This window comes from Chionomys nivalis, chromosome 3 (genome assembly GCF_950005125.1).
Source record: "Chionomys nivalis chromosome 3, mChiNiv1.1, whole genome shotgun sequence".
In the NCBI taxonomy this organism is placed as follows: Eukaryota; Metazoa; Chordata; class Mammalia; order Rodentia; family Cricetidae; genus Chionomys; species Chionomys nivalis.
Window position 1 is genome coordinate 41,039,941 of NC_080088.1, and position 121,896 is coordinate 41,161,836.

General features: G+C 44.0%; 4 protein-coding genes across 6 annotated transcripts; 1 reads left to right on the plus strand and 3 right to left on the minus strand.

Moving 5' to 3' along the window:
- Nucleotides 1-392: 392 nt before the first annotated feature.
- Nucleotides 393-15,811, minus strand: Adprh (ADP-ribosylarginine hydrolase). Its single transcript, XM_057766086.1, has 5 exons — nt 15,574-15,811; nt 14,788-14,882; nt 11,817-12,171; nt 1,846-2,206; nt 393-1,082 (listed from the first exon to the last, which is right to left on the minus strand). The coding sequence occupies exons 3-5, from the start codon at nt 12,127-12,129 to the stop codon at nt 668-670; spliced, it is 1,089 nt and encodes a 362-aa protein (XP_057622069.1). The 5' UTR covers nt 12,130-12,171; nt 14,788-14,882; nt 15,574-15,811; the 3' UTR covers nt 393-667.
- Nucleotides 15,812-26,486: 10,675 nt separating this feature from the next.
- On the plus strand, nt 26,487-63,594 carry Cd80 (CD80 molecule). The gene is made up of 7 exons (XM_057765368.1): nt 26,487-26,529; nt 27,145-27,458; nt 43,652-43,969; nt 55,127-55,408; nt 58,144-58,242; nt 59,999-60,092; nt 61,597-63,594. Exons 2-6 carry the CDS (start codon nt 27,356-27,358, stop codon nt 60,079-60,081), a joined length of 885 nt encoding a protein of 294 aa, XP_057621351.1. The 5' UTR covers nt 26,487-26,529; nt 27,145-27,355; the 3' UTR covers nt 60,082-60,092; nt 61,597-63,594.
- A 179-nt stretch (nt 63,595-63,773) lies between these two features.
- Timmdc1 (translocase of inner mitochondrial membrane domain containing 1) lies at nt 63,774-91,826 on the minus strand. Its single transcript, XM_057765369.1, has 7 exons — nt 91,512-91,826; nt 89,242-89,407; nt 83,898-83,986; nt 82,654-82,721; nt 75,901-75,979; nt 68,393-68,503; nt 63,774-65,968 (listed from the first exon to the last, which is right to left on the minus strand). Exons 1-7 carry the CDS (start codon nt 91,703-91,705, stop codon nt 65,818-65,820), a joined length of 858 nt encoding a protein of 285 aa, XP_057621352.1. The 5' UTR covers nt 91,706-91,826; the 3' UTR covers nt 63,774-65,817.
- Nucleotides 91,827-94,490: 2,664 nt separating this feature from the next.
- Nucleotides 94,491-119,852, minus strand: Poglut1 (protein O-glucosyltransferase 1). Of its 3 annotated transcripts, none has more exons than XM_057765446.1 (11): nt 119,723-119,847; nt 119,008-119,098; nt 117,549-117,692; nt 114,653-114,788; nt 111,047-111,168; nt 106,500-106,559; nt 103,610-103,709; nt 100,919-100,977; nt 98,824-98,991; nt 97,120-97,176; nt 94,491-96,304 (listed from the first exon to the last, which is right to left on the minus strand). In XM_057765446.1, the coding sequence occupies exons 1-11, from the start codon at nt 119,805-119,807 to the stop codon at nt 96,148-96,150; spliced, it is 1,179 nt and encodes a 392-aa protein (XP_057621429.1). In that variant the 5' UTR covers nt 119,808-119,847; the 3' UTR covers nt 94,491-96,147. The 3 variants fall into 3 exon arrangements, with proteins under 3 accessions (XP_057621429.1, XP_057621431.1, XP_057621430.1); XM_057765448.1 differs by having other exon boundaries at nt 119,008-119,301; nt 119,723-119,835; XM_057765447.1 differs by lacking the exon at nt 119,008-119,098 and having other exon boundaries at nt 119,723-119,852.
- Nucleotides 119,853-121,896: the final 2,044 nt, after the last annotated feature.

The window sequence follows — 121,896 nt, forward strand, 5'->3', positions numbered from 1 at the left end:
GCCGTATAACTTGCCACTGCGTTCAGGACATTCACGTTTGGCTTGCACACGGACAAGCTGGGACGTCCCAGGGAGTTGACAGCTTCCCTGGGGATGGTCCTTAACCCATCCAAAGTCAGTGGACGCACACTCAAAACTGGCATGGCATTTCATGAGGACAACGCTGAGGACTGCCTCAGGCAGAGGACCCCCATAGAATGCACCTCAAATGGCCACGGGGATTCCTGCTCATTCACACAGCCTGTGTGGCCCCTTTCCTCCTGGTCTCACTTCCCTGTTCTGCTTCCTGGAATTGCCTCCCAAATAAACTCTTTGCACTCAAATCTTTGCCCGAGTCTACTTGGGGTAGGTGGGGGACCCGATTGAGGAAAACTCAGACAAAGCATTTGGAACAATTCTATGATCAAAAACAAAGATTCAAATACAAGGTGCTTCTGGAAGGGGAAAAGCTGACACCGTCAATTGAAATAAAAAGATTCTCAAAAACAGAGATGAACCCGGGGAGAGGAGGGAAGCGTGGGAACACAGGAAGAGCGTGTGAGAAGGGCACCCAAGGAACTTGTCCTCACTAAAGTCTGAGCATGAGATTAGAATACTTGAATAGACTGAGCAGAACCATGGCTATGGAGAAAGAAGTCACCAGGAAAAAAGAAAACACCACCCTCTCCTAGGGGCCAAATGCAGTGTCTTCTTTTGAACCAAGAGAATATAAAGCCCGCGCGGCCTCTTCCAGCCGCTGTCGGTACTCCAGCTTCTCGTAGTTAGAAGGGTTGACTCCTTTAAAACCGTGCATCACTCCCCACCAGCAGCCCGCGATGGCTGCTGTGGAATCGCTGTCTCCGCCATGGAAAAAGGCTCTGTGTGCAAGTTCCTTCCAGGAATCCCCCGCAGCCAGGAGGGCATCATAGGCGATCATGGGGGCATCGTGTCCACTGCTGCCGCCCCAGCCAGAGTAACTCAGGGAGATGTAGAATTGATCCCTCTCCTTCACCCCGAAGGGCTTCTGGAAGACGGGAGCTGACTTGCCATCTGAAATTCCTCGAAGTTCCAGGTACTTTTCCCATTCTTTCTGGAAGTAAGACCTGCGGAGGGGAAATCAATTTTTAAAAACTAATGTCAAAAGCTATATGGAAAAGTACCAGGTAGATATGTAAATAGAAAAAAGTCCAGAATGACTTCAGCCCTCATACTAATGTCGTAAACTCATAGGGGAAAAAACTGCATTAACTCTAACAGTCATTCATCCTTTTTTTTTTACTAACCACCCACTGAGACCAGGTATGGGCTCATTTGCTCAGTAAGGAAGATATGTCAGGGCGGCGGGACAGGAAACAAACATTGGTTCTTCTGGGTCCAGAGCAACATCTTACTGTCCAGGAGAACTCTGGGACATCATGACGTGGGCACCCTTAGTAAGAGCGCTGAGCCCTTTGCTTCTAAGAAAGCTGATGTGAAGTAAGCCATGAGGAGGGGGAGAGGTGGCCTTGTCACTCCTGGGGAAACTTTTCTCTCGGGCATTCTAACCAAAGGCTCTGAAATATTGCTTCAAAGCAATACTGGAAAAACAAATCTCAGAGAAACAGGAGGTAACCAAGAAAAGTGCGTCTCTGCACAGGCTGGTCATAGACATTTGTAGGAAGCTGGAATCAAGAATAGGACTTAGGTGACTACAGGTGCCCACACACCAAGGCACCCACTGGGCTGCTTCAGGCAACCATGACTGGAAAGGAACGTGGACTCCTTAGCAGGTGCCCTGGGAGGAACAGGAATGTGAGAACTGTGATGCACCTGTGACCTCTGAACCCTAGGTACACGGATGGTGCATGTGCGTACACAGACACTCACCAGTGTTGGAGGTTTTCCTCCACAAAGTAGTCTGACTGGACAATGTAGTTTTTGGCTTCTGGTAACACCTCCATCAACCCTCTTCCCCACTCCCTCGGTGGCTTGTCATTCACGGCATACGCTGTAAAAAGAGCCGACACGAGGCTTCCCAGGTAGCCTGTGGGGTGGTGGTGGGTCATCCGGCCACTCTCGATGCTCACTTGGATTAGCATGTCCAGCTGGCTGGGATGAGGGAACCTCAGCCCGATGCACATGGCACGCATAGCAGCTCCACAGCCACCCTCGTGGGTGTTGAAGGGAATTCTCCAGCCATCGGGCCTGTTGGGCTCCAGCTGCATGGCATTCTGCATGCAAGCACCACCTAGGGTGAGTCAGGTAGAGAGAAGGGTCAGAGACCAAAACAAAGGACCCGTGAGAATAAAGAATGAAACAGACTCCCAAGTCTCTCTGAAACAAAAGGAAAGCCATGAACATATGATATGGATGGAACATATGACATGGATAGAACATGTGATATGGATGGAACGTATGATATGGATGGAACGTATGATATGGATGGAACATATGACATGGATGGAACATATGACATGGATGGAACATGTGACATGGATGGAACATGTGATGTGAATGGAACATGTGATATGGTCGGAACTTATGACATGGATGGAACATATGACATGGATGGAACATATGACATGGATGGAACATGTGATATGGTCGGAACTTATGATATGGATGGAACATATGACATGACATGGATGGAACGTATGATATGGATAGAACATATGATATGGATGGAACATATGACATGGATGGAATATACGATATGGATGGAACATATGACATGGACGAGACATATGATATGGACAGAACATATGATATGGATGGCCCCACAACTTCAAACCCCAGCCCAACAGTTGTCCTTCTTTATATATAATCCTAAGTGTGATATTATGAATTAACAAAGTAGCACATACATGGCATAAGCCTTGGGATTGCTGTACCATATTTGCTTTTATTTATTTTTGAAAGAAAGGCTTTCTACATAAACCAGGCTGGCCTGGGACTCTCTATTGTATCCAAGGCTGGCCACAGACTCATAGTCATTCTCCTGCTTCTGCCTCCCAAGTGCTAGGACCACAGGTGTGCACTATAATGTATTTGTTTTTAATAAGATCAGACTCAAAACTTAGGGAACTTAAGATCACAGAAGCAGCTAGTCAGTGACCATTAAAATACAATCAGACTTCATAGCTGAAGTCCTCAGTGAGTCTAATAAGAGCCTGTTGGGGTTCCCATTGGGGTTACTAACTATCAGAAAGAGAAAGTTCCAGAAGAAACATTAGGTTTAGATCAGGAACAACAGACTGTGACCATCCCCTACATGACAGGGGTAAAAGGAGGCTTGTCCTTTTGTCCATTGTCCATTTTATGTAAATGGAGACAGGGCTTTTATTTACTCCGCTAAGCCCTTGGTAGAAACAGCTTTATTCATGACCCAATAAAAGCAACACATATACAGAAGGACATCCCATATCATTTCCCCTTTTCTGTCTAAATAGAAAGGAAGGTTTTAACTTTAACATAGTAAAATTACACATAACAAAACGGGTACAAAGCAAGAATTACAGTTACAATAGTCTGTTTGTATCTGGCAAAATTAAAGAAAATATTCTATCATCTATTTTATCTTTGTGAGTCTAAAGTTTCATATTTAATTTATCTTTTATTATAACTAAGGAAAACTATAACCATAACTACCTATCTTCAAATCCATCAAAGATCCCAGAAGGATATATTACCTAAGAAAACAGGAAGTACATTGTAAGCAACCTCCAAAACTCTAGAATTGACAAAGACATCTCACTGCCTGGAGTTCTTCTGTAACATTGGGCATCCATCTTCAGCCTACAGGCCCATAGTATCCAGTAGACTTTTCCATGAGGCAGGAAATTTGCAAGACTGTGTTGTCTATATTGGCAGTTTGTCAGTCACTTTCTTCTGTGTCCTGTAGAATGTCTGGCAGACTCTTTCATGAATCAGGAACCCTGAAGAACTGTCTCACCTTCTTTTTGCAAGTTCAGCAGTCATTTTTCTGTGGGTCCTGTATGTCCAGTTTATACAGAATACCATAAAGCAGTCCAGGCATTTCTTGCCCAAATGGCTAGTTTTGTCACATTGAAGGCAAATTCTATAATGAGTTTCTTTAATGCCCATCAACCTCTCTATAAAGTAATTGGTGCTGTCAGAAGCAGGCATGTCTCACTATTGAGAAAACTCTAAGTTCTTAAAACCTTCTAAATGCAATATTCTGTAGGTCTTTGAAGTGTTGAAGATTATCTATCTAATTGAAATATATATCGGTGTATCTAGAAAACCTAACTAATATGACTATAAGTTTGACTATTGTAAATGACTATCTATTAATCTGTAATTTTAAGTATACATTGCATTTTAAATGAGCGGTATAAACATAACACCTTAAACAAAAGTAGTGTAACAAAATCAACCTTAAATTTCTATCAACAGACCAAAATCTATACTAATGTAAAGCATTTATCTCTATATCATATCCCCTCCATTTTTTAGAAAAAGATTGACTGTGACCATTAACCACTTACAACGAACCCCCTTTAAATGAAAACAAACATTTATAAATAATCATTTTAGGAATTTGGGCATTGTTTTCTACAAGGTGCTTCCTGCTGTTTTGGGGTGAAATATTTTTAGGGTTCATAGAGACCTTTCTTTTGGGAGTCATGTTCCATCAAACCACATTAGCCTGGAAGGAATCCACAAGTTCTTATCTTCTGTAGAAACAAAAGCAGAGCTTGTTTTTCAAAGTAACATATCCTTAGACTCAAATTTTGAAGTCAAGATAGCTTTAAAGTATGTATATTGGTTTAGCTTAGCAACCCCCAGAATCAAATGTTTTTCAGCAGTTAGCTCATTAACCATCAAAAAATCCAAAGAAAACACAATAATACACATAATTCAGACTCTCTGTATATTTTATCTTATTATGTTTATCTTAATAAACATGAATTATTTTTTATTCTATTACTTTTAAATATTTGAGCACATGTCCTTGTGGCACAGTTGTATAACACTTTGTAATGATAATTCCCCAACAGACTCTTATAGGAAGAAAGGTTGGTCAGGGAAAGGGTGACCTAAACCTGGAGGCCCCTAGGGGACCACAATAAGTTCCCAAAGTAGGTAAGAGCCACTGTGTGCAGAACTGGAACAAAAGAGAGTCTTCATTTTTTTTCTTAATTAGAAAAACAAAAACAGTTTTCTTTGTAATTGTTCATAACAAAATATAGAAAATAGAAGGAAAATAACAAATGACATCTACTTCTATAACTTAGGTAGAATTATGAACATATTTATGAATATGCTTCCAGATTTCTCTCAACAGAGAGAAGCAACTGTTCTGTGTGTGTGTGTGTGTGTGTGTAGTGTTTGAGCACATGTCCATGTGCATACAGAGGACAGAGGTGGCTGCCAGGTGTCCTGTCTCTTTCTCAGATTCTTGGTACAGGGTCTAGGGATAGCCCAGCAAACTACAGGGATCCTCCTGTCTCTGTCTCCTTTTGCAAAAAGGCTACACATGTGATTGTTTATGTGGGTGCTGGGGATTGGAACTCAGGTCCTCACACTTGCACAGCTAGTGTTCTTACCTGCTGAGCTGTATCTCCACCATCTCCCACATCACCCCACTCCTGACCTTCCTGCTTCCGCCTCCCAAGTGTTGGGATTACAGGTATGCACCACCACACCTGGCACACAACATTATTTCATAAAATATTTTTCTGTTTTTCTACTTTTTTTTATTTCATGGATAAAACCTTTCCATATTCATCTGCAGAGTTTACAAAACTGTGATGCCACCATAAATAAGTTACAAGAATTCAAATCTACACTACCATTTCATTGATATTTAAATGTCCCACAACTTTTATCTCTTTTTGGTTCTCTGAAACAGAATCTCACTACAGAGCCTAGGCTGGTTTTGAAGTCAAAGTCCTCCTGAGTGTTGATGGCTGTCAGGAGCCGTGTCCCCCCAAAATTTACAGGAAGCACCGCCGTGAGGAGTTTTTGCAGAGGGCTTCACTTCTCAATTGTATTGAGAATAGTCTTATTGACCAAGCCTATCCCGCACCCAAATTAACTGTTAATAGAGAGTTATCTCTTAGCAGAACCTGCCTCACATTCCAAACTATCTAGACAACTAGGTGGGGTCACCTTGTGACTTCCCGACCAAGGAATCGTGACCCGACCCATCGTAACCTCTCAGACTCCGTGATGGGCGTGGACCACGTGGCAAGACCCCGTGCTCCAGCCCCCCAAGCTCCCCATTCAGGGGCTATATAAGCTGTAACCATGACCCTAATAAACGGAGGCTTTGACAAATAAGCTTAGCCTCCTTCCCCTTATCAGCCTATGCCTTTCAGGTGGTGCCTCTCCGTGACCCTGGAATAACTGGCCAGCCAGGCGGGTTACAAACCCTAGACAGAGTGACCCGTCGAGGCGGCGACAGTGGCGCCCGAACCAGTGACTCGGAGCACGGTTAACTTCCCGGACGACGACGCGCAGTCCCGGGACAACAAGAAGAAAAAGAAGATTCTGCAGCTGTAGAACTCGGACAGATCTGCAGGATGAGGTAGGCGCAGGTTCGCTGTCGTCCCATAAGACATAGGCCAGTCGCTCTCAAGGAAAGAGAAATTCATAAAGGAATTTCAGCAATCACTCAGGGTAAGAGGAGTAAGAGTAAAAAAAGGAGATTTAGTTGCATTTTTTTGTTTTATAGATAAAATATGCCTCTAGTTAGTTTTAACAGGCCCAGAAATACACCCTATTCTCCGCGTCTTCCTTAGTTTCCAAAAAGGACTCCGCAGCCACAGCCCTATGCTCTGACTGCTCCCGATAGCATGCCTTTGATTCAGAAATTGTTCAATACAAAGCCGCCCTTAAGGCCCAAATAGAAGGTCTCAAACAAGTTCTTGCATTACAGCATAAACTCTCAGAGCTCTCCTCTCAGATTCGGGACTTACAATTCACTATGGAAAAAGGCAGGATTTTAGACAAACGGGCAAACGGAGCTAGACAAGCGAAAGCTGCTGAACTCCACCCTGATTCCACAGAAGACCCCCTAGGGCTAGAGAGCCTGTGTCTTAGCCTCCTGCCATGTGGAGCTGAGGCAGCCAGACAGGTTGGTTGTAAGGAGGTCTGGACTCAGAAAGTTACAGCTTCAGGACAATAAAAGGAGATAAATGTGCTTCTTTTCCATTCTAAAATTTTGCTTCTTGGTCAAAAATCTTTAGTTTGTAGGCATATAAATTTATATCTAAGGTAGATTAATTTCAGTACTGTTGTTCTGTAGAAAAGTTTTAAAATCAAAGACTGTGATACATTCAGAGGATTTTTAAAAATTGTTTAGGATATCTTGAGTTTTTATTTCTTTCTTATAAAGTTGAGGATTGTTCTTTTGAGTTCTGTGAAAAATGTTGCTATAATTTTAATGTGCATTTATAGTAAATCTATATGTAAGTTTTGTGAGGAATGTTGCTATAATTTTTAATGGACATTTACACTGAATCTGTAGACTGCTTTCAGTGAAATTGTCATTTTTGCTATGTTTTCTTCTACTTTGCCAAGAAAATAAGAGATCTTTATTTTCTAATGTCTTAATTTTTTTCTTAAAAGAGTTAAAGTTCTTATCATACAAGTTTTTTCATTTGTACGCCCACTCTTGGGTGGGAGTCGTATTGTCTCAGCTTGTGTTCCTTTCCTGCTGCCTGGTGTTGCTTGAGGGTAGACTGCTGAGACTCAGGCCTCTCACTAAATTTATCGAGGGCCAGAGTTATACTCTAACAGGTGATAATGGTTAAAAATAAAAAAACATTTTCGCCTTCACAAGCAAAGGTAACAGGACCCAAAACTTCTGTCCTGCTTGCTTGGAGTTACTCCAAGATATTTTATGGTATTCATGGATATTTAAAAGGATGATGTCTCATTTATCCTAGGTGTAAAAGAGATACACTTGGGTTATTTTCAGATTTTGGCTATGATAAAGTAATTCTACTATAAACATAGCTGAGCACATGTTTTTATGGTCAAAAAACTTTTATATTTAGGCCCAACAGGGGTATTGATAAGTTTTAAGGTAAATATTTGCCTAATTTTAAAAAAATGGCCGTAATGAGGGACTCCCAATGCTGGGGAGACTCTCACTCAGGTCTCGGGAGGGCACAGCCCCCCCAGTGACTTGCAGGAGACCGTCCTTGCTGCAATCGCACGAGGCTTTGGTTAAGGAGATGGTATGGGGGCCCGATACACTGGGGATGAAGCTCATGACCCACGTGGGGGAAAAGTTTGGCCTCTAGTGACCTGGAGAGGAAATTTTTGGGAAAGAGACCACAGCCCTGTGGTCCAGGAGGGTCATAAAAATTCCAAAAATCCAGTGATGGTCACAGGGAGACAACTCCCTGCCTCTCGGGACCACTCCCAGGTTCCTAGAGCAGTGTGATGATAATCACAGGAGGAAAATTCCTTGTTTTTCGGGATTGTTATCAGGATTGCAATCTGGTTTTGTCTTCAGCTGGTTCCTAGGGCAGGGTTGCTGAACAGGCTAGCCCTAGATTTTTGATTCTTTTCTTCCTGCTGGAGAAGTCTGGATTTATCCAGGTTTTTCAATACTGTGTATGATCCAAAAGTGACTGTCAGTTTGCACTTCCAACGCAAGTATGCACTTCCAGCAATGAAGTTTTTTTCTTTACCCACATTTTTTTAAGCATAAATTGTTAGCAATAATTTTTAATCTTGGTCATTTTTACAAGGATAAAATAAAATTTCAGAGTTTTAATTTACATTTCTCTGATGGCTAAAGGATGTTATGTTTGAGCATTTTTTTAAACTGTCTCTCAGTTTGTCTGTTGAGAGTTTTCAATTTAGGTCTGTAACAAATATTTTTATTGGATTAAATTTTTTAATAACTAATTTTCTGAGTTCTTCATATATTTTTAAATTGGGTCTATGATAAGTAAGAATCTTTTCCCACTCTATAGTCTTGTTATACAAAAGTTTCTCAGTTCAGGAGATATAATTTATGGTTTTTCCAAATGTTTGTGCCACTGAGGCTATGTTTGAGATGTGGCAAAGTGTACTTCAAAAATTTTTTCTCTGTGAGGTTCAACAAAATTTTTATATGCTGAGGCCTTTGGCTCATTTAAACTTAAGTTTTGTACATGGAGATGGATATGGATTTATTTTTATTCTTCTACATGGTGGTGTCTAATGACACCAACATCATTAGTTAAAATGCTTCTTTTTCCATTTTCTTATCTGCGGGGCAGACTTGCAACTTAAGAGAATAGCTTATAAGCTTTTTATTAGATATTCAATGGTTAAAGCTCTAGTTATAATATTCTTATAGGAGACCTTGAGCTGCTAGGTAAAATTCTTACAAAAAATAGTTTCCAATAGAGAGCTTAGAAAGCTGCCAAGCAGGTACTCAAGCAGGTAAAATATAAATCAACAGGTACAGTATATTAATTATAATACAGCTATGGCAAGTGTGTATATTAAATGTAAAACTTGTTCTACAACAGTTTTATAAAAAATGCTGTTTATGGCTAAACCTTCTCAATTTTGCCAGTTAAGATATTAAATTCTTAATTTAGAACAGTAGCCTGTCTGATACAAAAGGGCAGGATAAAATCTGGGAGATGGTTTAACAGAATATTGACTATGATCAATGTTTCTTATACTAAACAATAGATTCATTGATAATTTTAAGATTGATTCCTGGACAATTGCCTTTGCTCAATTCAAAGGCCAAAACAAAAATCTTTTCCCAGATGATCATTGCTACGATTCACACACCTGTATTTTGCTAATGTTATAGCTAAAAATCCCTTAAAGGATTTTATGCTAAATTTTACAAATGGCTCTTCCAATGGAAGAACTACATATATGGTTAATAACTAATAAAAAGAAATTATGGAGCATACCAAGGCTCCTTGAAAGCAACTTATAACAGTTGCACACAGCAACTTATAACAGTTGCACACAGATCCTGATGCAAACGGATCTAGCATGATGACACCAAGCTAACCTTTACTAAGGCAAGGTAAAAAGGCCCTTGCAATGCATTATAAAAAAACCCGACCTATATATATTTGGGGTCGAGGAGATGTTTATGCTTTTTTCACAGAAAGAAAAAAAGCTGGACCTGATGTCCGTGGCTGCAGACACCCCACAGAGGAGTTCCAGAGACATTGGAGAGGAATCCTTGATCCAGTCTTCCCTGCCCCCAAGGAGAGGAGTGCCAGATAACAGAACCTGCTACGCCACTCTGCCTCCAAGAGAGTCCAGGGAGACGGCTGAGATAATTGCCAGGATGCGCTTCAGATAGCTGACTACAGCTCACCTCACCCAGGAAGCCCACCTGCCCTGAAGCACAAATGTTGAACTGCTTCTGCAGTCTGCATTCTGTTTGCTTTGCAGCTGAGGTGTAGACTAAACATTTGACTGTTTTAAACTTTGGGACACAAAAACTCATTTTAATTAAAATATTAACCCCTCTTTACTTAAGAAGGGGGAAGATTGGGGTTTTGACTGTTGCTCAGAGACTGGAGCTGGTGGTATTTGATAACAACAATGTCTGTCAATGTATGTATTCTTACTGGAATTGACCTAATGATATTTGTAACTGCTTATAGATGTTGGGAAAAGTTTGACACGTGCTGTAAAATGTTTGGGTTTAATGCATATGTTAAAAATTTTAGATTTTGATCCCTTTACACTGCCCTAATTGTTGGCAGGCAGCACTCATAATCTTATTGTGGAGTAGGCATTTAGGAAGGAGGATATACCTTAGGCCAGACTAAAAGGTGAATACTGGGTTTGGAAAACGCCCTTTCTTCTTGTCTGGAAGATGGAGCTATTGGTGCCAAAATTATATCATTATATCTTTTATTTGAGGAGCTCCTCGTAGACTTTTCATTAATGATAGATACAGGGGCCCAATGACGGGAGTTAGTGTGGACCCTCGCCTGAACAGCACACCATACAGAGGTTGTAGAAACCGGCTCAACATGGCATGGTGCCAGGCACGAGGATCGCCCTCCACATGGCCTAAGACAGGGTTGCCCTGTGGTCAAAGACCTGCTTACTTTAGGTCTTGCTAGATACCTTTTATTTGAGGACCTCCAAGGAACTAATGCTACTTATAAGGCACCCCTCTGTTCTTAGGAGAGAAAAATTGTTCCACCATTCGAGAGGAGGGTCCCTCCTTGTCCCAGTCCCTTCTCATTTAGATCTGACACCAGGGTTAGACTCTGACCTGGTGCCCTCCACTTGATAGATGCCTGCTTTTATAAAAGGAAGGGGGATATGTCAGGAGCCGTGTCCCCCCAAAATTTACAGGAAGCACCGCCGTGAGGAGTTTTTGCAGAGGGCTTCACTTCTCAATTGTATTGAGAATAGTCTTATTGACCAAGCCTATCCCGCACCCAAATTAACTGTTAATAGAGAGTTATCTCTTAGCAGAACCTGCCTCACATTCCAAACTATCTAGACAACTAGGTGGGGTCACCTTGTGACTTCCCGACCAAGGAATCGTGACCCGACCCATCGTAACCTCTCAGACTCCGTGATGGGCGTGGACCACGTGGCAAGACCCCGTGCTCCAGCCCCCCAAGCTCCCCATTCAGGGGCTATATAAGCTGTAACCATGACCCTAATAAACGGAGGCTTTGACAAATAAGCTTAGCCTCCTTCCCCTTATCAGCCTATGCCTTTCAGGTGGTGCCTCTCCGTGACCCTGGAATAACTGGCCAGCCAGGCGGGTTACAAACCCTAGACAGAGTGACCCGTCGAGGCGGCTACAGATGACAGTCACCAATCCCTAGTCCCACCAACATTCTCTCTGTCCCCAGGAGCCACTTCCTCCCAGCAGCACTCACCTGGCGCCCGGCCATCCATGTCTCCCATGCAGTCCTGATAATGTTTAGCTAGAAGGGAATACAGTTGAGCCAAGTTCGGGGACGTGCCGGCTTCCAGGAGTGCCTCTGCCGTAGCCAGGTGCATCACCGTGTCGTCACTGACTCTCCACTGTGCCACGTCTATGGCTTCCAAGTCACCCATCTGGGCCAACTGCCGGTGTATCTTCTCCCCATCCCGAAGGAACTCCCACTTCCCATTGAAGTACCCCAAGGCATCTCCAGCTGCGCTCAGCACCATGGCGGCCACATACCTCTCAATCAGCCCCCCACCCATGCTGCACTTGGCACAGGTGGTCTCGGGGGACAGCTAAGACACCTGCAGGAAGGAAGAGAAAGATCAGTCAGAAAAAAAAGCAAGTAAACAGACAAAACTCTGTATTTTACAGGGCACTTTCCCTGCAGGCACTTTATTAAATACATCCCATTTGATCCTCATAACTGCACTATGAGAGATTGCTACTAGATGCATCTTAAGTCGAATAAGGCAAACATCATAAAGATAATGCGGTTTTATAAGTGTTAAGAGAACTGAATCAGAGCTAACAGTGGCTGGGATACTAGCACAAAACTCCCAAGCGGGGTCTCTAACTCTATCTTGAACTCTCAGGTAGTGGCATACCCATTAGGTCCTACAAGTCAACCCAGGCATGTAGTTTTCTCCTTTAGGTCACATGCGGCTTGGAAATGCATCTATTTTATTTTTTTTAAAGATTTATTTATTAATTATGTATACAGCATTTTCCCTAGATATATGCTGTAGACCAGAAGAGGGCACCAGATCTCATTACAGATGTTTGTGAGCCACCATGTGGTTGCTAGGAATTGAACTCAGGACCTCTGGAAGAGGCTCTTAACCACTGAGCCATCTCTCCAGCCCAAGTGCATCTCTCCTTGAAGTAGTTAATGACACTTGTTACGGGTAAGTGTTCACAGATGAGGAAACAGAAGCTCACAACCAAAACGTGCAGACACCAGACTTCTAGTTCCGTGCTAGACTGTGTCAGATTACGTCACGTGTCCTCAGCCATGACCTTGACCTTGGGCAACTTCTTGGACTGCACTTATAAAGATAATGATTTAAAAACAAACAAAGCAACAACCTCCCAGACGCATTACAATGAATGAATGAGTTCCCATAAAGTGTATAGAGAGCACAATTTTATGATTATTATCCACCAACAACCAGTTCCATAATTAAGCTTTGCCCACACTCTTCCTTTTTACCAGCAATATTTTTGTTTTTCCATTTTAGAATGATTTATTTTTATTTTACATGCTCTGGCTTTTTGTCTACATGTATGTCTGTGTGAGGATGTCTGATCCCCTACAACTGGGCTTATAGGCATTTGTGATCTGCCACGTGGGTGCTGAGACTTGAACCTGAGTCCTCTGGAAGGGCACCCAGTGTTCTTAACTGCTAAGCAATCTCTCTAGTCCCTGTTTGCTTTATATATGCTAAAAGTTCTATGCCGGGTGGTGGTAGTGCACGCCTTTAATCCCAGCACTCGGGAGGCAGAGGCAGGCGGATCTCTGTGAATTTGAGGCCAGCCTGGTCTACAAGAGCTAGTTCCAGGACAGGCACCAAAAACTACAGAGAAATCCTGTCTCAAAAATCCAAAAATAAAAATAAATAAATAAATAAATAAATAAATGAAAGTTCTATAGTACTGGATCACAGATGATATTGTGTAGGGAAAGGGGGAAAGGGCCAGCCCAAGAAACCCATCCTGGCTCTGATACCTGCGCCAGTGAAAGAAATACACTTTGGCCTGGTAATCACAGCTAAAGAAACACACTAGAACCAAAGAAACACACTTCGGCCCTAGAATCACAGTCAGAAAAAGAAATATGCCCTGGCCCTGAAATTAGAGTCAAAAGAAACACAATTTGGCCCTCAAACCAGAGGCAAATCTGTGCCTGACCAACTCCAACTAAGCAGAAAACCAACCAATCCCTGTGCAGAGAAAAGAAAAACCAACCAATCCCTGAGCACGAGCTTTAGCAAATCTGAGCTTAAGGGACTGAAATCTGATCGATTCCCACCCTGAAGATCTTCTCCCTGGAAAAACTTGGCTCCTAAGAAACCCTATATAATTTGCTGCTGCCTTCTTCCACCCTGGCACAGGCAGCCACTATTCTGGATTCTTCCCTCCCAATAAATCTCTTGAATGAGGTTTGAGTGAGACCTTCCTTCACAGGAATGCACTTTTCGTAGGAGCCAGAGCAGAGCAGAGCAGGGCTGTAACACTTTTGCTGGGGAAACCTCCCCCCAGCAGAGCGGGAGTAACTACACTCCTACACTCCAGGAAACTGGAGCTGGAGCCGAACCGGAACAGAGCTGTTACACTGGGGAAACCTTCCTCCTAGCAGAGCGAGGTTACAACACTCCTGCACAGCGGGGGAACAGGAGCTGGAGCAGAACCGGAACAGAGCTGTTACACTGGAGAAACCTTTCCCTAGACCAGAGCTGTAAGCTGCTATGTTTGCTATGACCTGTGGTATTCCTTAGCTCCTGATCGCCAGAATACTCTTCCATCCGAACTGTAACACTCATTATTCCCTGGCCCCGATTCCCAGACTACTTTTCCACCCAGGCTGTAACACTTAGCACTCCTTGGTTCCCAGCTGCCAGGACCCCTTTCCATTCAAGCTGCGATGCTTTGAATATTCCCACCACAAATGAAATCCTTGCCAAAGCACTGGCTTCCTTGTGTGTGCATTTCTCAAGACCCTACTCTGTGGTAGGCCAGTTCCCCACTGCGCCCATTCCCTGTGACCCTCAGGTTCAAAGTGCTCCAACATCTGCCCACTCCGTCTATCCATCTACCCTATGTACAGGGGTAAACACTCTTAGAGACACAGAGACTAGCTCAGCCCTGCCCTCAGCTCATGCTCTTCCCACACCCAACTGCCCTTCTTCCTCTCTACTTACCTAAATGCTATCTTAGGTTTAGTTCAAGCCCAGGCACTTCCACGGTCCTCCATCTAGCCACACTGCTCAGGACTAGGGCACAGGCTGGCAAAGACCTGGAGAAGCAGGAAGGGGAAAAGACAGACTGAGCATTTGTAATAGCCAACTCCTAATCACGTTATCTAAACATTTTCTTATGTATAAACAAAGCCTAGGAAGTAGAGATCTGTACTCTCTGAGTTAGCTGTGTGATCATAATAAACAAGCCATTCACTGTGGAATGGTTTCCCATCTGTGGGGCAGGAGGAAGATGTAGATTGTAAATGTTCTCTGAGGTACTGTCTTGGCCCAGGTTTTCCAAGCCAAAGCTTTGTTGACCTCTGAGAATTGAGGACTAACACCCACTCCTTTCCCTCCCAATGCTCAGTTTCCTTTCTGCAATTGTCCCCAGTGTGTGGGGAGCCCGTGGAGGAAGCATCTTTTCTCTTTGAAATTCCTTTTCATCCTGGGACATGCCCCAGTCCCAGCCATAAGAAGTCATTATTTCTTAACCCACTCTAAACTTCTACGGGTCTCATCGCAATCGAACTATACAATCAAAACTGAAGTCCACTTCCAGACTAGCCTGTTTTCCCGGCCTGGGTCGGAGGAGGAACAGGGAAAGAAGAGGTTAAGGGAGAGGGCGACACACTCTGGAAAGTCCTGGAGGCCACTTTGAGGGCCTGGTACGACTCTGGAGGTGAGAGCCCCCGGCTGAGCGGGTACCAGGTCAACCGGAGGAGAGTGGTACAGGGAGTCTGGCTGTACCTGCTGGGGAGAGGCTGGGAGCGCGGGGCGGGGGCGAGGGGGCCTTGAGAGCCCAGGCAGCCTGCGCAGGAGTAGGGGTAGCAGGTGCTGGAGCCTCGGTGTCCCGCGTGTGAGCCCGGGGCGAACAAGGGCGGAGCCGCGAGCGGGGCTCCTGGGCTGAGGAGCAGCAGACGCAGAGCGGCTTCCGGCGGGGCCGCGCCCTCCCCACCATCAGCACCGGGCGGAAGAGGTGGCTGTCTCTGCGCCCAATCCCCGGGGAAGCGCGGGTGGAGAGAGCGGCCTGGGAACCGCTCTGCGCTGTGTGTCTGCGGTTATCGGGGCCGGGCGTGCGCCCCTGTCTGGTTCTGCCTCTCGCTGTAAGACCGCCTGACTGCGGCACCCATCTCCTAGAGTGGCGACCGCTCGTCCATTGTAGCGCTAGATTGTTTGGGTCTGCATGCTCTTCACGGAAATGCTTCTAACGGGAACTTAGAAGGGAACTATTAGCTTCTCACCCCTAAATTATGGCTCTGGAATTATTAATACTCTAAGGTAGCGAAGGACGCATTGAACCAAGATGTCGTGTTCCAAGTGTAAGCCTGCGCCCCTGGCCACTCTTCCCAGTACCCTCGACCCAGCCCAGTACAACTAACTGTCCCCGGAGACCCGAAAGATTCAGGTCGAGCGCTTGAGCATCAGGACCATCCTAAACGGGAATATCTGCTTTCGTACAACCACCCCAAATGCTCATCGTAGATCCTGCCTTGGCTCGTTGGACCTAAGTAAGATCGACAGCTGTTTATTCTAATTTCAGACCCAACTCCAAGAATTCACTTTTAGGAGCTGTCCTGGGAATTGGACCTCTCTTCTGACGCGGTTTCAAAACAGATGGGAGAGAAAGGCAGACTTCTTTAGGAAGGAAAATTGAATCTCCTATTAACTTTGGCAATGACTCTTGCCATAAATAAATCTCCTATTAATCTCAAAAATAATGAAGTAGGCTTTCTTGTGGAGTTTGGGGACATTTTTATTAAGCAGAAAATAAATCATGTTTTAGGATGATGGATATATGTTAAAGCACTGGGGGGAGAGCTGCTTGGAAGGGCAAACATCAAACTGTAAATGATTACAATTGTCTGTCAGAGGGAACAAGAGAGACGAAAGAAATTTTAAATGTTGGTGGGTTTTGTTTTGTTTTTTTGGGACGGTTTCCACTATAGTCCAGACTGGCCTCAAACTCATTCCTCCTGTCTCCACCTTGAGAATGCTGGAATTTCCGTTTTGCAACACCACGTCTGGCTTACATCTGTTAGAATATTTTTCTGTATTATATACGAAGAGATTTTTAGAGAAAAATAGAAACCACAGGCTACCACTCTGGTTACATAGACCTAGAGTCTTCATGGTACTCTCAGATTTTAGAACAATAACAGGGCCTTTTGTAAAGAAAATTTTATATCCTCTCTTTAAAAACTGACTTCATCACCTACGAACAGGGCTCCGAATGTTCATGCACATCCGTGCTTCTGGGATCAGCTTCCTTCTAGTTGGATACAATGAGAGAATGAGACCTTGGTGCCTAGCTGCTCTCCCATCTCTTTATCGTTAACTGTTTTAAGAGAACAGATAATCGGAAAACAGGATGCTAAAACAAAGCTTTGACACTCCCTAGGCCTGACTATGAGTGTCCGTTTACACAGTGACAGCTACAGGTTTAGGAAACGTTTACTAACAGGAAGTCGTTAATATGCAAGGGCCATGTGGGCTCTCTAGCAGAAATTCACAGCAAAGCAGCTGCAAGGGGCAAAGGGCAACAAAGCACAGGCTAGGATCCTGTGCAAATTCATCAAAATAAATTAAGATGGGGAAGTATGAAAGCAGGAAAGCTAGGGACAAAGACATAAAAATTCAAAAGTAGCTGTAATGGTTTTCATTCAAAAAGACTGGGCAGCTCACTGTATGACATCTTGGCTGCAGAACAACACCCAGTTAGCTGTTCAAATCTTACTCCAGACAGGAAAGGGTTTTAAAGCTGAGAATAGCTTTTTTATCGACAAACGCTGGGGAGAGTAGACTATTGTCCATAATGTGGGGGACCCTTATTGAATCAGTTAAAGATCTTAAGAGAAAGAGCTCCCCTCCCATAGGAAAAAGAATTCTGCTAACTGACTGCTTTAGGACCATAGGCTCCTTCTCGGTCCTCCAGGCTGCAGACTTTGAGCTCGCCAAACCTTATAATGTAGAAACCTAGTGTAGCCCTGGCTGGCCTAGAACTCATTCGGTAGACCAGGTTGACCTCAAACTCATAGGGATCTACCTGCTTCCACCTCCTAAATGCTGTAGTTAATAAATCCAATTCTTAAAGTGGGTATCTCTCTTTCCTCTCCCCCACCCACTCTGTGTGTGTGTGTGTGTGTGTGTGTTCTGGTTCCTTTACTAATATAGTTACTAAATGTGCCAAACTTTGCTATGTAGAGAGGTCAGATGATAACCAACTAATAGAAGATGTATCTAGTGGACTAGAATAGCATTAGGCTGCAAAGAACACAATAGAGACTACTCAAGGTTGGTGATGTAAGACAAAAGCATTTTTGGGTCAGTCATTATCCTAAGAGAAGGTATAGAGAGAGAATTAGACCCGAGTTAACATTTGAAGACTATTAAGTAAGCAAATAAAACTATAAGTACAGAAAGAAACATACACATAGAGAGAGAAAAAGAGAGAGTGCTTCAATATAGGAAAATCCATTTAAAAAGAAAAGGATCAAACAAAGGTTGATCTTTGCGGGGCACGGTAACAATCCTATGATCCTGGGAATTTCAGAAGCTGAGCCAGGAGGATCTTGAGTTTGAGGCTAGCCTGGGCTACATAAGGAGACTGTGCCTCAGAATAGAAAGAAAAATAAAATATAAAAGCAAAGTCATAGGTTTAGTTTAGAATTTTCTCCCTGAGGGATGCACAGTTGTTGGGCCCAGAGTTAAGCTGAACCAGGCCTTGAGAATTAGCCTTCTTTCTCATTTCCTCGCTTACCAAGACATTCTAAACACCATATGTAAGGCTGCAAATCCTCAAGAAGACTTGGGAAAAGACTAGAAGATTGACTCCCCAAGGAAAGCAGGCTCTCTGGACACCATCTCTGGGGAACCTTAACAATTTTTATTTGTTTGTTTGTTTGTTTGTTTTTGGCTGTTCTTTTAAATTTTGTTTTGCTTTGGGAGGGAGGTTGCAAGGGCAGAGGGCAGATGAGTGGGGTCGGGATGCATGATGTGAAATCCACAAAAAGTCAATAAAAAAGATTTTTAAAAAAGGAATACACCAGATATGGTGGTACATATCTTTAATCCCAACACTCTGGAGACAGAGACAGACAGACCTCTGTGAGGCCAGCCTGGTCTAAATAATAGTGAGTTCTGGGCCAGCCTGGCCGTGTGGTCTCAAATAAAACTTGAAAAACAATAGAGCAGAATACAGTCAGATGTGGTGGTTTGTGCCTGTTATTTCAGCATCTGGAAACCTAAAGCAGGCAGAACAGGAATACAATACTAGCTGTGCTACAGAGAAAGTCTGGGGGCAGCCTGGGGTACAGAAGGAGACTCTGCCTCGAGGTCATGGCAAAAATAGAATGCACGTGTCCGTAAGAGTGGTTTAAGTCATCAAATGTTAGCTCCATGGGAGTATCTGTTCAACATATTCCAAAGAGGCAGCTGAGACAGAGGAGAGCTCTTCAGAGTTTGAGTGACCTAGTTACAAAGGAAGAATCAGGCCTGGAACCTGGGTTAACCCTTCCATTCCCCATACTGCCACTTAGAAAAGCTATATAAAGTGGCTTGCAGCTAAACTTTGATTACTTTAAAGGCACAAAGCCTGATTTTTTTTTAAATACTTTTTGTCCCATCGGTAGGCATAAGCATCCCCTTTGTGACCACATAAAAGGAGTATTTAAAGAAAAATATTATATAAAAAAGCAAAACTTAGATATGCACCATAATTTTAAGAAGTGGGCAGTAATTCCAGAGAGTAATCAGGCAGGGAGGCTTGGTAGTGACCACACTTGATGAACTGGCATCTGACTGTTAGGGAAAGCTTATCCTCCCAAGCAGAACAGAAAGACTGCTTGCCGCTGGGGAAGTCCTTGCTGCTGCCCCCGGCTGCCTCCCTGGGTGCAGTGGCTGGTTCCCCCGAGCCAGGGCTTCCCAGCCTTTGGGAGAGACCTGCCAGGACATTTTGAAATCTTTGCTGGAGAGTTCCAGCAAATGGCCTCTACTGCTGCCTTCTTGCTTTTGCTGGCTTTCCAGCGTGCCTGGTGCCCCAAGCCCAGCTTCATTTCCTGAACTTGCAAGGCCTTCTATGTTCAGCCAGTCACACACTAAGGGACTTCACTGGCCTCTGGGCTCTCCGTAGATAAAAATGCAGCCTTCGGGGTAAAACAGAAATGAACAGGAACAATGAGTGCTTTGTTGGAGTGATTTTTCTTCCACATCCACTGTGCCCAATTGCCTTCACTGACTTCCTGGACTAGCCACAGTTAGTTCGCTCTCATTGCTGGTTCTAGATGACTCCTGGACACGTACAGTAAAGAAATTCTAGCAGGAGACATTTAGTTGTCTTTCCAGTCTGCTTCTCCACCCTCGGTCCCTCATTCCTGGGTCATACTCCATCCTGAAACTGCTCTTATAGGGAACTCCTGAAGCTTAGGGCGCGGCACCTTTAAAGAAGTCGTGGACCATCTGAGGAGGCACCAACTAAGCCCCAACAGAAATATGCCGGAGGCTGAGGGCAGATGCCCTCTGAAGTTCTGCAGCCCTATGAACCCCACCCTCCGGCAGAACCTTCCAGTGAGCAAAGTCCTTCCCATACTGAAACTGGCTCCACCGGGCCTCACTAGCTGTGCTGAAAACCTTGTGCTAGGACAGACAGACAGAACATTCTGTGCAATTACATTGATATACAGCTCTAAATGTGCAAACAACTCAACACAACTCAACAGAGGAAGAAGACAGAGAGGCAGGCGTTGGGGGCGCAGTTTTAGAAGCCATGGAAATGCTGCGTGGGGGGGGGGGATACACAGGTGTTCACTATTTCCGTCGGTGATGGTTTATCTGTGTATCCAACTGAATATTTTAAATATTTGTAGCCTTTTGCTCTGTTGTGTTGTTCTTGTTCTTGTTTGGGTTTTTTGTTGTTGTTGTTTCGTTTTGTTTTTCAAGACAGGGTTTCTCTGTTTAGCTCTGGCTGTCCCAGAATTTGCTCTGCAGACCATGCTGGTCTCAAACTCATATCTGCCTGCCTTTGCCTCCCAAGATCTGGGATTAAAGAGCATGTGCCACCATGTCTGGCTACCTTTTGCTATGTTTTAATTTTTTACTATGTTTTACTATATCTCAACAAAGTTATTAAAAGTAAATAATTATGTACATAAATCTTAAATCTTGCCCTCCCTAGAAAGATATAGTGGAGGGGAAATTCCACTTTTCATTTAAGTCATGAAATTTCTCTTTAGTTTTTATGAACAGAATTAAGTTTCCCTTTTCAGCAAAATTTGGAAACCATGACCTTTTGTTCAAGATCATATTTAAAACATTATGTTGACATTATGCTGTGAATACAAAAGAAAAGGCAATTGTCTGGTTCACTTGTCAGGAAACGTCCACAAGAAGGGAGAAGGAAAGGAGAGGGTAGTGGGAGGGAGGGGGAGAGTGGACGCTTGAGCTACAATGCCCTACTAGGCCTTTAACACACTCTGCACTCTCCAGCCATTTCTAATCACAGTCCCCATGATCACACTGCCCTGTCCCCAAAGCACCAAGACCCTTGACTTTTCCTATATGATCTCCTTACTCCCCTTCTCAGAGAAAATTAAATCAGAAAGTCCAAAGAGTGGCATTCCCATCTGTGTTCTGTCTGGCAGAGGATGGGGTGTCACAGCCCAATGTAACTCTTAGTATCTGGAATCCTGCAGCCCGGGGCACTCAGTTTCCAGGACCAGCATGAGGTTCCTGCAAGAAGCCTCCAGAATATCTCCACCCCAATAAGATTCAGATCAGGTGAGATGTTTTTCTTTTTAAATAGGGGCAAGGCCCAAATCCTCTCACCATAGGTAAATTTTTAGAAAGAATATACACATAGAAGTAAAAATCTGGAAGTCGATTTTCTTAAAATTATCAGGGTCACACTCTTTGAAAAGGATGCCCGCAGGGCTACCACTCCTCGGTTGGAAGACCCTGCCTTTGTCCTTCTGATGAATCTTCTGGCCAACAGGACATAACAGGACACCAGCAGGAATGATGCTTAGGAGGACCTCTCAGGTCCTATCAGCCAGTGCTTGCCGTAGCCTGGGCCTGACTGCGTAAGGGCAGTGTTGGCAGGACAAACCTCCGTTCCCACCTCTTCCTTTTGTATGCTCTCCTTTGCTTCCTAGCCTAGGGAGGCCCTCAGATCTCAGGCCCCTGTCATACTCCCCCATCAGTCTACTTCAGCAGACCACAGTGTCTTTGCCTGCGGTCCAGAAGAGGGCACCAGACCTCATTACCGATGATTTTGAGCCACCATGTGGTTGCTGGGAATTGAACTGGGGACCTTTGGAAGAGCAAGCAATGCTCTTAACTGCGTTAGGAATAATCTTAAGACAAGCTTCTTGGCCGATGCCAATAATTCCAATCATACCAAATTAGACCAAATCAAAGATGCCCACATTTAATAAATGCTTCACCTGGGAACATGGTGAGGGAGAGAAAGAGAGAGGCGGGAGAGGCATGTAAAACCCAAAGACCACGTGTTCTGTGGCAGCCTAAATAGCCTGTGGGAGTGGTCCTGACCTTTCCTGGGGAGAGGTCAGCATTTGGCAGGCTTACCCAGAGGACTTGAAATGGAGTTTTTTGTTCCATTGGTTCTTCAAGGATCAATGCCAGGGGCTGGGGTGATGCTCTCAATCAATCATCCCAGACTCCTTGGATATAGGGGTGTTAGAGGGCTGGGGTCTCACTTTTAATCAAACATCCCAGAGTCCTTGGATATAGGGGTGGTGGCTCAAGTCTGGCTACTTCCTGTAGACATGGGGCGATGTGGGAAGGAGTAGCTGGGAGTGGTGCACTCATGCTCAGGGAGAGGTGTGGCTGGAGCAGCATCTGGTTTATTGTCATCCTGAAGTCTTCAGGCAGCTGCTTTTTAAGGGAGATGAGCAGACAGGTGGCTAGGAGAAAAAAATATTGTTTTTTGGTCCTATGAATGGGTCCTAGCCATGGGAAATCATTAATTGCCACAAAGAATGGGACAGAGAAGTGTCCTGGCTGTACAGGTGGGGCTCGGGTGTATAATTGGAACACAATAGCATATAAAACCAGATTTTAGCTGGTAGGTGTCCTTGATCCAGGAGAGTTGATCCAATGGTAAAGTCCCAGGAGCTGGTGCAGGTGTTTGGCATTGTCTGGAGAGCGCTTTGTCTTAGCCCAGATGGCAGGAATGACCTGTAAAATATGCTTGAAACTGGGTGGGGTTAAAACAGGCTCTGTTAGCCTTTACTAGACTTTTGGAAACAGTAGAACCTTTTCCTGGAAACTGTATGTATCTGCCAAATACCATTAGACAGACAACTAAAGCAAGTTGGGAACTCTGGATTGTTAAGATGCACCTGAAACCTGTTAGTCCTGGACTATGAAGGCTGTGAAAGAGGCACACCTGTCTGTATTTTTGTGAGAGATTTAACAAATGAAGTAATGAACTACTAGTTCCTTAAGTCATCAAACGCCATTAGACAGATCTGGGAGGGATAAATGAGCAGAAATGAGACAGCTTTTTAGCTACACAGGCAATCCCAAATCCTCTCCTAGTCCTTAGAGAACACCAGCCTAGAAGCAGTGCTTGCCATTAGCTGATGAGTACAAGAGACCCAAAGATTTTTCCTGTTGTGGGAGATTTAGTCTACCTGTCTTGGCAGGAGGAGAATATCGATTCCCCAGAAGGTATCCAGGAAGCTAAAGAGGTGGAAGGCCACTTTTTGCTATGTAGGTGGCTTTGCCAAACCTAAAGGCAAGGCCTGGAAGCAGAAGGTCTTCTGTCTTCTTGGAGGAGCTAAAGGGTGCTGCAGAAGCTGCATGTCTGTGTTAGAAGCTCTTTTGTTAAATGCCATACCCTCAGATCTGTAAAGGTACTTGAGAATTGGGTACCATTATCTGTTATTTTAAACTGGGCATATAACTAAACTTATCCAATTAGTTACAGTTGACCAATGCCAGTGAATGTAAGAAGATTAAAAAGGAAAATATTAATAAGTCAGAGAATACTAGAACATGTGGGTACTCTTACCCAAGATGGCGGAAAGGTCAAAATGGAGGCTACCCATGTGTTTGTATTTTTTTAAAGCTGCTGTAATCTGGAGTTATAAGTTTTACTGATATTAACATTTCTATACCATTTTCTTCATGTAGCTACACTCATGCACCATAGTTGCTATCATTTTCCTTCCCCCTCCCATAAACTTCCTTAGCTTTAGAAGGAACACCATGCACCTCTAACATACTCTGGCTCCTGTTGTCTTATTCTGGGTTCTCTGCACAGCAATGTTAAAGACAAAGACCCAAGTGAAAACTAAGAAACTTGAATGGATAGAGAGTAAACAAGAGAGGTGAGATCCAATACAAAAAGCCTTACCAAATTGATGGCTGTTAAAGACAGTGGTTACTAATGGATTGAAAGCATCAACCCAGCCCCTGGCATTCATCCTTGGGGCACCAACGGAGCAGAAAGCTCCATTTCAAGTCCCCTCCCCTGGGAGTCACCTTGGTCTGAACTGCACCTCCAGGAAAGCCCGCCAAATGATGACCCCTTCCCAGAGAAGGTCAGGACCACTCCCACAGGCTATTTAGGCTGCTGCAGAAAAAAGGAACATGTGTGTTTGGTCAAAAGTGAGATCCCAATCCCCTAATACCCCTATATTCAAAGAGGCTGGACTGCAGTATTGAGTTGAAAGTGTCACCCCAGTCTGCCAAGTGCTCGGACTCCAGTTCCCAGCCTGCTAAGCACTGACCCCTCCCTGGGGAGGGTCAGGACCACTCCCACAGGGTATTTAGGGCAACAGGTGGTTTTGGGTTTGCATGTGCTCTCCCTCTGTCTTCCCCCTGTTATACTCCTGGCCATCTGGGAGTGCACTGTTTATTAAACATGGGCATTTAATTTGGTCTAATCTGGTTTAATTGGAGTTCTTTGAGCCAGCAGAGAGGCCCATTTTAAGATTTTTTTTTCCTAACAACGTGCTCTTGGGGTTTTGCATGGTGCCCCCCCCACACACACACCATGTTCCCGGCCACCCAGAACCACTGCATTTATTAAACATGGGCATCTTTTATTCAGTCTAATCTGGTCTAATTGGAATTGTTTTCGGCGGCAGCGAGGCTCCTCTTAAGATTATTCCTAACAGTTACTCCCTCCCGCAGGACTTTCTGGGAGCCCTGTGAAGGTCTTTAAGAACTTCCACCTGGGAGACAAAGGGGGAAGCAGCCACCTAGCTGTTCTCAGCTTCTTGGGCCAAGGGTAGTCCCACAGACACCTACTTCCCCACAATTAAGGTTCTGCACGCTTGAGTACAGAACTTCCAAGGGTATTCCATGTCAAGGCCATAGGGGAGGCCTAGGTCAGTCAGAAGTCAACTGTGAAAACTGTAGTCTCAGTCAAGGATCTGCCTGGATCTGCCTGTGCAAAGAGATTCCCTGTCCAGCATGGCTGGCTGCCTGTCCATGGGTCCTCCCAAATTCCACATATAGGGTCCCAGGCAGTTCAAACTGGCTGCAGATAACAGTTGTGGGTGAGGGGGTGGGGCTGGAGCCTTCTTTGTCCCATCCCGTGATGTTTTCATTGTGCTCCTTGAGCTACACCAGCTGTCCTGAGGTGAGTGTTGCCTGCCATCCAGTGTGACTGTAGGGAGCACCTTCTGTGAGGATGGGCAAGATGCAAATGCACCTAGATTGGTCTAGTAAACAGAAAACATGCTCCCCCCCCCCAATGCCTACTATGTCTGAGCCAGACAGCTGTAGTTACAGCAAAGAGTAACTCAGTATGAAAACAGAACGCCAGATCAGTGTGGAAACAGTCAGGATGGCTCCCACACCACGGTACAGGCAGAGCCAGTGCCTGCCCCTTGCTCTTCCTCTTCTTAGACAGCCAAAACTCTCACCATGGTTAGTTCATCCCCGTGGTGAGGGCAGTCTGCTGGGCATCTTGCCCAAGTCACACTCTCTCAAAGAGCAAGGGAGCTTCCTCAAGGTTTTGGTAAAGGGAAGTTGGAAAGGGGAAATTCCGCCCCCCCTGCTGTGTTAGTCATAAAGACGACAGCAAGTGGAGAAGGCTGTCAGTGGGCCCCACCTTTTGATTTTTAAGACACAAGAAAAAGACATCTTCTTCAGCGAGTAAGTATTTACATTTACAATTTATCAACTGTGGGAAACCTTAGTAGAACAATTTACCACCAACCTGACCTTTTTTCTTTTCTTTTTAAGACAACAGCTCCTATATCCCAGGCTGGCCTCCAACTTGCTATATAACCCAGGATGATCTGGGACTTCTGATCCTCCTGTCTCCACCTCTCCAGTGTCACCACACTGTTCATACAACTCTGGGGCTCGAACTCGGGGCTTCCTGCATGGTAGGCAGACATTCTACTGACAAAACCGCCTCCTCAGCCCCAACTTCACTGCTTTTAAAACAAGCATACAGTTGTGACATGCCCTCGGAGGAGTCTCCTGAGAACTCTTGTTCTCACGGCTGTGGCATTTCAACACTCTTAGAAAACACCATCAGAATTTTTTTGCGTTTCCTGGATGCTAGCCAATATTTCTATAGGCTGACCTTGAGTTTTTCTAATCAATAAAATGCTAATGGAAAAGTCTCTTCAAACTTACAGGTTAGAGCGTGGCTAGCAAGAGACAATCTGGTGTGACTCAGGGATAGCTCCAAAAGAGGAGATCCACACATCTGGCCAGTTGTAGGTATGGCGTCATTCATTTTCATTTCTCAATTTTAATACGTTTACTGGGAAAAAAACATAAACAAGCCTCTTCACATTATACGGCATAGTCTAAATACATAGTGTTTGTCGTGTATCTTTTCTTTGCTCTCTTTTTACTGGGACACCCCTCCGTTGGATGAAATCCTGTAGGAGTTATTGTGTTTAAGATCTGAGGTTCTTGATATCCTGTTAATAGATAAAACACTACCCTGGACAAATACATGTTTGCCAGTCCCTCTGTGTTTTTGCGTGTGACTGTGGGGATGGAGAGTGGAGAAAGTGGGAGGTGGGATTTAAGCTTTCTTGGACTGGCTGATACTGAAGGGTCTCTGTGCTTTTCATTGTTGTTATTTGTGAAATGGGCTCTCACTGTGTTCTGATGTTAGCCACACCCCCAAGCAGAGAACCCTTTCACCCAACTGCCGCTAATTCTCGGAAATGTCCAGAACAAGTCACCTCCCCTAGAGTCCCCTCCACCTTTAAATTCCCCTCATGGCCACACCCTAATTTAGAGGCCACTCAGATTAAGAACTCTCACTCCTTGCAGATGGGAGAGTTTTCAGCTTAGCTCACTGCGAGCAACGACTCTTGTTAGTTTCTGTTTCAGGTTGTGAAACACAGCCTTCGGGGACTCAAGAACTGTCCCATTTCCGTGGAGCCATAGAATTGTCTTCAGCATCTGCCTGGTGTCTACCATTTAGGCCTCTCTACTGCTGTTTCCTGATTTTTGTGAGCCTAGGAGGTGCCCGGGCTCCCTCTGGCTCTGGCTTCCTGGCTTTCACCATCTAACCAAAGCATCTGAAGCTATGGGGTGCCGACTGAGGCAGGATACTCCGCCACCCAGGTGTCCACTTCTCTGGCTCATTCATCTCTTTGTGCTGCTGGTTGGTCTTTCTCGAATGTCTTCAGGTAAGGAAGGAACTTCCAGGAACTTGACTTAAGCTCGACGGGTTTTGAGAAAGACGCTGTTCTCTGTGCTGGCTCCCTCAGCTTACTTTGTAGCCGTCTCCTTCTGCTCACTTTGTGAACCAGAGGGACCCTTCAGTGTGTTTCCAGAATACTTTAAAGCTAAGAAAGTTCTGGTTCAAAGACAGTAAAAGGACATATAGGTTCACACAGCAAATTAGAAACCAAGTTAAATCAAGAGCTTCAACTCTAACACAGAAGTAGGGACAGCACTGTTTTAACAACACAGAAATCCAGAGAGCAGCTCAGGGCTGTGGCCTCCTCCATCTATAATAGATGTTCGGTCACATCTTGTTATGTGTCTACAGCCTTGGTCTGGGATTCTGGTTTTCAAAGTATGTTTCTACGCTATGACTCAATTAATGTGGCCTTCCTCTAAGACCAAACAACGGTGACCTCTTCCGTTTGGTGGGTAGTTGAGAAATGTTAACTTCTTAGTGTGAAATCTTTCTCTTAATATTTCTTCTCGAGCTTTGCTTTCTTCAGTGTGTCAATACTGACATCTGACTGCTAGGATGTAGTGCAAAATGATTGGTTTTTTTTAGTTGTTTCTGACGGGCTGTGTGTTTCCTATGTGTTCTTCAAAGAGTGTTTTGCTCTCAAGGTGATTCTGCTTCTGTGTCGGTGGTCTGAAGGGGTTAAACTTCAGGCACTATCAGAAGGGGTGAAGGCTCTGCCCAGATCACGGTTTTCTTGGGAACTGCCATCCACCATGTCCTGAATGACCTTTTTTAAAGGTCAGGAAACAAAAGATCTGCTTTCTAAGGAATAGCGTATAAACTGTTTCTCACAAATGAGGAGGAAGCCAGAGTGCCAGACGGCAATGCGGAAACTAGACTCTCAGAGGCCCTGGTGTCAAATCATTCACCTAAAATCCTGCCCAGAATATCTAAGAATGTGAGAGACAAGAAGAGAGAAAGGAGGGGATGAAGGTACGAAGGCCACCTGCTACAATAGTAGCAGTTTTAGGTTTTCCATCCCAAGCTGTGAGATTTGGTTGCAGAACCCAGACAAGCACGACTTGAGTGCCCATTCATACATCAAGTTCTCTACATAGTCGGCACGTCCAACAGTTACAATCTTTTCCTGGAGATTAGGGAAGCACTCCCAAACTCTAGTCTTCTGGAGAAACTCCATACACCCCGAAATGGGGCTTGGGAGTGGATGGGTGGGGTGGAAAAACTCTTAAAAAGAGAGAGAAAGCAGACAACATTTAAACCAAGCCTAGCTGATTCATTTTTAGCCATTAGGAAAGCACCAGGCCCTACAGCTGCCTTCAGTGTCTACTGGGCTGAGTCCACAGGCATCTTATTCTGAGAGTTCACCTCACCTCAGAAGTAGTTGAGCATGCGCTTCGTGGCTTCAAACATGTTTGCATATGTAAATCCCGGAACTAATCCCACAAGAAATAGGAAAATAGGAGGACTACCAAAGACCAGGTTCTGAGAAAAGAGGACAGGGTCGCTGGAGGAGTACAGCTGACGGAGGCAGATGTGATAGAGGATTCTGGGCAGGGTGGCAAACTTCAGGCAGAGTCTCGTGTAGCCTAGGCTGGCCTTTACCTTGTTAGGTAACAAAGGCTGACTTTGAACTCTTGATCCTCCTGCCTCCATCTCCTAAGTGCTAGGATTCCAGATACAGCACCTTGCCTAGTTTAGATATCAGATAGAGGGCATTCCGGGCAAGCACTTTGCCAACTGAGCTATACCATAACTGTCTAGCTCACTCTTTTTAAACACTTAATTCAACAAACACCAGGCAATTTCTGGGTACGAGACATGTTTATTGGTCCCGGGAACAAATTATGAGATCCTTTCTTTCATGGAATTTATAGTCACTGGAAGGAAGAAGATGAACAACCTAATAATCATTGCATTTGTGTGATGAACACAGAGGTGAGAACTTTGAAGGAAAGGTGTTGTTCTGAGGCACCATTTCTGCCTGCAGACAGACAGTGATGGAGAGAGCAGGACCAGATGGGAGCATAGCCTCGGGCCTGGGCTTTTAAGGAATCTGAACGTCATTCACACTGCACAGGGAGGGCGAAGAAGGGTTTAGAGGGGGAGGTGGCACTATCTATCTCAGCGCTGGCCATACATTAATTACGCATATTATCACCTGGGTAGGGGTTAAAAGGCTGTCCCTAGCACAGGGGATTTTTCAGAGAAGTGAAACTATTTTGCATAATCCTATAATGATGTATCTATTGATCGTAGACATTTCGAACCTATAGAAACCCACCTCCTAGAGGGAATACTACACCGTGACTTTGGGTGAGGGTGATATGTCAGCGTAGGTTCGTGGAGTGTGGCAAATGTGTCGCTGCCTCATGGGATGCTGACAATAGAGGATACTCAAGACCGATCTGTGGGAATCCTGCAGGTTTGTCCACCCAGTTCTCCTGGGAACCTAAAACTGCTCTGAAAAATACTTTAAGGTATTTTTGTTTTGGTTTCTAGAGTCAGGGTCTCACTCTGTAGTCCAGGCTGGCTTGGAATTCATTATGTAGCTCAGGTTTGCCCCCAAACTCCTGCCTCAGCCTCCAGAGTAGCCAGATTACATATGGGAGCTACCATACCTGGTTTACGAATCTTACTTGAAAGGTTGCTTCTGCTTAGGTGGCCTGGAATCAGGGCCTGAGATTCTGCATTTATAGTAAGCATCCCAGTGATGCTGAGGCTGGTAGAACCCTGTTTGAGAAGTATAACTGCATGTAAATGATATTCAAAGAAAAACGGAAAGTCAGATGTGTTAACACAGGTGCCAGTAATCCTAGCTACTCCGGAGGTTGAGGCAGGAGGATCAAAAACTCAAAGCCTCAGGCTGGGTGGTGGTGGCACACACCTTTAAACCCAGCACTTGGGAGGCAGAGGCTGAGGCAGGTGGATCTCTGTGAGTTCAAGGCCAACCTGGTCTACAAAGAGAGTTCCAGGACAGTCGAAGCGGTTACACAGAGAAACCCTGTCTTGAGAAACAAAAACAAAATTCAAGGCCTCCCTGGGTTATAAGGGGAATTCAAGGTTAGCATGGACAACTTAGTGAGACCTGTCTTTAAATAGAAATCATGGACTGGATATCCCAGTGGGTAGTGTACTTGAGCAGCATACAGAAGGCTCTGAGCTTCAACTCTAGAAGGGTATAAACTGGGCATGTGTGATCTCAGCACTTAGGGGTCATAGGCAGAAAGATGAGAAATTTAGAATCATTCTATAGGACATGGTGAGTTTGAGACCAGCCTGAACTACAAGAGTCTTTATCTTTAAAAAAAAAAAAAAAAAAAAAAAAAGCTGCAGATACAGCCCAAGGGCAGAGTGCTTACCTAGCAATAGGAGGCTCTGCATTCAGTTCCTAGGATTGAACAACATACAAAAATCTTGAGCTGGTGAAGCGTGAGGAATGGCTCATAGAGCAACCACAATAATTGTGCAAAAACCTAACAGGAGGCTGTTTCTGGAGCCAAAAGTGTACGGTGATGTGACTGATGGTTTTAGTGAAGAGAGAGGGGTCGGGTGCGGGAAGGATGGTCTGAGACACGAGCAATATGAAGCTGGTGAGAACTTGACAGATTTTGGTGAGGATACGAGTGGTCCGTGGTCCCTCGGGTCAGGTAAGGGAGGACTGTTTGGGGGCTGTGGAGTTACCACACCTTCAACCCTGCCCTGGGTCAGGAAGTCACGCCATGGTGACGTGGTCCCCTCTCCCCTTCTACTCTCTGGCCATTGGCTTCCAGGGCAAGTGGGCCTTTTCCTTTCACAAGATAGGATCCAGCCACACCCTCTCCACTGTTAGGTTTCAGGCGTGGTCTCTTGAGGTAGAAATGCATGGCTGTATTCCAGAAACTGGTGACTAGGAGGCAACCATCAGGGAAGCCTAAGTGTAAGTAGGCTGCCTTTCCTTCGGGGCTGGGATCCTTTCCGGATGGCTCAGCTCTGAGGGCTGGGGAAAAGCTTTCTGCAGAAGTTGGATAAGCTGGATATGAATGCATTAGGAGCTCTGAGGTAGAGAGAAAGCAAGTGTCACAAAGAGTAATCCCCATCCACACCCTGCTATCCGAACACAATGGGCCAACACATCTCGTGAGTTATAACCTCTGCCATCGTTACCCTGATAACTGTAGTTCAAATATCAGCATCCAAGAGTTTTGAATTTAGGAGAAAAAAAATAAAGACCTGATTTCTACAGACTGTAAGTACTGTATCTAGACTGGAAGGAAAGTCAGGGGCAAGACTCAAATCGTCCCATGACTAGGGAGCCAGCACACATCCTTGTCCTGCTGGAACGCTGCACAGACCTGTGGAAATCACTTAACATAAGTTTAGACGTGCCCCATAGTATCGCTTCCACAGAGAAGACTGTGTCCAAGCATCAACTGTCTCCTAACATATACTAACCAGGCCCAACCCTTCTTGGCTTCCAAGATGAGTCGAGATGGGGCACGATTGGTGTGGTATGACTGTAGATCCGAATATTGAAATAAACATCTCCATGTATTAGGATGAGAAGTAATATTTATGTCCCCCCTTTCATTCTTTTAAATTTAATGTTATTTTTTTCTGGTCTTGGAAAATGCTTATTTAACTAGCACATTTATGTAATGTATATCACATCTCTTGAGTTATTTTATTTATTTATTTATTTTGCTTTCAGTGCTGAGGATCAAACCAAGCGTTTGGGCAAGTGCACTACTACTGAGCTAACCTCCTCATCTGGTGGATTTTTTTTTTTTTTTTGGTTTTTTTAAGACAGGGTTTTTCTATATAGCTTTGGTGCCTGTCCTGGAACTAGCTCTTGTAGACCAGGCTGGCCTTGAACTCACAGAGATTCACCTGCCTCTGTCTCCCGAGTGCTGGAATTAAAATCTAGAATTAAAGCCACTGCCGCCCAGCTTATGAATTTTAAGATGCTGTACTTAGCTTGTTCCCTTTCTGTTAGGAGACCTGGTAATCCAGCACTAAGACCCTTGCCCAAGGCCTTGGCTACCTAGGAGCCTCCATATTTGTTCCTGTAGTTAGACTCTAGAAAGATACATCAGACCTGTGTGGAGGAGCGTACGTGCATGCGTGCATGTGTTTTGTGTGTGTGTGTGTGTGTGTGTGTGTGTGTGTGCCACAGCTCTCCTGTGGAGACCAAAGGGAAAACTTGCAAGACTTAGTTCTCTCTACCTTGTGGGTCCAGGGGTAGAACTCAGGTTATCAGGGTTAGTTTTCATCAATGCCTTAACCCATGGAGCCATCTTACCAACTTTTATTTTAACAAAATGATTTAAATAGATTTTAATAAAATAATTACTTATTTTATTATTTTCTTACTTTCATCCAAAACACCCTTTTCTGAAAAATATAAAAGTGGGCACATTGAAAGCACCCATTTGGTTTAGGTTTGGGGGCTTTTTTTTTTTTTTTTTTTTTAGACAAGTTCTCACTATGTAACTCTGGCTAGTGGAACCCATTATGTAGACCCAGGTTGACCTGCCTCTGCCTCCCAAAGGCATGAGCCACCATGGCTGGTTGATGGCACTCTTAAAAAGAAAGAACTGTATAGCCCCTAAGCTGCAAGCTCATCATAATACCAAAAATAAAAAGATAAAAACTTAGATTACCTGAAAAGCTTTAAAACTGACCATTTTAAAGCGAGCGTTTGCTGGGTTTCCGTTTCTCACACTGTGATGAAGCTCTAACTGCTCTGTAGTTTCCGGGCATTTTCAACACCTTGTAACCAGACCCCTCCAGTGGCCACTCTTCCATGTCGCCTGGCCTCGTCTCCTAGCTACCATGACTCTACTTCCCCTCTTGTAAACCATGCCTTTTCTGCGCATTTCTTAGAGTGGAAGCATATACCCTGTGGTGCCGCGTGTCTGGCTTCTTTTCAGGGTTCATCTATGTTGTAGGATATACTGGAGTATCATTGTCTTCACGGCTAATAATGCATTGCTGTAGACCGAGTTCTGAAAAGACGAGTTCTTGGTCTAAAACCAGTGGTCTTACTCTGATTTCTCTTCAAATTATATAACTCGTTCACCTTTTACTAAAACCAGAGGTCTTTATGTCTACTGGTTGGTAGCTCCCTCTCCAGGGGCCTAGTGGCTAGGAGTTGAAGTCAGTAAGGGAGGCAGATGGCAAAGCTGTCGGGAAAGGCCAGGGCTGCCCAAGGCTAACTGCTTAGTGTTCCCAGTTTGCCACCCAGAGGAGTAGGGCACACATATTCGTTAAAAGTTGTCTTAGGGTTTCTCTTGCTGTGATGAAACCCCATGACCAAACAACGATTCGGGGAGGGAAGCGTTTGTTTGGCTTACACTTCAGCACTGCTGTTCATCACAGAAGGAACTCAGGACAGGGACTCAAAGAGGGCAGGATCCTGGAAGCAGGAGCTGATGCAGAGGCCATGGAGGGGTGCTGCTTACTGGCTTGCTTCCCATGGCTTCTCAGCCCTCCTTCTTATAGAACACAGGACGAGCTGCCCAGGGACGGCACCACCTGCCATGGGCTGGCCCTCCCCCACTGATCACTAAATGAGAAAAATGCCTTACAGCTGATCTCAAGGAGGCATTTCCTCAGCTGAGGCTCCTTCCTCTGATATCTCTAGCTTGGGTCAAGCTGACACACAAAAGCAGTCAGTGCAGATCTTCCTACCCATTTTCTCTTACAGCCTCGGCTCCAAACAACTGCTGAGGCCTAGAAGGGGCCTGGTGAGCACCCCAAGCCCGCTGTGGGCCTTCCATTCAGACCACAGGTCAGACAGTTTCTGCAGTTCCATTCTGGGTGTGGCTCAACCAAGCAGGATGTGGTACACAGTTAGAAGAACCCTGCCAAAACCTGTATTAGCACTGATGAGACGAATCTGCAGGTAAACACTGCAGGCCTAACGACCCGGGTTCAATCCCCATAATCAACAGCAAAGGAGAACCGAGTCCTGATATTGTCCTCTGAGATCCACGCCATGGCATGTATCCATCCCCTCGCTCACACACATGAATAATAAATACAATAAGATGTAAGGGTCTGTGCTTAAAAATCATACAGCGCCACAGTTAAGAAAGCACCTTGCTTGTGTCCTAGGATCTCTGCGGGTTATTACATACGGGGTGGAGAGAACACATCCACTCTGCAGAAGTCAACCTGAGGCCCAAAGAGGTTTACCCAGCTCTTCAAGGTTATAGTCCTAACTTGTGGTCAGCTTAGCTCCTAATACTTAGCTATGCATTCAGCAGGGGTCCACTTCGTTCCCTTCCCAGCCAGGTAGGCCCCGTTCTCAACACTGCAAATGCGGCAATGAAAAAAAACAAACAGGCAAAACTTCACAGATGGACTTGCATGTTGTTCATGTACACGGGTACCGTCTATCCCCCATGTAACCTGCATCAGCTGGAGCAAGACTGAAGCCAAAGCCACGCACAGTGGCTTATACGTGTAATCACAGTATTCTGGCCAGATAAATCCAGACAAAGGACACGTAGGGATATACCTCATCTCAAAAAGAAAAACCAAAACATAACAAAAAGATTGAAGACAAACATTTCGGGGTCAGAGCCTAAGGAGCGGCTAGACAGTGATGTTAGAGGGGACTCTGGGAGAGACAGAGGAAGGCTTTTCTGAGTAGGGAACACCAGCCCAGAGTGACTTGGGTCCTGGACCATGTGGACCTCCTCAGGAAGATGCTGGCTTCTCTCACGTCCTAGGCATGGTGAGGAGAGTTAGGTACAGTGTCCTGTTTGAATCCTCACTCTTGCTTTGTCTGGGGTGTTGAAGAGCCAAGTGGCAACAAACAAATTCAGAGATCCAGTGAGGTTTCAGGAACCCGGGTCCCTCCCAGAGTCACCCACACAAACAAAATTCTTCCAAGACGTTTCTTCCATTTTTTTCTCATTGCTCAGCATGAGAGTGTGAACCTGGTTCCTGTGGGAATTTCCAGGCCGCACGGGAAAGTTTTGATTCCTCTTTTCAGTCTGGTTCTTCTTCAGCATGGGGGATGTGAGGGGTGGGGGCTCAGACAGAAATGGAGAGTAGCCCATTGATGAGGCGCCATGACTTTTAGAGAGACATCCATGCCTCTCTGCGTGTGAGTGCACAAAAACTCCTCAGGAACTGCCACTGAAACAAAACAGTTTTGCTTTTGGTTATGATTTTTCTCTTGTTTGTGTCATCCGGTGTCAAAAGCTGCTGGATGCATTGCATTCTATAGGATGGAAACCAGCAGGTCTGGGGAGGGGATAGCCCATTATCTGGGGCCCCAATAAATTATCTGTTTTGTGTCATAGTGTCCAATAGGTTCAAGCAAGACCAGAGTCCTATACAGCTGCTAAGATCCCTGAGTGAGATTGAAGCAACCAGAGGGGAAGATTTGGGGCAGGCAGAGGGAATGCTGATCCTCCTACAGAAGACTTGCTGTCCCAGGGTCTCCCTGCTTCTATAGTTTAATTGAATTTACTTTTGCGGTGCTCTGGAATATGCAGGTGTTGCACCCTTTTATGGATGAGAAGACAGCTAACTCGACAAGTAGCAGAGCCCACTAGAGTCGAAGTCCATGGGAACATGTAGTCTGCGCTCTGTGACACATCTTTTAGCTTTCCTGCATCCCCAAATGTGTCCAGGCCATAGCTTGGTCTTCAGCTTATCTTCTCATTCGTGTCGGTTATGACTCTAGAGTAGGAACCGGTGACATTCGGCAAAGCTGCCTAAAGGGAGCCTGCAAGCTCAGCTGTCTCACTAATCATGGCTGTGAGCTAGGAAGGTGTTACTGCTCCCATCTTGTTTTCCAAGACACAGGGTGCTGGGAATGAGGCTGCACACATGGGCTTTCCCCAAGGGCACCTTTGTGACTCCGGGGGCACAAGGCAAGGTAGACGCCGATGACAGCACTGGGTCGGGACCTGAGAGTTTGGGCTTTAGGGGACACTGCCCCAGAGCCACAAAACCCTGAGGTCTCATCTGATGAGTTTTGTGGTATTGACACTTGCTAGGAGCTAATGAGTTGGGGTTTAGATACTGAAATGTTGGTTTTTTGCGAGAGGGATATACTGATGAGGAAACATGTCTGATTTTTTTTTTTTGGTTTTGGTTTATGTGTATGGGATTTTGTACACACACATGTGTTGTATATCATGCGTGTGCCTGGTACCCACAGAGACCAGAAGAAGATGCGAGACCCCCTAGAACTGGAGTTACAGGTGATTATGGGTCATCTTGTAGGAGCTGAGAATTGGAGAGAGGTCCCTCTGGAAGAAGAACCAGGGCTCTTAACCACCGAGCCGTCTCTCCAGCCCCAGGGACCAAGCTTTAAAATGGAATCCACTTAGCAAATCCATGCTGGAGGATAATTGGATGCACAGTGGACAGACAGCCAAGAGCACAGGGTGGAGAGGCCATCAGATGACTAAGAGGGCAGGCATAGGCCACAAGTGTAAGCCTTGTCCATGTCCTGGGGTGTGGTGAGTCATTCCAGCCTTGCAACCATGAGGTGAGTCAAAGCCCGGAAAGAAAGGGACTCTTTCATTTTTTAGTTTTGTTCATTAGAAACAAGATCTTTTGCAGTCTAGGCTGGCCTCAAACTCTCTGTGTAGCCAGGGATAACCTTATCCCTCTTGGTCTTCCTACTTCAGCCTCCTAAGTGTTGGGATTACAGATCCTTAGGACTCTTGATTTTTATTGCTTGTTTGCTTATTACTTATTTATTTGTATGCACACCCACGGCAAATGTTAGAGGTCAAAGGGCAACTTGCAGGAGTTAGTTCTCTCCTTCCAACACGTGGGCCCCGAGGATCATAGCCAGGATGTCAGGTTTATTAACAGTTTCCTTTACCCGCTGGTCCCTCCCAAGACTCCTTCTCAAAGAGGAAGAGCTCTGTGGTGGGGCCAGGAGGGAGCCATGCAGGGTTGCCTTAGATCTTCGGGAACTGAATCCTAAAGCTGGAGGAGGCAGGCACCTTGGTTTCTTTTCCTGTCACCATAATAAAATGGCCAGACGAAAGTCACTCAGGGGAGGAAGGGCTTGTTCTGCCCCACAGTTTCAGGGTATCCATCAGGGTGTCCATCATGGCGAGGAGTCACAGCAGCAGGAGCAGGAAACAGCTGGCCACAAGGCATCCCTGTCGAGAGAAAGTGTGGGAATGCTTGTGATACCCAGCTTCTGAGACGGTGCTCTCCACAACGGGCAGGTCCCCCGCCTCGGTGAGATCAGGATAATTCCCCATAGGCGTGCCAAAATATGACTGATAAAAAATGAGGACATGGCCACTCTAAGGTGTGATTGGGAAGAAGGTTTTTTTTATTGTAGATATGAGGGAGAGTACAGCCAGAGGCTTCTGGAAGCATCCAGAGCGGAAAGAAAGAGTAGCAGATTGAACGTGGCCGGCAGAATAGACTGGGTCGTGAGAGGAGAGAGGATGGGAAGAGGGAGAGAGGAAGAGAAGAGAGAGGGACAAGAGAGGGAACCAGGAGAGGGGAGAGAATCGAGACAGTGTGTTACTGAAATGCCTGAGTTATTAGAAGTTTGGGGAAAGGGAGGGACGGGAAGCTCAGGAGCTGGAGAGGTTTAGGGTAGAGGGCGGGGCTAAGAGGAGCAGAGAGGAGCCAGGACTCTGTAACAGTGCTTGCAATTCCCAGAGAGCCTGGAGGCCAGCACTGGTATGTTAAACAGGAATCATGGTTAGCCATTTGTCCTGAGTTTCTTTGAGAGCTGACACTGGTCTCTCCAGCGATTCTAGATTCTGTCAAGTGGACAGCTAACAGTAATGATTGCAGAGGTCAATAAGAGAGGGGCCTTAAAAGTCGGGGCCAGTAAGAAATATATACATAGACCTGGGGCAGCGCCTTTTCCTTGACCTAGTTTCCGTATCTGTAAAATAAGCTGCAGAAAGAGAAAATGCTGGTAGTGCCCCCCCCCCAGACTTCACAGTCCTCAACTTTGTCCTCCGTATTCCTTTGGGGCGCAGCAGATTCTTTAACCTGCCCTGGCACTTTCTCTGGGGTCTCTTAAAATCTACCTGCCTTCTCGTGGGACCGGAGGAGCGTCCCACTCCCTGGGTGTTCCTGTCTCTGACCTGGTCCATAGGATGTGTGTGTAAAATGAGTAAATGCTTTTCCATTCATTAGAATGCTCACTGTTTGTTATCCTGTCAATGTGCGGGAGAGAGGAAGATTCAGGGCAACTCTTTGTAGTGACATCGCCATTCTAGGTGCTCCACTGAATGGTATGTATGGTAGGAAAGTGGCAGGTTAATTGCCAATGTAGTAATGGGTATTCAAGGTATAAGGTCGCTGCAAAATACTGGGTTCACTTTAGGCTGCATAATCAGAAGATTTCTATAAAGGAAGTGGCATCTCAACTCTCCTCTGAGTCAGTCTCTCATCTAGTAAAAGGTTTAGTGGCCTTTGCTCCCAAATCAAACCGTGTGGTGGGAAAATGAGAGTGCTCAAAACCATATTAGTAGCCATTAGTAGTAGCTTACAGCATTCCTAGAATTCAGGAAGGAAAACTCCCAGCTGATGCAGGAGGGTCAAGATAGTCTGCTTGAGCTTCCTAGGGTTACCTTGTTTCAAGCAAAACAAAACAAAATGCAGTTCTGTGCAATGTGTATGTGTGTGTGTGTGGTGTCTGTGCATGCATGTGTGGTGTCTGTGTGTGTGAGCACGTATATGCATGTGTGTGCGTATATGCTTATGTACATGGATGTGTGTGAGCACGTAGATGTGTGTGTACATATATGCTTATGCATGTGCGTGTATGTGTGCATGCATGTGTGTGTGTGTGTGTGAGAGAGAGAGAGAGAGAGAGAGAGAGAGAGAGAGAGAGAGAGAAAGAGAGAGAGAGAGTTGGGGAAAGAGCTGTAGAAAAAAACAAAGGGAAAGTTCCATTGGATAGATTTTTTAGTTGTTGTTTATTTTGTTGTGGTTGTTTTGTTGAGACTGAGTAGACTGTGACATCAGACAAAAGGATCCTTGTTGCTTTATGAGAACTGAAGCAAGATGGCGGAACTTCGTGCTCTTCTACCTCTGTTGGGAATGTCAGACATTCGTGACATGGAGGTCATAGCTCCTTACAGAGGTCTCGACAGAGACTTTGAGATGCTTGGGAAGCTCAGGGCAAAGAGGACTATGATTCTATGCCTTTTGGCTCTTCATCATGAAGGAATAAGGGAGGCAGATAAGAGAAAATACAAAATTAAGAGGGCCATATTTTGAATAGGCAATACAACAGAACATCCTTATTCTTAGAGTTCACATTTGTGAATTGGCCTAGTCTCTGAAATTATTTACATTTTATTTGGGGTGTGGCAGGCCTTGCTGTGTAGCTCTGGTTGGCCTCTAACTGATGGCAATCCTCCTGCCTCAACCTCTTAAGCACTGGGATTACAGAAATGTACCATCATGCACAGCTCCAGAATGTATTTAGAACCCAGAGTTCTTGTAGAATTTTAGACATGGACGGAACAGCAGAACTTGTGAACGTCTCTCTATCGTCGTTTTTCTCTGTTCTTTATTTCTTCACTTACCTCTATCCAGATGAATCCTTTCTGTCTCTCTTGAAGTCTTCCTTCTAACTAAATTCATTTTTTTCCCTTACAACTTATATACCCCGGGGGAAATCCTTCAAGCAATATAAAGATTACAACATGGTTACATTCTATTTTTCAAAAGAATGATTACAATGAATACAAGTATAAAACAGCCTGTTTTCCATATCTCCCATGTGATTAAACATTTTTGTATTACAGGTGAAAAGTTGTCCCAAGAACCCACACTCATTCATACCCAAGCAACTTGTTATCGATGAACACAGTGTAAGCAAGCAAGGGGTTGTTCTCAGCCAGTTCTTTTATTTGCAGGTTACATTTTGCGGTTACAAAGAAAGGACCAATCATTTTATTATTTATCGCAAAGGGTAATCTTACAAGAAATCTTAGAAGAATCACAAATCTAAACTTTTATTTATGAAAAAGAATACATGGGCTCTATTTTAAATCCTCAGGGTGCATACTCATTCATCAACAGTTTCTTATTTTATTTTTTAAAAAATTATCTTTTTTCATTTTACATACCAATCCCAGTTCCCACTCTCTCCCCTCCTCCCATTCCCGCCACCATTCCTGCACCCCACCCCCATCCACTCCTGAGAGAGGGTAAGGCATGTGGTTTTGAGGAAGGCCCAAGGCCCTCCCTGCTATATCTAGGCTGAGCGAGGTATCTGAATGTGGATGACAGTTGCATGGCTGGGGTAGACTGCAGGCCACTGGCAGAGAGACCAGGATTTATTCTTACTGCTTGCACTGGCTTTTTGGAGCCCATTCTCTTTGGAGGGATACCTTGCATCAACAGTGTTTTATATCAGAGCTGAGGGCAGAAATGATCACCAATCCTCCTCACAAGAAAGGTGCTCAGCCAGCAATAGCCAGGCTGTTGTTATTCTTGTTCCCTGACCTCAACAAGGCCCTCGCTAAGTTATTGAAAATACTTTAAAATGTTTTCCAAGATTCTTTTTTTACCTCAAAGCCATTAACAAAAACATCTTTACTTAACCTTAAGTCATAGCAAGCTTTTTTTTTTTTTTTTAATGAGGCACACCAGAAACTGTGAACATATCTCTCAACATTAAGATCAAAAGAACTTGAGCTAACTCAGCTTCTGGGATTCAGTTGTTTTTCTTAATCAATAACCTAAGCCACAGTCTATAGGGCTCCTCAAGAGAAACTAGCTATGCGACATTTCCTTGTTCATATTTTCTATACTCTGCAGCCCCTGGTTTATCAGGGATGGGGCCAACACTTTAATAGTATATCTTAGGAGGAAACTATCTTTATAATATTCCACTGGTAAAAATGACCGGTAGGACGGGTTATTTCCATGAGATAATCGCACCACGTTAAAAGCAGTAGAGATCTCCCCACACCCATTCACACCATGCCAGACACCAGAGAAAAATGGCAGCTGTGAACATGGAAAGACACAGCAGCAGCAAAAGACATGCTGGGTCCAAAGCCCTACTATACTTGTAGTTCCGAGATTCACCCTGCTTGCTGGTGGGCTGATTCCCTGAAGTTAATTGCCACTGGTTGTTCCTCTAACATGGCCACCAGCAACAAAAGAAACAAAAAAGGAAGGGTGTGATAGGTTCTGTGGTGCCAATGGCAGCACACCCACCCGAGATTTGGTCAAAGTCATTTTATCTTCATCAACCAATATGGTAGACAGAGCACACAGGAAGTAAAAGAGCCCCAGGTGTGATGGTGTTAGTTTGCAATCCTAGCACTCAGTAGGTGGGGACAGGAAGGCCAGGAGTTTAAGGTCACCCTTGGCTACTTAGAGAAGTCAAAGTTAGCCTGAGGTAGGATCAAACCTGACTGATCTGTGAAATCGGGGATATGAAGAGGCATTTGCGCACACATGCTCGCAGCACTTATCCATGGCAATAACCAAGAGGTGGAAGCAGCTCGGATGCCCATCAACAGATGAGTAGATTTATCAGTTGTGTGCATGTGTGCGTATGCACATGCATGCATGCGTGTGGGTGTGTGTAAGTATACAACATATAAATTGAGAAAAGGGTATATATAAATATATCGAGAGAGAGAAAGGGGGGAGGGAGGGAGGGAAGGAGGGAGGGAGGGACACAGACAAAGGAAGATGGAAATTATTTGTGATCACATATCATGTCACAAGGAAATTATAATGGTAAAAATAAAATGGCGCTGTTCCCTGAGGAGTGACAGTGGGCAGCAGGCCACAAGTGGCAGCGAACCCCAGGCAGGGAACCGCATGGCGGGTCAGCCAGTCCCACAAGGAGCCGCGGTGGGTGAGAGACAGAGATGGATAGGCACGCCATGCATGCGGTTGGATATTTGTTTAGTGGGTTATGGAAGGGAAGGGGAAAGGGGACCTGGAGGGAAAAGGGGGATGAGGAGAGAGAGGTAGAGAGAGAGAGGAAAAAAAGAAACAGAGAGAGAGAGGAGGGGGGAGGAGAGGAGAATCTATCTCTTTAGGAGAGAGATGCAAAGGAAGAAGTTCAGGTGGGAAGCTGAAAGAAGATCCTCTTGCCTAGGCAGAGAGGGGTGTGGGGGGTGCTTACCTCTTAAAGGGACAGAACAGACCATTACAGAAATTATGTCATATAACACAAGATAAATAAATCTTGAAGACATAATATAAAATAAAACAGGCCACCCACAAAAGTCCAGTATATCTAAAGTAGTCAAATTCATAGAAACCAGCAGAAGAACGGTGGTTCCAGGGTGAGAGAAATGGAGGGAGTTTGTTGTTTTGTGTGGACAGAGATTCATGACACATACAAACAGCTCTGAGCTCTGTCTCACAGCAATGTGAAGATATGTTTCCATCGTAAACTTAAAAATGGTCACTATAGTAAATTTGATGTATTTCTTCCAGTGCTGACAGCAAACCCCAGGGCCTTGCGCACAATACGCATGTGCTCTACCATTGAAATACATCCCCAGCAGAGGGGGTTTGCCAGTGTAGGACAAGCTGGCCTCAAACTTCTTGTTCTCCTCCTCAGCTTCCCAAGTGCTAGGATCATAAGTATCCAACATACGTGGTGGTTTATGTGGTTTTTTTAAGCACAATAAAAATTATAAATGTAAGCCAGCAGTAGAGGCACATGCCTTTAATTCCAGCACTCAGGATGCAGAGGCAGGCAGATCTCTGTGAGTTCGAGGCCAGCCTGGTATACAGAGCTAGTTCTAGGACAGGCAGGCCTGTTATACAGAGAAACAAACCCTGTTTCAAAAAACCAAAAATCAATAAATGAACCCATCATATTGGACAATTAATATACAATAATAAAACATTATAAAGAAGTGTCGAGGCTGGGCGAGGTTGGGCCCACTTTTAATCCCAGCACTCAGGAGGCAGGAAGCAGAAGGATCTTGTGAGTTCAGGGCCAGCCTGGCGTCCATCACAAGCTCCAGGACAGCTAGGGCTACATAGAGAAACCCTATCTCTAAAATAACGATAACAAAACAAACAATATCAACAACAAAAACGTGTTGGGGATCAAAATAAAAATTCTGTCTCAAAAAACAAAGACAAAAAAAATCCATTCTGGAGTCACTTGTCACGGCTAGTCACTTGACAGAATGAGTCTGCTGTGCTCAATAACGGTTGTGCAGTCTTTCCTTACGTGTCTTCTAGGTGTTCCCAGAGTGTCCAAGTCGGTGAAGGAAAAGGTTTCACTGCCCTGTGGCTACAATTACTCTGTTGATGAGCTGGCCAGACTCCGGATCTACTGGCAGAAAGAGGGAAAAGTGGTGCTGAGCTACGTCTCTGGGGATAAAGAAGTGTGGCCCCAATATAAGAACCGGACTTTACTTGACATCACAGACAACTTCCGTCTCATGATCCTGCGCCTGTTCCTGTCAGACAGGGGCGTGTATACCTGTGTCGTTCAAAGGCAAGAACAAGGGTCTTACAAACGGAAGCACTTGGATTCTGTGGAGCTGTTGGTCAGAGGTGGGTAGGAGTCTCTGATTTACTGATTTATAATGTCCTGAAAGTCTCGTCTCTACTGATGTAGGTGACAATTCTATCAAAGAAGGTGGAGTCTCATTTCCTATCTGAGAAGTGGGTTTCCAATTTTACAGAGAATCTAACTGATGGCTCAAGGGGGAAAAATCTGTCAGTGTATTGGACCACACACACAAGGTCACAGTAATCAGGCCAGGCACTAGAGTGGCCTGAAATGCCTTCTGATTCTTCGGAATGTAACTTGAATGTGATGTGCCTGTACTGTGAACTGCACTTGAGAACTAGTAACAAGTAACCTAGTAACAAGTTAACTAGGTCACAGACTTTTGACCTTTCTGAATAATTTGTACCCCTACCTTTGTTCATAAACATCCTTATCTTCTCCACTAAGAGTGACCAAAACTCGTTATCTGAGTCATTTGAGATAAAAAGGACCAATCTTTTTTTTTTATTTGAACTGTACAGTGTCGGAGCCCATGTGGGTCCAACATAGATTCCCTAACCCGGCTGAAACGGAGTCGCGAGGAATAAAACCGACACAGCTTACAAGGTCATCTTGGAAAAGGCCAGCGTGAATCTTTATTCCCGGAACATCTTATATCTACATCCAGTGGGGGGAAAAATCCATTAGGCTGTCTCCTAGGCAACCAGGTGCCTGGGCTTAGGTCACGTCCACATCTAGCAGTCAGGTAGGCCATGAATTAGCATCTCTATAAGACATCCTCTTAGTTACAAAAGGAAGGAAGCATCGAACCTCTGAAACTCTTGAGTCATCAGCTTTAGCCAACATCTCTCCTCAGGTAATCCACATTCTAACAAAAGAAACTAGGAGCAGCACATCCTGACTTTTGTTAAGGAGGCGACAGCTTGTCTGCAGAGCTATGTGCCTAGCTCAGACCAGGCTAATGGCTACTGTGCCAAACCGAAATATGGGCCCACAATCCACTCTCTCTTATTAATTTTAATAACTCCTGTGCGTCTGCAACAGGACAGACACGCCGCGTCTGGTTTGGGCAAAGTCCTCTTCATTTACCCAAATTTTCCCGTCATTGGAACAGGCATCAATTATGCAAGCTCCTGTCTTAGGCATCTGGGGAGAAGAAGCTTTAAACCCGTCATTGACTGCCGACCTCTGTAAAAAGAAGAGATTAGTGGAGAGAAATATACTTTTTAGGCCCTGTATATCAGTCATATCTCTTGTCAGGATGTATCATAATGCTTTATGAATAATTATGCTCCCAATAACTATATTCTCCTATCTTAAAGGAAAGTAGAATCACCTGAGTTGAAGATGTTTCTTCCGCTGGTACAGAACAACATTTAGAGTTTACTTTCTCAGCATACGTATCAACTCTCAACATTCATCATCACAGCCTCTCTTTTAGCCAACTATCAATCGCAGCAATTTACAATCATGATCTTTCCACATCATCGGTCAATACCGATCTTTAAATTTCTAATACCGTAATTTTATATTTGGCCGGTCAAAACCAGCTCTCCCAATTTTTATAATTTTATATTTAGCCAGTCAATACCAGCTCTCCAAATTATTCATAATTCCATATTTAGCCAGTCAATACAAGCCCTCCAATTTTTTATAATTTTATTTTTAGCCGGTCAGTACCAGCTCTCTGATTCTTTAGAATTTCACCTTTAGCCGGTCAGTACCAGCTCTCCAATTATTTATAATTTTACTTTTAGCTGGTCAGTACCAGCTCTCCAATTATTTATAATTTTATAATTTTCTTTACCGTAAATTTATATTCTTCTTGGTCATTACCGATGTATTTAGCACCATTGGTCATTACCAGATTTTTCCCATCACCTTATATGCAGCTGTAAATATCAGGTCATTACCGTTAAGAGTATAATACCATTTGTTGTTATTAAATCTCATTTTTAGTCTCTGTGTAACTGTTAAACCCTTAGTCTGTCCCCTTGTTAAATGAAGAGGGATTTTAGTCATACTTTATTTTGCATCTTTCTTTCCCTGAGGGGAAAGCTTAGGTCTTAGTTCTTAGGTTTAATACTTTATTCAAAATGAGTTCTGTCCCATAAACCGAGAACACTCAAATGTTTAGTTTGTATCTTAGTTTTGAAGCAACAGGTTTCACACCACAGCCAGCAGCAGACACCGCAGTCAGCTCCTCTCAGCAGGATCTCTTTGTCCGAAGTCTCTTTGCAGTCCTGCAAGTTGTAGGTTCGGATCAGGCTCCTCTCTGTGGGCTGGGTTACTGGATTCCTCCCGGAGCCGGTTTCTTTCTGTTCCTTCTGCGGCGCGGTTGTCAGCCACGTTGTCCTCAGTTCCGCAGTCCTTTTGCTGAGTGCATTGAATTAGCCGCTCTGGAAGCCATCTTGCTTGGTTTCTGTCCTGTGAGAAAACACAGACATGCCCTCGACCCCATATTAGGATGGGGTCAGGTCCCTTCCAAATCCCAGTACACGGATCTTTCCATTTGGCTTTAGCAAATGTGGATTTTGTACTGCTATGCCACAATCTGTCCGCGGCTGATTGCTCATGGACATCTGTATTTAGAAAGTTTAGCGTAAACAATGCATGATTTAAGGCATTGTGTGGCGTCTGAGGATACAACTCCCCTGTCTTTATTTTTTGGAGTTGTGTTTTCAAGGAGCCATGTGCACGCTCCACAATTTCTTGTCCTTGAGGATTATATGGAATACCAGTCTTATGAACGATATTTCATTGAGCACAAAATCTTTGAAAAGCTTTGTTAACATATCCGGATCCATTGTCCGTCTTTATTACCTTTGGGGTTCCCATGCATGAAAAGCATTTTAAGCAATGAGTTATTACATGCTTGGCAGCTTTCCCAGTTTGTGCTGTGGCCATTATAAATCCTGAGTAAGTATCAATTGTCACATGCACATATCTCAATTTTCCAAACTCAGTAATGTGAGTTACATCCATTTGCCATATATGGTTGGGAAGAAGTCCTCGTGGATTTACCCCCAAATGAGGCACAGGTAGATATTGTGGGCATCTTTCACACTGTTTAACAATTTGCCGAGCAGCTTCTCTGGTTAACTTAAATTGTTTTCTTAAACTTAAGCTGTTTTGATGATGCAAAGCATGTGATTGCTGTGCAAGTTTAACCTGAGATATGGCAATTATTTTTGTAAGTTCGTCAGCTAGAGCATTACCTTTAGCTAACGGACCAGGAAGACTTGAATGCGCTCTGATATGTCCCACAAAACATGGTAACTTTCTACATTGTATGGCTTTCTGAATCTGCTGAAACAATATTTTAACTTGTTTATTGCTAGTTGTTATATATGACACTGTTTCCAGGATCCTTAATGCTTCATAAATATACCGGCTATCAGTATATAAATTGAAAGCCTTATTATCAAAATTCTTAAATACCATAGCTACAGCCCGCAGTTCAACTATTTGAGCTGAAGCTGGTTCTGTCTGTACCACATGTCCTTTGCCATTGACAACATAAGCAGCTTTTCCATTAGATGAGCCATCAGTGAAAATTAACAAAGCATCTTTTAAGGGATTCTTTGCTACTATTTTAGGAAAAATGAATGAATGTTGCTGTGTAAACTGCAGTAACTGGTCAGCTGGGAAAAGATTATTAATCTGACCTTGAAACTGAGCAAATGCAATTGCCCATGAGTCACTATTTTGAAATAACCATTCAATTTGCTGCTTAGTGTAAGGCACATTGATTATAGCTGGTTCTTTGCCAAAATATACTGAAAAATATCTTTACCAATCACTAATCCACTTTAAAAACATACAAGACTAAGGAAATCAGTCACCAAAAGAACAATTAATCCACAAAAAATATATGTAACAGACCTAAACTAAAGAACTCTCAGTAATGAACTTAGAATGACTGAAAGACATTGAAGAAATGCTCAAATATAACATCCCTTACCATTGGAGAAATGAAAATCTAAACAACTCTGAGACTCCATCTTATCTCTGTAACATGACCAAGATCAAAAACATTGCTCACAACTTATACTTAAGAGAAACTCCTCCATTGCTGTCGAATTTTTAGAAAATTAGGCAACAAACCACTTTAAAAGTCAGCTATACCTCCTCTGGGCCTATATACAAAGATGCTCAACCATACCACAAGGACACGTGCTCAACCATGTCCACAGCAGAATTACTTTATCACGCATAGAATCTGAAAACAACCCAAATGTGTCTCTTTTACATACATCATAAATGAGATAGCCACAAATACCATGAATATCTTTAAGTAACTCTAATCACACAAATTGAAAAACCTGTATAACAACTTTAAACCTTTGAATAAATTTAAGCCATCAGAAAATGTAAAAATCTCCTATTCTCCTGTAAAAACAGCACCAACATAGCAAAATTGACAATCCTATTGAAAGCAATCCACAGATTTAATGTAAATGCCCATCAAACTTATAACAAAATTCTTTAGACTCCGAAAAAACAATCCTCAACTTTATGAGAAGACAAAAACTCAGGATAGCCTAAACAATCTTAAAATCCTGTACAATCAAGGAACTTTTGAATGTATCACAATCTCTGACTTTAAACTTTACTACAGAGCCATAGTACTGGAATCAATCCACCTTGGATACGAATTTACTTGCCTATAAACAACAGACTTTTGACAAAAAGGTAAAATTGTGAGATGGAAAAGAAGCATTTTAACCTGCTTATATCAGAGGCTACCTTAATTTAAACCTGGCTTTTTTTTTTAGTTGAAGCTGCTTTGCACAGCAGGGGGTAGGACACAGGCTCTCTTTGTTAGACTGTAGTTTTTGAGCTCTGGAAGGCAGATTTTTAACTATCTTTTTTATTTTAACTTGTAAATCATAAAATTAAGAGAATTTTTGAATCCTCTCCTCTGTTCTATAGACTGTGTGAGGTCAAATTTGCTCTCTAAACTTACTTTTGTTCCTGCTTGTCTTTTACCTGTAGGTGGGTTAGATTAACTGGCTGTGAGCACGTGGCTACTCAATCTCAGCGGTAACTTGGTGATTCTTGGGCCAAGTCATTTTTTTACCTTTTCCTACTAATTTAGCAGGCAATAAAAGTTGCAATTCTGCATCTATCTCGCTTACAGATTTTCAATAACTCTGTCATTGTTCTGCTCCACTCTAAATTAAGTTGCCAACATATATACCCGAATACTTTTTCCTTATTTCATATCTAACTTATTTACAAATTTTTACTACCAATTTAAATTTTGTCCTTTTTTCTCTACATTTCTTTTTTTATTCTACATCTCTGTTTCTGAGCGCTCACTACTCACGATATTTTTCTCGCGGGTTCCTCACGTCTGGTCACCTCTTCCTTGCTTTTTGGGGAGCGCTGATCAGCCTCACGTTCTCTGTCGTTAGTCCGCTTTCCCTCTGGGATCCAGTGATCAGCATTCACCATCTCTCTCGTGTTGTCCCTTCTCCGGGGTCATGGAGTTCGGCGGTCAGCACCACGTTCCTTTTCGTACTTCTTGCTCCGGGGTTCGTCTCGGGTTCAGTAGTCAGCACCACGATGTCTTTTTCTCAGGGTTCATTCGTCAGCACCACATTGTCTTTTTCTCGGGGTTCAGTCGTCAGCCCCACGTTACGGCGCCATTATGTCGGAGCCCATGTGGGTCCAACACAGATTCCCTAACCCGGCTGAAACGGAGTCGCGAGGAATAAAACCGACACAGCTTACAAGGTCATCTTGGAAAAGGCCAGCGTGAATCTTTATTCCCGGAACATCGTATATCTACATCCAGTGGGGGGAAAAATCCATTAGGCTGTCTCCTAGGCAACCAGGTGCCTGGGCTTAGGTCACGTCCACATCTAGCAGTCAGGTAGGCCATGAATTAGCATCTCTATAAGACATCCTCTTAGTTACAAAAGGAAGGAAGCATCGAACCTCTGAAACTCTTGAGTCATCAGCTTTAGCCAACATCTCTCCTCAGGTAATCCACATTCTAACAAAAGAAACTAGGAGCAGCACATCCTGACTTTTGTTAAGGAGGCGACAGCTTGTCTGCAGAGCTATGTGCCTAGCTCAGACCAGGCTAATGGCTACTGTGCCAAACCGAAATATGGGCCCACAGTACAGTAGTCAGAAGAAGGTGTTGGATCCCTGGGAGCCACCCAATGTGAGTGCTGGCAACTGACCTTGGGTGTTCTGCAAAAGTAAATTAAGTTGAACACTACTCAATACTTGGAACTAGTGAGCCATCCCTCCAGCCCCAAAGGGCTAATCTTTAGACAGTTCACAGTCTGCCAAGAGCTTCTGAGCAGTGATTCTAAACAGGTTATCTTGTGGAAGGGCTCGGACACAAGGCTGAGGCTGTTGTGAGCTCAGTCAGGCGTGGAAACAATGGCTCTTACTGAGCTGACTGGTTCTCAGAAAAGCAGAATGAATGAATATGAGTTGTGACTTCCAACATAAGATGCTCAGACTTGTTACTCCATGTTATTATTTTTTATGCGGGGGTGTTGTTCGGGAGGGGGAGACACGAGACACGCGGGGTTGGGAAGGAGAGACGAGACACGCGGGGTCCCACGTGGGTAAACTTTAATGGGGGAGGGTAACATACAAGGAGCGGGAGTGAAGAGACGGAAGGGAAAAGGGGAGGGGAGAGAGAGAGGAGAGAGGAGAGGGCGGGTTGGAACGCCCATTTTTAAAGGGCTCTGGGCATTTTGGGAGGAAGTGTCCTGTGCGTGCGTGGTTTTCCATTGTACCACTGGGGTTTGTAGTCCACTTGGAGACTGTATTTTCTGCGCATGCGTGGCCTTGTCTCCAAAAGAACAACATTCCACCCTTTTGGTTTTATTAAAAAAAAATTGAGGGGGGGGGTTGAGGGTCTTAACGGGTAGGGAATAGGGGCGTAGCCCGGTCTCTCATGACTGCTTCCTGCTGACTTTGGGCGTCGAGGGGTCCGGGGAGCGTCCTATTGTCCTGATGATCAAGTGGCTGATTGAAGAAATCGCATCTGTCTGGAGATTGTATCTGTCTGGCTCTTGAGTAGCTGGGTCACCGTTAGGATGCTGGAAAGCAAAAGTCGCATTAGTAGAGAGAAAAAAGTTAGAGGGGAGATTTGGGGTGGAGGGGGTTGGGGTGGAGGGGGGGGGCTTTTAGGAGGCCAGGGGTTAAGAATAAGAATAAAAAAGGTAAATGATACTTATTCCGTTAATTGAATGATACTTATTCCGTTTTGTTTGTGTCTGCTTTGTCCAGGTGGGTCCGGCTGGTGTCTTGGAGCTTAAAGAAAATGTCTCAAAAGAAATAGATTTTAATCATATATTCCTTAACATTTTAGGAGTCACTGCTGCAGTCAGTGACAAACCTGTTATGTCAGGAACTTGGTTAAGCATTTGCTTATCACCTGAACCTCTTGGCTCTGTGTTTGATAATGATTCCTGTAGAGACAACTGGATGGTTATTTAGGAATTTAGAAAAGGGAGGGTGTATTAGCACAGGAGGAAAAAATGAAAAATGAGACCATTGTTTTCCTTAGGCTGGAGTAGAGGGGGTTGGACCTGTTGTCCTTTGGAACTTGAGGGAACATGGTCCCGTCTGAGTTACCGTGTAAGGAGGATTGTTCTGAGCTGTAGGGATGAACGGTTTCAGATGTGACAGGTGAATCCAGTGAGGAATTCCCTCGAGCTTGGCAGCTGTGGAAGTTAGAAGAATTACCCTGAGAGGACCCTGCCATTTAGGGGAAAGGGGTGAGGGACGTTGACCTGGAGGTGAGAATAAAACCTTATCTCCTATTTTAACCGGCGGTGGACATGTGTTAGCACATGGTTGAGGTAGTGAGTGATCCGTGAAGTCCCACAGCAGTGAACGTAGGTGGAAAAGGAGGGGAGTGAGCAGGTGATCAGGAAGGGGAGAGGTTCCCGATGGGAGGCCAGGGGTTAAAACTGGCTGCCCATACATGAGTTCAAAGGGTGAAATGAAAAGAGGGCCCTTTGGGAGAGCCCGAAGCCTGAGAAGGGCCAGAGGCAGAAGCCTTACCCAGTCGAGGTGAAGTTCTTGTGACATCTTAACGAGGGCATCCTTTAAAGAGCGGTTAGTCCGTTCTACCTTACCTGAAGACTGGGGGTGGTATGGTATATGAAAATTCCAGGGGATTCCAAGTGCCCTAGACAGATTCTGAGAAATCTGGGAAGTAAACTCTGGGCCGTTATCTGACTGAAGAGAAGTTGGGAGCCCGAACCGCGGAACAATTTCTCGGAGGAGGATATCAGAAACTGTCTGGGCTCTCTTGTTAGAGGTGGGGAAAGCTTCAACCCACCCAGACATTGTATCCACCAACACCAGGAGATATTTAATTTTTTTAACTGTGGGCATATGAGTAAAATCCAGCTGCCAGTCAGTTCCCGGAAGGGAGCCCCTGGCTTGGTGAGTAGGGAAAGGAAAGCTACGATATTTGGTCCTGGGATCTGACTTTTGGCAGATCTCACAGGAGGCAGTGGTAGCCTTTAGGAACCTGATGTCCTCAGGTGTTGGTTTAATATATATTTTTACAAAATTAAGTAAAGCTCTTTTATTGGGATGAAATAGCTGGTGCAGGTAGGACAGGATCTGTTGGGTGTCAGGAGGTGTCTGCGAGGCCATGGGCTGTGCTGTTAGTACTCCCTGAGGTAGCTGAGGCAGACACCAAAATGTTATTATTTTTTATGCGGGGGTGTTGTTCGGGAGGGGGAGACACGAGACACGCGGGGTTGGGAAGGAGAGACGAGACACGCGGGGTCCCACGTGGGTAAACTTTAATGGGGGAGGGTAACATACAAGGAGCGGGAGTGAAGAGACGGAAGGGAAAAGGGGAGGGGAGAGAGAGAGGAGAGAGGAGAGGGCGGGTTGGAACGCCCATTTTTAAAGGGCTCTGGGCATTTTGGGAGGAAGTGTCCTGCGCGTGCGTGGTTTTCCATTGTACCACTGGGGTTTGTAGTCCACTTGGAGACTGTATTTTCTGCGCATGCGTGGCCTTGTCTCCAAAAGAACAACACTCCAGGTTAAAGCCGTGATGTGTGGTTAATAGAAACAAAAGTAACATTTTTATGTTGGCTATCAGTTTAGTAACTTGAACCGGTGGTATGAGCTAGTAAGTAGAAAATAAAAATGCCAACTATAAATAGCTCAGGAACACATCAAACTTTATTTAGGAGCAAGGCCCATTTTTTTATCTATTTTTTTTATTTGTTTTATTTTTGGTTTTTGAGATAGAGTCTCACTATGTAACTTTGGCTGGCCTGGAGGCTTCCATCAAACTCATAGAGGTTTACCACCAATTCATTATTATTATTATTACTATTATTATTTTGGCTTAAAGTGACTTCCTCTCCAGTAATATTAAGGGTTTCCCTTTCCTGGTACCCTGTCAGTACTTGCCCTTTCCCCACTTCTCCCAGTACCACTATGCAGTTTTAGAAGTGTTCCTTGGCAACCTGATTTAACGGAGAACATCTCCCTAAATACATCCTGTGTGCCAGGTTCCATGCTAAGTGGTTTCTAGTAATGATGTCATTTCCTCCCTTCAGTCCTGGAGCGTGAGATTATTAACCCATCTTATTGATGAGCAAACTAAGACTAAAAGCCAATTAACCCACAGTCATAAAATAGACCTCAGTTGAAGAACTGCTCTTGGTGACCTCTGATCACGGCTCATATGAGTTCTGTAGCACTCAGACTTCTAAGAAGAAAGTTCGTTCTATGGACTGAAGTGGGGGTTTGAGTCCCACGTGATAGGGGAGGAGTTAAATCTCTAAGGCCTGAGCATGAGGGAGCAAGTAGTTCAGAGAAGTTTGCACACTTCGCTCTAAGCCTACTTTAGTATCCTATTGAAGGTCAGATACACAAATGGAGCCAGCTCCAGGAGGCCTCTATGTCCCTTCAAGGAATTGTATTGATGCAGGAAGGAATTAATAAAATGTCATGACTGAGATTACAGATTCAATATTGTACATTTGGGATTAGTTTTATCTGAATACAAGCCTTTCTAAAAAAAAAGTTAGAAAGGGTCTTAACTCTTAGCCAAGGTTGGCCTGGTGGAACTCAATATATAGCCCAGGCTGGCCTCAAAATCCTCCTACCTCAGCCTCCAAAGTACAACCGAGTTATACGTGTCTCCTACCTGCTCAGTTGAACTTACTTTTTAAGAAGCAAGGGAGCACTGAGCACAGACTTGGGGTGGTGGCTACTGCGGGTGCTGAGTTTAGAGGTCCACAGGGGTGAGACCATATGAGTGGGTGTGGATGGGCTCCTGCTTCCTGGTTCCCAGGTTGGAGGTGGCTTCACCCATGTCCCTTACTAAAGAAACAGATAGAGGGGGCCGCCTGTGAGCGTCCAGTATTAGGATGGAAGGACAGGACAAGATAAACAGGTAAACAGCAGGCACAGCTCCTGGTATTGAGAAATGGGGACTGCGGATCTCAGTTCTGCCAGAGGGCTGTGGGTTCCCCACACCTGCTGTTATAAAAAATAAAATTACAAACATCAATCCATCAGGTTAGGGCTATTTAACTTCTTTTTTGTTTGTTTGTTTTGTTTTTCGAGGCAGGATTTCTCAGTGTAGCTTTAGAGCCTATACTAGAACTCACTCAGTAGACCTCAAACTCACAGAGATCCACCTGCCTCTGTCTCCTGAGTGCTGGGATTAAAGGCGTGCGCCACCACCGCCCAGCGCTATTTAACATTTTTCATTTTGTTTGTTTTTTGAGACAGGGTCTCACTCTGTTTTCCAGGTTGGCCCCACACTTGTGGAGTCCGAGCAAGCCTTCTCCCTCAGCCTAGGACTCCAGGCATGCCCTACCCTTTTCACTTGATGCATTACCCTTTTAAATGGCAGTCCGACCTCCTAAGGTTGCCATACAGAGAAGAATTTCCAGTTAACTGACAGGAACTCAATAAGCATTCAGTTGTCTCATCTCCTCTTACAGTAGCAAAGAGTCCAACATTTATCCACACGAACCTATTGCTCTCTCTAAGAGCTTTCCTATCTCCTTCAAGCTAGGAGACAACAGACGTGACCAATTCAAACCAGCTCTTTTACTTATAGAGACTTGCACATTCGACCTTATTTTGTCAACCTTTTTGAAGCTTGATCACTTATTGACCATGCGCACACAGATCTGTACCTGTGTATAATTGCATGTTTGTTCTATCTGCAGCTGACTATGCAATCCCTAATATAACTCACTTTGGAAATCCATCTGCGGACATTAGAAGAATAATGTGCTTCACCTCTGGAGGTTTCCCAAAGCCTGACCTCTCCTGGTTGGTAAATGGAAAAGAAATAAGAGGCATCAATACAACAATTTCTCAGGATCCTGAATCTGAACTATACACTGTCAGTAGCCAACTGGATTTCAACATGACATACAACCACAGCATTGTGTGCCACATAGCGTATGGAGACTCTCAAGTGTCAAAGAACTACACCTGGGAAAAACGTAAGCCACATCACCCTGGAAAGTGTCTACCGTAGAGTATCCAAAAGAATAACCCAGGCAGCTCCATGTTAGAACTGAACTCCCTGACTCTGATGGTAACGTTAGTCATGTTAGACATTCAGGATGTGTCGTTTTGACTCGCTGACGTCACTAGACAGGTGATGGTGATATTACTAGACTCATTTTATTTTCTTTTAATAAATATTCTAAAATTTACAGGCCTAATAACAGCTGTCTTTTCTGAAAGCACCAATTTTTGTCCTTCTTTATAATTTCCTGACTCTGGCATTTTCCCTTAGGATACCCAGTCTCAATGGTCCCATGGTATCAAACCACTGTCTTTTTGGAATGGAGTTTTGTTTTTAGAACTACTCATTCACTCTGGGTGTGGGGTCGGAGCACATCCAAAGCCCTAGATTTGATCCCACCTACTGGTTCATCCAGAGCCAAGTCTGGTAGTTATGTGATAAGAGTCTTTAAGGACAAAGGCTGGGGATGGGTGGGAAATAGGTCATTTTGAGTCAATAGTTTCCTTTATAAGTAGTAAACTTATGGAATTCCCTTTATCTAAAGATTAAATTATAAAACGAAGAAACTGTTTTGATATCAACGTATGTATCTGAAATTTGTGGCCGGTTTTCAGGGTTCTCGGATATCGGAATGCTCATCTAATTTGAAGGGCATTTGAATGAGTTTACTGAGGCCCACTAGGGACTCTCCTCCCACCTCAGGCCCACTCTATGGACATCTTCTGTGTCTGTGCAGTGCAGAAGCAATGCAGTGTGACAGTCAGTAGTGCATGTGCATTTAATGTGAGCGGCGGCATGGCTTCTGCCTTCCTCTTTATATCCAGTTGACATAGCTCAGAGATTTGTTCTTTCAGATCTGACCTGGATTCTTTTAACTAGGTTCTTCTGTAGGTAATAAGAAAATTTCCTGAGAACATTAGTCTCCAATACAAACCAAATTTCTGCATGATTTTAACACTCCAAACTCATTTCTTCGTCGCTTTTTATGTATTCTGAAATTTTACTTTAAAAAAGTCGTGGCTCATAAAGTGGACACTAGTTTATTAATTTGAACTTCATTTTTACTTTAGAGAGCTATCACTAACAAGTTTTATATAATTTTAAAGGTGGGGATTTAGTTTAGTCAGTCATTTTTGTAATATGGGTATATGTGAGATTTAGGATAAAAGTGCTGGAATGTTTCTGGAAGAATTCAGACAGTATTTTAGACTTCGCAAGTCACGCAGACTCATTGCGATGCACACATATATGTCTACAATACATTTACAATAATTTGTAACTCCAGTCCCAGAAGAATTTGACGCCCTCTTCTGGCCTATGGTGCACAGACATACACACAGGCAAAACACCCACACACAGACAATAAAAACAGATAAAGCTTTAAAAAGAAAACACAGTGAATTTAATTTGCATCAGTTGGCTTCCAGCCATGTGGTCAGCAGCTGGATCTATAATAAATACATCTGGAGTTGAGAAATGAGATAAGAAATGCAACGTTCAAACTCAGAAATGAGATGGTATTTCAAGCTTTAGATGTGGATGAGATTATACTGGCAGACAGGGCCACAGACAGACACCCTGGAAACAATGACATGGAGAAGCTAAGACGAGGAAAAAGTACCTGCAAAGAAAGATAATGTTACAAACAGAAACAGGGGAGTGTGGGATCTCAGATGCCAAGGACAAGGTGGTCCATGGGGCCAAATGCTGAAATAAGCTCAAAGAGAAACTTCATCCACGAGGCTTGGTAATGGGAAAAGCTGAGAACGAATTAGTGTTTGAGATTTGCTTATAAACCATTCCAGAGAAGCCAGAGAGGGAGGTTATGCTGCTAATATTCCCTTCAAATCGTGTCCCTGTATTAGTGTTTGAGATTTGCTTATAAGCCATTCCAGAGAAGTCATAGAGGGAGGTTATGCTGCTAATATTCCCTTCAAATCGTGTCCCTGTCCTTTCTTCAGATGTTGCTATTTCTCAAAGCGATTAAGAAATGAATGGTATAGCTGATACCTCAGTGAGGACTGGATGGCAGCAATACACACATCAATCTCTTTGTCCTGCTGCCCCAGCGGGCTTTGTATCTGCCATGTGCTCCATGTGAGACTAGACATTCATCAGAAGCTATCACACATGGCTGTCTTCCAGTCTGGCCCTCTAATACCAATTCAGAACCATTGTTGGCTTCTTTAGTCTCCCCCAAACTTAAGACTGGAGGGCAAAAACAAATGAATCTTGAAGAGAATGTGAAGCCTCCTGAATCTTCAGGCAACCACTCCATGGAGTATAAGAGTAGAGGTGGAGAATGTGAAGAGACCATGCGAGAGAAAGGCAGGAGGTGTAATAGAGGAGAAAAGAGTAGGTCTGTCTGTTTATATTATGACATTGCTAGTAAGACTCAGTCATATCAGCTACAGAAATGAACGGTGGAGATAATAGCTTTTAAGGTATCTCCTTAGAATCTTCCTTCATGCCAAGTTAGCTCGGGCAATGCAAACGCTCGCATTACTTTTTTCATCTTCAGTATCTATCATTTGAACGTTAGCTGCCCACGGTATATTCTTGGTAGGATTGTGCAGGAGCGTGCTGATAGCTGTGTATCTGGCATAGTCAGAGATTCTCCGCAGGTGCGCTGTGAAGAGGCACAGGATGGGAACCTGGCAATAGGCTGCACATTACAACTGATAATATTTTTTTTTCTCTCCACAGCCCCAGAAGCCCCTCCTGATAGAAATCACACAACCACAATCTTAATAATTGGGCTAGGAGTCCTTTTTCTAATACCTATAGCAATCTACGTTATGTACAGTAAGTACTACCTTCATCGTCATGATTAATCCATGGAAGCCTAGACTCCATCATGCGTTTCAGCACATCTTTGGCATCCAAGTCTAGTCTTTGATCATGTTTGCAGCAAATCTACAGGAACTTTAAATTCTTAATTATTTTTCTCATCAAATTCTGTCCATTCACCATAGAAAGAAAATCCTGGATCCCTACTGTGTGCCTAGGATTCTCCGAGGCATTCAAATTCTGAAGACAGAAAGTCATGGTTCTTAAGATCCAGTCTGACTATAGGACACACGTCTATAATCTCTGCACCCTTGAGACTGAAACAGGAGGGCAGACAGCTAGAAACTGGACTGAGCTACACAGAAACTTTGAGGCTATAGCAAAGTCCTGTCGTAAAAGGGATGAGTGTATTTTAGTTCAATCTTGCCAATTTCCCATACTTTCTATTTTTTTTTTTTTGGAGACACCGATGCTTTAGAATACTTTGAAAGCATCTCTGATGTTGACTGATACTCTCATCTCTGGATTTGGAAGAAAGGAAGAATGACAAGGTTTAGAGGCAGAGTCTTTTCTTTGGTAGAGATCACTAAGACCTAGGAAGCTAGATGCCATAAATTGGTGCGGGACAATTCTGTATTCTGTCAATTATGTTTTAAATAAACGTTGATTGGCCAGTAGCCAGGCAGAAAGTATAGGCAAGACAACCAGACAGAAAGTAGAGGTAGGGCAAGGAGAACAGGAGGATTCTGGGAAGGAGGAAGCCCCATTCTTCCTGGAGTTCTGCCCAGACACCGAAGAAGCAGGATGTGCCCTACCCTGCTGAAAAAGGTACCAAGTCATCTGGCTAACATAGATAAGAATAATGGGTTAATATAAGCTATATATTAATATAATTAATATTATAATATTAATATAATATAAGTTAATATAAGAGTTAATAAGAATCCTGAGCTAATGGACCAATCAGTTTATAACTTATGGAGACCTCTGTGTGATTTTCTCTGGGACTAAATGGCTGGGGAACCGGGCAGATAGAAACCTCAGTCAACAATAAATGGCTTTTGCCAATCCTCAATTACTTAAAATATTTTTGTATCAATGAGGCTGTAGTTGGTTAGAATATATGTCTAGGACACTATAGGTTTTTAAATTGTGGCATTAGATATGGCCTGCCCTCAATCTCGGTGATTGACTAAAGAGGACTTTCTAGTTCAGACCTATGGCCATAATCACCCAGAAGCTATCAGCTAGACTAAGAGTCGCAGCCCCTGAGCAAATCAAATTAGAAGAGTAACATCTGCTGACTTTATAACCTTCAGCACACATAGACAAAAAAAAAAAATCAAAGCTCAAATAGGCGTTACCAGATGCTATGCTATGAGGAGATCACCTTAAGATACAAAAGCTAGTGAACTCATAATGTTTCTAAAACAAATTAACTAATCTTACTCTCCAGTTCAGAGTCTGTCATCCTCACCACTACTAACATTGGCATTTGAGGTCCAAATAATACTTTGTTATAGTAGTATTTTACTATATATGAGATGTTCACAAGAGGATGCTTCCTCATGTTTTCACAAACAACAATAACAGCAAGACATTTTTTCAGGAATTGCCAATTGTCCCTGGAGATGGGAGGGAGGTATTGGAAACTCTCTTGGCTTAAGAACCATACTCTAGGTGTAAGATAGTAGTAGGATGTTTTGCTGAAATACACAGGCATGATTTATGGGATCCTCATCTGTTGTTATAATTTATGCTTCTCTTCAAGGATGTTTCAGAAGAAGGAATGAGGCAAGCAGAAGAGAAAACAACATCATTTACCTAGGGCCTGTAGAAGTATCAACCAAATAGAACGTCTGAAGGTAACCATCTACCTTCCTTTAGCCCTTCTCTACCCATGTAGCATACATGGTATTATGTGGATCATGAGGTACAATCTTCCTTTCAGCACTGTGATAGCTGACCTTTTGGACGACTGGACACAAAATAGAAGAGAAAACCCTTAAATGAGGATTTCTCTCCATCAGGTTGCCTGCGAGCAAGTTTGAGCATTTGCTAGATTGATGATTGACAGGGGAGGGCCCAGACCACTATGGGTAGTGCCATTGCTCAGCAGGTGATCCTGGATGATAGGAGAAAGGGGAATGAGAAAGATGGGGAGTGAGGCAGTAGACAGCATCCTTTCATAGCCTTCCCATCAGTCCCTGCTTCGTTTCTTGCTTGAGTTTCTACTTGCTTTACCTCGATGATGAGGGCTATAACCTATAAGATGTAAACCTCCTCCTCCCCCAAATTTCTTTAGTTCAGTGTTTTACCACAATAACAGAAACCTAACTAGGACATAAATTGGTGCCAGGAGTGGGGTATTGTGTACTGACAGACCTGACCATGTTGTTATAGGGAGGACTGTGCAGTGCTTAGAGAGCTCTGGAAAAGCCATTGGTGCTTAATGCTCAATCCCTTGCTACCTGTGGCATTGGGTGAGCTAGCCGGGGCAGAGCTGGAGAGCTCACCCTGGTGATGAGGTTGTAGGAGAGCTGGTGGGCTCACATCCATGGCTATGAGCTGATCCACCCCACCAGTGAATTGCTGGAGCACGCAAAGGAGTTGGTCCAGCATATCTTCCTTGTTTTCCATGGCATGCTTTGCAGTCAGTTCATGTGAAATGCCGAGGTGCCAGCAGCGAAAACACACACTTTGGATTTGGTCCTATGACTCCACATAAACTAGGACAGTGGAAGTTCTAAATTCTCTTCCAGCCAGTGGGGTGAACACAGCATTAACTTTTGTAAAAATCACAGTTAACACCCGTCAAATGTGTGCACTCCTAGAACTCCATGGTCTTTTATGGAAGAGAACAGTGGGACTGAATGTATGTCTTTCAAAGCTCAAAGCAAAGGTCAGGTTGGAGGCAGTTCATAGTCTCCTAGTTTTACTGGACTGGCAATCTCTTTAGGCTAGTTCGCCCCTTACATAATACTTGAGAAAGTTCTCATCTAAAATGAGAACTTATTTACTAAGTAGTAATCTATCTTCACATAAGTGACTGAGGTGATACTAGCCTTCCATAGAACTTCCAGATGCCTTGAAGTGGCTTTTGCTCTTCGGTATTTCTTGATCTGCTACCAATGGAGAACTGAGAAGCAATACCTAAGAGGTCACTTGGAGTACCGGGTGCTTAATAAACATTTGCTTGGTGAATATACTGCATTTCATGCAATAAAAATTAGACTATTTTTATATTCCTTATCAGGTATCTATTATGTTACCTCAAGTATATAGTTGGCCTTGAGGTTTAAAACATAGTATTTTTCTCTCTTCAAATATTAGGGTTGAAATATTCATTTATTTCTTTTGTTCCCTCAGGTCTCACCTACATTTGCTACTGGTCTCTTCTGTAAATGTCTTCAGGAATCTAAGACTACCGAACAGTGCCTTGCAAACATGTGTTCTCTAGGCGACGCCTCTCCAGTGTTTGGCAGAAGACCAGAGAGGGATGTAACACGTACTACAGTAGCCATGTAGATCTTGAGAAAGCAGTTTAGAGACTGAATTCTTTGTCTGGGACATTGGGGAACACTAGCACATCTGCCCAACTACCATAGACCCGCACAATGTTTTAAAGTAGGATACACACATACACACAAACACCTGGTGTTTTAAGATAGGGTCTTACCCTGTTGCTCAAGGTGACGTAGAAGTCACTATGTGGCCCAGATAGGTTTCAAACATGCAGCAATCCTCCTGCACTAACTAGTGCCAGAATTACAGGTGTGAGCTACCACACTTGGTAGAACACTAGTTGTATTAATGAAGACACTGAGTAAGGCTCCAGGAGGGGACCTGAATTTTGAAGGTGAGTCAGAATCCAGACTTCCCGGCTCTACTGCTCTCTCAGTTAGACCCTAAGCTCTGAGCTCGTAGATAAGCTAATTTGAAATGCTGGTATTACTTGCCTAGCATCTATGAGGCTCTAGGTGCTTTTCGTTTGTTTTTGGAGATAGGGTCCCTCTATGTAGCTCTGGCTGTCCTGACACTCACCTTGTAAATCAGGCTGGCCTCGAACTCAGAGACCCATGTGTCTCTGCCTCCCTAGTGCTGGGATTAAAGGCATGTGTCACCACTGCCCAGCTGTTTGTTTTCCTAAGGCCTATTGGGCCTAGTGTAATTTGTAGGAAATATTTTGGTATGTATACCCATACAAGGGTAATAAAAATATTAGTAATTTAGTAATTTTCAGTCTGCATTTTTTTCATGTATTTTCCTTTCATTTTCTCGGGTTCAAGAGAAAACATGAGAGATCAAACATGATTTTTTTTTTTCTGCTATCTAACATGAATGTATGTCTTTCAAACCTCAAAGCAAAAGTCAGGTTGGAGGCACAGTTCATAAGTCTACTAGTTCATATTGGACTGGCAATCTCTTTAGGCTAGTTTGCCCCTTTACATAATACTTGAGATAAGTTCTCATTTAAAATGAGATCATTTATTAAGTAGTAATCTATCTTCACATAAGTGACTGAGGTGATACTAGCCTTCCATAGAACTTCCGATGCCTTGAAAGTGGCTTTTGCTCCTTGGTATTTCTTCATCTGCTACCAATGGAGAACTGAGAAGTAACACATAAGTCAGACACAGTAGCACACACCTGTAATCCCAGCACTGGGGGGTAGGAGGGGGAGGTGTTAAGGCAGGAGGATTGAATTCCAGGCAGCATGGGTTACATAAGACCCTAAGACCCACCTTCTCTCTGACCCCCAAAAGAAGGGAAACAAGAAGTAGCCACTGCCGCTTCTACGTTGAAGGTTCCCTTTTCTCTGTAATCATCATCCACAACTCACACAAGAGCAGGAGTGGATTGGACTTAAGGCAAGACAGTTAGATATTCTCATTTGAAAATTTGGAGTTGGACATCAAAAGGCAGCCAGTCTCTCAATGTGGCTGGATGCGTAATTTTAAGGACTCTGTTGTACTGTCCAAGAAATGAGCCCATTTTTATATGGCTGCTCTCAGAACAAGTCACCAAAGAAGATAAAAAGCAGTGGACTGGCAAGAAGCTGGCAAAACATTGGAAGCAAACCCAAACAAGAGCAGGGGAAGCTGCTGCGTTTAACTAAGACTCAGTGATCTTTAGGCTGACCAAATGAGACATCAAGAAGATCAAGTGATAAAAAGGAACAATCTATGGAGCAACTTAGGAAGTAAGCTGTATTAAATTATTGACTACTACATTTGATAAATGTTTTTTAGAGGTATACTTTGATTTTATTACTCAGGTATTTTTTAGGTTAAAAGTAAAATTATTTTTAAAAGCGACTCTCTAGTTTTATGAATTTTTTAAAGATCTCGTCTGTGTAAAACAAGGAGTAGGATGACATTGCTCATCTGTCATTTTTAAGGGGGTAATTATAGAAGACACGATTCATGAGAATGGTTCTAACACATAATTCACTGTGCCAATATACCTGTGTAGAGGCTTTTATATCCTTACAGCTATGAATATTTATTATCATCTAACTATTGTGCTAAAATTTTTGTTGGGAAAAGTTCACGCACATACGCATCCCTCCTCCTTATACGTTTACCAAAACAAAAGACTTCTGTGGCCACCAAAGCTGTGGGAGTTTCTCCCAGCCAGCCAGGAAGCCATTACTTTTGGATGGACAACAGTTCCACTGTCTCCAAGGCCCTCCTCGTGTGATGAATTTGCTTGATGAGCAAATCTCAGGCTGCAGGAAACACCTAACTGGAACATGCCTTGGGCAAAGCATGGGGAAGTGAGGAGCTTCTGCACCTTCCCTACAGGCCCGCCTCTGGGAACCGCCACTGTCCAGCTGGGCAGTCAGGGAAGCCTCACAGGCACAGTTATTACATTTCTCAGCTCATCTCCCTAAGCAGAGGTTGTGAGCCGGAACAGGAAGCGCCTGTTCTCTACTCGGCTAAGAACTCGTAGATGACCCGGTCCTCATCCCCGAGAGGCCACCAGCCTTTGTGCGACTCTGCAACACGTACAAAGATATTATCACTTCTGGTTTCCAGGATTCAGGAAGCTGGGTGTCAAGGACGAAATGCAAATATATACTTAATACTATCACACTCAAATAATCTCATTCAATATCTACTTTCAAACATATACTACCATACTTAGTGAAAAATCTGAGCCTCAAAGTCCAATGGGGCTGAGGCTCTAACTCAGAAGCTGCTTGCCTAGTATGTGCGAGACTCCAGGGTTATCAAATGCTTTTGCTCTAAGTCACACAGTTGCTGCGCTCCTGGCTGACATGGACAGTGAGTGGTTTGTCCCTAGAGGCTTCAGCTTTAGCACTGTGCTATGCTGTTGTTACAGACCTTGCTTCAGAGTAGAACCAACTCACCGAGAGAATGCTAGCAGTTCCTTCCCTCCGTTCGATCCACAGGATGTATTCCAGGACCACAGTGGACGCCTGAAGCTGTACACAGTGCAGGGTCCTCAACACGGCAGTGATGCTCACTTTCCCTCAAAGGGCACACTGAGAGCCTGTCTTAGTGCATGTGAGCTGTCAGCAGCGCTACCCATGCACCCTGGAGCCACTGTTTTAACACAGGCACTGTCATTCCATGGACTCAATTTGATAACCAAGATCAAGTGACAGATGGACAGACAGAGTGGGGAATGCAAGGCAAAGGAGTATGTGCTATCTCACGAGAGTGGGGTGAGATTTCATCATCCAACCTAGAAAGGCACAACATTTAAAACTTGGAAACTTAGTCCTCCTGGAATCTTCCATTTAATATTTCCAGACCAAAGCTAACTGCAAGCAACTAAAGCTAAAGAAAGCAAAACCAAAGACTAGAGAAGTGCTGCCCGCATAGTTCAGTCTTTTGTTTCCTCCCCATCGGCTTCTCCTTGGTGTAGGGCTGGCGCATCTCCTCTGGCATCTTCTGTACACTGAACACAGATGCTCCTTCAGCAATGGGGAGAGGAAACAAAGTTGGACAATGTCCGCCTGCTTCCATTTTATTAAATCACATTCAAATGGCACAAGAATCACCTTTTATTCCTATTAAAGTGAAACTAAATGCATTGAGGCCCACACTGTTTTAAGGCCCAAAGGAAGGTGATTTCACAGGCCATTTCTTTTTACCTAGTTCCTTCTCTTTTCAGTCACTCCAAGAGAACATTCTTAAAAGACTGGGGAGAGAATAGGTAATCCAGACAATCCAGTTTTATTCTTTTGGGAAGTACTTTACTTGCATAAAATCTAGCAAGATAGAGAAATATTAAGTATTCAGATGGATCAATGATCAGTATAGATAAGAAAATGCAACCCAATTCTATGGGTTATTTCTTGGTTCTGTTGTGGTTTTTGTGGGTACGTATTTTTGAAACAGGGTCTCATTATGTAGCTCGCACTAACCGCACATCATCTTTCTCAGCCTCCCAAGCAGCTGGGATTAGTGTGTGGCACCAGCTTTGATGGGCTAATTCTTCCTGTGGAGAGAGAAGATAAGAAACAAGTCACTGCAACCACAGGTGCCAGCACCTGCATTTGTCAGGGTGAGAAGCAGCCTGGCACGGGCATTCCTAGACACACAGAGCCCCTCATCTTCAGTCTTTGTCTTGTTGATCTGGTGATGGAGGGTTCCGCGGGAGGTCCAGCAGCTCCTGGATTCTCTGAGCATCTTCCTCAGGCCGAATCTTCTCTAAGCCACTTTCAATTTCCTCAGGGAAGAGTTCAGTGAATTGCAGTTTTCTTCTCCTACGATCAAAGGATAAACACGCATCAAGCTCTGCTTCAGCACTTGTCCTTACAGACTCCAAACAAGACGGCAACATCTATCGCACCCTCCCTACTTTGCCGTGACAACTTATGAGCAAACATTGGTCTCTGCATTCACAATACAACACTTCTCTCTCCTACCCTGCTGTCTACCCATGATCTCCCTATCACCAAAATGGACACTGAACACCCAACAAGATCCGGGACACTGTCCTGCAGTTCTCCCAAGGGATGAATGAGAGCTAAAGTATACATTTCTAACTGGGCTGTCCTCCTACCCTTCAGACTCGGGGGCAGTAAGTCCCCGCCACCATGTAAACGCTCTCACAGAGCTTGTCTCAACTTATAAGACTACACTGGTGATCTAGGTGACGTCATTTAGACAACTCTACAGATACATATTTATGAAGAATAGAATCTAATCCTACTAATTTCTAAGAGATTACTCCTTTTCCTAAATAGAATTTTAGTAACTATCTTCGTTTTTTGGTTTTTCAAGGAATTTTTTTATTTGGTTTGGATTTTTTTTCCCCCTTTTTTCTTTTTTGGTTTTTGGAGACAGGGTTTCTCTGTAGCTTTGGAGCCTGTCCTGGAACTCATTTTGTAGACCAGGCTGGCCTTAAACTCACAGAGATCCGCCTGCCTCTGCCTCCTGAGTGCTGGGATTAAAGGCGTGTGTCACCACTGCCCAGCTTAGTAACTTTCTTTAATTATCAAGGCCACCTACATCTTAAGTGTCAACCCAATCAAATTTGACCATTTTTCTATCATAACTTTATGGCCAGTCTTCTATATTTTCTGCTAGGACGATTTTTTAAAATGGTTTTATTTCTCTGTCATTTTCAGGCGCAGAAGCTCAGACATAAAAGTGACATAAACATTTGATCTAGCTCTTCCTAGGAATAAATAGTGAAACCAACTCTAATTTATGTCAAACTGAGATTTAAGCCCAGGCTCCGAATCAAGGTTCTGCTCTTCTACAGCACTTAAGTACTTGGGAAGAGACCTATGTAGATCTATCACAAACGTCCATTTGTGTTTCTGTGTAACCAAAAGAACTTCAAATAAAATCCCTGGGAAAAAAACCCTGCTTATTTGTCCAATTAGAAAAGCAATAGCAGACAGAGGCAGGCCCATCTCTCTGAGTTCAAGGCCAGTCTGGTCTACAGAGTGAGCTCCAGGACAGCCAGGCTACAGAGAAACCCTGTCTCAAAAAAAAAAAAAAGGCAGCAGCTCTCATCTCAGACAAGGAGCTGACCCATGATGAGCGCCCACACTCAGGAATGCTATAAGGCAGCAGCCAGGAGAGCCTGCACAGTCTATAGAGGGTCAGTCTCAGGCTCACCACCTTAGCCCACAAACTGGAGATTACTGAACCAGGCCCACAAGCCCAGTTACTAGGAGGCTGACAAAAGAGGACCACAAGTTCAGAGGGCAGTCTGGGCAACATGGTGAGACACTGGAGATTTGGTTCAGTGTACTTGTTTAGAGCACTTGTTTAGCATTGAGAAGGTCTCCAGCACTGAATACAAATATTATAGCATATGAAATGATGAGACAGAAGCAAACATTTTCATAAACCACAGTGGCAACCCATCCACAAACAACTATTTTATCTACCGCATTTCTTCATCTAAATCAAGAAGTAAAATTTCAAATATGGACACATAGCAGATAACATATTCTCTCTCTCTCACTCTGTGTGTGTCTGTGTGTGTGTGAAACCAAGTAATACTACATAAACCAAGCTGACCAAGGTGATCACCCTGCCTCAGCTGACACTTTAAAAACAGAAGTATCCATCTGCATTTCCCCCTGCAGGGGAGTATTACAGTGGAGGGCAGAGGGTTAAGAGCTGGAGGAACTAGAATGTAGTGAACACTGTCTGCCAGCACAGACTGGCCTCAGCCTTGTGACCTCAGAGGAGCTGTAATTACCTGCATGAGACTTGCACAAGGCGGGCCTGTCAGCATTCATGGGCCAGCATGGAGGCCCTCCCCAGCCCTGCATATTTATTTATAGGCAGTTCATGGTTACTAGGGAAGCAGAAGATGCTTTCTTCAGCACAGAGCCACATGCAAGGTGGCCATGCTCCTGCAGACAACTATGCACCAATGTTCTTGTAGTAACGGTAATTAAACCCACTGAGTCACAAAAGAAAAAGGAAGAAAAGGAGGAAGGACAGACAGACCTACAGCAAGATCCTGATCAGACTAAAAATAAAATTGGGGTCTTTCATTTTTCCAATCCCTTAATGAAACAGAATTAAAAGACAATTCAGATGAAGAGGGCGGAAGACTTGGCACACCACCATCTTTGAACTGCGTGGTAGTTGGGAGAGCCCCTGTGTCATAATGTGGGCTGTCTAGGAAGTCAGACCAGCAGTCTTCACACGCTCCTTACCACTCTTCCAGTTTCTGCTCATGGAATGCCTTCTGGTCCTTCTGCCTCCTCTCCTGGACTGTCTCATCACAGTAAGCCTGCAGTGCCATCATCAGGCTTCCCATGGGCGTGCTGAGGGAAAAGAGGAAGTTCAAGGAGAAAGTCATTAGCCCACCTGACACAGGACCGTCCCTGCCCGTCAACAGCAGAACCCGCTGTCAGATATGGAAGCATTTGACAATTTACATCGCTTTCAAACAGAAAAACATACTGAGGCCATTTTCCTCCTGGCTTGAACAACAAAGAAAAACAATCACTGTAGCTTCATTGATTGGTATAAAACAGTAACAGATCTAGAAATTGGTTCTTTTTTTAAAATCATGAATAAGAAATAAACCAAGACAAAGGAGGAAATACATATTTATGACTAGTTCAATTAAGCTGCTTCAAACTGGAAGCTTCTCAAAAAGGAATGACTAGTTCATTCAGGACAGTACCAGCCCCTGGAGGACAAGACTTGTGGAGGGGACGAAGATGCTACTGGCTTTGAGGGATGGGCCATCAAAACACCTTATAGTCTAGAGTCTTGTAGGGATATAGCCCCACCCATTGGGGGCGTGTTCGCCTCGGGCTAATGTTTACAGATAAATCTGCCGGGCGTGATCCCAGCAGCTCCTGTTCTCCGCAAGAACCTGTGGTCCTGTAAGTCTATTTTCCTTATTAAAGCTGTATATATTTTTATAATCTGTCTGCATTTATTTACGCCGTCACATTTTGGCACCCAATGTGGGGCTATTTTGCCCCCGCCCCGGCACGGGGGGGCACAAGCTCCATCTTTCCCAGCCTTTGCGAGCAAGTTAGTTACCGGAGCTCAGGAAGTGCTACTGGGCGAGCATAGCCTGCTAGCTTTCACAGCGTGCTCCCTGCTCGCTTTCCCTTCCCCCACTCCAGGCCAGGATACAGTCGCAGAGCAGCAACCCCCACAAGCAGTTAACCACTCCCTGCTTGTCTTCCAAAGCCTCACTGCCTGAATTAACGGAAGCACCTGCGGTTTTGAAGCAAAAGCCGCAAAAGCAGCAGACAAAGTAACCCCTTCCCTTGTCAGGCAGTACAATAATTTTTGTTTTGAGTTAATTGTTTCAGACCGGCTCTGGCTTAGACCACGTGGACTCAGGTGCATTTCTTTCGCCACCACTGGCAGGAAAACGTCATTACAGGTAAATAATTTTCTTTTATAAATGTCTGAAAACATTACCATTCAAGACTTTAACAGCCTTTTCAATTGTACCATGTGGGAGATTTTACAAGAAGTGTCTGTCAGCCCACAGATATGGATCTTTCTGGGATTCGTAGTTTTCCTTGGTACTATATGGTTTGATAATAGGAATATGATAAAGTCTTTACGAGACAAGGTTAAACGCTTAAAAACAATTAAAAATGACAACAATCTTCTCAAAAATCAGTTTAAAGTTCTCCAGGCAGAGAACAGATCTTTGTTTAACACAACTCGACAAACTGAACAAAATTTAGAAGAGGTACAGGCTGATGTTAAGGAAAAATTTATTACTATGGAAGAGGGAACAGCTGATTTGAATCGTAAGCTTCAGTCCCTTTCAGTAGGAACTGAAACATTAACGGCTGATATTAAGGAAAAATTCATTACTATGAAAGAGGGAACAGCTGATTTGGATCGTAAGCTTCAGTCCCTTTCAGTAGGAACTAAAACATTAACTGAGAGAATCAAAACTGCTAAATGTGACAATCAAATTTTGTCTAAAGCTTATGACAGACTGGCGAAAAGATTGTCAATACAAAAAGGCACGGTTTATGCTATAAAAATTATGTCCAAAGATGAGATATTATCTCTAATGGACAAACTTCATACTTTAAAATCCTCAATAAAGGCTTTAAAACATAATTCTGGACAGGAGATTCAGACATTACAAAAGACAATGGTAAATAAAATTAAAAAGATTGAAAAATTTCTAAATTCTGAGAAAAAAGAACAAGAGGTAAAAAGACAAATTTTAACTACATCTGTGGGTAAATCTCTCCGGGACAATTCCCACAAAGCTCTACCTACAGTTCTACCTGCCTTTCCAGTAGTAACAACAGAAAAAGTGGTTGGTTCCAGAAACCCTAGGGTCATCAAGAAAGATACATGGGAACCTGTCTGTATAAATGATCTCAAAGAAATTAAACAGGCTGTAATGACTTTTGGGATAAATGCCTCTTTTGTTAAAGAGATGCTAAGATCTTGGGCCACAACAAATAAAGTCACGCCCTCTGACTGGTTACAACTAAGCTCTGCTGTCCTTGAGAGTGGAACGCAATTGAAATGAAAATGCTTATTCAGACAAGAGGCTAGACTTTTAGAACAGCAGAAAAGAGCAAAGGAAATTGAGATTTCCCTAGATCAAATTCTAGGAGAGGGGCTATTTTCAGACCCTCAGGAACAAGCTAATTTGGATAAAAACACACTCTCCATGTGTACTACAGCAGCCTTAAGAGCTTGGGACAGGGTGCAAGACCCAGGACAAAAAATGAAATCATTTGTCAGAGTTAAACAGGGTCAGAGAGAACCCTTTAGTGACTTTTTACAAAGACTAACTAAAGCTATACAAATAGGAATATCTGACCCAGAAGCAAGATGTATAATGATCGAGACTTTGGCTTATAAAAATACAAATGTGGAATGCAAAAGGATTTTGGGACCTTTAAAGCTCAGATCAGCGCCACTGAAAGAATGGCTGTTACATACACTAAATGTTGATACATTTGACTATGGCACTAAAACATGGGTAGAAGAAGCAATTTCCAGTGGTAAAAAGAGACATCAGAATACCAAATGTTTTAATTGTGACAAAATGGGTCATATGAAAAGGAATTGTAGACAACAAATTTTCAAAAATAATAATAATACATCTTCTAAAAATAACAAAAATAGGAGGACTCAGCCTTCAGGTTTATGTAGAAGATGTGGAAAGGGCAGACATTGGACGAATGAGTGCAGGTCTACAAGAGATAGACAAGGCAACCTGATACAGACGGGAAACATGAGGGGGGGGGGCTCACAGGCCCCCATGGCAAACATGGTTCAGTCATTTCCAGTTACTACAGAGAACGTGACTTGTCAGGACAATTAGGAAGCCCCATGCCTACTGTTACAAGCAATAATGATCAGAAAAATGAGTTCCATGTGTTTTGGCAAACTTCTATAAATGACCAAAGACCAAAGCTGAGAGTGTGTGTAAATGGCATTTTTATTACTGGCCTGCTGGACACAGGTGCGGATGTAAATAACATTACCCCAAAATCTTGGCATCCGTATTGGCCTCTTCAGAATGTAAATGTTCAGCTCCTGAAAACTGGAACCCTATCTCAAATAAGGCAGAGCACGAGATGGGTTAAATGTATAGGACCAGAGGGACAAATAGGAAAATTAAGGCCATATGTAGCCAATATTGCAATAAATTTATGGGGTCGTGACCTATTACAACAATGAAATACCCAAATTAACATTCCTGCTACTTCTAGAGCCTATATTTCTGGGGATAATATTAAAAGATATTACAAACGGAGTTAAAAATTATATAATTGTAGTTACTCTTTATGTTACTTAGACTCCTTGAGATAGAATGTTTAGCAAAACTTTTGTTCTCAATATTGTTTGTTATATTTATTATTTGTTATTATTGTATATAGTTGTATTTGGTTTAGTTCTATTTTATTTAGACAAAAGGGGGAGATGTAGGGATATAGCCCCACCCATTGGGGGCGTGTTCGCCTCGGGCTAATGTTTACAGATAAATCTGCCGGGCGTGATCCCATCAGCCCTTTTTTCTCTGCTTTTCCTGTTCTCCGTGGGAACCTGTGGTCCTGTAAGTCTATTTTCCTTATTAAAGCTGTATATATTTTTATAATCTGTCTACATTCATTTACGCCGTCACAGAGTCTACTATAACTGACAGCTGCTATGTCACCAGCTATGTATAAGAGATGGACAGAGGTGCTGGAGAGAAGGTGTTGCAGTAAGAGCTCTTGCTGCTCTCTCAGAGGACCCAGGTTTGGTTCATACTGCTTGTAACTCTGACTCCAAAGGACCCGATGCCCTGCACATAAATACATGCAGGTACTCATATGCACACAGAAATTAAGAAGAAACGTCTTTAGGGGCTGGTAAAGTGCTTGCCATAAATGGGTGTTAAGTTTGCATCCCCAGCCCCCAGATAAAACCAGGTGTGGCAGTATCCCTAGGGCTTGCTCACTACCCTGTTCAGCTGATCCATGAGTTCCAGGTTCACTGAGTGATCCAATCTCAAAAACAAAGTAGATGGGGCTGAGGATGTAGTGGTAAAGCCCTTTCCTATCACGGGCAATGTCCTAGGTTTGAATCCCAATAACACAATAAATAAATAAAGCAGTAAGGTGGAAAGTGAGAGGAAGACACCCTAACTCTGATCTCTGGCTTCCACACCCAGGAACACAAATGCATGTGTATACTAAAACACATGTACATACACAAAAGAAACTGATTTAGAAACAAACACAATTTTCTTTCCTATGTCCTCAAGGAGCAAGTTTTGACTTTGACACAAGTCAAATTCTTTCTAGCTAGAAGTTTAATAAACTCATTAAAAATTATCTTTGCTAAGCAAAAGAAATCAAAAACTACATCAGCAGAATGGATAAAGAAAATGCCCCCAGAGAGAGAGAGAGAGAGAGAGAGAGAGAGAGAGAGAGAGAGAGAGAGAGAGAGAATTATGCATCATTGAAAAAGGAAACTGTTACATGCCACAACATAAATAAATCTCAAGCATGTTATGCTAGGTGAAATAAAGCAGTTATAAAAGGACAAAATGTTATAATTCCATTCATTCAAATACTATATGATTCCAGTATGCATGCCAAATTTATAGAAAATGGAAAGTAGAACGAAGGCATAGTGATGAGAAAGATTATAGTTTAAGTATAAAGTTACAGGTATAAGACAAAAACATTTTGGAGGTGCTGTACATATTTATATGTTTAACACTACTGAACTGCACACTTAAAAACGGCTAAAATGTGGGAAAGGAAATAGGAGAGGAGGACCAATAAGAACTTTACTCATGTGACTCTTCCTAACCCTCAGAGTATAAAGTGTCCGATGCTCTGAATAAACCTGGCTACTGCATGAGACTTTAGTCTGCTTCATTTTTAGGCTCCATTTTCCCGGGTCCCACCACCTCTAGAGAAGTAGACACTCCATCGTGAGCACAAGGAGACAGTACACCTGTGACTTTATCATGTCCCACGCAAACATGAATCAATCAGAAAGATTATCTGGGAGAGCCCTTTAAAAGCTGTTTCCTCTGGTTGGACAAAAGTAGACAATCCAAAGTGTGGGGAGAGGTACTGCTATTCTGAACATGGACGGCATGAGAAAGATATGGGGGGGCCTCTAGGAACAGAAAGGGAGTCTGGCTTACAGTCCCAGTGAGGAAGTACACATCACAGACCTATCCACTTTGGCTCAGACTCATCCAGGTACATAGCAGGGAGTGGTACAGCTCAATCACGCAACAGTTTTAGCTTTACAGTTCATTTTGGCTTACTGTTATTTTTTGAGACAAGTTCTCATGTAGCCCAAGCTGGCTATGTACCAAAGATGACCTTGAATGCCCATCTTTATATTCTAAGAGCTGGGGCTACAGGTGTGTGCAGCCACACAAAACACCGCTTTGGCTTTTTTAAGGCAGCTCCACACTGACTGTGATATTATCTGTACACCTTACACTCCTGCCAACAGCGCATGCAGATCCCTTTCACTCCCATCTTTGCCAACACAGACTAAACCAATATACCAAACATCTAAAGTTAACATTATTATAATGGGTATGTGATACACACAAGGGCACAACTGCACCTACACAGCATCCCTGACAAAAACACTTAACCCAAATCTAAAGCAAGAATGATCAGCTGCACGCCTTTAATGCCAGCATTCATGAGGTAGAGACAGGCAAATCTCTGTGAGTTCGAGGCCACCGTGGTCTACAGAGTGAGTTCCAGGACAGCCAGAGATACACAAAGAAATGTTGTCTTGGAAAACAACAACAACAACAACAAAAAGAATAAACAGAGCAAACTGTGGGAGAACCATTCTGGGTGCTGCTGTGGAGGCTGAAGGACTTTGGAATCAGACTTCCTTTCATAGATGAGCTGGAACAGAACACACCTACTGCGGTACCTGTACCACAAGTTTACCATAGGTGAGGCATGCTGACACAGTTAGCGGTAAGCATTTATAAAATCTCAAATAGTTTAACCAAAAAGTGGAAGAAAGGAAGAATGAATGTACCTCATACATATACAGAGATATAAATAACAAATATGGAAACGTTAGCAATTGGTGAATTCAAGTAAAAACCATATGCAGTCTTTGAGTTTTGCTGCTGTTTGATTTCTGAATAGTACTAAGAATTGAACTTAGCCTTGTGCATGCTGGGTAAATGCTGTTACTGAACTACATTCCCAGTCCTGACATGGGTCTTTATATAAGCTGTGTGTTGTCCCTGCCCTACCCCCACCCCTTTGTTTTTCGAGACAGTGTTTTCTGTGTAGCCTTAGCTGTCTTGGAACTTGTCAACCAGGCTGGTCTTAAACTCAGAGATTTGCCTGCCTCTGCCACACAAGTGCTGGGATTAAAGGCGTGTACCACCAAGCCAGGCTTTGTAGGGTCTTTTTGTTTTTGTTTTTGGAGACAGGGTTTCTTTGTAGCTTTGAAGCCTGCCCTGGAACTCACTCTGTAGACCAGTCTGGCCTCGAACTCACAAAGATCCACCTGCCTCTGGCGTGCACCACCACCGCCCAGCTCATAAGGTCTTAGTATATTTGTTAATCCAACTTTTCTGTAGGTTTGAAATTGTTCAATTTTTTAGCATTTTAGCTAGGGGAGAAAACTTTAAATAAACTATGTATCTGGTTAAACAAAACAAATACAATTTTAAAACATTACAAAACACATGTTCTATATGAACAATTTTCTGTTCATTTTGCTTGCTCCTTATGAATGTTTTTGTTCAAATTACAAGTAATTTCAGGAACTGGTGACATTTAAACATATTTTACCCAGTGAAAAGGAATATTGAATATACATGCTATTTCACTCCATGGTGCTGTTATTACTGTTTTAATTATACAGTGACGACTATAAATAAACAAGTGGACAGTCAGAGCTGGAGATACGGTTCAGCGATAAAGAATGAACACTGCTCTTGTAGAGGACCTCAGTTTTATTCCTGGCACCCATATCAGGCAGCTTACAACTGCCTGGAACACTCCTTGGGGACATACGTAGACATACACATGTATACATAAACAATAAACCTCTCATAGCCCCCCTCCCCACAATAAGGTACTGAACAGCCACAGCCACTGTCAATACAGGACATACACCGTTTAAAAACTGTGAGGACTAAATTTGTTCTTTATAATAGACACCTTTAGTAAACAACCCATTTAGACTACACCATGTGAAGACTTACCCTAACAAAGCTCCAATTATACCACCAGCCACCAGGCCTCGAATACCCAAGTTTACTCTGAAAAGACCTCCGGTGACAGCTATTTAAAAGGGAAAAAAAAAAAAAAAAAAAGAGGCAATATTAGGTCATCTTTAAATGCTAGACTTCTACTCTTTTATAGTAAGAACAAAGACCTCTAGGTGAACTTTCTGAACCCACCATGAACAGTGTAATGACATCCAGGAAGGTAACTTTCTGTCCACTCCACAGACAAAGAAAGAAAATATTTTGTAAATATTTTTAAATATCCTCAGTGTTACCGGGTAGTGGCGGCACACGCCTTTAATCTCAGCACTTGGGAAGCAGAGGTAAGTAACTGGGTCTCTGAGTTTGAGGGCAGCCTGGTCTCTAGAGTGAGTTCCAGGACAGTCAGAGCTACACAGAGAAATTGTCTTAAAAAACAAAAACAAAGCCGGGCGATAGTGGCGCACGATTTTAATCCCAGCACTCGGGAGGCAGAGGCGGGTGGATCTCTGTGAGTTCGAGACCAGCCTGGTCTACAGAGCTAGTTCCAGGACAGGCTCCAAAGCCACAGAGAAACCCTGTCTTGAAAAACAAAAAAAACAAAACAAAACAAAAAAAAAAAAAAAACAAAGAACCACCACCAAAAGCAACAAACAAACAAAAAACCTCCATTTTTCCTATGGCTCTACAACCATTCTACTTTTTTTTTTCCTGCCCATTTTCTCTTAAAAGTTGACAGACAGTTCACTTCACCTTCTCCCACAGCTCACGCCTCTTTCATGTCTTTCTTCTTTGAGGCAACTTGGTCCAAAATGAAGAGAGCAGCAACAACAAACGCCTTTCTCCCAGCCTCACCCATCTGCACGCTGGCTGCACTGTGCGCAGGCAGATAGACCTGCAGAGGCAGCATTTAGCATGGGATGCCACCTGGTGACCGACACAGGAGGTGCACCTCTTTTCACTACAATTTCATTTCTAGGACACTCATTTAATCTTCCTTTCTAAAAACAGGGTCTCACGTAACCCAGCAGGGAATTGAGAATGACCTTGAACCTCAGGCCTCCACTTTCTGGGTGCTGAGATGACAGCCATGCACCACCACCTATAGTCTATGTGGTGCTCCCTGCATGCTAAGCCAGCATGCTACCAACTGGGATACACACATTCCAGCTATTTCCCCCTTCATTATGCACTATACAACTAAGGACATCTTAGGTGGCAAAAATTTTCAGGTGTTTATCTGGGGTTTTTATTTCTATTTAACTATTATATTTTCATTTAAAATTTTCTAAATTAACAAGAATAAAAACCATTTTTAGTCTCATTACTCAGAAGTGGCTAGTCTTCCGAACAAAATACTAAGAAACAAAATAGGGTCATGTTATTTATATATATTTAACTTTTAATTTTCTCTGAATATATTATTAAATTACATTATCATTAATTTTTCAGTTTCGGCCTGATGATGGTGGTGCACACCTTTAATCCCAGCACTCAGGAGGCAGAGCTCTGTGAGTTCAAGGCCAGCCTAGTCTACAAGAGCTAGTTCCAGGACAGTCAGGGCTGTTACAAAGAGAAACTGTCTCCAAAAAAAAAATCAGCTTTAATATTAAAGTTTCCTACATGATTCTATTACTGGATTGCATGGACATTGGGACATTCCACAAATTTTTATCTTAACACCAGTTTTCTATTTGTAAATGTTTTAAATAAAGACACTTCTGTGCATAAATCTTTATACATTTGATAGCTTCTTTAAAATAAACTCACGGAAATGAAATTTTGGGATAAGGGGTATGAAGATTTTTATTTAAAAAAATTTTATTTCAGAATGTGTGTTTGGGAGGGGTGTGACCAGCACACCTGCTGCTAACTGCTGAGTCATCTCTCCAGTCCCAAGGTGTGGTGGCTATTCTTGCTTGTCAACTTGACTACATCTGGAATTAACTAAGGTCCAAAAATTGAGGGGCACACCTGTGAGGGCTTTTTGCTTAACCTGAAATAGGAAGATGCACTTCTAATCTGAATCTTTAATCTGGCCCACACCTTCTGCTGGAAACCTCTATAAGCACAGGAAGAAGGGAACTTTTGCTCTTGCTTGGCCAGCACGTCCACTGGCATTAGAGCCTACTTCTTCAGATTCTGGCACACACTGAAGACCAGGTGAGACAGCTAGCCCCACAGACTGAGCAACTACTGTTCATAGGTAGCCATTGTTGGATTAGCTGGACCACAACAAATGCCCTTTCTATGTAATACTGAGGTTCACTCTGTAAATTCTTTTACCCCTAGAAAACTCTGACTAATACACCAAGGTATGAACATTTTTAAGACTTTGAACTTAAATTACTATGCTGCTATTCAAAAAAGGTACACACAGTTACCTTCAATTCAAAATATGCAATTGTACACTCCCCTCCATTCTTCCATTCTTTTTTTTTCTTTGAGAAAGGGGCAATGAGGACCTTGTATAGCACAGACTGGCCTGGAACTCACTATGCAACCAAGATTTTTGATCCACTTGTCTCTGGCTCTCAAGAGCTCAAGTTAAAGATATATACGACCACATATGGATCTTCTACACTCTGGGTTGATGAGCCCCAATTTCACAGGCTTTAAAAGTGGCAGCTAACTTAAATTATATTTCTCTTAACTATAGAGAAAGGTGAGTAATTAGTCACCTGTGTTATTTATGTCAGTTAAGTCTTTTTTGTTGTTGTTTATTTCATTGCCAATTAAGATAACCTTTCTTTTTGATATATAGGAGTTTTTATTGAGTACTATCTGAACACATTATTACTCAGGGATCATTTCACATTTAATGTCTTCTGTAGTAGTTTATGCCAATCAAAGCTATTCATAATTTCCTATAACTTAATTTTTATGCTTTAAAACATACACATAAACAAACATTTATATTTATATATCTTCCTACTCAGAAAGCTAATACATATGCAGCTATATTCCCTCTAACATTTCATCAATTTTTACTTAAGTATTTTAATGAATCTTATATTTCATTATATTAAATACTGCTGCAATTTGATTTCTTTCTACACAATTAATAACTGTTATTAAGCCCATGAACTATCAATCCTCTCTTCATGGATCTAATATATCACCTTTAGTTTAGACAGACCCGTACAATTAGTCTTTATTTCTAACTCTTTGAAGTCTGTCCAACAGCTCTGCAAACAACCCCAGTATGCTATATATTGTTTTTTATTCATGTTTGGATTTTACATGGAAATATTCCCTAATTCTTTAGGGAAATGTTTTGCGATGCTCATAGAATCAGCATTTTAGACAGATGCTACATAGTTTAGCAAGTTCTCTATTAAAACAAAAACAAATATAGCTTTTATTTGATTGCTTTTCATTTAAAAACTGAGATGAAAGGCCAGTTTAGTTTTTCTGGTATGTAGAGGCACTTAAAATTATTCAGTGTTTAACATATCATAGGCTTTCCAATAGTACAGCCTCTAACAAGCCTAGGCTGCTCCAAGCCCTGGCCATAGGCTGTTTAGCTTATACCAAGAAGCTGGAAAGCATCTAAATCTGCATGCAGTGTGCACCAGGCAGACTTCAGGTGTTTGTGCTACAGTATATGGTCCTTATGAGACTGTGCAAAACAGACAAGTACATTAACAGGGCACGGTGTCATAAGTGTGTCCCTGACAGGATCAAGAGGGATTTTCTAAATGAGGAAAAGACACTTTTCTTTTTTTTTTCTTTTTTCTCTTTTTTTGGTTTTACAAGACAGAGTTTCTCTGTGCAGCCTTGACTGTCCTGGTATGCATAGGGATCCGCCTGTCTCTGCCTCCTGAGTGCTGGGATTAAAGATGTGCGCCACCACCGCCCAGCAATATGGAGCTTTCTTAGTTATCAAAGTCAAGTCTCAGTTAAAAACCAAAACAAAACAAGTTACTTTAGGTATAAACTGCCAAGGTGTGAATCTCCATGGTTATTTTTCTTGGAGTTTGCTGAACTTCTTAGAAGAACAGATTCACACATTCAGATTTGGAGAGGCTTTTGTGCTTCTTTTCCCCAAATATTTTGCCTGCCTTCTCTCCCTCCCCCTCCAGCTAGTATTTCCACTACACATTAGTACACTCAGTGCATTTTCCTCACTCCTAAAATTCTGTCTTTCAGAGGAAATGATCTGTACTGATCTAGCTTCAAGTTCATTCAACTCTGTTCCTCTACCTGGCTAAACTTTTTTTAGCCAGGTGGTGGTGGCACACACTAATCCCAGCACTCGGGAGGCAGAGGCAGACAGATCTCTGAGTTAGAGGCCAGTCTTGTCTGTAGAATGAGTTCCAGGACAACCAGGGCTACACAGAGAGACCCCTGCTCGAAAAAAGAAGCAACAAAAACAAAGCAATTTTTTTTACACACAGTCTTACTCTCCAGCCCACACTGTACTCAAACTTGAGGTATTTCTCCTGTCTTTGGTATCCAGTTGATGAGATTACAGGTGTGAGCCACCATGCCTGGTTGATTCTTTCCTCTGCTCTCTTAAATCTACGGTTCAGTTCTCCAGTAAAAATTTAAAAATATTTTTGTACACATACAACTGCACATTTGTGTGTTGGTGTATGTGTGCACATGTATGCATGTATGTGTATGTGTGTACATATGTACCATAGCACGTATGTAAAGTTCAAAGGAGAACTTCAGGTTATGGGTCCTTATTCTCCACTTAGTTGAGGTAAGGTTCTCTCTGTTGTCTTTCCACAGCTTACAGCAGGTTGGCTGGGCCCCAAAGAGTCTAAGGATGCTCTCATTTCTGTATCCCATCTCCCAGTAGGAATCACAGATACTTGTGCTGTGTATCTGTAGGTTCTGAGGATTTGAACTTCATCCCTTACATTTACATGGCAAGTGGTTTTACCCAGAGTTCTATCCCTAGTCGTCTAGTGGATTTTTAATTTCCAGTACTTCATTACCAACACCAGCTATTTCGATTTGATTACTTTAAAATTTCCTATCCTCATCATTACGTTTTGATTTGAGATTATTTGGGTTCGTCAGCTCTTTCCAACATGTAGTTCCCTTCTACCTGTTACTGACTTCCACCCCACCCCATATTTTTCCATGTCTTGTTGCTATTACTGTTGAAGATGAACATTTTTGCTGTGTTGCGTGGTGCACATCTTTAATCCCAGGACTAGGGAGGCAGGCGCAGGCAGATCTCTGTGAGTTCGAGGCCAGCCTAGTCTACAAAGTGAGTTCTAGGACAGCTAGGACTGTTTCACAGAAAAACTCTGTCTCAAAAACACACACACACACACACACACAAAAAAAAAAAAAAAAACAAAACGAGAGAGAGAGAGAGAGAGACACAAATGAATTTTTTCTTTTTGAGACAAAGGCTCATGTGGCCCAGTCTAGCCGCAAGCTCTCTACATAGACAAAAATGAATCTGATTTTCTGATCTTCTCACCTCCATCTTCCAAGCGCTGGGATTATGGGCATATGCTACAACTTGCAGCTCAAAGTGGGCTCATAAAGCAATGTATTTTAGCAGCTCCTGAGCTGAGCCGTGTCCCTCCCACGCTGAGGGTCTGCATTTAGGTAGTGATTTGCCTAGATCAAATCTATGTGTTTTCCTGAAGAGCAGAGCCACTGATGTCTGTTCTGAGTTCTTATTTTTATGTCTGGCTTCCTGATAAGAGTCAGTCAACAATTCCTTGTATGTTGTGATTAAAGCTTGGCCAACAAACCTGTCTGTGGCTTAGCAAATGCATTTGAACTTCAGTTTACATTGTCCTTTCTAGCTTTCACACTGTGTCCACAAGAACTCACATATGACCAAAGCAAAATAGCTTCTAAGGCCCACGCTCATCTCTCCTGAGCACACATAGATCACCATTACTACCCTCTCCATTTGTTTTTGTTCTTTCTTATTTTTAAGATACAGAGGCTTCACATGCTGCCTGGGTTGGCCTTGAACTTGTGGCCTCAAACGATTTTCCTGTCTCAGCCTCTCAAGCAGCTACCTCTGGTTTTATTGTCTCCTCAACAGTTCCATTAAAATCCAGCCTGGTTTGCTAGTCCATTTGGCTCACCCCAAATGGATCAGAACCTTAGGGTAGCTAGGTTAGAAGTCCCTGACTGCTTCAAACAACTACCTAGATGTGGACTTTCCTGTGCGCTCTTCCAGAGGGTCCAAAGTGTAAAGATGAAAGGTACCTGTCACCACACATGGTTCCTCTACTCTATTTTCAATGCTCATTTTAAGTGGTGTGTCACAACGAGAGAAGAGCTTTAAACAAAACCAAACTCTTACCACGAGAAAGTCTGACCCTTTCTTCTTCACACGCGTCTCACCTCAAGCTACTTCCCTTCCCTGTGCTTGAAACATCTCCAGCGACTTCCTGTGACGCTCCTATCCCACTATCCTACAGCTTTCTCCCACAACCTGCAGCTGTCAGTTTGAGGATCTCAAAGACTCTATGACCTGTCCATGTCCCATTATTTGCTACTTTCTGCCATAGGAGCTGGGATTTTTTTGGTTTGTTTGTTTTTGCCCATCCTCATGGGTAAAATTTAATGAAAGCAAAGATGGTGTCTGCTTTAATAACTGCCAATGGTCAACTATGAGGCTATCTATAAGCATATTTTCTATGAATATTGAAAAGGATATAGTGTGAAGTCAATCAAAAATTTCACAATTCTGATTCATAAATCCTATACATTCTAAACCATATGTGAAATTAAAATATGAACAAGAATAAAACACCTTACCTCCAGCAATGACAAAATGGCTCAAGGAGTTTTTATTTCGATACACTGTTAGTCCAGTGTTCACTGTGCTGGAAGAAGGAGGAAAAACAAAACATTTCATTAAAAGCACACGCCATTCACCTTGCTAACTGCTGTTTCATCGGAATGATAGTTTAAACACCCTGTTAGACGAAAGAGGCAGCTCAGCTGACAGAGTGCTTGCCTACCACGCACAAGGTGAGGGTTCAATTCCTGCACCATACCAGACTCGGCATGGGAGTTCATATCTCTAACCCCCGAATTGGGGATTAGGAGTCAGAAGAATCAGAAATCCAAAGTCATCCTCAGCTACACATTCAGACTGGGCTGCATGAGACCCTGCCTTAAAAACAAAAACAGAACCCAGAAACAACAACAGCAAAGTCCCTGTATTTGAAAGCCTTGTCCTAGTCTAGGCCCCTTTGGTGTGTTCTAGACTAACATGCCTATGTATTTTTAGGTAAACCTGCTGAAGAATGAAACAAAAGAATCAAATTCCTAAAACAAATATTCATTCAGAAATAGCAACTTAGAAAGAAGGGGTCTGCAGAATTGTCCTTTCTTCAAAACTTTGATTCTAGCTCTGGCATGGCAGCACACTATATTCTCAGGATTTGGGAGGGTAAGAAGAGTTCAAGTTTGAGGCCAGCCTTGGCTACACAGCAAGTTTAAGTTCAGCCTGAGTTACATAGCAAGATACAGCAAAAAACAAAACAAAACAAAACAAAAACCTGTTTTTGACCCTAGTTGTAGAGCTCTATCATGGATGCAGAACTAATACTGAACCAATTTCTCATGCACATACAAGTTATTAAGAAAAGGGCACTATGGGGTTAGTGGCACGACGCTGGGTAAGGACTCTGCAGCCAAGCCTGGCCTGCTTCAGTCCCCAGGGTTACACAGTGAAAGGAGAACGGATTCCTCCATGTTGTTCTTGGACAGCCACATGCACACTATGGCACAGGCGTTTGCACACAGACACGGACATGGATACACACATACATGTAAAAGAATTTTTAAGAGACAAGTTTATGTGCGTGTTCAGTTTCATAGCACCTCTTGCTCAAAGGATGCTCTCCTAAAGAACACTGGCATGGTGGCACATGTCTCAGTTCCGGGAGAATGACAGCCTGAAGCCAATCTAGACTGCACTGTGTTCTAGGTCACCAAGAGACTCTCCCTTACCCCCCAAAGATGAAGACTCTCTTGCACAACTGAGAACTTACTTGAATATGGTCACGAAGACTGCAGTTCTCCAACTCCAACGCCAGCCATACCGAATGAAGCCCCTCGTGGCAGCTCGGTGTGCACTTTGCTAAAAATAATTTGTTAAAATGCGGTGAGGTTCCAAGATACTCTGACATTTTCCTTATTCTAAAACTGTACTGCAGAAATGTCAGCTGCAAATTAATCAGGTACACCTAAATAGAAACAGGGAAAAAATTCTAGAACGATCATTAAGTACTAACACTTGAGCAAAAACCTTGGGAGTCAAAGAGAAAAGGGCTAAGATGCTATTGGCTCCTCCCTGTTTGAGAGACAACCATATCCTCTCATGCAGTGCCAGCTACATCCCTGACACATGATGGTGAAGACTGCTGTACTGGGCACCTGATTACCAGAGCTACTTTTATCTCTAAGAAGTTAATGACCCATTCATCAATGACCATTCATCGACTTCAACTACATGGTTTACATGTTCCTGTATGATTCCAACCACGGCAAGTTCCAAGCATGGTCATGGTTCACAATGAGAAGAAGCCCGTCACCACAGGGAAGGCCATCTCCATGTTCCAGGACAGAGATCCCATCAATAACACATGAAGTGACACTAGTGACAAACACCCTGTGGAGTCTACCTACACATTCACTACTATAGAGAAGGCCAGGGCCCACTTGAAGGGTGGAGCCAAAATCGTTATCATCTCCACCCCTTCTGATGATCCCAAGCCTGTGATAGATGTGAACCACGGGAAGTGTAACAACTCACTCAAAACCATAAGCAGTACCTTCTGTACCACTGTTTACCCTATCCTCACCCTCTGGGCCAAGATCATCCATGACAACTCCAGCATCATGGAAGAACTTCATCGATTCCAATCCAGAAGACCATGGACAGCCCTTTGGGAAACTAGCATGGGGCTGTGGCGTGGCTCCGCAACTACTAGCGTTGCCATGATTGTGCAAAGGGTCGTTCCAGAGCTAAGGGGGAGCTTACGGACTTGGCCTTACAGGTTCCCACCCTCGGTGCATTCATCATGAGTCTGGCCTGCTGCCTGAAGAAACTGCCAAATAAAATGGCATCAAGAAGGTAGTGAAATACAGATCAGAAGCCACCCTAAAGGGCACACAGAGCTGTATCAAATGCCAGGTTATCTCCAGCATCTTTAATAGTGATACCCACTCTTCCATCTTTGATGCTCAGGCCACTGCCCTCCATGACAACCCCGTCAAGCTCATTTTCTGGTATGACAACCAATTCAGGTAGGCAACAGAGTGGTGGATCCCGCCCACCTGGCCTTCAAGGACTTAGAAGCCCCAGAGTACCCATCCCAACAAGAACACAAGAGGAAGAGAAAGATCCTCTGCTTCTGGGTTCCAACTCAACCCCCAATGCCCTGGGCATCTTCCCTCAGTTTCTATCGCAGACCCCCAGAAGAAGTGGAGGGGCTTAGGGAGTCCTTCTCTCAAGTACTATCAATAAAGTTCACTGTTGGGCTGGAGAGACGGCTCAGCAATTAAGAGCACTTGCTAACCTTCCAGAGAACCTAAGTTCAGATCCCCACACCCACATGGTGGCTCATAACAATCCATAACTCCAGTGTCATTAGCTCCAACACCCTCTTCTGACTTCTGCAGACAGCAGGCATGCCCACGGTACACACACATACACATGCGCATGCATACTTGTGCACAGGCAAAACACTCATACATATTTAAAAAAATAATTTTACTGTAAACCCCACCGGAAGGAAGGAAGAAGGAGGGAGGGAGGGAAGGAGGGAGGGAGGGAGGGAGGGAGGGAGGGAGGGAGGGAGGGAGGGAGGGAGGGAAGGCTTAAGAAGCTCTAGTTTCAGTCAGGCACAGTGGCGCAAACCTGTGAGGCAGGCGGACCTCTCTGAGTTCGAGGTCAGCCTCATCTACAGAGTGAGTTCCAGGACAGCCAGACTGCAATAGTAACTCTGTCTCAGGAAAAAACAAAAAAGAAAAGAAAAACAAAAAGTGTTAGCTTCAACTAACAGTCTGCCAATTAAGCAGTAAGCTCAATGACAGTTATAAAATCAGAAATAACAATGCTTTTTACACTCAAAAGAAATGTGTGGAAAAAATGCTGAAGAAACAATTAAAAGCAAGAATTAAAATAATATAGGTATGAAGGGAAAGAAGAGAAGGAAAAAATATTTACTGATAATCCTTTATACAAAATTAAAAAAAAAAAGCTAATGGCTTAGCCAAAAGGAGCTAGCCACTAAAGCCTACAAGCCAAGTTTGAGCCTTGGAACCCACAGAAAAAGCTGGACGCAGAGACCCACATCAGAACTGAAGCACAACTGCAGCGAGATGGGAGGAGACAGAAGAGTCACCTAGAAACTGGACAGCCAGCAAGCCAGAGTACAGGAGCAGTGGTAGAAACAGAGTGACCTTGGCGCTCAAGGTAGAAGGTGACTCCCAACACTGTCCTCCTGACATTCTACACAGCTGTGCATACACGTATAAAAACTAAAAAAATAATAAAAAAAATAAAAAGTGAACCCATTACCTCATTTACATTCTCTTCAGGGAAGTGTCTTAGCACTAACTAGAGAGAGCTTCAGCGGGAAGATTACCACTAGCATCTATAGGGTGGTAAGGAATAACCTCAGAACTGAAAGGTAAGATGGCTATCCTCAGAGCACATTTTTATCTATTAGCCATGACACACCAGGTCTAGTATAACATCGTGAGATAAAATTTGTATTTGTAAGGACTATAAGAAAATCCACATGATGATCCAAACTCCTATATGACCTTCGGCAAGTCAAAACTTCTCTAAGAAGAACCAGTATAGGGGCTGGGGGAACTGGAGACGGTTCAGCAGCTAAGAGGGCTCGCTGCTCTTGCAGAGGACCTGAGCTTGGTTCCCAGCACCCATGCAGGACAGCTTACAACTTCCTGTAACTTCAACTCAGGGGAGCTGATGTTTTTCTCTGGCTTCTGCAGACACTTACACATACAAGGCGGATACCACACACATGCACATGCAACACCCCCCCAAGTTAAAAAAATAAATCTTTTAAAAAAGTATCAGTACGAACTCATACTTTTAAAAGACAGCTAACAACACTGACCTAGTGTCTGAATGCACACAGATGATCCAAACTATGGATCAAGATACAGACATACAGACACACAGACAGACAGACACACATACGCACGCACACACGCACGCACCCTCCCTCTCTCCCTGCCCCCAGTCTAAAAACAATAATACCTTGGCAGAGTAGAGCACACAGAGGACCCAGAGCTTGATTTCTAAATACCAATCTTCCCTAAAAGAAACAGTAGTTCCACCATACGTGATACAGCACGCCGTTAACCTCAGCACTGAGAAGGCAAAGGCTGGAGTATCTCTGTGAGTCTGAGTCCAGCCTGGTCTACAGAGAGAGTTCCAGAACAGCCAGGTCTATATAGATAGACCTTGCCTAAAATAAAACCAAAACAACTCTGAATTCCTTGAAGAAAATGGCTACTTTCAAGGAATAGAAAAGTAAAAGTTGAGTCAGCCAGGAATACTGTGAGCTGAAACTCAGTCTGAACTACCAAGTAAGACCCTTCTTAAAAAGAAAAAACCTCAAGGGCAGAGGAACTACCTAAAAGGTTCCAATAGTCCCAAATACATGCCAAATGGAGTATCAGAACAAATGACAGCAATGGAATATAACTCTACTGAATAAATAAAAATCTGAGCACACCTAGACAGAAACAAATTATACATAAGAATCCTGCGCTTCCTACCAGCACTCTGGCCATGAGCAGAGCACACGAGCTATGCTGTGTGAAGACGGCCTATGGCCTCCCAGCTATCCTAGTTTGGGCAGTACATTCTGAAATTCACATCATGAGGAAATTACTACATGTTTCTCAGAACAATTCATTATCACTCTTATTATTATCTACTAATTAAATGGATGAATAAATTAATATATCGGGGTGACTTCTATTTAGAATGTAAAAATATGCTAGAATTAGAAAAAGGCCATTCAACAATCATGTCAGTAAAAACCATTTCGAGTAAGAATGAATTCAATTCTAAACGCACAGGGTAAATGAAAATGGGATATTTATAAAATCTTGGGGTCTCTTGTTATTTAACGTATTAATCTGTAAAATACGTATTTCCTTAAAAGAGAAAACATAGTAACTTCATATTATAGGAACCCGGCAGATCTCATCTTACCCAAGTAACTAAAGTTCACATCAAGAGTCAGAGAACAAAATGTTTCTGAAACAAGGCACTGAAATATCAATTCTAGAGTACTGCACAAAACAAGCCTAAATTTCCCCTCTGTCTGTCGTGTGCAAGTGTGCCATGGCATACACATGGGTCAAAGGACAATTTATTAAGAGTCTGGTCTCTCCTTGCCCCCGTCCTGGGGACCAAACTCAGGTTATCCAGGTTGGCAGTAAGCGTCTTTAGCCACTGACCCATCTCAAGGCCCACAAATGTGATTTTTTTTTTTTTTTTGGAGAGGGTTTCTCTGTGTAGTTCTTGTTGTCCTGGAATTCACTCTGTAGAGCAGGATGGCTTCAAATGCAGAGATCCACCTGCCTCCACCTCCCAAGTGGAGGGATTCTCTACAGAACCTCTAAATTCTTTGCCTTTCACGAATCTGAATTTTATCATGAGAAACTGTGGTGGCTTGAAAGAAAATGGCCCCCAAAGGAAGTGGCACTACTTAGGAGGTGTGGCCTTGTGGGAGGAAGTGTGTCACTGCAGAGGTAGGCTTTGAAGTTTCATATATGTTCAAGCCTCTCCCAGTGTCTCAGATCACTTCCTGTTGCTTACCTACCAAGATGTAAAACTGTCAGCTCCTTCTCCAGCATCACATCTGCCTGCAGCCACCGTGTCCCACTATGATGATAATGGACTAAACCTCTGAACTGGAAGCCAGCCCCAATGAAATGTTTTCCTTAATATGAGCTGTCATGGTCATGGTGTCTCTTCATAGCAATAGAAGCCCTAAGATGGAAACTATCAAGCAGATTTAAATTAAGGGGCATTCTACAAATGGTCAACAATCTTTAAAACTGCCCAAGGGCAAGACTGGCAGGAACTGTTTCAGACTAATGGATTCTAATGAGGCATGCAGCAAACTCAGTAGGTAATCTATTGTTAGATGCTAGACTAGAAAACAATGATCTTTCTTTTAGACAGTGGCTGAAGAAGAAAATTCATATAGGTACTTTAGCATTAGTATTCCATTGCTGCTACGTGTAGATCTAACTTCTTCACCCTGACATACCTAACAAATCTGAAGCATACTGAGAATAGTAAAATTGGTGTATCCCTATTAGCGCATCAATACTTACCACAGCATCAAAGCGGTTATGATACATCTCCCCCTGACTCTGCTCAATGTAGCGTTTTTTCGCATAAATAAAAGCAGGTATTCCTCCATACGCCCAGCCAATGATGCCTGCTGAAACAGCTGCCCTGAAGATATAGTCAACTTCCTTTGGAACTCTCTCTTGTTCACTAAAACCCAAAAAAGAAAATGCTGTTGGGACGTTATTCAAAATACTGTTCCGAATTATCCCAAATGCTGGTACCACACTTTCTGTGATGGGCAGAACGAATTAAATGCTGCTGTGAGTTCCACAGCAACTACAGAAGAGAAGCACAGGTCAGGCGTGACGGCGGACACTGCAATTACAGCACTCAGGAGGCTGAGGGAAGGGGAAGCACGAGTTGAAAGCCAGCCTTTGCTACATAATGAAACCCTGCTCCAAAACCAAAACAGCAACACACTAAATGCACTATTAGAAAACTAGGATAGTAACTGTCCTTGGAGGAAAGGGCACAAGGGGGAGCTCCTGGGATACAGGTAACAATTTCTGGTGTTACTTGCACATATATGCTCATCTATGAAAACTCATTAATAAGCACACTTTGGTATATTTCTAATACTTCCATTTTTAAATTTTAAGCTAATAAACGCCACATGAACTCGAGATTTTTTATTATTACGTATACAGTGTTCTGCCTGCATGCCAGAAGAGGGCGCCAGACCTCATTATAGATGGTGGTTGTGAGCCACCACAGGGTTACTGGGAATAGAATTCAGGACCACTGGAAGAGCAACCTGTGCTCTTAACCTCCGAGCCATCTTTCCTACCTAATTCATGAGATTTTTAAGAGCAACACATAAAATACCAATTTTAAACATCTGGAATGTAAATTCTAAAGATGTTAAAGCCCAGAGGCCGTAGCGATGGCTCAACGGGTAAGAGAAGTTGCTGTACTTGCTGTACTCTGGTTCAGTTCCCAGCACCCAGTTGGGACATCTGACTCTCCTCGCCCCCTTGGGGATGAAGCACCTGCACAGTGCACACACATACATGCAAACATTCAAACACATGAGTAGAAAAATAAATAAATGAACGAATAAATCAATCTTTTTTAAGAAAAAAAAGTCAAAATCCTTACTAAACACTGGCTTTATGATATACTCAGACAGGCACTACACAGAGCAATGGAAGCCATCACAATGGCCCCAGCCTATACTCATGATGCTTGAGAGGCTGAGGTGGGAAAATCTCTGAGGCCAGGAGTTCCAGCCTGAAGAGCACAGTGAGAGTCATCTCTTTATTGAGACAGCATCTCACATTGCCTGGGAACTCCTGATCCTCCCGCCTTCACCTCAGGGGTTGGTACTGCAGGCACGGGCCTCCATGCCTAGCTTTAAAATCATACAAGGGAAAAAAGTCCTGAGAAAATTCCCTATGCAGTATGCAGCACACGTCAACCTAAAGTAAGGAAGAGCTGTTTAATTTATGTTATGCTTCTCAAATACTTAACTAGAACTTTGTTTCCAGGATGGACTCTTTAAAACAGTTAAACAATATGGCACTGCTGCAGTGACCCTCCTAAGGGAAACATTATTTACTATGCCTGCATGCACAAAAAAAGTTAAAACTCTTTAGGAAACAAATCCTTACATTCATATTAATAAGAAAACTGCCGTGATTTAAATTTTCCATTGAACAGAACTTTAAAAAGTCATCTACATAAAAAATGATCGGGGTTCGGTTCCCAGAACCCTTCCCGCTGCCTTGCAACTACAGGTAAACTCCACTTTCACGGAGCACATACCACAAAATGAACGTACACATAAAAATGCAGGTGGGAACCCGGGGGCGGAGAGGAAAGAGAGAACAGAGAAGGGAGGGAGAACAGCGGTCACTGTTTCTAGTTCCTTGTGCAAAATTAAACAAAATTGACAATTCTCTCTGCCCCTCCCCAATTCCCACTTGAAGTATATCGGGCCACTACTGGTCAAGAAAGATCAAAGTCTGAGACCAAATGAAATATGAAAAAGAATGTTAGTGTAGACATATATAGTTCCCAGTGATTACCATATGACAATAACAGGGGTGGTCCGATTTTTCTAATATATACAATTAGGGTACGATGCTGTTTTAAGAGCGTGACTTTGAGTGTGACTCAAACACCAGCGTGCCAACCACGTGCGGAAGGACACTACGAGCAGGGCAGCGAGAACGTCAGCGTCGTCACCACGACCACGCGCTGCGGCCGGCGCCCCCCAGTCACCCTCCCCACACACCCGAGGTCTTTTTACTCTTTGGCAAACAGCTGCCGGAGGCGGTCCCATCCGGATTCCGGGGAACCGGGTTCGGAGACGCGGGAGTGCGCCTCCCGATCCTCCGCAAAGACTTGGGAATCCACAGTCACAGCGCCGGCAGCAAAGACTCGGGGAAAGGGACCCCAGGCCCGGCACAGGAGGCTGCGGGGCGCGGGCGGCGGCGCCTCCATGGCGCTCCCCAAACCGCGGACAGGCACCCTGGGGCCGGCGAGCACCGTGGGCGACGGTGACCTGCACAGCAGAGCAGGACGAGATTCGCGACACCGGACCTCACATCCGGCCCCAGGTCGGCTCACTCGGAAGCACGAGACCGGAAGTCCCGCCCCTAGCGGTGAAAAAGGCCGAGGGGCGGGACGACGGCGGAACCCTGGCTGAAAGCTCTTCCGCTTAGGGGAGGGTGTGTGACGGTCGTGCCCCGGAAGTGAGTTGTCGGCGGCGGTATCTTTTCAATGAGATGCTAAGGTCTTTGCGCCCGGTAGCTCGGGCTACTGGGTCAGTTGGTCTGGGGCGGGCTCCGTTCAGCTTAAGATGCTCACGGAGTTAAGTGAGGTGACTCGTTTAAGATTCAGAAAGCCCACGCAGAAGGCGACAGCACTTTATGCAGTGCAATTGACGTGCGGAAAGAGAGAGGCGATGTGCCAAGTCCAAGCTTCACCAAGCTTCTCTGGTGAACTGAGCAGAGTTCATCCTTGCCCTGGCCTTAGGGGCAGCCGTATAGCTCCAAGATTCGAGCAGGTTTTTTGAAGCATCAGCTGTGGGCATTTTTTATAGCGTGGGTTCCGCCACAAGTATTCATAGGCTTATTACTCTGAGAGGGCAAAAGATCTAGAATTTTAATCGCTTAATAACTGGAACTATTATTTCCCGTTACCTTGTGCTAAGAACATGTGCTTCGAAGTCTAGTTTTCATTGCAATGCCCTCTCATTGGATGAAGCGTCCCATGTCTGGAATTTAAGCCTTTAGGAAGTGGTGCAGGAGGATTATATCAGTTCAAGACCTGATTTGGACATACATGAGGCCCACCAGCCCGGGCTTCACAAGACCACAGCATGGTTCCCAGCACTTATATCAGGAATATCACAACCACCTATACTCCAGTTCCAGAGTACCATACCAGTTCAGGACTCCCGCGGGCGCACTCGCACACATTTTTTTTTTCAAATGTCAGTTGTTCTCTATTCGCATATACACCTAAAGGCCAGTAGAGGGCATCAGATCCCACTACAGATGACTGTAAACCACTAAGTGGTTCATGGGAATCAAAATCGGGGACTTCTGGAAAAGCTGTCGATGCTCTTAACTGCTGAACCATCTCTCCAGCCCCTACACTTTTTTTTTTTTTTCCCGAGACAGGGTTTCTCTGTGGCTTTTGAGCCTGTCCTGGAACTAGCTCTGTAGACCAGGCTGGTCTCGAACTCACAGAGATCCGCCTGCCTCTGCCTCCCGAGTGCTGGGATTAAAGGCGTGCGCCACCATCGCCCGGCCGCCCCTACACTTTAAAAAAAAAAAAAAAAGCAAACCGCCAAGGCAAAAACAGGAAGTTCACCAAGGTAAAATATTCCCAGTTGGTTTGTGTAATATGTAATCCTCGGCAGTTAGCACGTATCCCATATTCTTTGCGAACTCCTTTACCTACTTCCTTCTTTTCTGGTTAAAGTACCCGACTGGATACACAGCTCAGTGGTCTCTGCGGCCACCTCCATAATGCACTAATTAATTAGGGACTTTCACAAGATCTATGTGTATATAGTAGGTGGGATTTGGGGAGCCGACTGTAGGACACCTCTAAGATGAGGACCAGAGAGGGGCCTTAGATGGAACCACCTGTCGACACTTACTGCAATGTCGTGATTTCCTATTTGCTGAGTTCTCTCAAGAGGACTGAAGCTGAACATTCACCTCTGTCCTTTTGGATCACCAATCTGTGTTTAACCCGAAGTAGCTGCTATTTCCACCTCCCCCCCCCCCATTTCCCTGTGTAGCCTTGGCTGTTCTATACCTTACTCTATAGACCAGGCTGGCCTCAGACTCAGAGACCTGCCTGCTTCAAGTAATTATCTGTTGAATAAAGAATTGAGATCCTAATACCTGGCTCTAGTTTGCACCTGTTTGGTTCCCCCCCCCCTTTTATTTTCAAAGGTGGGCACTGGGGTTAAGGTCATAAGGCTGGTAAGACCAACAAATGGTTGTATTGCCTGTCTGCCTGACCTGAAGGAAAAGCTGAGTGTTCTCATTTATCTGCCATTCCATTCTTGAGGTCTTGGGACTGAAGCTCAGATCTGGAGCTAGGGTCATTCTGGAATCAGGGTAGCCTCCGAATGGGGACAGGGCAAAGGCTGGACAGACATTGACAAAATCATTTACATATAACTCAAATATTCCTCGGATCCTGTGCCCTGTAGACGGACACACATGATAACATACATTTCACTAACCCTACAGACTGATTTTGTTGTATTAGGTGGTACTGGGAACTGAATCTATGCCAGGCGAGTGCTCTGCCACTCAGCTATTTTCCAGCCTCAACGATTCATTTGTAAAGTTGCCTTTGCTACCTCGGGCCTTGGCTTCTGCTCCCCGTTCCTGCTCTTGCTCATCTCTCTCCAACTCTCTTACTCGGTCAGCCTCCCATATTTCCCAGGCCATCAGAGCTTACCTTCTTGTACCACAGGAAAGTACTCTTCCTCTCCTGTACTCTGATCATTCTGAAGGGTCTCAAAGTCACAAGGGTGTCGTGGTGAGTGATCAAAGCACTCTTTATCACAGCGCTCTTTCATCCTCAGGACATGGCTTGCAAACAGGGTAGCCATCAGTGACGGATCTCAATCATCAGTGCTTGGAACCACTCCTTGTTCCCCAGCCCATGGAGCTGAATTCTAAACCCAACAGCTTTTCCTGTTGTCAATTTTCTCTTGGATCAGCAGGTTCCCTTGGGCAGGTTCACCAAGTACAACTCTTAGAAAACACATTATATTTGGTCATACCTTTTCCACAGTAGAGAGGATGAATTTTCTGAGGAGAAAATGGTAAGTTTGGAGCTGAGCTAGCATGAATGGTAACAAAATCTTCCCAAATATGAGCACATGAACTATTTCCAAAAGCATTCACTTTACACAGTGTTACACGTCATTCTTAAGCCATCTGCACTGAGGTAACAGAACAGTATAAAATCTGAGGGACTTTTGTTGTTTTTAAAACAAAGATACCCCTTGCTACTCAACAGGGCAAGAGATGATCTGTATTGATCCATTTCTTACAATGCATCTCATCCACTCCGCAGTCAGTAACCGAGCAATTTAAAAATAGAATTTAGTTAAGTCAGGTGACTGTGTCAGTCCGTCCCCCACTCACCCGTCCCTCCACGGTTCTTCAGTAACTGTTCTGTGCGAGGCACTGTGCTGGATAATGGGGACATCAAGAGCAGCGAAACATCGTTCTCACCATCAATAAGCTTACGGAACAATGGGAGAAACAGCCAAGTAACTGCACCGCAGCGTGACAGCGTATCATACAGGCACGAGCAGACTGTTACAATAGTCCTTAGCAGCCAAGAATGAAGCCCAGAGAGGTGATGTTGGGAGTGTAACTTGAACTAACTGTCCATACACGTGTTTCAGAAGGGAAATAAGGAAGGGAACACTCCAATGATGATTTACACTAAAATACCTCATGTAGGAGTAAAACTGACAGCTAAGTGCTCTATAAATTGACACTTCATGATGTGTTCACATATGAAGATCATGGTCTCTGCAAATTGAGATGGTCCTGCTGCTGCTAACTTAAGAAGGCAAAATCAAAGGTGTGCAAAAGAGTTTATGAGACAGGCCCTTGTGTAGCCAGACTGTCATTGAACCCTTGTGTAGCTGATGGTGGCCATGAACTCATCCTCCGGCCTCTACTTCAGAAGTGTCGGAATAACAGGGACATTGTTTTGTTTTTTAACAAGACTGCTTCCTAAATGTATTAAGAAATCTCTCCTTGTCTCTCTCCTTTAGAGAGAGAATAAAAAGGGCATGAAGGCACAAAATGGGCACTTGAAACCCAACTGCAAAACTTATTCATGCAATTGAAGCATTATAGAAACCTCCTGAGGGCCAAAGAATTTATGTTTCTATAAAAGAGAACGCCAACAGCGCTGCACGGCACAGCCATTGCTTCCTTAGACTCTTCAGGAAATGGTCGCTGTGGTACTTTTCACAAACCCCATAGGATTTCTACATTAAAATAAAGCAACAGACATCAAGCCTAGAATAACTTCAAAGTTGCAAATATGAATGATACCAAACGATGGATGGTCTGCTCCAAATAACAGGACAAAGGGCGTCTTCACACGGAGCCAGTCAGTTTCACAGTGAGGATACACGGAGATGACCTGAGGCACACGCTGTGATTGGTCATGAGAAAAATGAAAGTTGGAATGCAGTTCCAAATCCGTCTTTCATGATTTCGGAGAGCTGTTCACCACGCACATTTTAGATCCTTCTTGTTACTCCCTTCGGATACAACATGATAAGGAAAACTAGAAGTTTGGCTTGGTGTCACGCCCACGGTACACATGCCACCACAGAACGTCACAGATCCACTGTCAGAATTCCAGTCCTCCGACGACAACTACAGTTCAGTTTTCAGAAGTCTGGGAATGATCTGACCATACTCTTTCCTTCGTGTTACATTATAGGACAGGAACTTGGAGTATTCAGTCAAGAGGTTCTCCCAGTAACAGGTGATATCGTCCATCTGCAAATGGTGGATGATAAACCTGCTTCCCCTAGAGATAAGATTAACAAGAACATTTTACAACACAGGCTTTAAAAATAACAAGCCTACAAATGGTTAGGCTGCTTTATCATGAGCCTTGTTCTGAGTATTCTATTTGATTTAACTCACCTGCACCTCACAACCAACCTTGTAACTGTCCCATCCCTATGTATGTATTTAGCAATAGAACTTAATGTTTGTTTCCAAAAACAAGCGTTATTACCAGCCGATATCATTATAAACACTTAAGTTTGTCGTTGTTGTTTTGTCTTGGTGTGATTTGGAGTTTTAAGATGTCTTACTTTTTACTTCAGGATAGCCTAAAATTCACTTCATAGCCCAGGCTGGCCTGGAACTCAAAGCAGTTCTCTTGACTCAGTCTCTCCGTTGCTGAGGTTACAGGTGTGAGTCATCACGCTCAGCTAAAAAACATCTGTCTTAGTTCCTCAAAGACTGAGGTCTGGGGCTTGGAGAGAGGGTGCAGTGGTTAAGAGTGTACTGCTCTGGCAAAGGACCAGCTCATACTGCTTTATCTCCAGTGCCAGGGGGCTGATGCCTCTGACCTCCTGGGCACTAGCCCTGATGTGCACATACCCAGACACAGACACAAACAGACATACAATTTAAAAGTAAAATGAATCGTAAAGGACTGAAATCTATTTGTATAAAACAGGGAGCAATTGTGAAATGTGTATCTGGCTCCAGGACAGCTTTAACTCTGGGTTACCTTTGTAATGAAGCTGAGGTATGGACATTATCATGTAACTCTATTTAGAAAGCTTTAGGACAGATGAGGACAAAAAAGGACAAATGAATAGAGCTTACCTTTTAGCAATTTCCTGAGCAATATCATCATTTGCTTTCACAAATTCCAACAGCTCCCTAAAATGACAAGAACCATGACACTGTAGAGGCTGGGGAGATGGCTCTGCTTGCTAGCAAGCACAGGGACCCGTGTTCAACACCAGTACCCACGGAAGAAGCCTAGAATGCTGGCTTGTGCTTTTAATTCCTGTGCTAGGAAGGTGGAGACCAGTGGATCCTGGAGCTTGCTGGTCAGCCAGTCAATTCTAATAAGCAAGCACAAGGTCCCAGCAAGAGATTCTGTCTCAAAGAGAACAAAAGGTTTGGCCCATGAAGAACAATATCTAAGGTTGACCTCTGGTCTTCATACACACATGAACAAACACACATGTACCACACACACACCTTGAGCTTTTAAAATATAAACCACACTCATAATACCAAGTAAGAAAGACAACAGATAAATCTGTAGATATGTAGGTTGTAGATAATTTCTTTAAAACAAAGCTATCAGGGTGCCTGCCTAAAGAGCTAAAGTAACAGCAAAGATAAAACCTCAATATACAAAACCAGGAATGATGGGGAATGGTGTATGCTGATAATCCCAGCACACGGGAGGCAGAAGCAGGAGGATCAGGAGTTCAAGGCCACCTCAACTATATAGCAAGTTTGAAGACAGCCTGAGTTACATAAAATGGTATCTCAAAAAATACAAAAGACAAAGGGAAAAAAATACAAGTTAAAGATTGTTACAATAATCATAATAAACCAAGTACAATAAATAATTTCTAGCCGGGAGGTGGTGGTGCACACTTTTAATCCCAGCACTCGGAAGGCAGAGGCAGGCGGGTCTCTGTGAGTTCGAGGCCAGCCTGATCTATACGAGCTAATTCCAGGACAGGCTCCAAAGCTACAAAGAAACCCTGTCTCAAAAAAAACAAAAAACAAAACAAAACAAAAAAGAGAACAAAAAACAAAAAAAAACAAACCATTTCTGGGGCCAGAAAAATGGCTCAGCAGGTGGCAGCAGCAGCCTGACAAGACAAGTCTACCCTGGAGCCCATATGAAAACCGGATGTGCTGTCAATCTTGTCATCTCAGCAGGAGGCAGGGACAGGAGAGTCACCAAGAAGCCCGAGAGCCAGTCAGCCTGGAGTGTACATCACAGTTGCCGAGACAAGCAGAAGGCAAGACCAGACTCCTGGAGCTGTTCTCTGACAACTACATATACAATGGCATGTGCATATGCTTGCTGACAAGTGTTTCCCACCACATACATACACATACAAATAAATAAATAAATAAATAAATAAATTTAATTTCCAGCTTGCTCTCCAAATTCTTGTTCTAGCCAGAGGAGGGAACTGGTTCGCATTCCTGGCCCTTCTCCACACCTCTTTCTGTCTCCCATCATGAAAGACTCTGCTAAGGCTTCACTAATTGACAACATAACAAGGCCAAATCTATCTTCAGTTGTTGAAAGAGCAAAGCCTCTGACTTCACGTACACATTACGTTAGAATCAGCACTGTGAATTAAAGCACTTTTCAAGTTCAATCCCATGTATCCCTGCCTGGATAATACACAGCAGTATACAGTGTGTACAGGGGGCGGGGGGAGATTTCATTGAAAGTGAAATCACCCTGACGAAATGCCTTAAGTAGTCACTTAAGAGACTTAGGAGAAAATGGTCATAGGAAACTTTAGTTGGGAGGTGAGTGCTTACTGGACATTGGAGAGGTCTGTTTTGACTGGGATGTAGTGAACCCATGGCTTTAACTGTGGGTAGAAGAATTCAACCCACTCGTCACCAACATGGAAGACCAGCGAACCACACAAGAAGAGATGTTTGAACCGGAAACTCGCAGCTACACCTCGGAAATTAAACAGATACCTGAGAAAGAGAAGACAGCACACTTCACTTTCCGCAGCTGCCGCCACAAAGAATTCCTCCCCCTTCCCCACACCATTCCCTCACCCCTGCTCTGCCTTTAGGATCTCCCTCCTTCCTTCTGTAATTTGTTCCTTTTTTGAGTTAGTTCCTTTTTGGCTAGTTGTCACCCTGACACCAACTAGAAGGACTCTTGGGAAGGCCTCTCAGTTGAGAAGACTCCTCTATCAGTTTACCTATAGGCAAGTCAGCAGGGGCGTTTCCTCGATTAGTGATTGGCATGGGAGAGCCCAGCTCACTGGGGGTGATGCCACCCCTGGGCAGGCTGTTCCAGGTCATATAAGGAAGCAGGCTTAGCAGGCCATAGGGAACAATCCAGTAATCAGTACTCCTCTGTGGCCTCTGCTTCAGTACCTGGCTCCAGGTTCCTACCTTGAGTTCCTGCCCTGAATCCCCTGGATGATGGACTAGAAACTGAAATAAAGCCTTTCCCCGCAAGTGCTTTTTGGTCATGGTATTTTACTACAGTAATAGAAACCCTAACCATAACATAGTCTCGTGCTTCACCTTGGACTAGCCTTAGACTCAGAAATCCTCCTGCCTCATTCCCCCAAGTGCTGAGACTGTAGGAACTGAGCCACCATGCCCTATTCTCAGTCTTCAAAATGACATCAGTATATATCTGTGCAGTTTCCATAAATTCCTTGCTTTTCCTGGGTTGGAGCTGCAGGTTGGTCCAGGAATATCAGATAAACAAAAGAAATAATTTCTCTAGAATGAGTTATGTGGGACCAGTAGCTATGTGCTAGGTAGAAAACAGATAAGATCAGGAAGAATAATAGGTTTGGTTTTGTTTTTATAGATTTTAGACCTATATAAATAATATAGGTATGAAATAATAATGATATACATTAAAACCAAAAGTAATAAAACTGGGCTGTAAAGTGGCTCAGCAGGTGCTCGCCACCAAGCCTGAGGTCCTGCATCACATTTTCAGAGCCTGGAGAGTAAAGGGGAGAGCCGATCCTACTGAGCTGTAGTATGACCTCCACATGTGTGCAATGGCACACATGCACCCACACTAAATAAATGTAAAAAATATGTTTTGAAAAGAGTGAAAAACTCCACGTGTTCCATATGGTGGAACACACCTATGATCCCAGCCTCGGAGAGGTGGAGACGGAAGCAGCAGAGCTCAAGCTCACCCCGACTACATACTGAGTTATACAGTAAGTCAGGCTCCCAAATCTTTGTTTCCCCTCATTAGTCCACCAGGCCAAAGACAGGCCATCTTCTGGATATCATCCTCTTCTTCCAAGGCACAGGGAGACAAGTCTAAGCTAAGCAGTCCTAGAGGAGATGCTCCCCGCAGAGAGCTCTGAGAAGACCGCAGAGAGCTCTGAGAAGACCGCAGAGAGCTTTGAGAAGACTGCAGAGAGCTCTGAGAAGACTGCCCTCATCTCAGCATTGCTCATTCAGTAGCCGTCTCCAACAGAGGAGTACCACCCTGCAAGTTCCACTGGGTATAACCAATGGCCTTACTCCCGAGTCCCAGCTCAATCCTCCTCCCAGTCTCAGTTTGCCTGTTTGTTGCAATGATGGAAATGAACCTAGGGCCTCCATCATGCTGAGCAAGCACATGCTCCAACGCCAAGTTGTACCCGGATCTCCGCATTGTAACATGCGTCACTATGACAAATATGTACTTTAACTGTTGGTAGGAGGGCGGTGGGGAGAGGTGATCCTACCACTTTAATGAACGGTAATTAATTAGGCACCATGTCTCATTCTTCTCCATAGTCCTCACAGGACTCAAGTCGGTGCACTGCAGGCCTCAGAGAAAGCCAACAAAATTAACTAACACTTGAGATGAAAGTCTCCAAAGTGAAGAGTTTAGAAAGCAATAGACACAAGTAACTGGAAGCCTTACTTGTATTTGCAGTGATCCACCAGGTGAACATCCTTAGCAGCTGGCTTTCCCAAGGTATCCTGTAGGTGAAAAGGCAGTTCTCACCATTAGCACTGTTAAAACATTTCACCATCATCACCTCACTGAAGCATCGTGACGAACAAAATACACCCAGGAGGCATTATCATCTTCACCAGATCACTGAAGAGCCCAAGGTTTCCAGTGGGAACTTGCTCGGTGTCATGTTATCTTAATAGCAAATAGTTTGGACTCAGGTCTGTTTGGTTTGAGTCTGAACTCACCTGAAGTCAGGCTACCTTCCTTTGGACTAAGAGGTCATGGTGCATTGCGCACCTCCCTCCGAGGGAACTACACACACACAGTCACCAGCGCTGACTAATGGAGCTCACGGCCGAAACTCCCAGAGACATTCATTGAGCCACTGCTAACATTTCACTAGGTGGCATGAGATTTCTCACAAAAGCCCACACCATGCCTGTAATCCCAATGGGGGATTTTACTGTTGAAGTTCAAGTGAAGGTGGAGGCAGGAGGATCAGTTCAACACCACCCTAAGTTGCATCAAAAGCTTAAGGCCAGCTTAGGCTACTGAAGACCCTATCTCAAATTCAATCAATCAATCAATCATGAAAATCCAGATGTCTAAATTTTCTTGAAGGACAGTAACAATAACAAAGCAAGCTCCCGTCCCTACTTGGCAGCAGTCACTGGGGGCTGTCCACGCGCCTCCGGCTTGTTCTTGCCTGTTTGCTTCACCGTCCCCCCTCAGGAGGATGCTAACAACCTGTGTGCTGAATCAAAGTGTGAAAACAGCTAGAACATGATCTACACCACCACACGGTAGCTTGGATTTGGTCTGTGGGCTATAGTTTAGCAATTCCCGGTTTAAATTCCCGGTTCTTCATCTCTTCGCTGGTGCTGACCTTCTTCTGCTTTGTTTCGGTTTTGAGATAGGGTTTCATAGCCCGGTTAGGCTCAAAGTCACTAACTGTGGATGCTCTTGAATTCCTGTGCATATTTGTGTTAAGGTTTCTTACACTCCTTTGCTCCAGTTTGACTAAAACTGCATAAGACAGGCTAAGGGTGGGGCTGGAGAGGGGCTCGGTAGTTAAGAGTACTTGCTGCTCTTACAGAGGACCTGGGCTCAATTCCAAGCATCCTCATGGCAGCTCCCAACTGTCCATAACTCCAGCACCCTCTTCTGTGGGCACCAGACACACATACCTGTACTCTTACATACATACATGCAGGCAAAACACTCATACATATTATACATTTTGTTTTTCAAGACAGGGTTTCTCTGTAGCTTTGGAGCCTGTCCTGGAACTCGCTCTGTAGACCAGGCTGACCTCAAACTCACAAAGATCTGCCTATCTCTGCCTCCCGAGTGCTGGGATTAAAGACATGTGCCACCACGGCCCGGCTAAAACAAAAAATTTAAATTAAAAACAAAACAGGCTAATGGTGTAGCTCAAGTAGAGTGTCTGTCTAGCGCGCTGAGATTTGATCCCCACTATGGCAACAATGAAAATGTATAAATAATATTTATGCAAATAATTTCGGATATACACTGGGTTTTTCTCCATGAAGCTTAAACCTTTTTTCTCATATGCTGTGTTGAAATTGCAAATGAGAAAATTAGGACTTTAAATTCTTACTTAAGGTAAGAAGTCACAGTCAGGACAGATGGACCTTAAAACTAAAGGTCACATTTTTCATATTTTAAGGAAATGAAGATTACTGGAACTCTGGCCCCAGGCACTTAGTCATTAAACACACTGTTTAAGTTTTCAGGTTATACTCTACAGCCACTGAGAACCATTCATTTCAACCAGGGGTTGCTGAACTACAGCCCACATACCAAATCCAGCCCACCATGTGATGGCATAGAACTCGTGTTCTAGATATTCTCACATTTTCAGGGGACTGGGGGGAAAAAAGAGAAAGAAATATATCTTTGGTGTGTAAAAATAACATGAACTGGGCTGGAGAGATGGCTCAGTGGTTAAGAGCACCAACTGCTCTACCAGAGGTCATGAGTTCAATTCCCAGCAACCACATGGTGGCTCACAACCATCTATAATGAGATCTGGTGCCCTCATCTGGCGTTTGGGCATACATGGAGGCAGAATGTTGTATACACAATAAAAAAAATATTTTAAAAAATAAATAAATAAATAACATGAACTACAGGTATAGTGACACACAACTTCAATCCCAGCACTTGGGAGGCAGAGAGAGGCAAGTTGATCTCTATGAGTTCGAGGCCAGCCTGATCTAGTGAGTTCCAGTATAGCTAGAGCTACGTAGTGACACCCTGCCCCCCCTAAATAAAAGAAAAAAGACATGAAATTCAAATCTCGTATGAATTTCAAATTTTGGTGTCCATAAATAATAACTAGGAAATAGTCATGTTGTGAAGCTGCCTGCTCCTTTCACCATTACTGCAGGCCATGCAGTAATGACCTGGGCAGACCCACATTTCCTGTCTGGCCGAGTGGCTGACACACTCGGCATAGCACTGAGAGTGAAGTCTGAAGACAGAACGTTACAGACGCGCTAATACTGGTGCACGGAACTTGCTCCACGGCCATCTCACCGCTGAGCGGACATCTAATCTGAAATTCTACCCAGCTGGCACTGTTCTCAGAGTCACCACTGCTGTGGTTCTGGTCAGATGGCGGCTGATTACTTTCATAGATTTCCAGGCCTGGTTTTTGGTGTATTCTGCATCAACGAGTTTGGGATTTTTCCGAGACAGAAGAATGAGAGGATCTCTTTCTGGGCTTGTCCTACAGAGAAAATACAGAACATAAATCTATGTGGCCTACACCATAGTGTCCCCAATCCCTAAAAGGTGAGCAGTACTGGCCAGGGAGGTGGCTGCTGGCACTGATGGGGTAATTCTCTGGGTCTGGTACAGTAAAGGGAGGGTGCCGTGGGTAGTGCAGCATTTTGGTGGTTCAGGTTACTCCCAATTTACCCATCAAAGATAGGAAGTATTGAGTCTTTCTTCACTTACATCCAGTTTTACTATTTTGAAACAGGATTGCATGTAGCCCAGGCTACCCTAGAACTCACCATATAGCCAAATGTGGCCTTCAATTCCTGATCCTGATTGGTATCTCCCAGGCACTGGGATGATAAGTGTGCGCCACCACATATGGCCTGCATCTGGTCAATACGATTGTACTGGCTAGGTTTACGTCAACTTGTAAGCTAGAGTCATCAGAGAGGAGGGAGCCTCAGTTAAGGGCATGGCTTCCTAAGATCTAGCTGTAAGGCATTTTCATAATTAGTGATCAATGGGGGCGGGCCCAGCCCTTTGTGGGTTGTGCCATCCCTGGGCTGCTTTCTGTAAGAAAGCAGGCTGTGCAGGCCAGTAAGTAGCATTCTTCTGCAGCCACTGCATCAGTTCCTGCCTCCAGGTTCCTGCTGTGAGTTCCTGGCTTTTGATGATGAACTGTTCTGTGGAACTGTGAAGGGAATAAACTCTTTCCTCCCCGAGTTGCTTTTGGTCATGGTATTTCATCACAGTAACCCTAAGGCACTGATGTTCTAGTCACCACAGCTCTATTTCAGGGAATGGTTTTCCTTTTTAGAAAGTTCAACCAATACCTATCATCATTGCCTTTTACAGCTGTGTGGCTACATAACCACCACTCACCAAAATAGCTACACAGTCTTTGTCGTGCACTGTGATGGCTATTCTTGTTTGCCAACCATGAATATATAATATTTAAAGTTGAAAATCAATATAGTATTTAAATTTGAAAACAAGCTAGGCATAGAAGCACGTATCTTTAATTCCAGTGTTCATGAGGCGAAGGAGGATCTCTGTGAGTTCAAGGCCAGTCTGAACTATATAGAGAGCTCCAGGCCAGTCAGGGCTACAAACTGAGACCCTATCTCAAAATATACACAAACAAAAAAAAGACAAGACCACAGTGATTACATGCTCATAATCCCAGCTACTTGGAAAGCAAGCATGTCTCAAGTTCAGGCTAGTCTAGGCTATATAGCAGAACCCTGCCAAAAAAAAAGGTGATCTCAGAGAGACAGCACACTACAAAAACTATGAACTCTTCTCTTTAGGTCTATTACCCATTCCACAGACACTGACTGTGTCCACTACCTGTCAGCACTGTCCTCAACAGAACACAGCCAGGGCTTTTAATCTCCCTACCACCTCTTCCTTCCTCTCCATTCCCCAGCTTCAGCCTGTGCCACTAAACACTATTTAGCAGCCACATGATCTGAGTACAAGGCAGTCAGGAGACCTGGTGACGATCCCTGCCAAGGTAGTCCTGAGATACTGAGGCACAGTGACGTGACAAGCTATGTCTAAGGAACTGTACATAGGAAGAGGATCATCCACTCTGCCCCACAGGCACTCTACAAATACTGAGTAACTGTTGGAGACTTGACTTCTTTGAATTCCAGTTTAATTGTGAGTGATTAAGTAAATAGTTGATGCCCTATTTTGTTTTATTTATTTATTTATTTATTTATTTATTTATTTATTTATTTTGTGGTGATAAGACCATGACCAAAAGCAACTTGGGGAAGAAAGGTCTGATTGGCTTACATATCCTGATCACAACTGATCTTTGAGGAAACTGGGGAGCAACTATTGCAAAAGAAGGAACCACAGAGGAAAGTCACTTACTGGCTTGTTTCCAGCCAGGGTCATGTTCAGCTACTTTTCTTATCCTTTCTGGGACCTCATACCCAGGGGAGGCATGGCCCACCAAGGGACAGGCCCTCCCACATCAATCACCAAAGAAACTGCCCCACAGGTATGGCTGTACACTGATCTGAGGGAAGTATTTTCTCAGTTGAAGTTCTCTCCTCCCGGGTGACTCTAGTTTGGGTTAAGTTGACAAAAACTAACCGGCACAACTGGATTCTTCTCAGGTTTAAGATCCTGCCAGTACACATTTTGTTAGTGGTGGTGATGGTGGCTGTTTTGAGACAGGTCTCACCATATAATCCTGGTGGACCTGGAAACCACTATGAGATTCAGGCTGGCCTGAAACTTAACCTATGGACCAGGCTGGTCTGGAACCCAATTCTGAAGAAGAGGAAGGCCTGGGGCTTGTAGTCCTACTTCTGTCTCTTGATCGCAAGATTACAGATGGGTGCCACTACGCTTGGTCATCATTCCACATCCATTTCTGCCCCTGCGTCTTGCGTGCAAGATTACAGATGTGTGCCTAGCTATCATTACAGATGGGTGCCACTACGTTTGGTCATCATTCCACATCCATTTCTGCCCCTGCGTCTTGCGTGCAAGATTACAGATGTGTGCCTAGCTATCATTACAGATGGGTGCCACTACGCTTGGTCATCATTCCACATCCATTTCTGCCCCTGCGTCTTGAGTGCAAGATTACAGATGTGTGCCACTACACCTAGCTATCATTACAGATGTGTGCCACTACACCTAGCTAGCATTCCATGTTCATTTCCTGGTTATTTTAACTTTCCCTTTGAGCAACAGGATACATTAGACCCTCAAGATTGCATAATTTTACCCATTGCTTGGAAGAATATTGTTATTACAGGTCAGAAAACATTACCTTGATCCTCGGAAATATGCTGTAGAATTTTTCTTTTCCCATGGCCACTGTGCTGCTGACCTGAAAATACAATTTTTTTAAATTAGCTTTGGGGCTTTTTCCTAGACTATCTGTTTTAACCATTTCTGAATATTAGTTCAGAATTTTGTACCTTTAAATAAACCTGTCCAAGGCTACTGAAATAAGCCATGAGTAAAACCATAAACCCTTCGATTACTGTTTTGATGTTCTGAAGGGGCTTGCCAGGAATAACTACAAATTCACAAACCCACTAACATTAACTTACTGAAACATGGTCCAGATGGCATGCGTAGGACCATTGAGCTGGCAGTGAGGGTTTCCTCTCTGAGTAGAAGGCTATTAATAAAAATAGCACGTGACAAGAAATGCAAAGGAACTGAGTGAAAGGGAATTCACTTCCTGGCTTCATGCTTTGGGAATAAATCAAAGAGCACCAGCTGTTATGTACTATGCTATCTGAAAGGACCCTGGGACTCTTAAGGCTTCATGATGCTCTAAGAAAATGAAGTCCCTGAAATGCAGGAGTTAGTGGATATTATCATGACCAGCCTTCCTTGCTGAAACTTATGGTTCACATCGCTTTTAACAGCCCTGGCAGGAACACCCCCACCCTGCACAGAAGTCTATGCAGCGTCTTCCTCTATGCAGGGTAAGCCTGGAGTAGATGAGGGACAGTGGGGCTGCAATATAGAAACAGAAAAACACAGGATGAGAACTTTTTGAGGTCTAGGAGGATTTCAGACAGTGGCATCCTTCTTGTTTCCACTCACCTGAGAGCGATGCTTGGTCCTTCCAAGGCTCTCAGACCTCTGCCCTCAGCTATCCTGGTCCATCCTTTAACCCTTTATTTTCCTTTCTTTTTACAGAAGGGCCACATGTAGTCCAGGCTGGCCTCACACTCTTGAGCCTCCCTGCTCTGCCTCCCAAGTACTAGGACACAGGTGAGTGGCCTGGTTTCCGGCGGTGCTGAGAAAGACACCTAGGTCTCTGGGCATGCCGGAAAAGCAGTCTACCAACGAAAGACATCTCTAGTCCTACCTTTTCCTTTTATTTGGAGACAGGATCATACTGTGTATCCAAGGCTGGGACTTGCTATGTAGCCTAGTAGCTCAGGCTGGTCTTAAACTTGCCATCTTCCTGTTTCAGCCTTGCAAGCGCTGGGATTGCACCAGGTATATGCCACCAGGCCCAGCTAGCACTTTCTTTTTGTCTTGAGCCAGGCTCTCACTGTGCAGCCCTTACTGGTCTAGAGCTCGCTGTTTTGCTGAAGCTAACCATTTTTCTTTTCTTTTCTTTTTTTTTTTTTAAATTTATTTATTTATTATATATATGGTGTCCTGCCCACATTCATGCCTGCATGCCAGAAGAGGGCACCCACCAGATCTCATTACAGATGGTTGTGAGCCACCATGTGGTTGCTGGGAATTGAACTCAGGACCTCTGGAAGAACAGCCAGTGCTCTTAACCTCTGAGCCATCTCTCCAGCCCCACTTTTCTTTAATGTGCATTGGTGTTTTTCCTGCATGTATGTCTGTGTGGAGTTACAGACAGTTGTTAGTTGCTATGAAGGTGCCGGGAGTTGAGCCCTGGTCCTCTGAAAGAGCAGTCAGTGCCCTTAAACGCTAAGCTATTTATCGAGCCCCCACCTTAGCCCTGCTATCTTAAAGCTTGCGTGAGGCCCCAGCCACTGCTTCCTGGGTGCTAGAACTGTAGGCATTGTTTGTGACAACTTTATCTGACTCTCCAGCCCAAGGCCAGAACTATTTCTTATTCCTCCAAAGTATAAACTGTCCACTGATTGGAGGGTTCTGTCGTTTAGTAGTTAGTGGGAATAACACAGACATTGTTTCAGAGTCTGTGGTAAAGCACAAAGCATTGCAAAAGCACCTGGAATCCCCCTGCCCACAACAGCTGGGGAAGACTCCAGTGAAGACATTCTCAGGGCTGGAGAGAAGGCTCAACAGATAAAGGTATGTACTTCTCTGGCAGGGTACTGAGTTCAGTTCCCAGTACCCATGTTCCATAGCTAACAACTGTCTGAACTCCCGCTCCAGAGATCCAACACCCTCTTCTGGCCTCTGAGGGCACTGCGTTTGGTGCATGACCCCACATACAGAAACACACATACATCATTTAAACGTTAAGAAAGAATTTGTCAAAGGATTTCCTTCCAACAGTGCTGGCACGCATCTGCAAGCTCAGCACTTGGGAAATAAAAGCAGAAAGATGAGTAGGTCAGGGTCATCATTAACCGCAAGGGGAATTTGAGGTCAACCTAGGCTGTATGTCTCAAAAATAAATAAAATGAAACTGCTTTCCATTCATTTCTCCACGTAGCTGGGTCTTCCTCCCTTTTTCATAGCACTAGAAGCTCCGGCCAGTACCTTGCACATGCTAGGGAAGTGTTCTATCGCTGAGCCGCATCTGTAGCCCTTACTGGCACTGGCTCTGTTCGCTTACCTACCCACGCGACATGTGGCTACGTCTGTAAACATTTCTGAGGAACTGCTACTGGCATTTAGTGGGCAGAGGCAAGAGATGTTAAATATCCTAGAAGGAACAAGACAGCTCCTTACCACAACGAACTACCCAGTCCAAGTATCAGTATTACCAAGCCTGAGCAGGCTTGCTTGATGGAACAGAAGGCATGCCACATCTTCATAGCACTTCTGAGTTTTAATCAGCCCCCTCTGATCTCCAACCACACTTGTAAAGGTAACAGACTCTGGGAACAAGATGAATTAGATGATTGCTCTCCTTGCATCCTAGAGACGACCTATAATGACTGTGTTCCCAGAAAATCCTTACGTATGCACCAATAAGCCAGGTACAGTGAGTGGTACATGCCTGTAATCCCAGCTCTCAGTAGACTGAAGCTGGCCAACGGCAAATTCAAGATGAGCTTGTTTTACATGGCAAGACTCCATGGGCAGGGCACCATCAGCGTAACCCCGATACTGTGAAAATCATGAATGTAAGATATAGGAAGTGGTTTAGGAAGTGTAGACAGCCAGACCCTGAGAAGTCTGGTAGGATGGAGTCAGTAGGCCAAGGCATGTCTCGGTCACGAACAGGAGGATCTCGAATATACTTGTCCTAGACATACCTAAGGGTCCACTACAACCCAGCATTAGCACCAATTATCAAGCACATTCCAAGTAATTTCTAAAAGCCAAGCAGAGCAGTAACTACCTATAAGGCTGGTATTTGGGAAGGCAAACCCCAATATCCAGGAAGATCAGGGGTTTGAGCCCAGTCTGAGCCGCACATTCAAGGACAGCCTGGTTTACAAAGTGAGACTGTTTCAACAGATTATCTCCCCTTCCTCACAGCAAGGTCACGTAATTTACTCTCTCTTATCAAGATGCACAGCTGAGTGTGGCGGCTCAGGCCTGTAAACCCAGCACTTGGCAGAGTGAAACAGGAGGGCTGCTCGAGTCTGAGCTGGCCTGGGAACTACATAACAACTTCCGGGTCAGGTTGGGGCACTGAGTGAGACCCTGTGTTTAAGAATATTTAAAATAAAAAATAAAATTAAAGAAAATGGTGCTAGAGAGATGGTTCAGTGGTCAAGAGTACTTGGTGCCCTTGCAGAGGATCTGGGTTCAGTTCTCCGTGTTCACATGACAGCTCACAACCACCTGTAACTGTTAGTTCTAGAGGATCTGATGCCCTCTTCTACCTAGGGGACCCTAGGCGTGCATGTGGTACACATATAGACATGTAGGGAAACATGCAAATAAAATAAAAAATCATCTTAAAAAAGCTTAAAGACTCTTGTAACCCTTCCCTGAGAGGCACTGCTGACAATTTAGGATAGTGTCTTCTGCCCTTTTGATAGGGATCTCTAAAATTTGAGTAGGGTCTTCTTATTTCCAGGCTACCCTCAAACTCACTACATAGTTGAGGTTGGTCTTGAACTTGGGATCCCCCTACCTCCACCTCTCCAGTGCTGGGATTACAGGCATGAACCACCATGACCAGTCTGTGCAGTGCTGGGCATCGAATCCTGGGCTTTATGCCTGCTAGGTAAGTGTGCTCTACCAGCTAAGCTCTATCCTCGGGCCCGACAGGAATACTTATATACACACAAAACTGCTCATGCTACGTGACAGTCTCCTGACTTTTATATTGTGTGTGTGTGTACACCTTTCTGTGTAGTCACGTGCATGAGCATATAACGGGGCTAGAAGAAGACACAGCTGTCAGACTTTATTCCCTCGATACAGGTGCTTCACTGACAGAGCTCTGGCCATTTTTGCTAGGCAAGCTGGCCAGGGAGCTCCCAGGATCCACCTATCTCTGGCCCCAGGAACTCTGGGGGTTACAGGCACACACAACCGTGCCGAGTTTTACGTGGATGCTCCATAGCCAAGCTCATATCCTCAGGCTGCACAGCTAGCACCCTACCTACTAAGCCATCGCCCCAGCCCAGGCAGGAATCTTAAATTATTGACTGTACTCTGCTGCTTTACCCCAAGAAAACTCACAGAGAGGGAGAAACAAAACCTTTCCAAAGGACCTACCTTAGCAGATCTTCTCTGAAGAGGTCCCATCGTCCAAGACCAGTAGGATAAAGTGGCCACACAGCAGGGCCCCCTTCCCAAAATGTCCATGCAGGATACATGATATCATGGTACTCCGATGTCTTTGACAGAAACAGAAAGGCATTCCGAGTAAGTTTTAGGAGAGAATGAGAAGCAGCCGGCGCATTCATCATACAGAGTTGGGATAAAGGCCTTCATGGTGCTAGAGAAATACTACATTTGTCTGCGACATTAGCTCTGAGAACACAGCTCCATGACAGAGCACTTTATAGAGCACTTCCCGACCACAAGCGAGGCCCTAAGCGCAATACCCAACACCACAAGGCATCACCTCTTTCTTTTTTCTTTTTCGAGACAGGGTTTCTCTGTGTAACAGCCCTGGCTGTCCTGGAACCAGCTCTTGTAGACCAGGCTGGCCTCGAACTCACAGAGATCCGCCTGCCTATGCCTCCCGAGTGCTGGGATTAAGGGCGTGCGCCACCACTGCCTAGCTAAGCCATCACCTCTTATGCCTAGACTGTAGACATTAAAAGGCAAGAATTACCAGGGGTAAAAATAGCAGATCTGCCGGATTAGGGTGGTGCACACCTTTAAGTCCATCACTATGGAGGCAGTGGCAGGTGGATTTCTGTGGGTTCGAGGCCAGCCACATCTATACAGTGAGTTCTAAGACAGCCAGGGCTACACAGTGAAACCCTGTCTTGAGGGGGGAAAAAAAGTAACAGACTCTCTGAATCCCAGAATTTTTAAGCATATTAAAGGTCAAGTTTTTCAGTTCCTCAAAATTCTGGAGGTTTTTTTCTTTTTTTGAGGAAGGAAGGATAATATTCCCAATTATGAATAATCAGTTCTGTCAAAACATAACTGCTGTTCCATCCCCGTGTTTCCCCCTGCTTTTCCAGTTCTGAGTTATTTCCCAGGGGGTATTTTGAGAGTAAGAATCAGGAAATAACACTGATCATGGTGGTCTGAAGGCTGACTCTTCCTCTTTGCCAGAAGTGAGTACTCCACCGTATGCCTCCATGTCCAGGGAATGGGGGAATAAAATCCCTAATTCTACCTACGGGTTTATTTTCCAAACCCAAAATGACTTACAACAGTTTGATAAGAGAGTGTCTGATGACTAGTAAGTCATGATCTAGTGTCACTTAACACTGAGGGTGTCCCTGTTGAGCTCACACTGGCTATTTGTAGATCAGAAGGACCAAGGGAAGAACGGAAGAAAGCAGGGAGTCTAATCACATACATGGGGGGGGGGGGGGTTGTTTTTGTTTGAGATAGGATCTTACTGTATAACTCTGACTGGCCTGGAACTTATCATAGACCAGGCTGGCCTCTAATATAGTGGTCCTTCCGTTTCTGCCTTCTCAGTGCTGGGACAAGCCAGGGATCTTACAGGCCGAAGCCATCAAATCCAACATACATATTTTTGGGTAAAAGTTTAAAATCCTCTGTTCTACCTATGGCTGCCTCTATTATGTGGCTACTTACAAAGTCTTTAACCCACTGTTTCTCCACTCCAGGTGTAAGGTCTGACTCCTCTCAAGCACTTAGAAAGTCCCAGGTGACCCATCAAGCATCTCCAACAAAGCAGTTGTTCAGTAGGAAATTCGCAGTTAACCAAAGCCAACAGACTGCAATTCCCCCTCTGGACGTTGCTGTCAGAGACTGTGAGAGCCAAGAGGGAAGTAACAGGAAAACAAAGGCAATAACAGTGACGTCACACTGGAACCAGCTTTTGAGAAACCAGCATAAACCACTTACAACACAGGAAGTAAGTCTCTCGAGAACACTGTGATAAAGAGAGAGGGGTGGCTGGGAGATGGCTCGAAAGGTGAAGTGTCTGTCTTGCAAGCATGAAGACCTGAGTTCCAGTCCCTGAAGTCACAAAAAACTGGGCACAGTAGCACACAGTAGACCCCTGGGGCTTGCTGCCCTGCCAGGCAGCCTAATCAGTAAGCTCCAGGCCAATGAGAGATCTTGACTCAAACACAAGGCAGAGAAACATGGCTCTGAGAAACAACACCCACGGTTGAGCTCTGGCCTCAGAGCCCACACACATACATTCATGTATTGACCTCTGTCCTCAGAATACACACACGCACACACATCTATGTATTGACCTCTGTCCTCAGAGTCCACACATATACATCCATGTATTGACCTCTGTCCTCAGAGCCCACACATATACATCCATGTATTGACCTCTGTCCTGAGAGCCCACACATATACATCCATGTATTGACCTCTGGCCTCAGAATCCACACACATACATCCATGTATTGACCTCTGGCCTCAGAGTCCACACATATACATCCATGTATTGACCTCCGGCCTCAGAGTCCACACACACACACACACATCCATGTATTGACCTCGGTCCTCAGAGCCCACACACGCATCCATGTATTGACCTCTGTCCTCAGAGTTCACACACACACATCCATGTATTGACCTCTGGCCTCAGAGTTCACACACACACATCCATGTATTGACCCCTGTCCTCAGAGCCCACACACACATCCATGTATTGACCTCTGGCCTCAGAATCCACACACATACATCCATGTATTGACCTCTGGCCTCAGAGTCCACACATATACATCCATGTGCAACTGTCCCCACACTAAAACAAAAAGGAAAAGGAAGAAGAGAAAAGAAAGAAAAAACTAAGAATACTGCTTTGGCTGGGCAGTGGTGGCACACACCTTTAATCCCAGCACCTGGGAGGCAGAGGCAGATGGATCTCTGTAATTCAAGGCCAGCCTGATCTACAAAGCAAGTTCTAGGATAGCCAGGGCAGTTACACAAGGAAACCCCATCTCGGAAAGAAGAATACTGCTTTGAAGAAAACAAACCAGAGCACCTGTTCCTTCACTCAAAGTACAAGGTCGTCTTAAACCCACTGTCGTTCGGCCATCCCACCCGGTTCAGGATGCTTCATACCTGGTTTCTACAGAAGGCACTCCTTGCCAATACAGCATCTGCATGAGCCTCAGTACAGACAGGCTGCTTTCCTGCCCCAAATTCTCCAAGTCCATAGGTGTCACCCCAATTCTATCCTCCCTAATAGGATCCTAACTCCCTCTCACTCACCTTCTTGGTCACCGTAGGCCCATCTGTACAATATACTGTTTAGACACAAACCATGTATTACCCAGCACCTTCAATGCTAGATTTCAGCTACGCTGAGTGCCTGGGACACAGACAAAAACAGGACCGAGGATACTCAGCACTGTGGCCACTGGATACACTATAGGAATGTGAGAAACATTTCTCAAATGACAGCACTCCCTAACTAAGCCTGTGAGCTTTCCTGGATTCCCGTGAGAGGTGTAGACTCCTAAGGCACCCTTCTCCCTAGCCATAGATATTAGGCTAAGACACTCTTCTTATATTACATATGGGTCTTCAACTCTATTTCACCAGTCTTATAGCTCCGTGATTGTGAATTAACACAGAACAAGTTCATTCCTGGATCTTTAGCCTCATCCTCACCAATACCCATCAGACTGCCGATGAAGATCTCTTGCTCCTATCAGAGGATCTCACCCTCTGTTCCCACGTGGCCCTTCCTGTGCTCACCTTACTGAAGGAGAAGACAGGGATGGTAGGCTCCATCCACTTAGGAACCTGAGGATAATCTCGTACATTGATGACCATTTCCATGTCTGGGAGACGCTGAATCACTGCCAAAAGAAAGTGTTCGACACCACTACACCTGTCAATCAGACAAAAACACAAATTGTCAGAGTTGTGTCTGAAAGCTGTAGGGCGAGGGAGGATGCTAACATTACGGTGAAACAAGCCAGTGCCCAGACCGTCAGCCCACTGCACAGTCCCCTGAATGCAATGCTTCTACAAGGACTACGCCCCTTTTCACAAGGCACAGCTTACTGTTCTTAGCTAAATTGCTTCCATAGTCCTAACTTTGAAGAGAATACCATGTCTACACACACCACTTCTCTGACCGTTACCCGGCCTTTCTTCCCACGACACAGAATAGAGGTGCAATCAGTAGAAGAGACGCAAATTTTAATAGAGAATGTGAAGACCTTATTTCCTAATTCTGTTCCTTCCCACACGAAGACACTGCTATAGCTTGGATCTGGAATGTCTGGTCCTCAGCTGGGAGGTGACGGTAAACAGTTAAGATAGGGTGGTTCTGGATCACAGAAGGCATGCTTCCAAGGAGGGCGTGAGCTGTTGCGTTCTCTTCCTCCCTCCCGGGATCCTCACCTTCCCAAGTGACACAGTGTAAGCAGGTTTCTCTACCCAGTACTGCCCTCCATGCTGCCTTGAATAACCACAGACCCCAAAGCAAGAAAGCCAACTGACCAGACTGAAACCCTGAGCCAAAATAAAGAGGTCCTCTATGCTTACTTGTCTCATATGTTTTGTTACAGCAGCGGAAAGCTGACTAACATACTGAGTTAGGGTTTTCACTGCTGTGGAGAGACACCATGACAGCAGCAACTTTTATAAAGAAAGCATTTAGTTGGGGTGGCATATAGTTCAGAGGTGCAATCCTTTATCATCAGGACAGGGAGTATGGTGGCATGCAGGTAGACATAGTGAGTGTCATGACAGGTGGCACGCAGTCAGATGTGGTGCAGGCTACGGCTTGCTTGACCAGAAGGGAGCAGGAAGTCGACTGACTCACTGGGGAGAATTCTAAGCATAGGAAACCTGAAAGCCCACCCCCACAGTGACACACTTCCTCCAACAAGGCCACACCCACTCCAATGAAGCCACACCTCCAAAGAGTGCTATTCTCCATAAGATTATGGGGGCAAATTACATTCAAACTACCAATGGTACCATTTTTCTTTCTTCCATGGTTAGCTCTTGATGGAGAACCTTTCATACCTTCAACCTAAATACAGATCATTACCAAAACTTGCTCTGCAAGACAGACACGGACCAATACAATCATGAAGACCAAAACACCACTTTCTCACTACACTCCCTGAGAAGCCTCAGAGAACTTATTTTTCTGAAAGGAAAAGAAAATGTTTGGCTTGTTTCTGCCCTACCCTTTGAGGTCCTACCGCCACCACTTTAGGAGCTGACAGATCTAACAGCTCACAGACTGATCAGAATTTTCTGGCAACATGGCTGGTCTGGAACTTACTACATAGACCATCTGGCCTCAAACTTTTGGTCATCTTCCTTCCTCTGCCTCCCAAGACCCAGGATTTAGGCCACCATGCCAGGCTAAAACAGTTTAACACACAAGGAGATAACTACCAAATAAATATTATTTCTTATATTTTATAGTCTATTATTACAATTATAATTATTAAATATTATTTATAAATATTACATACATATTTTACATGTAAGAAGATAACTATCAAATAAAATCAATGGTTCATGAACATAAAATACTTGTGTATATAATGTATTAATAATAAGGAAGTGTCAATGAGACCAGATAACTTTTTACAATCTGATTGACAAAGATTCTAAAAGTCTAATACACTGCATTGTAGTAGAGGGTATGAGGTTTACTTAAGAGCATGAGAGCCAGACATGGTGGCATACATCTTTAATCCTAGCGCTCTGGAGGAAGAAAAAGGTGGAACTCTGAGTCAAGGCCAGCCTGGTCTATATAGCAAGTTCCAGGCCAACCAGAGCTACATAATGAAACACTGTCTCAAATAAATTAGTAAATGAATTAATTAAAATCTTTAGAAAGCATGGGAAACAAAAATAAAATACAGTACTTAGCCTTGCTATTCTGGGAATTCAGCCTACACGTGTACATGTCCATGACCAGTGTGCGCAGAGGTATATGCACATGTAAGCATAGTAAAGCTTGTATTGGTCCGATTTTGTAGAGGTTTTGTAAGGAGTAATTTAAATATTCACTGATAGAGGACTAAATGAAGAAATCCATACAGTGAGTTATTACTATGCAGTCATGAAATACCTGGCTCACAACACACATTTATAAATCCCTCTGCTTCACTTCCTCCTGTAGCCCACATTACCCTACCAGGTTTAATTAGTCTATTCTTCATAGCCTGGGGACCAGGCCAATAAATAAATTAATTAATTAAACAGAAGGCAGAGTCAAAGCCATCATAATTAATAATGTACAACAGATTACATAAAATAGCTGGTAATAAAAAATAAATAAAATCCCAGGCAAAGTGAGTTATCCACACTTCCTGAAATAGGAGGAAAGATTCACTCATTAATCTTCTAAGTTGAGCCGGGCGATGGTGGCGCACGCCTTTAATCCCAGCACTTGGGAGGCAGAGGCAGGCGGATCTCTGTGAGTTCGAGACCAGCCTGGTCTACAGAGCTAGTTCCAGGACAGGCTCCAAAGCCACAGAGAAACCCTGTCTCGAAAAAACCAAAAAAAAAAAAAAAAAAAAAAAACTTCTAAGTTGGCATCTAGGAGGACTTAACAGTATCGTTAGCCTACATGTAGCATCCTTAGAAGATACCAGAAGATACGTCTTCGTCTTACCTGGAGGGGAACATGCAGTCATCTTCTCGAAATAATCTGTGCTTAATGATCTGGTAGTGGGTCCCTAGCTTCCGCCTGACCACCTCAGCCATCATCTTCCTGGAGATGCCACCTCGGAAAGGAGTGAGGTCCTCTTGGATGACGCTGTGAAAGAATGGAAACCATCAAGGAAAGCAGGCCAAGAAATCCCGATAAATTCTGTCTATTCCCAATTGCATCTTGTTCAAAGAATATACTAAACAGGGGAAAGTAATGGACAGGAATGAGCAACTCTTCTAAAAGCACTATGGGTAACTAAAGGAAAAAAAAAAGAACCTAAAGCTCAGAACCTGGGGAAGATGGGCTTGCACAAGGTCCTGAGTTCACAACCCCAGCACTAGTGACCATAGCAATAACCCCAGCCCTGAGGAGGGTACAGAGGCAGATCACCGTAGGCTCACTGGCCCCAGTCTAGCTCCAGGTTCAGTGATAGACCCAGTCTTTACAGAATAAGGCACAGTGACACCTGAAAGAAACATACCCAAACACACACAACACACACAATCCAACATGCTGAGGCGTAGTTCAGTTAAGAGTGCTTGCTTGGCATGGGCGAGGTCCTAGGTCTGGTCTCCAGCATCACAAAAGCAAAGTGTCAGACATAGCACAGCTAAGTCCACGTTTCTTCTTCCTCCTTCCATCAGGCTTGCCACCCCTGCCCTCTCACCCCCCCACATCTTAGATGGCCTATTCATGCCACAACCACGACCACAGCCCCTGCCATCTCACAGATGTCCTATTTCCCTTTATTTTAAAGGCAAGGCTCGTGCTCCCCAGCATAGGCTGCAGTCACCAGGAAATCAGTTACTTTACATCTCTTTTCAAGTTCAGCACCACGGAAGTTTCAAGAAGATTGTTAGCATCAGGAGAATTTTTGAAGAATCTTATAAAAGATGAAGGGTAAGGACTGCTGTTTATCTGAGCTTTCGGAGGAATGACATGGCTTGCCATAAGGTGTAGTCAGTGGGAAACGTGGGTTAGAACCCCTGAGGCTTGCTGTCCACGGATTTATCTTTCTACTATACTAAACCCAGGCCAAACTTGCATACCCTAAAGATAAAAACCAAGAGGAAATACTGATTATATTATATAGATGATATATACGCTCATTCCTTCAACAAGCAATTGCAGAGGGTCAGCACCAGAGAGAAGAAGACATAGACTCGGGTCCTAAGATGCTTTCAGTCCGTGGGTGAAACAGAAAAGCTCATTTGCTAAATCCCACAGGGAGTAGAGGCCATTTGGAGAATACCGAGCCTCCCAGGGCATTTTCTTATGGTGGAAGAGCCACCTAAGGTACCCCTTCGGCTCTTAAGACATCCTCAGCTCACTGATAACTGCCATCAAGATCTCTCGAAGGACTTCGGAAAGTTTCCCTAGGTCAAGAATCCAGCTCTCGGGGCCACATTAAAGAACTCACCCGTGATAGCAGCTGCAGTTTTGACTTGTACATGGTTCATAATTCTCCAAAGCCCTGTTAATTTGGTCAATAAATACTTTCCATTTTGAGCCTTCAAAAAGTGAAGGAAATGAGAGTTAACAAAATACCCTTGGCATTCGCATGTGCAAGCAGCAGGCAGAAGCAACAGAAGACCAACACTTGCAGAAATCCCCTTCCTTTCCCAGTAGTGGAAACGAAATGCCAAGAAGGATTCTTTGTGTAACTTGTCGGGGCTTGAGTCAAGTCTGCTCCTCTACCTGGGCCATCAGGTATCTAAGAAATTGGAAAAGTCACAAGCTTAATCTTCGGCCTTAAACGGCTATGGATACAGTGGACTTCGACACGGATTCTCACCTAATCAAACTGAGCCCCTTCGAGAGAGAACCAATGCAAAGTCTTAGACATAACCCTCCCTCATCTGTTGTTCTGTCTTAACAGGTAGGAGTCTCCCTCCCATATAGGTGCAAAACACAGGGGACGTCCCTCTCTCTCCCTACCACCCCCAGTTCTGGAAGATGGGTTCAGGGATAGAAGCAGAGGCCCAGAAACCTCTGCTCGCCCCCGCCCACGCCGGCCGCCCAGCTCGCGCTGCAGACACACAGCATTCTCCGCGCGCCGGGGGCTGGAGCGAGCGCCTTGGGAACCAAGCGCACCCCAAGTCGCAGCGGCAGGCTTGGTCCTGCCCGGAGCCCACCTGACTCCTTCTGGAGGGCCTGCACCGGGAGCAGGAGCAATAGCAGCATCCATGGCCCAAGCCGACAACCCGCCAGCCGCTCCATCGCCCGCAGACCACTGCGGATCCCGGCCCGCACGCCGGCGGAAGCGCCGCCCTGCACAGGGATGGCCGCGGACGCCAGGCACGTGGGAGCTGCCCGGCACAAAGATGGCTGCCCAGAACCCCGCCCCCACCTCTCCTGCAGGCCGGGCTTGCGAAATGAGGCATCTAGAAGCTAACCAAGATAGCACCTCTAGCAATGGTCATTCCTTCCGTTCTGTGACAAAATGAAGGTCAGAGGGAGTACATTTCTTGCTACAGCTACACACAGACTAGGTTAGGTCATCCCAGAACACCAAACAGCTTATTTATCGAGCATATGGATGGATGCAAACTGTCAGGTCACAAAGTGCTGCAAATAGGTTAGCATGGGTCACTTTACAATAGGAATTTATAGCAATTATAATACAATTGGCGGTGGTAAACAAGATTTATAGTAAGCCCTTATCTTGAACTAAGGCTAGAATAGCAAGTAAATTGAACATTTTTAAGCTATATATTTTATCATTATCATTAAGTTCTTTTTTTCCCCTTGAGACAGAGTGTTACTAGATAGCTCAGGCTGATCTCTAACTCACTATCCTCTTGCCTCAGCTTCCAAAGTGTGGAGGTACATGCCACCAGACCTTGCCAAATGCGGGACTGAACTTCAAATGTGTTAGTGTTTTTATAAGCAAACAACACACCAGGAGACTCGTAGCAGCCAATCACAAAAGGACTATACTGGAGACTTGGCTCAGTGACCAAGAGCACACACTGTTCCTGCAGAAGATCTGAGTTTAATTTTCAACACCAATGTCTCATGAGTTAGAGCTGCCTGTCATTCCCCAGTTTCTAGGGGATCCAGCATCTGGCCTCTGACCCCAGAGGACACCCGCACTCAAGTGCACATACTCACACACATTTGTGCTTGACAATAATAAAAATCAATCTCTTTAAAAAGAGAAAAGGCCAGTGCAACCTGGGCAAGTATGATTTTTTTTCTAAAAAAGTTCCTTGTTATAACTGTTATGGTAAAAATAAAACGCCGCAGGTCCCCCAGTGGTCCGTGGGCCACGAGGGGCAGCGGATCCCAGGCAGGGAGCTGCGTCGCGGATGAGAGACCTAGACGGATAGGCAAGCCATGCTGAGTCCTTTCAGATGAAAACAGTCCATGAAGAGAGGAGAGGGTTATTTGCAGAGACTATCACATAAAAAGGATAGGACATAAAGAAAAGGTTGGGAGGAGGGCCCAAACTAAACTCTCCTAGTCCCCTGACATCCCAGTCCCCTTCCTCCAGGATAACCAACTTAATAATTTTCAAGGCATTGTTCCTTCCTTTCACATTTCCAATTATATTGTTACATTCCTCATTGCCATTCCTTCCAGGGGATATGGAAGTGATGTTTGTAGTGGCTGTGTTGTGTTGAGTGGTTATGGAGCCGGTTTTTGCTTGCTTGATTGTTTTTGTTTTGTTTTAGTTTGGTTTGTATGGGTGGTCTTGACTTGATATGTACAAGCAGGAACATCACAAGAGACCCTGACCACTTACAGCCCATCAGTGAAGCCTAAGGGAGGGCTTCCCTTCAGCAAAAAGGATTGGGGAGGGACATAAAGTAAACAGGAAGAAAGAAAAAGGAGACCAAAGGACAATTTCTATTTTGTTTTATTGCTAGGACACTTTCTGACAAGCCTGTTTCAGCTCTGGCTTAGCATAGATAGGAAGTTTTCAACAAGCTATTTGGCGTCAGTTTGTTAAGTTTCCTCTGTAAAATGGGAATCATGGGGCTAACAGGTGTTCGCAGATTTCTTTTTTTAAGACTGGGTCTTTGTACTGTCCGTACTACTAGGTGTACTACAGTACTACACCTGTAGTGTGGAGCCTGCACTACAGGACCATTCACAAGCCGGGAAAGGGCCTGGAGATTTAAACACACAAAGACACACGTACAGAGACAGGGGTCATCCTTGAAACAAGAATGCCTCCTTCATTGTGTACCAGAACCGCTTAACTGACAGCCACGCCCCCAGCCAAACCCATCAGAAACCACTCCCCTGCCATTAGGAACTCCTGAGGGTCTCATGCTCAGAGTAGCTGCAAACACAGGAAAAC

Excerpts from the sequence above, each read along its gene's own strand:
- Adprh (XM_057766086.1), bottom strand. The coding sequence starts at position 12,129 with ATGGGTGGGGGGCTGATTGAGAGGTATGTGGCCGCCATGGTGCTGAGC. Across the intron at positions 2,207-11,816 it reads CATGGATGGCCGGGCGCCAG|GTGGTGCTTGCATGCAGAAT; the intron begins GTGAGTGCTGCT and ends GACTCACCCTAG. Across the intron at positions 1,083-1,845 it reads GAGGAAAACCTCCAACACTG|GTCTTACTTCCAGAAAGAAT; the intron begins GTGAGTGTCTGT and ends TCCCCTCCGCAG.
- Cd80 (XM_057765368.1), top strand. The coding sequence starts at position 27,356 with ATGGGGTGCCGACTGAGGCAGGATACTCCGCCACCCAGGTGTCCACTT. Across the intron at positions 55,409-58,143 it reads GAACTACACCTGGGAAAAAC|CCCCAGAAGCCCCTCCTGAT; the intron begins GTAAGCCACATC and ends TTCTCTCCACAG. Across the intron at positions 58,243-59,998 it reads AGCAATCTACGTTATGTACA|GATGTTTCAGAAGAAGGAAT; the intron begins GTAAGTACTACC and ends CTTCTCTTCAAG.
- Timmdc1 (XM_057765369.1), bottom strand. The coding sequence starts at position 91,705 with ATGGAGGCGCCGCCGCCCGCGCCCCGCAGCCTCCTGTGCCGGGCCTGG. Across the intron at positions 82,722-83,897 it reads GTCTTCGTGACCATATTCAA|CACAGTGAACACTGGACTAA; the intron begins GTAAGTTCTCAG and ends TCCTTCTTCCAG. Across the intron at positions 75,980-82,653 it reads CCATTTTGTCATTGCTGGAG|CTGTCACCGGAGGTCTTTTC; the intron begins GTAAGGTGTTTT and ends CCTTTTAAATAG.
- Poglut1 (XM_057765446.1), bottom strand. The coding sequence starts at position 119,807 with ATGGAGCGGCTGGCGGGTTGTCGGCTTGGGCCATGGATGCTGCTATTG. Across the intron at positions 106,560-111,046 it reads TTCAGAGAAGATCTGCTAAG|GTCAGCAGCACAGTGGCCAT; the intron begins GTAGGTCCTTTG and ends TTGTATTTTCAG. Across the intron at positions 98,992-100,918 it reads GTGGATCACTGCAAATACAA|GTATCTGTTTAATTTCCGAG; the intron begins GTAAGGCTTCCA and ends TCTCTTTCTCAG.